The following is a 102,855-nucleotide window of genomic DNA, read 5'->3' as shown; positions in this document are numbered from 1 at the left end:
TCTCGGGAAGTAGCTGATCCAGCTGCAGATAATTCTATTAGAGCCATTAAATTCGGACAATTTCTGCATAAACACAAGATTGGCTATATTATGAATGATGGTGTTAAGAATGTTGGTAGGAACAAAATAGAAATACAGTTTACTTCAGCACAAGCTGCAAATAGTTTCCTAAAAAACCCACTTCTAGCACTCTGTAAATATGCTGCTAACTTACCCACATATAATATTACCAGAATGGGTCTAATAAAAGGCATCCCGGTAGACTGGTCTATGGAGGATCTCATTGAATCAATTGAGCTTCCTCATGGATGTGGGGAAGTAATAAAATTGAGGCGTCTTAACCGGAAGACTATTAACGAAGGAGTTGTGTCTTGGGTACCAACTCAATCGGTAGTCATAACTTTTAAAGGTCAAATCCTTCCTAGCAAAATATATTCATTTCATACATCCCTTCCCGTTGAAATATACAATCTCCCCACAATAATATGTTTAAACTGTTGTCGTTATGGCCACGTTCGGACTCAGTGTAGATCTACTCCCAGGTGCTTTAAATGTTCTCAATCTCATACGGGTGATTCGTGTGAGGTTATTAAAGATAATTCTACATGTTTACATTGTTCTGGCAAACACTTTGCCACAGATAAGGATTGCCCTGAGTATTCTCGTCAGCAATCAATTAAAATTGTAATGGCACAAGATAATGTCTCATACATGGAAGCTGCCTCTCGCTTCCCTAATGTCCGCAGATCCTATGCTGAGGTAGCAAAAGAGTTGTTCTCTGTTCCTGCATACGTCCCACCCATCCCTGTCAGCGTCAGCTACTGTTAGTCGACCTTTAACCTTAAAGGTACAGTTTCTGCAATTATAAAATCGTTGATGGTCCAAAAACCTCTCACCAGTGGCTCCTAGCAGCTGTCAGCACACAGCGGCCACACCCTGGGAACCGCGTCGACTCGCGGGCTAAACCTGGTTGAGGGGGACTCGAGCACTGACATTTTCCGTAATTGTGATGGCTTATGTCAGTGTTCGAGTTTAACACGGCAACTCCCCGTGCAAGTGCTGTTTGTCTTGGCACATATGCAGTCCACTTTCAGTGGCGAGACAACCAGGCAATGTTGAAGGCCTGAAGGTGGCGATAGGAGTGATGTATCGTTGCCAGAGACTGCATCTTCCTCTCCTCCGATCGTAGCGGTTATCCACTCCATTGGACCAAGGGGAGGTAGACGAGAGGGTGCATCTGTGTATTGCGCGTCCACTTATGCACCTAAATATATCCTGCGTACTTGACTTGGCTTTTGATTAACGGTACTCTCGAACTAGAAGTCCTGTGGCGATAGGTAGAGGTAGAGAAGGCCGGTCTTGATGTATACCGTTCTTTGTCTAATACCTGCACATAGGCGGCTTAGGGAGAGTGGTCGCTCCTGTACTGCGATGGGATGACAGTGCGGTTCGGCAGCACCCTTTGCGACAAAGCAGCTCTATTTAGAGAGGCACTGCTTTCCTCGCCCAGCCGAGGAGGGGGCTAGAAAAGGTGCCCCAAACAAATGCTCATCCCAATTTAATGGGAGGTAGTAACCACGGCTACCTGGACATCCCACACATGCGTGGTCACACCACAAAGAAGCGGAAAGCTAAAATAATCCAACGGACTATGACTTTTGGCGCATGGAACGTCCGAACTCTTTTAGATCGACCCAACAACCTTTGCCCTGAACGAAAAACCGCTATCGTAGCGCGAGAGCTTGGACGGTACAATGTCGATATAGCTGCTCTTAGCGAAACTCATCTAGCTGATGAGGGAGAACTCGTCGAGCGCGGTGGTGGTTACACGTTCTTTTGGAAAGGTACACCAGCTTCTGAACCAAGACGATCAGGAGTAGGCTTTGCAATTAAAACCACACTAGCCTCTAAATTGGTAGAATATCCTGTTGGTATTTCAGATCGTGTAATGTTCTTGCGCCTTCACCTTGAAAACGACAAGCATTTGAATATTATTAGTGTATACTCACCTACGCTTGATAAAAGCGACGACGTGAAAGACCTTTTTTACGAAGAACTTTCACAAACGTTGTCCAGAATTCGTAGCTGTGAGAAAATACTTTTACTCGGCGACTTTAATGCTCGTGTTGGACGCGACTTTGAAGCTTGGCCTGGTGTATTGGGGCGTCATGGTATTGGAAATATGAACAGCAATGGCCAGTTACTTTTAACCCTCTGTTCACAATTTCATCTGGCTATTACCAATACCATGTTTAGACTACCTGCTAAATACAAAACCACCTGGATGCATCAAAGGTCTAAGCACTGGCATCTTATTGACTATGCCCTCGTTAGACAGCAGGACATCTCCGATGTCACTATTACACGGGTTATGCGTGGCGCAAACTGTTGGTCAGATCACCGACTCGTGATAACCAAAATGCGTTTGCGTCTATGGCCTCGCCGAAGACCCTGTAAGATCAGGCAGTTTAGCCTCGACCTAAAAAAGCTGGAGTCAGGCGAAACTGTTGATAAGTACAGGGAAGCTATCAACAGTTTAACAACAACTATTGACCCTGCTGCTGACAACACTACCGAAGCTTGGAATAATCTATCTGCTAACATCCTCAGAGCTGCCAAAGAAATTCTTGATATTAAACCTCGCTCAAGTGCAGACTGGTTTGACGATAATGAAAAGTTGTTATCAGATGCTTTGGCAAAACATCGCCAACTTCTTCGTGGAAAAGCTCAGCTGAATCTGAATATTTCTGATAGAATAAGACAGAGTACATTTGAACTTAGGAAAATTACCCGTACAGCAAAGGATGAATGGTGGCAGAACAAAATCGAGTACATCCAATGGCTTGCAGACACCAAACAATTAGGTGAATTCTTTGGTGAGATTAGGAAACTCGTCGGAAACTCACATAAAGTAAGTGTGCCCATCAAATCCACTAATGGCACTCTCCTGGTCTCCAAGGAAGATGTTCTGAATCGTTGGTCGGAGCACTTTAATAACTTACTCAATGTTGATCGGCTGGCTGATTTTGAATATTTGAGAACACTCCCTGAATTACCCAAAAGAGAAGATTTAGTTCAACCTCCTTCACTCCAGGAAGTTATTGAAGCCATCAAGGCTCAAAAGAACAAAAAGTCTGTTGGTGTAGATAATATTCCTGGAGAATTACTGAAGTATGGAGGAGATGCGCTACACCATAAGATCTGGTTGTTCTTTCAAAAGATGTGGGAGGAGGAAGAAATTCCCTCTGATTTTGGTGTCTCGCTCATTTGTGCCATATATAAAAACAAAGGTAGTCGCTCAGAGTGTAACTCGTACAGAGGTATCTCATTGCTCTCCACCGCTGGAAAAGCGTTTGCTAGGGTACTCTTAAACCGCCTAATGGATCTCTCAGAAAGGTTATTACCTGAAACACAATTTGGCTTTAGACCAAACAGAGGCACCTGTGAAGCTATTTTCTCGTTAAGGCAATTGCAGGAAAAAAGCAGAGAGCAGTACCAACCTCTGTTCCTTTGTTTCATAGATCTAGAGAAGGCTTTTGACAGTGTGCCTCGTGAGGCGTTATGGATTGTTCTATCGAAATTGGGGTGTCCTGACAAATTTATACGTCTGATAAAGCTTCTTCATGAGAATATGACGTGTAGAGTGCTTGTGAACGGTGCGCAGTCAGAGCAGTTTCCCGTCACCTGTGGTGTAAAACAGGGCTGCGTATTGGCACCGACACTTTTTGCTCTGTATTTCTCAGTCGTTGTGAAGGAAAGTTTAAAAAATAACACAGAAGGTATTCGAATACGGTATCGTACGGATGGTGGCATATTTAACCTTGCTAGGCTTAAATCTCACACAAAGGTATCATACGATCTTATTACCGAACTCATGTATGCCGACGATCTGTGCTTTGTTGCGGATACTTCTGAAGGACTACAAGCGCTTATCACGAGACTTAATACCACATGTGTTAGATTTGGTTTAAAAATTAGCATCGCAAAAACCGAAGTGATTGCTATGGGTGCCGGAAATCAGGCTCCACTGAATTTACACATTAACGGAAATAACTTGAAGCAAGTAGATAAATTCCGTTATCTTGGTAGCAGCATAACAGCCAAAGGCGACCTTGATTCGGAAATCAATAGTAGACTTGGTTCTGCAATGGCTGCTTTTGGTAATCTCCAAGTCCGGGTGTTCAGATCCCATAATATCAAATTAAGTACCAAAATACAGGTGTATATGGCGATCATACTGCCCATCATCTTGTACTCATCTGAGACGTGGTGTCTACATCGTAGCCAAATACGCATGCTTGACAGATTCCATCTAAGATGCCTCCGAGAAATTTTAAACATTAAATGGTCGGATCGGATTCGCAATACCGATGTTCTTCGTCGAGCTAATGTTTACGGCATTGAGGCATATTTGATGCGACGTCAGTTGCGTTGGTGCGGGCACCTTGCGAGAATGTCAGACGAGCGAAAGGCGAAGCGCATCTTCTTTTCTGAATTAGAGTTCGGTAAACGAAAACGCGGGGGGCAGTACCTACGCTTTAAAGATGTTCAGAAAAGACACATGAAGAGCTGCGGCATTGAGGCCTCTCGCTGGGAATCTCTCACTGAAAACAGATCTGAGTGGAGACGGCATGTACATGAAAAAGTACATGCCTATGAAGATAACAGGAAAATAGAACTAGACCTCAAACGCGACAAAATAAAAGCACGTCCACCTGCTAATATAACATACAATTATGTAAATGGTACACTCACTTGCGACACATGTGGTCGTACGTTTAGTGCAAAGATTGGGTATGTTAGTCATGTGAGGTCGCATCGCAGGCTTTAAATATTACCTACTAATTACAAATTCAAGAAAGCTAAGTCACTGTAGCCGAAAACGGCTAGGTATTATTATACCCATCCCTGGTCCTTCGAGGTCCACCCCTAGTCCTACTAAATCTTACAGACAAACCGTTGTCCGCTCTCCCTCCCCTAGACTTCCTCAAGGAAAGGGGTATGATAAACATGACCATCAGGCCATAGTTGCCAATTGCCCCTCCTCCTCTCCTAATGGTTGTGCTCTAAACGTTCCTCAGCCTTCCCCACCTAATAATAATCCTAATTTATTGGAATTACTCACCAAAATCCTCCTAAAGATCCTCAGTACATGTAATGATGTCCCATTACCGTCCAACGTTGCCAATGATTTATCCCAGCTATTTACAATCCTGAATAATGGCCCCAATCAGATTCCTTCAATGGAACTGTCAAAGCGTCCGTCGTAAGAAACCTGAACTCCTCTCACTTATTAATTCATTTAAACCTGTCATTATTGCCATCTCTGAGACATGGCTGATTCCCGGCTCTCGTTTTCGGGTACCGGGTTTCTCCTGTTTGAGGGATGACAGAAATGATGGGTATGCAGGTTGTGCCATCTTGATCAGGCACTCCATTCCCTTCTCCCAAATTTCCTTACCTCCTTTTAGCCAGCAAATCAATGCTGTAGCTATCAAAGCCTTCAACATCTCCTTTTTATCTATCTACATTCCTCATCCTAACCCTTCACTTGTTCCTGAATTACACTCCATTTTTTCTTCCCTTCCAAGCCCTGTTCTTGTTATGGGGGATTTTAATGCCCACCATACATTATGGGGTTCCTATTTCTGTGATGGATTTGCCCCCTTGTTGGTGGACATTGTTGATGATGTAAACTTTTGCATTCTCAATGATGGTTCGCCGACTCGTAGGGTTTATCCTAATCAGAATCCTAATTCTGCTATTGATTTATCCATAGCATCCCCATCCCTTTCCTCGCAAATATCTTGGAATATCCTTCCATCTACGTTTGGAAGTGATCATTTCCCTATCCTTCTTTCATTAAACAACAGATCCATTTCTCCATCCAAATCCTCCCCTCTCCTTAAATATAAACTTAAAAATGCTAACTGGTTAGCATACTCTAACTCTGTTGATGTCATGTTAAGCTCTCTCCCTGATTTTGTCAACGGTGAAAATGCTCTTGCTTACTACGAGCTTTTTCTTAATATTATTAAATCCTCTGCTGATTCCCATTTCCCACAACAAAATCTTAATAAAAAAATTTGCATCTCTCCGCCTTGGTGGGATGAAGAGTGTAATTCCTTGGTCCAACAGAGATCTGAAGCCGAAGAGTCATATAATGTATCTATGACTTCACAAAATTTTATCAAATATCAGCATATAGATGCCAAAATTAAAAAACTATTTTCCAGAAAGAAAAAACAGGGATGGACCAATTTCTGTGAATCCCTTAGTCCTCGGTCTCCCCCTCAAACAGTTTGGAGAAATCTTAAGAGATTTCGCCGCTCCCTCGATTCTGATAACCCAAACGCCTATAATCCATCCGTATGGCTTAATGATTTTACTACCAAACTTGCTCCCCCCTTTGTTCCATGTCGGGATAGTTTTATAAATTTTACTCAATCATCTACCTCAAATGATATGGATAGTCCGTTTACTATCTCAGAGCTACACACAGCTCTGAACGGCCTGAAGGACTCGTCACCAGGGGAAGATGGCGTGCCCTACTTCTTAATAATAAACCTCAGTGATAAAGCTAAATGCGTCTATCTGAATATAATTAATGCTTTTTTCTCAACAGGAATCGTCCCGGAATCTTGGAAGTCCCAAATTATTATCCCCATACTAAAACCGGGAAAAAGCCCTTTGGACCCCAATTCTTATAGACCCATTGCTTTATCGTCTACACTAGTGAAAGTTACTGAACATCTCCTAAAAAACCGTTTGGAATGGATAATGGAAAGCAGAAATATTCTCTCGCCCTCTCAATTTGGCTTCCGAAAGGGTTTGAGCACTCTTGATAGTCTCAGCATTCTTACGACAGACATTCGAATAGCCTTCTCTAACGGAGAGTACCTTGTGGGTGTTTTTCTAGATATTACTTCTGCATATGATAATGTTCTTCTTCCGGTACTCAGGCAAAAATTGCAACAGCTGAGTATCCCTCCGAGGATTACTCATTTCATATGTAATCTGCTTTTTTGCAGATCAATTTCTGTTAAATACCAAAATTGTATTCTTCCCCCCAGGATTGCCTGGAAAGGTCTCCCGCAAGGTTCAGTCCTTAGCCCTCTGCTTTATAGCATTTATACCCATGATCTCGAATTGTCTGTGAATAATTTCTGTAACATACTTCAATATTCTGATGACATCGTTTTATATTTTAAATCTACATCTGTTGAAAATTTAACTTTGCGATTAAACTCTGCTTTACATTATCTTGACCTATGGCTCTCTGACCATGGCCTGTCTTTGTCTATTGATAAGACTCAGGCAGTTGTGTTCGCTAGAAAAAGACAAATTCCTGTCTTCGACTTGTTTTTTGGGGATCAACGCATCAACTTTGCCAATAAGACGAAATTTCTAGGCATTATTCTCGACAACAAACTGAATGGAATTTGTCACTCTGAGCATGTTATTAAAAAATGTGAAAAGGGTATTAACGTCCTTAGAGCAGTCTCAGGAGTCTGGTGGGGAGCTCACCCCTATTCTCTTAAACTACTGTACAATGCAATAGTTCGTAGTCATTTAGACTACGGACTATTTGTCTTAGAACCACTTAGTAAATCCGTTTCTGAAAAACTTAATAAAATTCAATACAAATGCCTCAGAATAATCCTAGGAGCTATGAAAACTACTCCCACTAACGCTCTGCAGGTTGAATGTGTTGATCCTCCGCTTCAACTGAGAAGACAATTTTTATGCGACCGTTTTGTAGTAAAATCTTTACAGTTATCCTCTCATCCTCTTTGGTCCCGTCTAAGCGAACTGTCCCAACTCTGCGTTCGCTCTAGAAGTCCATCCTTATTATTAGACAGTTTTTTAAAATTTACTACACTCCCACATCCCATCTTAAGATTCCAGTCAAATCCTCTTTTTTCCACTCCATTTAGATCTCTAGTCTATAATCCGTCAATCATTACAGATCTTGGTCAAATCATTTACTTATATTTACTGATGCCTCTAAACTATCCCCTGAAAGCTGCGTCGGCTCAGCCTGTTGGATCCCCAAATTCAAAATTGCCTTCAATTTAAATCCCCTCCTGAATCATCCATCTTTACCGGTGAAGCGATTGCAATTTTAGAAGCCATCGTTTTTGTCCACTCCCATGACCTCAGACACACGATAATTTTGACAGACTCTTTGAGTTGTCTGTTGGCAATTAAGGAAAATCCGTTTCGTAGTAAACGAAAGTTTTTCATCATCCTTAAGATCAGGGAAGCATTGTTTTCTTGTCATCAAAAAGGGCTAGATTTATCGCTTGTCTGGATACCAAGCCATTCTGGTATTCCCGACAACGATGCTGCAGATTCTTTTGCTAAATCTGCTATATCAACTGGCTCTCTTGATCATTTTAAAAACTCAACACATGACTTGTGTGCTCTACCGAAAATTCATCTTGTTAAATCCTGGAACTCTGTTTGGGAAGTTTCATCAAAATCTAAAGGTAGATTTTACGCAAGTCTACAACCAGTTATTCCAAGGCGACCTTGGTTTTCTCATCACAGGCAAGCTAAACGTTGGGTCACCACAACTATCTGCCGTTTACGCCTTGGACATGCATGTACGCCCGTTCATCTTTGTAAAATTAGAGTTAGAGATCACTCTTTGTGTGAATGTGGCCTTGACGAAGGTTCCTTATCCCATATACTGTTTTCTTGCCCCAATCTCCTCCACCCCTTATATGACGTTCTCCCTCCCAAAGTTCCTCGCCCTATTAATGTTGAATGTTAATGTGTGTGTTTAGTCCACTTTGTAAATTTTTATGTAAATATATTGAGCGTAATAAAATTAAGTTGTAAATATTTTTGTGATCGTTCTTATTTGATGTCTTAATAATATTGTAATATGTTTATCTAATTATTTGTATATTGTATTGTTTTAGGTTATGGGTTAACAGAGAGTCTACTACTATTGTGCCCTTAAAATTAATTTAAGCCTGCAATCTCGACCGCACCGTTCAATCTCCATCGTGTCTTCTCCATCGCACGTGACATTGGCGAAATAATCTGTGCTCTCTTGGCACAAATAAAAGCCATATATTAAAAAAAAAAAATCAAATATCAAAATACTTTTGTTACAAAATTAGAATAAAGGACATTGCGGGTGTATTAAAAATAAAAAGAATTGTGAAATAATAAGTGAACATTTATACCTTGTTATGTGTACAGATTTAGTAAAATGACAGTGTGTAATACGACGATAGGAATAACTGCAAACTTTTATTAACTACAATGAAATGCAATTAAAACAAAAGTCTGTGTTACTTCAATTAAGCAAGAATCTACACCATGGGATGAAAGAATCACTATACAAAATTATACATATTACGGTTTTTTAACGTTCTTTCTCGTGACTGCTCGAACACTAGTGCTAGTCATGGGCCTTGGACTAATTACTTTGGGCTTCTCAACACTGGGTACTTTATCAGCGGGTGATACTGAGGGGGTTGAGCATGGAAACTGTATAATAAGCTCCTCGAGACCATCCGGAGTAATAACTTTTTTGCGGTCACCGTTTGGCAACTTAATAAGTATGTTGCCATTTTGTGTCCAGGCATTTCTGACACCAAAGTGCTTTCGGGCCTTCACAAATAATGATTGGCGTGTCCTAGTCAAGAATTCACTTAAGACCACCGCTGATGTCTTGAGTTTCTTTTTATTACTCCAGATAAGTTGCTTCATACTCATGTCATTGAAGCGAACCAATATTGGACGAGGACGGTTGTTAGTATGAACACCAAGTCTCTGGCAGTGCTGAATTGCTGATGCCTGTACATTAGGCAGGCCCATCAAGACATGAATAGTACTGAGCACTGTGGATATTAGATTCTCACCTTGGGCTTCATCTATCCCTCCAAATAAAAGAACATTTTTCCGAGATTGGCTGTCACCTTCGTCTATTTGTGCTGCCAGGTTGGTCGTCAGGGATTTCAGAAGGCTCAGAACCTTCCAAACAGAAGATTTAAAGTCTTTGAACTCGGTTGCAAGCTTCTCAATACTTGTTTTTGAAGAGTCACTAGTGTTAGATTTTAACTGTTTTTCAAATTCTGTCATACGTTGACTTAGAGACTCACCAATACTTCTGTGCATTTCTAAAATGTCTTCTAACTTAGTCATAGTGTTTTTTTTTGTGATTCCTTTAAGAAATGCCAAATTCAAAATTATTTTGTGTCAGCTATAAGAAGAGCCAGCAGGTAAGTGCAGGTGTTAGCTCATATATTCACATAGGAGCCACAATTCTTATCACAATTGTAGGTAAACACTTGATTTTACTTTAAATAAATACTTTGAACTAAAAAAACTGGTTTTATTCACTTAATAATTAATTATAATATAGGATCACAGTTTGAGAAAGTGTGCACTTTTTGACACCTACCGCCAAAAAAAAAAAGTAATCCAATAAGGATCTTCGCACACGAAGAGGTTGCATTTCGAAGTACTTAAGTCTATCGCTATAGCTTTGACGTGTACCTTCATTCTGTAACACAAGTGTGTCAATAATCGTTTTTGCACCTTTTCAATACGATCATCATATATCTTATACAACGGTGACCATACTTGACAACAATAGTCGAGTTTACTTCAAACATAACAATTATAAAGTCGAATCATGGTGGATGTCCTCCTGAAGTCTTTAGATTGTCTTATAATAAAACCCAGCGATTTCAATGCAGAAGTGACAATGACATCAACGTGAGCATCGAAGCGGAGGTTACTGTCAAATATAACGCCTAAATCACGAACCGTTTTTGACTCCTTTAGATGTTTTTTGTAGATTGTATATGAACTATTTATTGGATTTCTTTTTCTTGTGAATCTGATGAAACAGCACTTCAGGGGATTTAAATACATTTTTTTTTCTGACACCAGATTACTAGATTATTTAGGTCCTCTTGAAGCTCCAAGAAATCGGACTGTTGCTTAATAATCTTAGTGATTTTAAGTTCGTCTGCAAACACGTATACACGTGAGTGCTTCATTACCGTTATGAGATCATTTATGAACAATATAAAAAAGAGTGGACCCAAATTTGAGCCTTGAGGGACTCCGGAGGTGGCAAGGTAGGTATATGATTCATAGCCATCGGTGACGACTTTCGATGGCCTATTACAAGGATAAGATTTACACCATGTCAATAAAGGATTGGAAATTCCGTGATGCGCCAGCTTAAGAAGCAATAGATCATGGTTAACTTTGTCGAATGCCTTTGAAAAATCTGTATAGAATCAATTTGCAAATTGCTGTCCACTGCGTCTATAAGATCTCAAAGGTAGTGTAATAAATTTGTATTTGTGGACCGCATAGCAATGAATCCATGTTGATCGGATGATAGAAGAGGCTTGACATGATGAAAAATAAACGGGTAAATAAGGGATTCAAAAACCTTCGACATTGCTGATAGGATCGATATTGGTCTGTAATTGCGTACACATTCCTTATTACCGTCCTTAAATATTGGTACTATTCTGGCCTCTTTCCACTTATTCGGGAATATTCCACTGTAAATAGAGGTATTATAGATAATTGCTAGTGGTAAAGATATAGAATCAGAACAGTTTTTCAAAAATATAGGTGGTATATTATCCGGTCCCGCAGTTTGATGCACATCAAGTCTTTTTAATTTAATTGCAACACTTTTTTGAGAAATATATATATTTTCCATTTCGTTACAAGATGTCGATTTACTTAAGCTATAGCTCGAATAGCCAAGGTTTGCCTCAAATACGCTTGAGAAGTTAAGAGCAAAAAGATCGCATATGCCTTTTTTGTCTGTTGCTTTACTTTCATTAAATGGCATGATAGGTGGATAGTTGGAACTATTTTTATGTTTATTCTTTATGTGTGTCCAGAAGTACCTTGGATTATTACTTAGGGGTTGTCCATTAATCACGTGATCTTTTTTTAGCATTTATTAACCCCCCTCCCCCATTGGTGATACGTAGTGAGGTTTAAGACCACACCCCCTCCCCCTTCTCAACATCACGTGCATTTTTAGTACCTACAACGAATCTTAAAATTTTCTGAATATTATCCTAATTTAAATACATAATCTATAGGTATAAACTATAATCTTATTTTATTCTGAAATTAAGGACCATATTTGTTAAAAAATCGCGCATTAGACGAAAAAATAAATACACGAGATATCTTACTACACCCCCCCTCCCCCTTATGTTATTTTCGTGATTTTTATCAAACCCCTCCCCCCCTTTCAAGCCTCACGTGATTAATGGACAACCCCTTATAGCGGACTCAATTGACATAATATAGTTATTATAACAGTGATGCATAAGTTTTTTAATAATCTTTAATATTTTACGATGGGAATCGAGGACGATGTGAAAACTTGGCGGAACTAATTACAAAGCGTAGTTCTGTTAAGGGACAAATAACTAAGTTAAAAATCATATTGGTAGATTCGATAAGTTGGAAACGTTACTACGACAGAAAGAGCCGAATTTACTCAGTCATTGGGCCCAGGGTGTCCTAGATTACACAGTTCAATTTGGGCTGGCTTATTGGTGGTCATGTGCCTTTGTTTAGCAAGCAAATTAATAATAATGTAAAATGTAATACTGTTCTTATTAATTTTGTACAAGGTGATGATGATCCTCATACTAAAATAAGTGTGTTTTGGGAAGTAAAGGAGATTCCTTCTAAAGTTCATTTAAATGACAGCGAGCAGGCATGTGAAAGGCATTTTGTGCAACACACCCGTCGCTTGTCCAATGCTAGATTCTGTGTGAGGCATTCCTTCGTTTAAATCACCTAACTGTCTTGGCGATTCACATGTCATAACTCAGAAAATAGCCAAGCGATTTATATTATCGACATCTATTAGAATCTTTGATCCACTAGGTTTTGTGTCCCTCTTTTTAATTATCCCTAAATTTATTATGCAGCAGTTATGGATAAGGATGTAAAATAAAATTACGACGTAATTGCAGCCTAAAAATATAATTGTTAAATTTTAAATTGATCTTATTTAGTACTTTTAAAGACTGCCGTTAGTAAATTTCATTCTCGATGTAGCAACCGTAGCTAAATTTAACGTTGGCGATTCATATGCCATAACTCAGAAAATAGCCAAGCGATTTATATTATCGACATCTTTTAGAATCTTTGATCCACTAGGTTTTGTGTCCCCCTGTATAATTATCCCTAAATTGATTATGCAGCAGTTATGGATGAGAATGTAAAATAAAATTAAGAGGGTCTTGTAATTTAATGGCAGGCTAAAAATTACATGAAGTCAAAATGAAAAAAAGTATTAGATGAACGTTATATTATTAGAATCTTGTGACAGTGAATATTTCGACGTAGTACTTTAATTTATTATTTACATATAAATCAAATATTATCATCATAAAACTATTCAAGACAAGTAATTCTATGACTAACTAGATTAAGCCAATAATTACACAAAAATATTTTTCTTAATAATTCCGAATAGTAGCTATCCGGTATTCGGCCGGATAGTATTTTGGTGGCCGGATAGACCGAGTACCGGATAGTTACCGGATATCCGTTTCATCTCTTATTTTAATTATTAAATATACATTTATACGAGTCGGAGGAATGAGGACCATGTTGTGAGGAAGATCTTGACTTTGGACACAGAGGAAGTGGACGACCAATGAAAGGGTGGTGTTGATTTAGATTTTTGATTATTTGTACCAAAGTAAAAAAATACATTTAACTAGCTCCAGCCTCTCATAGACAATCGGCAGTTTTGGAGTGCAATGTTTGTTTTTGTTAAACAATACCCATATTATACAAGTTATTTATTTGATATGTCGGAAGGAGAGTTGGTCTTTCACGTAAAATCAACGAAGTAACCATATTATTTTTTCATCTTGATGTCATTTCTGTATTATTTGTACACATAATAAAAAATACATTAAGGTTATAGACAGATAAATTGTCTATTAATGGGATTTATATATTTCCAACAAAGGTTAATTATGACGAGAGAGTTAAAATAATAAATAACAGCTCGAGGAAATACATTTATTCCTCTTATTGGATAAAAAAATACATAATAGAAGTAAAAATACATCACATACATATAACACATTCAATAAAATTCAACAAGTCAAATTGACAGTTCTGCACTTACAGTACATATTTGTTTTCTATGACTACATGAGATATATTATAGTTTTAGCACACACTTGTAAAAAAAGGGATTTTTTGATGAAGCCTAGAAATTTATTAAGTTGGAAATACAAGGAATGTCAGAATATTAACGTATCGCATATATATTAACGCATAAACTTAAATCGTAAATAAGCGAACAAACTCCACCTCCTTTTTTTTTTCAAAAAAAAAAAAAAAATAATAATTCGTTTCAATTTTGAAGTATTAAATACGTTTAAATATACTACGTATTCAGGGCCGGATTTGATGAGTCCCACAATGCACAATATAAACTCGGCGAATTGTATCCCGTGATATGAGCTGTGTTGTGGCGCAGTGACGATGTAAGGAATAGTTAATATTTCTTACAGCGTCATTGTCTATGGGTGATGATGACCACTTACTATCAAGTGGCCCATATGTTCGTCCACCAACCTATTCCATAAAAATAAACACAAACGATGTCACAAAATTCGGATATTGCCCATATCCATTGTAAGTAGGTTAAAGTGTCGCCTCTGTGCGAGCGCGTTGATCGTGTACCCGGCCGAGTGCAGCGCGTCACGCAAGTGTTTCAACAGGACGGCGCCGTGACCCTCGGTGTCGTCCTTATCCAGCATCTCGATCATCCTCTTGCAGACATTCTCGGAGTAACCTTCACCTTGAAGTTCTGCAATATTCGATACACAATGAAGATAGAATTAAAAGGCGAAATCTGATAAGATGCTATATCTGATAATGTTTTTAGTATTTACGTTGATTATAATTTATATTTGCCATTTCTTAACACTAAATATTGTAGTTTGTAGACTATTCATCTTTAGTCTTAAATCACTTTATATGCGGTACCGTTTTTACCATAAAGAAATACAAGGTTTGTGTCCAAAGCCCTAAGTCCTTTAAATTATCCCCTAGGATCTCGGCTTAGAGACAGTAAATTACTTTAAAGTTATCCGGAACAGAATCATTCAATGGAGTACTGTCAAACTAAACAAAGAAATCAAGAATTTAGTGAACCAATAAGTTACTACTTTCTAATTAGTTCGACATATTCCAAATCACTGGAAAGACTTAACTATCTATAATTAAGTAATACGTCGTTATTATTCTTAATTTAAAAGTTCTATAAACGCTTATTCGAAAAAAATATACTATTAATATTTCTTATACACAAAACGTTGTTTATCTAGCCAACCGCAAGTTGAATATTGTAATACAAGAGTGTATACAGACACACTTTTATAGAGCAAAAACGCAGGATGGTTTTACGAGTATTCCGAGGTACGAGAGTGTAAACACTGAAATCTGCAAAACTGATACAATATCTTGACACAAAACATTTTACTGATCTGACAAAGGATTTGAAATTTGACCAGCTAGGTAAGATAGAAGAAGCCATAAGCCATAATAAATTGTTGAAAGTAAAATCAATGAGGTCCATTATGGCGACATAAACCAATACGGTTTTATTTACTGAATCACAATCAAACGACGGGCCAATTTGCAATTTTGCTAATTAGGTATATCCTGGACAGAGAATAATTCCTTGATAATAAATTATTTGTGCCAGGTCACAGCTCTTACCAGATTTATTCTAACATATTTATCATGAGATATTAATATATATCTCAGAAAATACACGAATCAAGAACACTCGTTACCTCGCAGCTGTGGTTGGTCGAGAAGGACCTGCTCCTGTTGCCATGTTCCTGGTTCCTGCTGTTCTTGCATCAGGTCCCGTAGCTTGTCGATGCGGATTTTCTGATAGATGTTAGTGCATAGAGTACACAGCAGCTGCTTTAGACAGTTCTGCTCTTGCTGGTCTACTCCCCCGGCATCGACTACGCGACGCATGGCTATCTCTGTATTAATTCATATACAGTTAGCGTCGAAATACTACGGCTAGTTTTCAAGAGATACTAGCCAACTGCGCGAGATAAATTAAAATGCACGCCGTCGTTCGACTTTTGGATTCCTCCTATAATTTCTGAACAAGTCTTCGAACATGGAAGTGATTTCCTCTTTAAAACTAAATGGCTTTATTTAAACCTCTTTGCTTTTTCTTTTGTATCAAGGTATTGGTGACCTATCTTAGAATTGTCTTATTTTAGAGTCTGAGGCAGATTTACATATTTGTTTTTTATTTATTATCTATTTCTTCTTACTACGATCAATCAATAGCAAACTTATCAACGAGCTTGTAAATTATATCGCAAGAAATATTATGGCGTCCAGATTTTTCTTTTAATGTTGTAGTAGCAAATGAGTAGGAGGTACAAAATACGCGTAACAGTGATTACCAGCACCCATGGACGTCTACAAAACCGGGGAGACATGCAGGTACGTTGTCGGCCTTTAAGGAAGGAGTACCTACACTCTTTTATTGAAGGTTCCAAAGTTTGAAAACGGTTCGGAACAACTGCCGGCGAAAGTTAGTTTAACAGAGTTGTTGTGCGAGGCAGAAAATGTCTTAAGAATCGCGGTGTTGTGGATTATCGGACATAAAGATCGGACTTCAAGCGAGTGAAACTTCGAATTTTGACAAGATATCCGAAGGTGAAATTCCATAGTCGGGATAAATCCGAACAATTCGTTGGAACGTTACCAGTGAAAATTTCGGTAGAAGATGCAGAGAGATCAAACATGTCGACGCAAAGCCAAAGGATGAAGCAGATTGGTAGGGCTTGGTCGTTGATAAAGACCAAAAAAGTCCAACTGAAATTGCTGTTCTCAATTACAAACTAATTTTTCCCTTTTTTCTAGGACTTTCTGGCCTTCTGTACATTTCCATTTATCATATATTTTAACGCCAACCAGCAATACTTAGTCATGTTGTGTATTGGTTAGAAGGGTTAGTGAGCCATTGCTATAACTACATGCATAAGGCATATAACATCTTCTTTCATGGCACATTGGCAATGAAGAACATAGTGAATCTTGCTGTTGCACTTGCCTACTTATAGTGGGTAATAACCGGTAAATTGGTCTGTATGATGTTGATATCTGTCTAGATCAAATATTAATGTGTCTATAACAGTCATCTCGGCTTGAGCAGATTGAAGCAATTGAAGGAGGTGGAATAATTATAAAACATATTAGGAATATGTTATAAAATGTTTGCAAATTAAATATTGTGCCGGAGTTACAAAGAAGTTACATTACACTCCCGTACCCAATACCCGTGCTTTTTAATATTCAAGTATAGATAAGACCAGTAAAAAATTGGATATATTATACAGTTAAGTATAGTGAAAATCTTCACTTAATATAAAACCGTTACACTTACTAACATATAATGCTATCTATTTGATTAATGTTGAATTAAATTGTAAAGGTTTGATTATTGGACTAGGGTGAGTTAAGCTTACTCTAGTGAAACGTTTGACGTGCAGCGCCGCCAGATGGCTAATATTACTAAGACAACGAATAACGGCCGGTAAAAGCGGTGTATGTCTCGCAAACGGATCGCCGACGTCTATAATTGTAATCCCAGTGCATTATTTGATTTAAGTATTGAAAATAATTGTACGAACGCATGTAAAGCATTACAACATTGTAATCATACGATACCACCTTGTATTTCTGGAATTTATAACAACACGCCGTCATGATGAGTCATACAAATCTTATAATAAGAGACAAAGATAATAATGGCGCTCCAGTGCCGTTATATCTATTATGTCCATTTTACAGTAAATAATGTTTATTTACAATTTATTTATAGTCTGTACAAGTGTACGGGTTTCAATTTTAAGGTCTGATTCTATTTAATCAAATAATATGTTAATATTTTATCGAGATTGGTTTGGAATGAACTCTATCATACTGAGCGCACTTACCCTCCCTCATAGCATAGTCCAGAATCTCCTTTAATTCCCACCAGTCTACCTCCCCATCAGCACCGGCCAAGATGTTGAATAAGGCTCGAATTGGATCCGCTGGTTCAGGATTTAGTGCCAATTTTTTAATCTGCATGAACAATATTTTTATTGTTATATTACAGCGAATTTTATTATCTTCTCCACAGACTATTTCTGTATTTTTCGTAACTAAAATACACCCGCCCGGCTTCGCACGTGTGCAAATTATTAATAAAGAAAATTTCCTGATTGTTATATGACATAAATATAATTGATGTCCTATAACAATCAGGAATAATGCTAGTTTTCTTAAATAATAATAAAATAAAATTAAATAATAAAGCACATTTTTCAACAAGAGAGAATATAGATGATAAAAAAGTCTGGAGCTAATACTTGTTGACTTCCAAACGATGCTTGTAAAAGTCCTCTATATATATGCGTATAAGTTGCAGTATTACAGTATACCTGCGGCCGCTAAGGAAAGTATCGCGAGGAAACCTGAAGGTGTCGTGTGAATGTTTCGCCACATTTTTATCCACTAATTCGCATTACAGTAGCGCGGTGAAAATTCTGTCGTGGTATGTCTATAATGCCGTTATCTACCTAAACTCAATTATGAGCTATGAGCACATAAAATGCGGTAAACATGTGAACCTATGTAACATATCCTTGATAAGATCATAGCATTATTTCAAAAATTAATCTAGATACCAAAAAACAGCATAAATATGTCAAAAGAGAATTTGTTTCTTATTAATATGCCATCAAAAGTGAAAATCGATCGAAAGTTAGGCAAGGGCATTAGCGTTATACCACGACAGCGATAAGCTCCAAAACTTATTTATGATGTCCTTTGCCCGGCAGTGGGAAACTTACGTAGGTTTAACAATTCCACTTACCCTGTCGTCAAGATCGCTCATAAAGACATCTTCGTCGTTTTCACTAAAAATAAAAGATTATTAGTATAGGTTATCATACATATATTAAAAAAAGACGATAGTTTTGTTTTTTGTAGTAAATTTGTTATATTTTTGACATCCTGACCGATTGCAGCCAAGACGGCTAATCCAAAGGAGATTAATAAACTACGCAGGACATATTACATGCGCGAGTGCGTAGGCGAGTTTGTAATACAGTATCACATCCGCTATCTGATGGGACAGGAAATCTGACCAGAAAGATTTCAGGCGCAGGAAGGCTTTACGGGCTTTATGAGGTACGGGAATGTACTTGCAACTTACAGACTCGATCCTGAAAAGTTTTTACTAGGCAACTTTATCGATTCGATCAGTTTTGTCAGGGGATTTCGGGGTCTGCAGCCATGAATCTAGCCAATCAAGCAACGAGACAGTTAGTTATAAAAAATCTAAATCAACAAGATGCTACATTTGGGAATTGAGGTTCCTTAAAATAAAAGTAGCATATAAGTGCTTAAGCTTTGACTTATATGTTCATGTGTGAATTTATAAATAGATAATAAGATATACATACGTCATATTATTGCTCTTCTCAGAGAACACACGTAGGAGGAATTCTCCTTCCTCATTGGGCATGAAGGTTGAAGGCACGATTAGATAGGAGCCCGGTGTCAACTGGTAACTGCAGCACATTTATGAAAATATTATAAAACGAAATTAATAAAAGATTTACTATTACATACTAAAGAATTGCACCAATTTTAAATTAACGATTCGTTTTGCTTACGTGTACTAAATATAGAATAACTAAACTCGTTTGCGAGCTTCATACATTTATCCTACTATCCATTGTTCGTAGTCGGCTGATCCATCAGTAGTAAGCCAATTGTTTTCATTTCTTTTTTATCGGAAATATCCAATATTTTTATTGACTGATAAAGTACATATCCACTTCCAACTATCTCATGAATAAGAAAAGGTCGCTAATAACCAGTGACAAAAATTATGTGAATTTTAATTTTATAATATTTATACTAGCGACCCGCCCCTTCTTACTCGCACGGTTGCATTGCTGATACTAAATGGACTGCAGAATGTTTTACAATATTCACAGTTTTTCAGTATTAATAGTAATATTAAAGATTTAAGCATACATAGACAAACAGCGTTAAGCGACTTTGTTTTATACTATGTAATGATTTCCTTACCGCTGCCAGACTTCTCTTTGATTAGTAAAAGAATTAGTGTATCCCACGGAATCATTGGAGTTAATGGAGTTACATTCGAACGGCTTCTGAACATCATGGTGATCTGGGAGACGGAAAACTGCAAATCCTATGGGGAGCAAGCTCAGGCCTCGCTGACTTCGGTAGTAACAGTTCTTCTGCATGAGAGATACGATGATCTAGAAGATGACGCCGACATTAATGTTCTATACTACAAGTAAGAGTAAATGCCTCAGAGTTGGCAAATTTTTGATTCCTTGGATTGGCCAAGGAAAATAACAGTATTTACATCCAAAATTTTACTCAAACCATATTTATAGGATAAAGTTACAATTATAGTAATGTGTTACGATTTTATTGTGTAAGAAAATACGTAAATTCATAACAAACATCACTCACGGTACATTTGTTCTCTTCATCGTCTTCGTCCGGATCTTTTAAGGTGACGGTGTAATGAGGGTTCTTCCAAAAGGTATCGCGATACTTCATGCAACCTCCAGCCGAAATATCTGGAAACAATAATTTTCATTAAAACTATTTTACGTAGTTATAGTACGAGACAACTTAGATGTAGCATCAACAAAATTCGTAAAACCGATTACTCTTGATGTACCACGCGAGATTGTATAGCGAAGATTAACGTCGAATGGCGCGATAGGGAGCTCTTTCTATTGGTTGTGTAAATAGGCAGTAATTGGCGCTATTCGTCGCTATAGAATTTCGCGTCGTAAGTCAGCAGTTATCAGTTTTATATTTGAAATTCGTTTACCAAGACCTCTAAGCAACAACGGAGTAACCGATGTTACATACCTTTCATCCATTTTCCCTCAAAAACAGACATCTCCCATTTCTTTGTACATCCTTCGGGGCACTCCTTGATGTTGAAGGAGTCCGGATTCAGGTTACACATTTCGACTCTGTCATTAAATATAACAAACATAAGAATTGTATAAGAAAGGCAATGCTATTAAAAACATTTAGAAATCTTATAATTAAAAAAAATAAATAATGGACAACATCACATACATTCCTCGGATCCCAATGTAAATAGCTAAAGCACTTGCGTTATGTAAAATCAGAAGACACTACTCGAAATGCTTGGCCCTTGGAGTAGTGGTGCAAAAAGCTTCATCAAAAGTATAAAACCTCGGTTAATTGCCTCCACTGGTGACAGGAGGGCTGGTTCGTTTTTTGCCCAGAGGATCGGAATTGCGATTTAACGAGGAAATGCTGTTAGCATTCTTGCCACTATTCTATGCGGTCAAGATATATACATACAGTTACTATTTTTAGTGCATATCAATAAATGTTTTAGTATTATTTTAATATAATGCGTATTATTTCACACCTATCAAAATGACTGACGAAATCTTCGAAAGACATCCAGAACTCGCCGTCATCACTGAAAGTCAAGCCCAACTTCTTCCGTTCTGACTGTGGAATGAATTGCCATTCCGGAGACCTAGGGAAAGAAATTGTTGCTCTTTTAGTTGAAATACAGTTAGTTATTTAAAAGCTTTCATCTTCAAGCATTACGGAACTGTAACAAAGACTAAAAATCCAGCGGTACACATTCAGCCTTTAGGGAACCCCCTCACGGGATCTCTTACGTATGCTATCGACACGCCCACCGTGGGCCTCCAAGCTAGGGGAGTCTCTTATATGTAATGATACTGATTGGTACAGAGAACATAGTCGCTCGATACTCACTTGTCGCTCCAGGCGCCGTTCCATTCGTTCTCGTTTCCCCAGGGGTTCCTCAGCCGCAATAGTGGGATCTTGTCGGCTCGGCAGCCCTTCTTGAAGTCGACGTACGTGACGCGCGTCACGGAGTAGGCGTGGCCGCGGATGAGGCCAGCCGGCGTCTCCGCCTCCAGCACGTTGGGGTCCGGCTGTAACGACATCCTTATTACTGTTATTTTGTTCCTTATAACTGATGAAATAATAGTCTTGAATCTATGAAAGGAAAAAAATTAAAAACGTATTCACAGCACAGGTGTGTAATTAAGGTTAGACCTACTACCTGATTAAGCAGGATTACTAAATTTGGTTGGTTAACTGTAAAGTCTTTTTTTAAATAATATAAAAAAGTAGGTGCGCAGACCAGACCATCTGATGGTAAATAGTTAACATCTATATATCTTGGCACTCTGAGGCAATTCTGTCTCCTACATCGCCTAATGCGCCACCGGTCATGTTTATTGTGCCCTTATTTAATCTGGTTTACTTACGGAAGGTAGGATAGAGTGAGTGGGTGTACCTATCCAGGCAAGCTTAAAATGAGCTGTCGGTGTATCTTATCCAAGCGACAAACTCGACTGAATAAAAAATTTACATTTTCATAATTAATTGATTCCACATGTTTTGCTATAGATTTTAGGTATATATATTTTCATTCACTAATACATGTTCGGAAAAATAAGTTAAAATAAAGCGGTGGCATTCTAAAATGATTATAAAATTAAAGTATTAGGTATATTTTAGTAACACAATATTACATCGATCATGCAACACAAAAGCGAGTTTCTCTCATACGCCTTCAAGAGTATGGTAAAGAAGTTGTCAGGGAGTGACGTCATTTGGTAGGACTCAGTGACGCCCCCAGTGAAGTCCACCATTGCTTCGCATGTAAAACCACTTTTAAGTGCATCGTAGGAACCGTGTAATCTGAAACAAAGACAATATAATTACAGGTCTAGATATATTATTGGAGCCTCGAGGTATGTGAGGTAGTAGTGGCGCATCCTTGAAGAGATGGATAGGGCATCCCCGGTTTTTTAGTGGGTATTCCTGTGCCCTCGGAGCTGGTGAGTTACCATATACCCCTGCTTCGTGCGCTTAAATGTTTTATTTCAGCGATATAAAAAAGTAATGTATTTGAGAATTCATTTTTCTTCCCTTTTTTTTATATTTTCCCTTGCCGTTTTGCATCGAGCTTTTCTTTTAGTCCTCTCTCAAAATCATCAAAATCACCTAAGTGCTCACGATATGCCTCCAAATTTGTCGGTCTGCTGCCAATGTGTCGCAATCCTAACTGGTAGATTTATTATCGTGTTGCATAGCTAGGTTTTTTACTTTTTTATTCTCCTTTTGTAGGGAAATAACTACACAGACTAGTGACGTCAGGAAAAGGGTCGTGACGTCAATTAAACATGGCCGAAAGCGCTCTCCATACCTTTACATGAGCCTACATTCTGAGCTGACGAGCGGTCTCAAAGAACAGGACGAATGTCCGGAGGGCTCATATTTCAGAGCTGAATCTTAAGTCCGACAAGCGGGTAAGGGCCAGTAGTACCGATAACATATTACACACACAAGTCTAATTGCGTATTGATCGTATTTTTTTAAATTAATTCCTCTTCTGATCTTGTATAGTATATATTACTCACTTAGCATAAGCCTTCTCCAACAAAGCACCCCAGAACTCATTCCTTTCGGAGGAATGCAGGTAATAGAGTTTCCCTCTGTAAGTGGGGAGACGATCATCTACCACGACGTCCACCCAGCGACCGTACTGCCAGAACCTGGAACACATACTAGAGTTATTATATCGCTATCAAACAAGAAAACAATCTACCTTTAACATGTAGCACCCCTATAGTGGTGGGAACCAAACTACAAGCACAATGGAAATCTCTTTAAAAATCGCATCTGTATGCGAAAACATGAATTCTGCTAAATCTTTTCCAATAAGTTAAGACAACATAAGTTCCAAATGCAGTGAAAAGACTACAATATACTTAAACATTTATACATTTTTGCTTTATTCACTTTTTTATGGTATAGGTTGGCCGATCATATGGGTCACCTGCTGGTAAGTGGTCACCATCACCCATAGACAATGACGCTGTAAGAAATATTAACTATTCCTTACATCGTCAATCCCCACCAACCTTGGGAACTAAGATGTTTTGTCCCTTGTGTCTGTAGTTACACTGGCTCACTTACCCTTTAAACCGGAACACGGAACGCAACAATACTGTTGTTTGGCGGCAGATTGACCAGTGTGTGGGTGGTACCTATCCAGACGGGCTTGTACAAAGCCCTACTACCAAGTAAAATTGCTACAATAACTCCGTAACGTGTTTGTTATTAGAAATAACTAGCAACCCGCCCAGGTTCGCACGGGTGCAATGATATGACATAACAGTCGAAACTTCTAAAATTATAAGTGTTGCTTTACAAATTTGTATTATGTACAAGTATTATGTATAAAAACCTTCTTCTCGAATCACTCTATCTATTAAAAACCGCAAAAAAATCCGTTGCGTAGTGTTAAAGATTTAAGCATAAAAAGGGATATAGGGACAGAAAAACTAAAAAGTGACTTCGTTTTATACTATGTAATGATATTCCATTCAATAGAGATTAAGAATCAGCACAGAACGTTAACTCACAGGTATACGAAGGGTCTCTTACAATAAAGACACAACTTACCGGAAATGGAAGATACCGGCATAGTCCTTATCGAAACTTTGGTCATTTGGTACCACTTGGTAGAACAGACTGAAACAATATTTTATTTTTTAATGGTATGTAATAGCTGTAATATGTAACTATTGTTTTAGTTTTAACGGTATTTTCTTTGTTTTGGTTTTTAATCATAACGACGACTGATATAGTTGATCACATCATCATGTAAATTTACATTCATTCGCTTTCAAACCGGAACAAAATGATTTCTGGCGTAAGAAAATTTGATACTCTATTAGCTTTCGCTAAATATCATCTGCTTTTTCTTTTATTTTTGTTCATACAAAAAATCCAAAACTATACTAACTTTCTATGCAACGTGAGGGTGGAGACCGCGGCCAGCAGCCAGCAGTCGCCCAGCTCTCCTTGCTGGACGTCGAAGCGACTGTAGCCCTCTACGAACAGTTGCGGATTTTCGCAAATTTTCTGTGACGATAAAAAGAATAATCAAAAGGCGATTCCCCCTTCCAAAATGGGATTAAAATAAATTGCAAATTTTCTGATGTATCCTAATATGGGCCACCTGATGGTAAGTGGTCGCCATCACCCATAGACAATGACGCTTTAAGAAATATTAACTATTCCTTACATCGTCAATGTGCCACCAACCTTGGGAACTAAGATGTTATGTCCCTGTTGCCTGTAGTTACACTGGCTCATTCACCCTTCAAACCGGAACACAACAATACTGAGTACTGTTATTTGGCGGTAGAATAACTGATGAGTGGGTGGTACCTACCCAGACGGGCTTGCACAAAGCCCTACCACCAAGTCATAATGTAGAATGTTATTCTCTTGATCCTTAATAACAAGTGGAAAGGAGGAAGCCCAAAGAGAACATCTCTTTGAAATTTTCGAACGGACAGACAGGGCATTGATTACTATTAAGGTTTTCGTTAGGGCATTGATTATTATTAAGGGTTTCGTTTTTATCTGATCTATAAACCCTAACATAAAAACTTTATACGGTTAATTGTAAAGTAAGGTTCTATTGTTAATATGACAGTATCTGAAATAAGTGAAGAGTTCTATAGATCAGATTTAGGGTGGTGCTACAATAGAGATTAAGAAGAGTTACCAAATATTTACTAATGATTATTTTAAAAGATTGAAATTAAAATATTAAATTTATCTATAATATAATTATACTTCTTCACGCTTCTTCGCACTTCTGCTGCTCTAGGGCTTTCACGGTTTTGTGGTCCCAGGGCTTCCAGACCTTTAAATCCGACTCTTTCTATAGTATTCCATCACTATCGTTTTATATGGTTGCAAATATGGTTGTAAAGTGTTGTAAACAAGACATCTTACATCAATTTAATATTTTAAGTTACTTTGTAAGTTAATTCATATTTTTTACGCGACCAAAGTCTATCTGGGTATATCTAGAATAATATATATGTATCTCACCTTAGGTCGGAGCCATTTCAGCCGTTTACCCGATCGTTGCTTGTTGTACAAACTGCGAAATGCCGCTGGGAACTCGGGATCTTTAAACAATTTGCCGTCAGCCAAACACTGAGACCTAATTTCTTTGAAATCTTGATACGAAGCGGTGTCTGATGCAGATGGATGAGTTTCACCCAGCTACAAATATTATACATCTATTATAGTAAAGCTAGGTACACTTATTCTTCTATATATATTTTAGGCATAATTATGATATTTTACAATCACTAAATTAAAAGAAAGTTAATTTGCTATATAGTATGTAGTTTCGTCCTGTAAAAGGTACCGTTGAAATACTAGTTCATTACAAATCATAAGTATTGTGTTATGATAAAACATAAATATAAATATGAAAATGCAATCCAAGGTTTAGTATATATACTACGCGAACATTTGTGAGGATGGATTGACGCTTGCTAAGTCTTTGGCAAAAAAATTTAATATATAATCTTGCATTTAGACAAACCCAGAATATCCGCTCGCCCGTCGGCATGAACATTTGGCTTCCCTGATAGTTATCTGGTAGATTTAACTTATGAACTTTGCTTGGCACTACTAAAGATGTTTCTTTTAATGGCGATTTTTGTGATCTGCCTTTTGGCGTTCCACTTTTTGCAACCACAGTGTTCTGTGATTTATTTGGTTTACGAAAACGTCTTCTACTGGCAATGTTTTCTGTTTCTACATTTCTACAAGGTTGCACTTCAGCAATTTTAATATCAGTCTTAGTCGATAGATTTCGGGATCCTGAGCTTATTATATCTTCTTGCACTGTATTCTCAACAGCCAGACTTGGGAAAGTAGTTGTTGCCGAAACATCCTCCATTTTCAGCTTAATAAATTCGTCTTCTTCTTATCAAAATTACTATTTTTTTTTTAATATTCAACGAATATATATATTCAAATTTAGCACACGCGTATAGCTTGGTAAGAATGACCGTTTGTAACAAACTGAAGTAACTGAACAGGAAAGGACGAAAGCTACTGCATTGATTTATGTTATTGTCATTTCCTAATTGTTTATTTGTAATCATTAACTTTATAATTAGAAACTATTTATTCATTAAGTTATATATTATTAATAATTGAAATACAATTATTGTAATAGTTTTAAGTTTGATTATAGTATTTATTTAGTTTTCGCCAAAAAAACCGAAATGTTTAAAATATTCTATTATTTTGTTGAATCAGAATACAAATACAAAAAACATGAAACTCACAGAACTAGTACTTTCTAAAGATTACTGCTTTTTAGGTATTTATTTATTAAAGAACCACCAACATAATTACATGTGGATATTTTACATAAAAATTATCAATCCTTAAGTTGCAATTTTACATATAATTCCATTTACAGGTAGTTACAGCTTGCATAAAGAGTAAAACTATACGAAAACATATAAGCGTAAAATTAAAACTCAAACTAGGACTGTAAAGTCATTATTAAGTAGATATGAATTTACAAAACATAAGCTAATTGATAAAAATAGACTAACTTAAAAAAAAAAAACAACAAACTAAAGCTTATGAGTACATAATAGAAACAATCAGTCACGACTAAACACAACACAATTAACAAAGCTATTACAAATCTTTGTTTTAAATTCTGTTAAACTGTTGCAAAACAAATCGATGGAACCATCCCTTTCACAAATTTACCAATACTGCCTGCACATCCTAGGTATTAGGGAGTGGTACGCAAGATTTGTCCCGTACCGTTTATGCTTGAGCAATGAGATGGTACACGGAGGGATAACTGGCTCAGCAATTCGGTGTTATCAATGGTTCCGTTTAACAGCTTAAATAGATAAGTCATGTCAGCAAGTGTACGTCTATCAGATAATGAGCTAATAGAGATTCTATTCAACCTCTCATCGTAGTGTAGTTTTTTGTTAGATCTTACTGAGTAAAATTTAGTAAATCTTCTTTGTATACTTTCTAAGCGATCTTTATGTATTTGGTAGCTTGGATTCCAAACCACTTTTCCATACTCTAGTTTACTACGGACCAGGCTTGCGTAGAGTAGTTTTTTGTCTCGAGTTTCCTAAATTGCTAAGCGTTTCTAAATAGGAAACCCAGCATTTTGCATGGTTTTAATACATTTAACGACTCGTTACTATTTCCAAACAACACTACTATCGTTTTAGGTCTGAGAATATGACACACTTTTCTAGGATCACTTGCATGAGGTGTACCGCAAGGCTCGACATTGGGGCCTTAACTATTTTTTATATAAATTAAAGAAATATCGTTCATTTTGTAATTATTTAATTATACTTTATTGCTCACCACAAACTAAAAAAATATATAATAAAAAAAAAGAAGTACATTAAAAGTGTTACAACGGGCGGACTTATGGCTTATTAGCCATCTCTTTCAGACCCAATCAAAGGGAGATTTTAAAACCATCGGCGTAGGCAGTGCAGTCATAAACTTACATACAAATATTTACACACTAATGCTTATACTTACTACATATATAAATATTATGTATAAATAATATATATCTCTATTATATACTAATACATACTTAAGATAATAAAATGATATAAAAATACATAATAAATGTTGTATAAAGGTCATTAATTAAAGTCGTCTAAATTATTGTTTAGGTAATAGTTTTAACGGTTCTTTTAGCTAAAATTAAGGGAGCCTTTTATAACTTTACTGGAAGGGTATTCCATAACCTTACGGCTTATGTTTAGAAATTTTGTTTTGTGTACAGGCATTTTAAGTGGTAGGTGCCGCTTAAATCTTAATAGGTAACGAAGGATCCCCAAGAAATTCAAATTTTTTCCTTTGCATAAGTAGGAAACCTTTAGTTAAATAGCGCACAGAACAGAAGGGAAAGAATATGCAAGTTCCGGCGAAGACGTATAGGAAGCCACTTGAGTCTTGAACGATATTCGGAGACATGGTCATATTTTCGTAGGCAAAATATGAATCGAATAGCAATACTTTAAAATCGCTCGAGTTTGTTAAGTTGGTCCTCGTAGAATTGATAAAAGGAGAGAGTTTGCTAGCATAATTTTGGTAGGAATTGGAAGTACAGATAGGAGTCGCCGTAATGAACTCAACGCAGCGAATATTTTCCCACTGACCTCTTTTATTTGTCTATCTGACCATGATAACGTCTGGTCTAAATACACCAAGATCTTTAACGTTGGAGTAGTTGGATATTGTAGTACCTCTGAACTCAACAGATGGTAAATTTAATAAATCTACCCTCGAGATCAAGCCTGGACTACCAATTATGATTGCCTGCGATTTACTTGGATTGATGTTAAGTCCGTATTGCTTACTCCAGTCAGAGATTAAAACAAGATCGTCATTAATAGCTTCAATCGCTGTCTTATTTCATAGAAATTCTGCCACATGTGTATTCCACCAACCCGCATTTGAACAGCGTGATGGAATATGTTCCAAACCTTTTCCTCAAAGGGAGAGGAGGCCTTAGTCCAGCAGTGGAAAATATACAGGTTGTTGTTGTAGTGTTTTTAACGCGACAGCATTTTTTAATTGATTACATTTATATGATGCCTTCAGCGTAATATGATTCTAAAAATTTACTGTTAATTAATATCCAATTAGAGACACATTATAATTAAACTTCTTCTTTAAGAAATAATTAAGATACACTTTTGTTCTGTACACCATTATGATAACATTAATCCTTGAGTGTCGATTAACGACCTGCATAGTAGTATGTATACCAGTTTTCACCATGGATAAACGAAAACAATGGTTAATGCTAGTGACTAGAACTAACCAGTATTATAAAATCTTCGATCGTCAGAACCCGCTAATCTTGCTTATCTTTTGATACGAATGTTAAAAATTATCCCGTGTAGATCGGTTCGTAATAATTATATAGCAACTTTCACTTTTGACTATTAGTCTAAGGGTCCGCTTCTTTATAAACAAATGTCGAAGCTACAGCTAGAAATGCGAACGCTATAATCAAAATCAATATAAAGTTTATTCAAGTGGGCATTTACAAGCACTTTTGAATCGTCATTTAACAATTAAGTGAAGCTACCACCTGTTCAGAAAGTAGATTATACCGAGAAGAACCGGCAAGGAACTCAGTAGTTACTCTTTTTCAACATTTAAAAAGTACAAAGTCATGTTAGTTAATACAATTATTTAAATTAATATATCCTGCCTGGAAGTCAACAGGTAGCATCAAATCGGGAACATCAATTCATTATTTTATAAACGTACACTAAAATATATAAAACATAGACTTATTAAAAGATATAAAAGAATTATTATTCGATGACAATCTGACATGATCGATCGCTACGTAGAGACGATTTTAAACCCATCAAAAACAATACTTGTCAAAAAAACCAAGTCTCGCAACTCAGTTGTTCTGCGGTAAAAAGTTGTGAGATCCATGTAATACCAAGTCTTATCCATGTAATACTTAAGCGACTTCCTGTCTTAATACGTCCACTCCCTAAGACCACGATCGTGGTCCATATATTGACTCGGCCATCGCATGAAAACAAGTGTTAATTAAATTATTCAGTGCGTAATTTTTTTTTTTAATTTTATCATTTTGTTAATTATTTTAGTTTTTCCTTGGTTCATACACCAAACACTACTTATATTCCAAATTTGAAGCTTCTAGGTCTGCTAGAAGTGCCTTAGAATTTTGATGATCGATGAGTCAGTCAGTGAGTGGGTGACAAAATTAAGAAACTTTAACCCGTTATAATTCTTAAACTACTGGTTCAAATTGAATTAAAATTGAAATTTGAAATATACCGTGTCTTTACAATGCTTGCATGGTTACTGAAAATTCAGTCTTCTAGTTTTATCCACAACGAAGTTACAGGGAGTCGAAAATGGCCTGAATTGCTTCGAGAAAAGGATGGTACGGCCGTGCCGCTTTTTTGCTCGACTTGGTGGGGGCACTGCCGTGCCCCCAGATTATAGCGAGTGGTCATGTCCTAAAAGGAACAACAAATGAAACAGCCGCTGACACATGTATGTAGCACATTTACACACTGGGGTCCTAACGCCTTTTTTTTCTTTACTTAGCAAAACATTCTGCCAATGTCAGGAATATACATATATAGACAATACATAAAGTGGAGTTGACACATGACATTAACCGACTTAAAATTTCAGTCACTGATATGTGTAGTAATACTACAACAATAGCTAATCTATACATATATTAATACGTGTAGCAAAATTTTTTATCCCTTTTTTACCCATTATAAAGAAATAATTGCTTTATTCGTATATAAATTCAAAATATAATAATAGTATTTCAATAAATAACATTATCTTTGTATAACTTTTTTGCGATAAGTACAACACACACATATCTTACCCCCATCACATATTATACTTCCAAAAAGGATGATGAAAGTATTCGCGCCTGCGATTTTAATTTTATGAATATCTATATTTAATAAATATCTAAATTTATTTAATTTAATCAACATTATTTTTTTTACTTATAAAACCTTTTTTTACAACATTCCAAAAAAAAAGTAATATGCAAAATCGCATGTTCTGTGATCTTCTTTTGTTTTTTTTATTCACTTATTAACTACTAACGACAACGAAACAATGTATAATATTGCAATAATATCAAGATTAAACTAGTTTTAAAGCAATTTTTTGTATAATTGAGTTCGGACTCCAGTGTCTAATTAATAGACATAATTGGCGATCATGACAGGACATATTCTGTCGAAGGTAATATTGATTCAAGCATTTGGATTGTGGAAGCTTGGAGTCCTGCTGGAATTGGTCAGCAACAGCGCCATAGCAATCAGCTACCGGGCAGCACCGCACGGAGTCCAGTCAAGTATTGAGGAACGAGCTAAACCCACGGAACATTTATGAGCGTTTGAAAGGAACACGAAGCTAGCATTGCCGGTCGTTGGACTTTAGACTACTCACAACGCAGCAGACTATAATTGCAGCTAAGTGTCCCTTTATGTATTCTAGTCTCTTTTCAATCATTTTCTGAACATCTTTTAGTGGTTTTGACTTGTGTAAACATAATAATATAATACGTAATTACATTTTTGCCTTGTGAATGTATTGCGTCATCCGATTTTATAGTCGAGTTCTCTCTAGAAAATAAGTAAGCTTTCCGTTTACTTATTATATTTAAACAATATCAGACATATATCAATATATAATATAATTGTTAAATTTTATATTGACCTTATTTAGTACTTTTAAAGGCTGCCGTTAGTACATTTTATCGTCGATATAGCGACCGTAACAAAATTTAACCCTACAAAAACAACAACAGCCTGAAAATTCCCACTGCTGGGCTAAAGGCCTTCTCTCCCTTTAAGGAAAAGGTTTGGAACATATTCCACCACGCTGTTCCAATGCGGGTTGGTGGAATACACATGTGGCAGAATTTCTATGAAATTTATCACATGCAGGTTTCCTCACGATGTTTTCCTTCACCGCTGAGCACGAGATGAATTATAAAGACAAATTAAGCATATGAATGAGCGGTGCTTGCCTGGGTTTGAACCCGCAATCATCGGTTAAGATGCGCGCGTTCTTACCACTGGGCCAATTTAACCCTAAACGCCGTCATTTGTACTGTCTTACGTCACATTCTGTGTGGTGATCATACCGTCGTACATTTCAGGGTTGTCGCTATAGTGAGCGGGACCGATACTTCCCGCCACCACCGCCACGTCGCCGCGCTATGTCTGCCCGCTGAGGCACCACCTCGACCTCCCGTGCGGCAGATACCACCAGAAACGGACGTGAGCGTTTTTCATTCGATATTTTTAGTTTTAAACTTTAATTTAATTTTTTCCTCACAAATTTTGTAATAATCTTTGACATTTTACGATGGGAAATCGAGGATGATATAAAAAATTGGCGGAACTAATTACAAAGCGTAGTTCTGTTAAGGGACAAATAACTAAGTTTAAAAATTATATTGATAGATTCGATAAGTTGGAAACGCTTACTACGACAGAAGGGGCCGAACTTACTCTTAAGCTTAGTAGGTTTGAAGGTTTATCTTGTGAGTTTGACGATTTACAAAGCGAGATTGAAGTTATTAATGTTAATAAGTTAGACGAGGAGCTCGCGGAACGCGAAAACATTGAGAGTGCTTTTATTAGCCATATTGTGTAGGCTCAAACCCTGCTGCAGGCGCACAGTCACGTTGATAGTGACCGCGAATCTAGTAACTATCATAGTATAAGCCATTGGGGGCTCGAACATAATGAAACCGGTTTTAGGCTTCCGTTAATTAACATTGCTAAGTTTGATGGTTCGCATTTTAAGTGGATGGAATTTCGAGAAACATTCAAATCTCTAGTTCATCAAAATAGTCGAATTAGCCCCGTCAATAAGTTTCATTATTTACTTTCATATTTAGAGAGGGAACCAGCACGAATCTCGAAGTTTCTTCCAATAACTATGTGGAGGCTTGGAACCTGCTATTACAGTGTTATGACAACAAACGTTTTTTAATAGACCATCACCTCAATCCGCTTTTTAATATTACCGCACTAAATAAAGAATCTGAGAAGTAGTAGTCGATCACGTGAGCAAGAATTTGCGCGCTTTCTCCAGTCTAGGACAGTCAACTGAACATTGGGATGTTATTGTCATACATTTGGTTTCATCTAAGCTGGACAGTAACACATTCATGGGATAGGAGGAAAACCGTAATACGATGTCAACTGATACCCACGCTTAGAGATTTTCACAAGTTTCTGAATGATCGTGCATCCATTCTAGAATCAGTACACCGCAGGCTGAGAGCTCTTCTAAGTCTAATCATGGTCAGCAGCGAGCCGCAACTGCTACTAGTTCGAAGTCGGAATGTTCACACTTGAAGTCATATGCGTCACTACTAACAGCAACACAAACATTGATCAACAACAAAGACCGTCTCCTTCTAATCTATGTACTTGTTGTAATTCTACTAAGCATAGGATATTTGATTGCCCATCATTTAGGGCGATGAGCTTTAGTGATTGTATTACCCAGGCGACTTAATTGAAACTATGTAAGAATTGTTTGAAGCCTGGTCATTTTTCTCGTCAATGTCACTTTGGTCTTTGCCGAGAGTGTAAAAAAGGCACAACTCACTCCTGCACCTTACTACAAATATCGAAGGCAATACAACTACTACTGTAAGCAATATTAGCCCCGTCGACACACTAGCTAACTTTTGTAATGATAATATGAGTCAAGTCCTACTGTCGACGGCTCTGATTGAGGCTGTCAATCCAAGGACGCGTAAATCGGTAACTATGCGCGCCTTGTTAGATTGTGGCAGTCAAACCTCATTTTTAACTTTAAATTTGAAATGAAAATTGTCACTAGATGTCACCCCTTTAAGCTCTACTAAGAATGTTATTGGTTTTGGTAACAATTATTCAGAAAATGATGTCAGGCAGGTGCTGTTCAAATTAAATCATTTAATACGTTTTTTAATATTACATCCAATTTCTATGTCATGAACCAACTTCTAGTTCGCTACCTAATTCTAATTTTGATATTAATTCCTAGTCATATTATCCTAGGGGATCCCAAGTTTTATGAACCGTCTCAAGTTGATATGCTCCTCGGTTCGGATCTGTTTTGGGTCCAGGGTGTCCTAGATTACACAGTTCAATTTGGGCTGGCTTATTGGAGGTCATGTGCCTTTGTTTAGCAAGCAAATTAATAATAATGTAAAATGTAATACTGTTCTTACTAATTTTGTACAAGGTGATGATGATCCTCATACTAAAATAAGTGTGTTTTGGGAAGTAAAGGAGATTCCTTCTAAAGTTCATTTAAATGACAGCGAGCAGGCATGTGAAAGGCATTTTGTGCAACACACGCGTCGCTTGTCCAATGCTAGATTCTGTGTGAGGCATTCCTTCGTTTAAATCACCCAACTGTCTTGGCGATTCACATGTCATAACTCAGAAAATAGCTAAGCGATTTATATTATCGACATCTATTAGAATCTTTGATCCACTAGGTTTTGTGTCCCTCTTTTTAATTATCCCTAAATTTATTATGCAGCAGTTATGGATAAGGATGTAAAATAAAATTACGACGTAATTGCAGCCTAAAAAGTTTTCGTCGCGGATTGCATGAAGTCAAAATGAAAAAAAGTATTAGATGAACGTTATATTATTAGAATCTTGTGACAGTGAATATTTCGACGTAGTACTTTAATTTATTATTTACATATAAATCAAATATTATCATCATAAAACTATTCAAGACAAGTAATTCTATGACTAACTAGATTAAGCCAATAATTACACAAAAATATTTTTCTTAATAATTCCGAATAGTAGCTATCCGGTATTCGGCCGGATAGTATTTTGGTGGCCGGATAGACCGAGTACCGGATAGTTACCGGATATCCGTTTCATCTCTTATTTTAATTATTAAATATACATATATACGAGTCGGAGGAATGAGGACCATGTTGTGAGGAAGATCTTGACTTTGGACACAGAGGAAGTGGACGACCAATGAAAGGGTGGTGTTGATTTAGATTTTTGATTATTTGTACCTATACATTATACATTTAACTAGCTCCAGCCTCTCATAGACAATCGGCAGTTTTGGAGTGCAATGTTTGTTTTTGTTAAACAATACCCATATTTTACAAGTTATTTATTTGATATGTCGGAAGGAGAGTTGGTCTTTCACGTAAAATCAACGAAGTAACCATATTATCTTTTCATCTTGATGTCATTTCTGTATTATTTGTACACATAATAAAAAAAACATTAAGGTTATAGACAGATAAATAGTCTATTAAAGGGATTTATATATTTCCAACAAAGGTTAATTATGACGAGAGAGTTAAAATAATAAATAACAGCTCGAGGAAATACATTTATTCCTCTTATTGGATAAAAAAATACATAATAGAAGTTAAAATACATCACATACATATAACACATTCAATAAAATTCAACAAGTCAAATTGACAGTTCTGCACTAACAGTACATATTTGTTATCTATGACTACATGAGATATATTATAGTTTTAGCACACACTTGTAAAAAAAGGGATTTTTTGATGAAGCCTAGAAATTTATTAAGTTGGAAATACAAGGAATGTCAAAATATTAACGTATCGCATATATATTAACGCATAAACTTAAATCGTAAATAAGCGAACAAACTCCACCTCCTTTTTTTTCAAAAAAAAAAAAAAATTCGTTTCAATTTTGAAGTATTAAATACGTTTAAATATGAACTACGTATTCAGGGCCGGATTTAGGGAAGGGCAACCGGGGCAACTTCACTGGGCCTCCACAGAGGTGGGGGCCACAAAAGTTTTCAGTGAGTTAACAAATACCGAGATATAGTCAAATTATAATAATCTTACTACTTAATATTTTAAAAGTTACCGATATCAGTCAAGAAATACTTACTGATTCAAATTAATAAAAGCTTAAGCGAATCCATTAATCCATGATATAATTATTAGGATCTCCACGCTCCTGTTGGTCTAGGGCCTCCACTGCTTTGTGGCCCCAGGGCCTCCAGACCTTTAAATCCGACTCTGTACGTATAACAGTAGTAGTTGTGTAGAACAATATTGTAATTAAACGTGAACTCTCATATGCGACACATAGTTGTTTATACGTCATGCTGTATTTCCGATCTTGGTCTTGAGTCCCACAAGGCACAATATAAACTCGGCGAATTGTATCCCGTGACATGAGCTGTGTCTGTTCATATAGAAACAAATCGTTTATTAAATCTAGACAAAGAAGAAAATATTAAAGAACTTACTACAAATTCTAACATTCATACTTTCAGAATCAGGAACAAATAAAAATCTAGAACAGAATAGTTAAATAGTAATGATACGCTTTCATAACGGGATCCCAGATAATTTTAGGTGATTATTGACTTTAATTGTAAATTAGTTTTTAGTAATGTATTTTCGAGGATTATAAACTTTAGAACACAGGATACCCTCTTGGTCCCGGCATAAATAACAATATAAATTGCTAAAGAGATTATAATCTCGCTGAGTTTGTCATCGTAGGTACGAGGCCTCTTTGGTTTCTGAGGTATTTCAAACCGATGGTAAATTTTATCAATTTTATCAATACGCAATGCCATATTTGATATTGAGATCGAGGCTAAACATAAAAAGAGTGAGAATAAAAACATACATATGTTCGATACATCGAAACTAATCTAAATTCGGAATTCGTCGGAAAGTTTACTCGGTGGTAGGGCTTTGTGCAAGCCAGTCTGGGTAGGTACCACCCACTTATCAGTTATTTTACCACCAAACAACAGTACTCAGTATTGTTGTGTTCCGGTTTGGGTGAGTGAGCCAGTGTAACTACAGGCACAAGGGACATAACACCTTAGTTCCCAAGGTTGGTGGCGGAGTGACGATGTAAGGAATAGTTAATATTTCTTACAGCGTCATTGTCTATGGGTGATGGTGACCACTTACTATCAAGTGGCCCATACGCTCGTCCACCAACCTATTCCATAAAAAGAAAAACAAACGATGTCACAAAATTCGGATATTGCCCATATCTAGTGTAAGTAGGTTAAAGTGTCGCCCCTGTGCGAGCTCGTTGACCGAATGCGCGTTGATCGTGTACCCGGCCGAGTGCAGCGCGTCACGCAAGTGTTTCAACGGGACGGCGCCGTGACCCTCGGTGTCGTCCTTATCCAGCATCTCGATCATCCTCTTGCAGACATTCTCGGAGAAACCTTCACCTTGAAGTTCTGCAATATTCGATACACAATGAAGGTAGAATTAAAAGGCGAAATCTGATAAGATGCTATATCTGATAATGTTTTTAGTATTTACATTGATTATAATTTATATTTGCCATTTCTTAACCTACATACATACATACATACATACATACAAGTATACATATAAATAAATACATACATATACATAATACATACATATATGACGTATTAAAATCATGTCGTCATCGTTACTATGATGAGAGATAGTAGTTCTTAACAGCGTTTTTGAATGCATGTAATGTTTTTGACTGTCGAATACTCAATGGCAAGTCGTTCCAAAGAGTTACAGCCTGAACAGTGAACGACTGGCTGTAAAATTTACTGTTATGAGCGGGCATTTTCAGTACGAGTCTACGTGTTGGTCGAATTCTAGGCTGGTCTCCTAAAAATTCAAATTTCTCCTTCAGATAATGAGGAGCATTTGGATTAAATAACACACAGTACAGAAGAGAAAGAGTATGCAGGTTCCGGCGACGGCGTATAGGAAGCCACTTGAGCTTTGAACGAAACTCTGAAACGTGATCATACTTTCGGAGGCCGAAAATAAACCGAATAGCTAGATTTTGTAATCGCTCAAGATAATTAAGTTGATCCTCGGTTAGATTAAGATAGCTTGCGTCCGCGTAATCGAGTATTGAAAGAAGGAGAGAGTTTGCAAGCATAGTTTTGGTAGGAATTGGCAGTACATTTTGAAGTCGTCGCAAAGAACTTGAGGAGGCGTATGTTTTTTTTCCAGTCTGCTTTAAATGCTCCGACCAGGAGAGAGTACTATCAAGCTGTATGCCAAGGTCTCTAACAGTGGAGCAGTAGGACAAGTTAGTGCCATTGTACACAACACGTGGCATCTCCGCCCAATCAACCCTTGCCATCATGGCCGGACTACCAATAACAATGACCTGTGACTTTGCGGGATTGATGTTGAGCCCATACCGTTGACTCCATTTATGGATAGCCAACAAATCATTGTTAATGGCAGCGACAGCATCAGTTAATCTATCAAGGGTTGAGTGTCGGTAAATTTGAATATCATCTGCATACATATGGTAGAGAGAAGAGATGACATGAGTAATTGAATTAATGAAGATTGCGAAAAGTAAGGGAGACAACACGCCACCTTGAGGTACCCCAGCGCGGACTTCACGCCATGACGAGTATGATTCGTCCACACGAACTCGCTGTCTTCGACCACTGAGGTAACTTTAAAGCCAGTCTTTTACGGATGGAGATATGTTAAAAGAACATAACATACTCAACAAGATGTCATGGTCAACGCAATTAAATGCGTTACTAAAATCAAGAAGCACTAAGATTGTGAGTTGATTGGAATCCATGGCCAATCGAATGTCGTCTGTGACTTTAACTAAAGCTGTAGCCGTACTATGACCTGCTCGGAAACCTGATTGGAGAGGATTGAGAAGGGAATGCTCATTAAGGAAACTATTTAGTTGGTGTGAGACGAGCTTTTCAAGGACCTTGGATAGGAAAGGAAGAATTGAAATGGGACGGAAATCAGAAGCTGTTAAGGGATTACCTTTTTTAGGGATGGGGATAATTTGCGCATCCTTCCATGTATCAGGAAACTTGCTGCAGGTAAGGGAAAAATTTAAGATATGGGTCAAAATGGGAATCACAATATCGAGGATGGGAATGATCATATTACGGCTGATACAGTCTGTACCAACAGCATTCGAGGATATAGACATAATGTTCTTTTTAACATCACATTCGGTAAAAGACGTGAAGCTAAACGGAGGAAAAGTAGGAGTTGGGTAAGTAGAAATAATATTTAATGTGTTGATTTTATCGCCACTATTAAGTGGGTTTGAAAATGAGAAGTGTTGACTCAAAAGTTCAATATTTAGATTAACAGGAGTATTATGGGAAGATTTACCAACTCCGAGTGATTCAAGAAATTTCCATGTTTTCGCTGTGTCGCCGTTCTCGACAGATTGATATTTATCAATATATGGCGTCGTTGTGCATCTCTACAAGATGTATGTACGAGATGTATTGCAGCGATTTCGCGCTTTGTTATACTTCTCCCTGTTAGAATCGGAGTCATTTAACTTAAATTTGTACTTGGCCTTATTCTTTTGTTTTATGAGATATTTTATTTGGTCCGTCAACCAAGGTGCTGGAAGATGTTTTTTTTTAATTGGTTTTATAGGTGCATCTCATACAATACACGATTCAAGAACACTCGTTACCTCGCAGCTGTGGTTGGTCGAGAAGGACCTGCTCCTGTTGCCATGTTCCTGGTTCCTGCTGTTCTTGCATCAGGTCCCGTAGCTTGTCGATGCGGATTTTCCGATAGATGTTAGTGCATAGAGTACACAGCAGCTGCTTTAGACAGTTCTGCTCTTGCTGGTCTACTCCCCCGGCATCGACTGCGTGGCGCATGGCTATCTCTGTATTAATTCATATACAGTTAGCTTCGAAATACAACGGCTATTTTTCAAGACATACTAGCCAACTGCGCGAGATAAATTAAAATGCACGTCGTTCGACTCTTGGATTCCTTCTATTATTTTCTGAAAAAGTCTTTCAACATGGAAAGTGATTTCTTCTTTGTAACGAAATAGCTTTTTTTAACCTTTTATTTTTCTTTTGTATCAAGGTATTGGTGCACTATCTTAGAATTGTCTTATTTCAGAGTCTGAGGCAGATTTACATATTTGTTTTTTATTTATTATCCATTTCTTCTTACTACGATCAATCAATAGCAAACTTATCAACGAACTTGTAAATTATATCGCAAGAAATATTATGGCGTCCAGATTTTTCTTTTAATGTTGTAGTAGCAAATGAGTAGGAGGTACAAAATACGCGTAACAGTGATTACCACCACCCATGGACGTCTACAAAACCGGGGAGACTTGCAGGTACGTTGTCGGCCTTTAAGGAAGGAGTACCTACACTCTTTTATTGAAGGTTCCAAAGTTTGAAAACGGTTCGGAACAACTGCCGGCGAAAGTTAGTTTAACAGAGTTGTTGTGCGAGGCAGAAAATGTCTTAAGAATCGCGGTGTTGTGGATTATCGGACATAAAGATCGGACTTCAAGCGAGTGAAACTTCGAATTTTGACAAGATATCCGAAGGTGAAATTCCATAGTCGGGATAAATCCGAACAATTCGTTGGAACGTTACCAGTGAAAATTTCGGTAGAAGATGCAGAGTGATCAAACATGTCGACGCAAAGCCAAAGGATGAAGCAGATTGGTAGGGCATTGGTCGTTGATAAAGACCAAAAAAGTCCAACTGAAATTGCTGTACTCAATTACAAACTAATTTTTGCCTATTTTGTAGGACTTTCTGGCCTTCTGGACATTTCCATTTATCATATATTTTAACGCCAACCAGCAATACTTAGTCATGTTGTGTATTGGTTAGAAGGGTTAGTGAGCCATTGCTATAACTACATGCATAAGGCATATAACATCTTCCTTCATGGCAAATTGGCAATGAAGAACATAGTGAATCTTGCTGTTGCACTGGCCTACTTATAGTGGGTAATAACCGGTAAATTGGTCTGTATGATGTTGATATCTGTCTAGATCAAATATTAATGTGTCTATAACAGTCATCTCGGCTTGAGAAGATTGAAGCAATTGAAGGAGGTGGAATAATTATAAAACATATTAGGAATATGTTAAAAAATTTTAACAAAAAGAAAAACCGACTTCAAACAAAACACTATTTTAAAACAAATGAATATGCACGAAAAAGTAATAAAAATAATTCCGTATTCAACATATTTTTTAGAGTCTTCCTAAGTTAAATGAAATGAAAAATATTAGACTACTTAAAAGTCGATTAACGATTATATCATGTAGTTATAATTATTGGTATATTTGGAGCCGGTGTCAGCCACGGTGCCCCTTGATTGATCCAGTATATTATTGTGTGAAAGGTAATTTGTAAAAAACATATTTGTTAAAGTATTCTCGTATTTTTTTTTATAGATATACTGTAGGGTTTTATTGGCTGACACCGACTCCAAATATAACAATAATTATAACTACATGATATAATCGTTAATCGACTTTTAAGTAGTCTAATATTTTTCATTTCATTTAACTTAGGAAGACTCTAAAAAATATGTTGAATACGGAATTATTTTTATTACTTTTTCGTGCATATTCATTTGTTTTAAAATAGTGTTTTGTTTGAAGTCGGTTTTTCTTTTTGTTAAAATTTTTATTTATTTTTTGATTTTAAGTGAAACTGATGTTGACTAACTAATTTTTTTTAATATGGATAGATTAAGCGTTCCGTTTATATGAGTCAGAAACTACTTCGAGGACAATTTCAAAGGAAACTTGCGAATAAAGCAAAAATAGACTTTCGAAAATGCGGATTTAATACGTCACGCGGCGTAAACTACAAGGATGCCTCGAAAGAGCTGTAATCGAACTCAGCAAAAAAACTTTGAAAAAGACCAACTACATTTCGTACGTCATATGACATCACATCACATACACAAAATTTGATTAAAGATAGTAAGAAATTCTGCCCCATATCGCACCCTAACTGCGAGCCGTATAGGAGTTCCATCACTACATAATATAAAACAAAGTCGCTTTCTCTGTCCCTATATCTTTAAATCTACGCAACGGATTTTGATGCGGTTTTTTTTAAAAGATAGTGTAATTGATGGGGAATGTTTGTGTATATAATACATGAACAATATAGTAAAGAAACACTGATAATTTTAGAAGTTTGCGATGTGATGTCGTATATAAACAAATTCTGTAGTATATTTAGTATCAGTATTGCACCCGTGCGAAGCCGGGGTGGGTAGCTAGTTGATTATAATATTCGACTATGATAATTACATAAACATAACCACATTACGGAAGGTGACTCAAATATCCAAATAACCTATAAATAAAAGATTCGACCGAGTATCGCTAACGTGCTCCTCAGAATTGTTCCGTTCCCTTCCGTTCCGTCACTTTATCATGGATCCTGTGCTCAGAACCTTACCAAACTTTCACCAAATTACCCTTGAAGTATATATTTTATAATAAAAAAAGAATTATCAAAATTGGTTAACGTGATTTTCAGTTATTCACCTATTTGTCGCGCATATACATAACGCAGATTTAAGACTTATGTCGTTTTCACATGGATACCATCATCGGAAAAAAAAATAAAAAAAATGGGACCCCACGGGAAGCACTACCTTTCAAACAAAAAAAAAATTATCAAAATCGGTCCACCCAGTGAAAAGTTATGAGGTAACAAACATAAAAAAAAAAAAAAAAAAATACAGACGAATTGATAACCTCCTCCTTTTGGAAGTCGGTTGATAAAATGTTTGCAAATTAAATATTGTGCCGGAGTTACAAAGAAGTTACATTACACTCCCGTACCCAATACCCGTGCTTTTTAATATTCAAGTATAGATAAGAGCGCTAAAAAATCGGATATATTATACAGTTAAGTAAAGTGAAAATCTTCACCTAATATAAAACCGTTACACTTACTAACATATTTATAATGTTTATAAGTGTAACGGTCTAATCTATCTATTTGATTAATGTTGAATTAAATTGTAAAGTTTTGATTATTGGACTAGGGTGAGTTAAGCTTGCTCTGGCGAAACGTTTGACGTGCAGCGCCGCCAGATGGCTAATATTGCTAAGACAACGAATAACGGCCATTAAAAGTGGTGTAGGTCTCGCAAACGGATCGCTGACGTCTATAATTGCAATCACAGTGCATTATTTGATTTACGTATAGAAAATAATTGTACGAACGCATGTAAAGCATTACAACATTGTAATCTAACGATACCAACTTTTATTTCTGGAATTAATAACAACATTCCCACGCCCTCATGATGAGTGATACAAATCTTATATTAAGAGACAAAGATAATAATGGCGCTCCAGTGGCGTTATATCTATTATGTCCATTTTACAATAAAAAATATTTATTTACAATTTATTTATAGTCCGTACAAGTGTTCAATTTTAGGGTCTGTAGAGGTAATAAAAAAATATGTCAATATTTTATCGAGATTGGTGATATAAATAAATAAGCAACACCATAGAATTATGGTTTTATTACGAATAAAATTAGACACATTTAAAAAGACATTACATGTCATTAATTTACTTTTAAATATTATATGTCATTCACCCCCTCTCTTAAGACAATACGTAATCGTTTAAATAGCTCGGCATTCTTCGCGGTCGTGTTGAACGACGTTCTTTAAATGACGAACTCGTGGAAGGAAGTTCATGAGATTGATTATATTCAATAGATTCTTGATTAGGAATAGGATTTTCATCTTGAATATTTTCAGAATTTTGCATTTCATTATTTTCATTACAATCTTCTAAATTTTCTGGTAGTGGAGCTAATTGTCTGTTAGAGATTGTAGTTTCTCTTCCATCTGACAATCTGACATACGAATATCGCGGATTGGGCTGGAGTAACTCTACCTCTTCAACTATAGGATCGTACTTGGTAGCTCTCACGTTCTTTTTCATTAAAACAGGTCCTGGATTTAACATCTAAGAAGGAAATGATTCGCCGTTTGAAGTTCTTCGGGCATGGTTGAACATTTTTTCGTGAGGAGTTACATTAGTACTAGTACATAAAAGTGACCTGATGGAGTGTAAAGCCACTGGTAAAGCTTTTTCCCAATCTGATATCTCCATATCTTTAGATCGGAGGTATAATTGTATGTTTCTCCAAAGAGTTCCATTAAGTTTTTCAACTTGTCCATTCCCCTGGGGATTATATGGAGTTGTTCGACTGCAAGCTATCCCAAGAGAGTAAAAAAATTGCTTCAATTGTTCAGACATAAATGTCGCTCCTCTGTCTGAGTGTACATAAAGCGGAGTGCCAAACATAAAGAAAAGATCCTTCAAACATTTAATTACAGTCGTTGCAGTCATATCTTTGCAGGGATAAGCGAATGGAAATCGGCTGTATTCATCAATAATCGTTAACATGTATTTATTTTGCGTGTTAGATGGTAAGGGTCCCTTAAAATCTATGTTCAATCGTTCAAATGGAGAAGTAGCTTTTATGAGTTGATAATTATTTCTATTAAAACAAGGCTTGATTTCAGCACACACTCTGCAGGAAGTAGTTATAAGTTTAATGTCATTGATAGAGTATGGAAGGTTCTTCGTCCTTACCCAGTGTGCTAATCTTGTGACACCAGGGTGACAAAGAAGTTCGTGAATTTCTTTCAACTTACTATTATCAAAATTAATATGAGCACATACTCTAGATAGAGCGTCAGCCACTGTATTATCCTTACCAGGTCGATAAATAATTTCAAATTTAAAACTGGAAAGTTCAAGCCTCCATCTTTCAATTTTCTCATTTTTTATTTTGCTTGAATGTTTTTGATTGAACATGAATACTACAGACTGTTGATCAGTTAAAAGCAAGAAATGTCTACCCATTAAATAGTGCCGCCATTTACGCAGAGATTCAACAATTGCACTTGCCTCCTTTTCTATAGAAGAATGTTTGCACTCAGACTCAGTTAAAGTTCGTGAAAAAAATGCAACTGGACGACCGTTTTGAGAGAGTGTAGAAGCAATGGCAAATTCAGATGCATCTGTTTCTACCATGAATGTTGCATTTTCGTCGACCACTACCAAAGTAGATTTACAAACATCTGACTTTAAAGAGTTAAAACATGTAACAGCCTCCTGGTTTAAAGGAAAATGCTTAATACCAATAAGTGGTCTGATCTTCTGAGAAAAATTTTGGATCCACTTGGAATAGTGAGCAAATAAACCTAAAGTCCTTTTTTAAGGTTGGTAAATCCGTAGGAATTGGAAGATCCAATAGTGGTTTAAGACGGTCATTGTCAGGTTTAATCGTATTATTGTATATTGAGTATCCTAAAAGATTTATAGAGTCGCTTCCAAAGACACATTTACTTTCGTTTAGAGTTAATTTGTATTTCTTAACTGCATTCATAAATTCATTGAGTTTTCTATCGTGGTCATCTTTACTCTTACCACAAACAGTGACATCATCTAAATATGCGAACGTTCCTGCTAATTTTTCTGTATCGATAATGTATTGTAATGTTCGCTGGAAGGCCGCGACACCGTTTGTTACCCCAAAAGGTATTCTTGTAAATTGATAAAGTTTACCACATGCTTCGAATGCTGTATATTGTCGTTCGGATGACAAAATTGGTACCTGGTGATAAGCGCTTTTTAGATCGATTTGGCTAAAATAATTAAATTTTGCAACTTTTTCAATTATAGACTCGATGCTAGGTAGAGGAAATGCATCTAGTTCTGTAAATCTGTTTATGGTAAGCGAATAGTCAATAACAAGCCGCTTTCGGTGTGTACCACCTCCTGTCACTAATACTTGTGCTCGCCATGGAGATACGCTGGGCTCAATGACGCCTTCTTCTAGTAATTTAGATATTTCATTATTTATAAATTGTAAATCGTCTTCGGAGTAACGTTTAGATTTTATAGCTATTGGTCTAATATTAGGAGATAAATTACTAAATAAAGTTGCAGGAGGAACTGATGCTTCTATAATATTGCAGACTTTCAGGGGTCCTTGGTTACCTCCAAACTGAAATTCAAGCACTGAATGATTTTGTAATAAGTCATGCCCTATAATAAGGTCTGCGCAAAGATTGTTTACAATTAAGAGGGGCTGACTTTTATAGATATGTTGCCCTATTTTGATTGTCGCTACACAGGAACCTTCCACAAAAGATATGTGATTAAGTGAGGCTAAAGTTATGGCCTGCTTACATGGCTTCCTTTTCAGATGTATTGTTTGCGCTAAAGAACCGCTTACGAAACTCACGGAACTACCAGTATCAATAAGTGCATCAGCTTTGTAATCGTTAATTGTTACTGATACCGTAGCTCTTTTGAAGCTAGAAGGTGAGGCCGCAGAAATCGTAGCAACTTCCACCGGTGCATCTTCTTTTACAACATAGTTAAGTGTTTCTTTATTACTACGGCAGACATTAGCGAAATGACCTGTTTTGGAGCAAAGTTGGCAGGTGGCATTACGAGCAGGACACTTAAATCGTCGATGAATGCTTCCACCACAAAAGAAGCACTGCTTCTTTCTTGAATAATTTGCTATAGCTAAGTTTTGTTGAATTGGCGTTTCTTGTTCCTGCTTAGAAAGAGCATTTAGATTAAAAGAAGTATTATTAATATAGCCTCGAGAATTTCGTTCGGCTGTTTCTAAAGCAATCGCTTGATTTAGGGCCTCATCTAAACTTAAGGGTGTGTTTTCTAAGAGTCTCTGTCGTATTGTTTGGGATGTGATCCCAGCAACAAACGCGTCACGAATGTATTCATTCTTATATTCTTCAGGAGTCGCGGCTTTAAAATTGCAATCATGTGCTAATAATTTCAGTGCGTGTACGTGTACGGTGTACGTATTCTGTAATAGTTTCATCCTGTTTTTGTTTTCGAGCAACTAAAGTATATCGAGCAAAAATTTCATTTTTAGGCTTTAAATATATGTGATCTAATAATGATAAGGCATGCTCGTAGGATTTATAATCACGTATATAGGAGTACACGGTAGGAGATATATGATTTATTAATAATTTGAGTTTCATTTCATCAGTTTCGTTACAAGCTTCTTCTGAGATAAAGTTTATGAACGTATACCTCCAGTGTGACCATCGCAAATCTGCAGAAGCCGTATCAGGTTCGACATTAAAAGTTTCAGGACGAAGATATCTTGACATGGTTGATATATAAGATGGCATAGAATATTCTTCTGACATTGATATTAATTATTCGTAATAAATTGATATAAATAAATAAGCAACACCATAGAATTATGATTTTATTACGAATAAAATTAGACACATTTAAAAAGACATTACATGTCATTAATTTACTTTTAAATATTATATGTCAATTGGTTTGGAATGAACTCTATCATACTGAGCGCACTTACCCTCCCTCATAGCATAGTCCAGAATCTCCTTTAATTCCTGCCAGTCTACCTCCCCATCAGCACCGGCCAAGATGTTGAATAAGGCTCGAATTGGATCCGCTAGTTCAGGATTTAGTGCCAATTTTTTAATCTGAATGAACAATATTTTTATGGTTATATTACAGCGATTTTTATTATCTTCTCCACAGACTATTTCTGTACTTTTCGTTACTATAAACCCGCCCCGACTTCGCACGTGTGCAAATTATTAATAAAGAAAATTTCCTGATTGTCATATGACATAAATATAATTGATGTCCTATAACAATCAGGAATAATACAGTTTTCTTAAATAATAATAAAATAAAATTAAATAATAAAGCACATTTTTCAATAAGAGAGAATATAGATGATAAAAAAGTCTGGAGCTAATACTTGTTGATTTCCAAACGGTGCTTGTAAAAGCCTACTATATATATAAGTATAAGTGGCAGTATTACACTATACCTGCAGCCGCTAAGGAAAGTATTGCGAGGAAACCTGAAGGTGTCGTGTGAATGTTTCACCACGTTTGTATCCACTAATTCGCATTAGAGTAGCGCGGTGCAAACTCTGCCGTGGTATGTCTATAATGCCGTCATCTACCTAAACTCAGTTATGAGCTATGAGTACATAAAATGCGGTAAACATGTGAACCTATGTAACATTTCCTTAATAAGACCTTAACATTTTTCCCAAAATTAATCAAGATACCAAAAAACAGCATAAATATGTCAAAAGAGAATTTGTATCTTATTAATATGCCATCAAAAGTGAAAATCGATCGGAAGTTAAGCAAGGGCATTAGTGTTATACCACGACAGCGATAAGCTCCAAAACTTATTTATGATGTCCTTTGCCCGGCAGTGGGAAACTTACTTAGGTTTAACATTTCAACTTACCCTGTCGTCATCGCTCATACAGACATCTTCGTCGTTTTCACTAAAAATAACAGATGATTAGGTTATGTCTATGATAGGTTATGTCTTTTAAATTCAAAAAAGACGACAGTTTTGTTTTTAGTATTAGATTGGTTATAATTTTGACGTCCTGATCGATTTCAGCCAAGACGGCTAATCCCAAGGAGATTAATGAACATGATGAACAAAATGAACTACGCAGGATATATTATATGCGCGAGCGCGTAGACGAGTGTCTAATACAGTATCACATCCGCTATCTGATGGGACAGGAAATCTGACCAGAAAGATTTCAGGCGCAGGAAGGCTTTACGGGCTTTATGAGGTACGGGAATGTACTTGCAACTTACAGACTCGATCCTGAAAAGTTTTTACTAGGCAACTTTATCGATTCGATCAGTTTTGTCAGGGGATTTCGGGGTCCGCAGCCATGAATCTAGCCAATCAAGCAACGAGACAGTTAGTTATAAAAAATCTAAATCAACAAGATGCTACATTTGGGAATTGAGGTTCCTTAAAATAAAAGTAGCATATAAGTGCTTAAGCTTTGAGTTATATGTTCATGTGTGAATTTATAAATAGATAATAAGATATACATACGTCATATTATTGCTCTTCTCAGAGAAAACACGTAGGAGGAATTCTCCTTCCTCATTTGGCATGAAGGTTGAAGGCACGATTAGATAGGAGCCCGGTGTCAACTGGTAACTGCAGCACATTTATGAAATTATTATAAAATATAAAACGAAATTAATAAAAGATTCACTATTACATACTAAAGAATTGCACCAATTTTAAATTAGCGATTCGTTTTGCTTACGTGTACTAAATATAGAATAACTAAACTCGTTTGCGAGCTTCATACATTTATCCTACTATCCATTGTTCGTAGTCGACTGATCCATCAGTAGTAAGCCAATTGTTTTCATTTCTTTTTTATCGGAAATATCCAATATTTCTATTGACTGATAAAGTACATATCCACTTCCAACTATTTCATGAATAAGAAAAGGTCGCTAAAAACCAGTGACAAAAAATATGTGAATTTTAATTTTATAATAATTATACTAGCGACCCGCCCCTTCTTACTCGCACGGTTGCATTGCTGATACTAAATGGACTGCAGAATGTTTTACAATGTTCACAGTTTTTCAGTATTAATAGTAATATTAAAGATTTAAGCATACATAGACAAACAGCGTTAAGCGACTTTGTTTTATACTATGTAATGATTTCCTTACCGCTGCCAGACTTCTCTTTGATTAGTAAAAGAATTAGTGTATCCCACGCAATCATTGTAGTTAATGGAGTTACATTCGAACGGCTTCTGAACATTATGGTGATCTGGGAGACGGAAAACTGCAAATCCTATGGGGAGTAAGCTCAGGCCCCGCTGACTTCGGTAGTAACAGTTCTTCTGCATGAGAGATACGATGATCTAGAAGATGACGCCGAAATTAATGTTCTATACTACAAGTAAAAGTAAATGCCTCAGAGTTGGCAAATCCAATCCAAGGAATATAGCAGTGTTTACATCCAAAACTTTACTCAAACCATATTTATAAGATATTGTTATTGTCAGGTTACACATTTCGACTCTGTCATTAAATATAACAAACATAAGAATTATATAAGAAAGGCACTGCTATTAAAAACATTTAGAAATCTTTTAATTAAAAAAAAATTATGGACAACATCTCATACATTGTTCTGATCCCAATGTAAATAGCTAAAGCACATGTGTTATAGAAAAAGAGGAGACACTACTCGAAACGCTTGGCCCTTGGAGTAGTGGTGCAAAAAGCTTCATCAAAAGTATAACACCTCGCCTCATTGCCTCCACTGGTGACAGGATGGCTGGTTCGTTTTTTGCCCAGAGGATCGGAATTGCGATTCAACGAGGAAATGCTGCTAGCATTTTTACCACCATTCCACGCGGTCAAGATATATACAGTAACTAGTTTTAGTGCATTTTTATATATGTATATCTAAGCGTTTAATGTTATTAATTCTTATGTTAATAAATGTTTTAGTATTATTTTAATATAATGCGTATTATTTCACACCTATCAAAATGACTGACGAAATCCTCGAAAGACATCCAGAACTCGCCGTCATCACTGAAAGTCAAGCCCAACTCCTCCCGTTCTGACTGTGGTATGAATTGCCATTCCGGAGACCTAGGGAAAGAAATTGTTGCTCTTTTAGTTGAAATACAGTTAGTTATTTAAAAGCTATCATCTTCAAATATTACGGAATTATAACAAAGACTAAAAATCCAGCAGTACACACTCCGCCTTTAGGGAACCCTCCGCCCCCCTCACGGGATCTCTGATTGGTACAGAGAACACAGTCGCTCGATACTCACTTGTCGCTCCAGGCGCCGTTCCATTCGTCCTCGTTTCCCCAGGGGTTCCTCAGCCGCAATAGTGGGATCTTGTCGGCTCGGCAGCCCTTCTTGAAGTCGACGTACGTGACGCGCGTCACGGAGTAGGCGTGGCCGCGGATGAGGCCGGCCGGCGTCTCCGCCTCCAGCACGTTGGGGTCCGGCTGTTACGACATACTTATTACTGTTATTTTGTTCCTTATAACTGATGAAATAATAGTCTTGAATCTATGAAAGGAAAAAAATTAAAAACGTATTCACAGCACAGGTGTGTAATTAAGGTTAGACCTACTACCTGATTAAGCAGGATTACTAAATTTGGTTGGTTATCTGTAGTCTTTTTTTAAATAATATAAAAAAGTAGGTGCGCAGACCAGACCATCTGATGGTAAATAGTTAACATCTATATATCTTGGCACTCTAAGGCAATTCCGTCTCCTACATCGCCCAATGCGCCACCGGTCATGTTTATTGTGCCTCCGTTAGTCTGGTTTACTCACGGAAGGTAGGATAGAGTGAGTGGGTGTACCTATCCAGGCAAGCTTAAAATGAGCTGTCGGTGTATCTTATCCAAGCGACAAACTCGACTGAATAAAAAATTTACATTTACATAATTAATTGATTCCACATGTTTTGTTATAGATTTTAGGTATATATATTTTCATTCACTAATACATGTTCGGAAAAATAAGTTAAAATAAAGCGGCGGCATTCTAAAATGATTATAAAATTAAAGTATTAGGTATATTTTAGTAACACAATATTACATCGATCATGCAACACAGAAGCGAGTTTCTCTCATACGCCTTCAAGAGTATGGTAAAGAAGTTATCGGGGAGTGACGTCATTTGGTAGGACTCAGTGACGCCCCCAGTGAAGTCCACCATTGCTTCGCATGTAAAACCACTTTTAAGTGCATCGTAGGAACCGTATAATCTGAAACAAAGACAATATATATATAATATAATATATTATTGGAGCCTCGAGGTATGTGAGGTAGTAGTGGCGCAGCCTTGAAGAGATGGATAGGGCATCCCCGGTTTTTTAGTGGGTATTCCTGTGCCCTCGGAGCTGGTGAGTTATCATATACCCCTGCTTCGTGCGCTTAAATGTTTTACTTCAGCGATATAAAAAAAGTAATGTATTTGAGAATTCATTTTTCTTCCCTTTTTTTATATTTTCCCTTGCCGTTTTGCATCGAGCTTTTCTTTTAGTCCTCTCTCAAAATCATCAAAATCACCTAAGTGCTCACGATATGCCTCCAAATTTGTCGGTCGGCTGCCAATGTGTCGCAATCCTAACTGGTAGATTTATTATCGTGTTGCATAGCTAGGTTTTTTACTTTTTTATTCTCCTTTTGTAGGGAAATAACTACACAGACTAGTGACGTCAGGAAAAGGGTCGTGACGTCAATTAAACTACATTCTGAGCTGACGAGCGGTCTCAAAGAACAGGACGAATGTCCGGAGGGCTCATATTTCAGAGCTGAATCTTAAGTCCGACAAGCGGGTAAGGGCCAGTAGTACCGATAACATATTACACACACAAGTCTAATTGCGTATTGATCGTACTTTTTAAATTAATTCCTCTTCTGATCTTGTATAGTATATATTACTCACTTAGCATAAGCCTTCTCCAGCAAAGCACCCCAGAACTCATTCCTTTCGGAGGAATGCAGGTAATGGAGTTTCCCTCTGTAAGTGGGGAGACGATCATCTACCACGACGTCCACCCAGCGACCGTACTGCCAGAACCTGGAACACATACTAGAGTTATTATCGCGCTATCAAACTAGAAAATAATCTAACGGCAGATTGACCGTGTGTGTGGGTGGTACCTATCCAGACGGGCTTGTACAAAGCCCTACTACCAAGTAAAATTGCTACAACAACTCCGTAACGTGTTTGTAATTATAAATAACTAGCAACCCGCCCAGGTTCGCACGGGTGCAATGATATGACATAACAGTCGAAACTTCTAAAATTATAAGTGTTGCTTTACAAATTTGTATTATGTACAAGTATTATGTATAAAAACCTTCTTCTCGAATCACTCTATCTATTAAAACCGCAACAAAATCCGTTGCGTAGTGTTAAAGATTTAAGCATACAAAGGGATATAGGGACAGAAAAACTAAAAATTGATTTTGTTTTATACTATGTAATGATATTCCATTCAATAGAGATTAAGAATCAGCACAGAACGTTAACTCACAGGTATACGAGGGTTCTCTTACAATAAAGACACAACTTACTGGAAATGGAAGATACCGGCATAGTCCTTATCGAAACTTTGGTCATTTGGTACCACTTGGTAGAACAGACTGAAACAATATTTTATTTTTTAATGGTATGTAATAGCTGTAATATGTAACTATTGTTTTAGTTTTAACGGTATTTTCTTTGTTTTGGTTATTAATCATAACCACGACTGATATAGTTGATCACATCATCATGTAAATTTACATTCATTCGCTTTCAAACCGGAACAAAATGATTTCTGGCGTAAGAAAATTTGATACTCTATTAGCTTTCGCTAAATATCATCTGCTTTTTCCTTTATTTTTGTTCATACAAAAAATCCAAAACTATACTAACTTTCTATGCAACGTGAGGGTGGAGACCGCGGCCAGCAGCCAGCAGTCGCCCAGCTGTCCTTGCTGGACGTCGAAGCGACTGTAGCCCTCTACGAACAGTTGTGGATTTTCGCAAATTTTCTGTGACGATAAAAATAATAATCAAAAAGGCGATTCCCCCTTTCAAAATGCGATTAAAATAAATTGCAAATTTTCTGATGTATCCTAATATGGGCCACCTGATGGTAAGTGGTCGCCATCACCCATATACAATGACGCTTTAAGAAATGTTAACTATTCCTTGCATCGTCAATGTGCCACCAACCTTGGGAACTAAGATGTTATGTCCCTTGTGCCTGTAGTTACACTGGCTCACTCACCCTTCAAACCGGAACACAACTATACTGAGTACTGTTATTTGGCGGTAGAATAACTGATGAGTGGGTGGTACCTGCCCAGACGGGCTTGCACAAAGCCCTACCACCAAGTCATAATGTAGAATGTTATTCTCTTGATCCTTAATAACAAGTGGAAAGGAGGAAGCCCAAAGAGAACATCTCCTTGAAATTTTTCGAACGGACAGACAAGGCATTGATTATTATTAAGGGTTTCGTTTTTATCTGATCTATAAACCCTAACATAAAAACTTTATACGGTTAATTGTAAAGTAAGGTTCTATTGTTAATATGACAGTATCTGAAATAAGTGAAGAGTTCTATAGATCAGATTTAGGGTGGTGCTACAATAGAGATTAAGAAGAGTTACCAAATATTTACTAATGATTATTTTAAAAGATTGAAATTAAAATATGAAATTTATCTATAGTATAATTATACTTCTTCACGCTTCTGCTGCTCTAGGGCTTTCACGGTTTTGTGGTCCCAGAGCTTCCAGACCTTTAAATCCGACTCTTTCTATAGTATTCCATCACTATCGTTTTATATGGTTGCAAATATGGTTGTAAAGTGTTGTAAACAAGACATCTTACATCAATTTAATATTTGAGGTTACTTTGTAAGTTAATTCATATTTTTTACGCGACCAAAGCCTATCTGGGTATATCTAGTATAATATACATATATGTATCTCACCTTAGGTCGGAGCCATTTCAGCCGTTTACCCGATCGTTGCTTGTTGTACAAACTGCGAAATGCCGCTGGGAACTCCGGATCTTTAAACAATTTGCCGTCAGCCAAACACTGAGACCTAATTTCTTTGAAATCTTGATACGAAGCGGTGTCTGATGCAGATGGATGAGTTTCACCCAGCTACAAATATTATACATCTATTATAGTAAAGCGCGGTACACTAATTCTTCTATATATATTTTAGGCATAATTATGATATTTTACAATCACTAAATTAAAAGAAAGTTAATTTGCTATATAGTATATACTTTCGTCCTGTAAAAGGTACCGTTGTAAATACTAGTTCATTACAAATCATAAGTATTGTGTTATGATAAAACATAAATATAAATATGAAAATGCAATCCAAGGTTTAGTATATACGTATATACTACGCGAACATTTGTGAGGATGGATTGGATAAATGTAACTCTTGTACAAAAAGGTCTGGACGCTTGCTAAGTCTTTGGCAAAAAAATTTAATATATAATTTTGCATTTAGACAAACCCAGAATATCCGCTCGCCCGTCGGCATGAAGATTTGGCTTCCCTGATAGTTATCTGGTAGATTTAACTTATGAACTTTGCTTGGCACTACTAAAGGTGTTTCATTTAATGGCGATTTATGTGATCTGTCTTTTGACGTTCCACTTTTTGCAACCACAGTGTTCTGTGATTTATTTGATTTACGAAAACGTCCTCTACTAGCAATGTTTTCTGTTTCTACATGTGGTTGCACTTCAGCATTTTTAATATCAGTCTTTCCTAAATCATTACTTTCTCCTATTTCAGCGTTGGTCGATAGATTTCGGGATCCTGAGGGTACTATATCTTCTTGCACTGTATTCTCAACAGCCAGACTTGGGAAAGTAGTTGTTGCCGTAACATCCTCCATTTTCAGCTTAATAAATTCGTCTTCTTCTTATCGAAATTACTATTTTTTTTAATAATCAACGAACATATGTATTTAAATCTAGCACACGCGTATAGCTTGGTAAGAATGACCGTTTGTAACAAACTGAAGTAATTGAACGGGAAAGGACGAAAGCTACTGCATCGATTTATGTTATTGTCATTTCCTAATGGTTTATTTGTAATTATTAAATTATTAATTAACTTTATAATTAGAAACTATTTAATCATTAATTAATAGATTATTAATAATTGAAATACAATTATAGTAATCGTTTTAAGTTTGATTATAGTATTTATTTAGATTTGGCTAAAACAAGTGAAATATTTAAGATATTCTATGATTTTGTTCAATCAGAATACAAATACAAAAATATGAAACTCACAGAACTAATACTTTCTGATGATTCACTGTTTTTTTGTATGAGGAATTCTAAAAGATGCATTATTCGTATTTTTAGGTATTTATTTATTAAAGAATCACCAAAAAAATTACATGTGGATATTTTACATAAAAATTATCAATCCTTAAGTTGCAATTATACATATAATTCCATTTAAAGGTAGTTACAGCTTGCATAAAGAGTAAAACTATACGAAAACATATAAGGCTAAAATTAAAACTCAAACTAGGACTGTAAAGTCATTATTAAGTAGATATGAATTTGCAAAACAAGCTAATTGATAAAAATAGACTAGCTTAAAAAAGAACAACAAACAAAAGCTGATGAGTCAATAATAGAAACAATCACGAATCTCAAAAACAACAACACAGCTACAGTCACGACTAAACACAGCACAAATCAAGTTACAATCGATTAACAAAGCTATTACAAATCTTTGATTTAAATTTTGTTAAACTGTTGCAAAACAAATCTAGGGACCCATCCCTTTCACAAATTTCCCCATACTGCCTGCACATCCTAGGTATTAGGGAGTGGTACCCAAGATTTGTCCTGTACCGTTTATGCTTGAGCAATGAGATGGTACACGGAGGGATAACTGGCTCAGCAATTCGGTGTTATCAATGGTTCCGTTTAACAGCTTAAATAGATAAGTCATGTCAGCAAGTGTACGTCTATCAGATAATGAGCTAATAGAGATTCTATTCAACCTCTCATCGTAGGGTAGTTTTTTTTTGTTAGACTATTGAGTAAAATTTAGTAAATCTTCTTTGTATTTCTTTTAAGCGATCTTTATGTATTTGGTAGCTTGAATTCCAAACCACTGTTCCATACTCTTGTTTACTACGGACCAGGCTTGCGTAGAGTAGTTTTTTTTGTCTCGAGTTTCCTAAATTGCTTGGCGTTTCTAAATAGGAAACCCAGTATTAAAAGCCTGAATGGCTTTAAATACAATTAACGACTCGTTACTATTTCAAAACAACACTATTATGGTTTTAGGTCTGAGAATATTACACACTTTTCTAGGATCACAGATTGCATGAGGTGTGCCGCAAGGCTCGATATTGGGGCCTTAACTATTTTATATAAATTAAAAAAATATCGTTCATTTTGTAATTATTTAATTATACTTTATTGCTCACCACAAACTAAAAAAAAAGAATATAAAAAAAGAAGTAGATTAAATGTGTTGTACAACGGGCGGACTTATGGCTTATTAGCCATCTCTTTCAGACCTAATCAAAGGGAGATTTTAAAACCATCGGCGTAGGCGGTGCAGTCATAAACTTACATACAAATATTTACACACTAATACTTATACTTACTACATATATAAATATTATGTATAAATAATATATATCTCTTTTATACACTAATACGTACCTAAGATAATAAAATGATATAAAAATACATAATAAATGTTCTATAAAGGTAATTAATTAAAGTCGTCTAAATTATTGTTTAGTTAATAGTTTTTAACGGCTCTTTTACTAGCTGAAATTTATGGAGCCTTTTTTATGTTTACTGGAAAGTGGAAGGGCATTCCATAGTCTTATGCCCTGTACAGTAAACGAATTGTTTAGAAATTTTGTTTTGTGTCCAGGCATTTTAAGTGTTAGGTACCGCTTAGATCTTAATAACGAAGGATCCCCAAGAAATTCAAATTTTTCCTTTAAATACGTAGTAAAACTATAGTTAAATAGCGCACAGAACAGAAGGGAAAGAATATGCAAGTTCCGGCGAAGACGTATAGGAAGCCACTTGAGTCTTGAACGATATTCGGAGACATGGTCATATTTCGTGTTGGTCGTAGGCAAAATATGAATCGAATAGCAATACTTTAAAATCGCTCGAGTTTGTTCAGTTGGTCCTCGGTGAGATCAGGATAGCTTGCATCTGCGTAATCTAGAATTGTTAAAAGGAGAGAGTTTGCTAGCATAATTTTGGTAGGAATTGGAAGTACAGATTGGAGTCGCCGTAAAGAGGTCAACGCAGCGAATATTTTCCTACTGACCTCTTTTATTTCTCTATCTGACCATGATAACGTCTGGTCTAAATACACACCGAGATCTTTAACATTGGAGTAGTAGGATATTTTAGTACCTCTGAATTCAACAGATGGTAAATTTAATAAATCTACCATCGAGATCATGCCTGGACTACCAATTATGATTGCCTGCGATTTACTTGGATTGATGTTAAGTCCGTGACGCTTACTCCACTCAGAGATTGAAACAAGATCGTCATTAGTAGCATCAATCGCTGCAGGAAGATCTTGAAGTGTTGCATGTCGATAAATCTGTATATCGTCTGCATACATATGGTAGAGAGAAGAAATGCTTGAAGTGATAGAATTAAAAAATTAAAAATATAAAATTTGAAAAGAGTAAAGGAGATAAGACGCCACCTTGAGGAACCCCTGTCTGAACATCACACCATGAGGAGAAAGACTCATTATAGCGTATACGATGTTGTCAGCCTTTGAGGTAACTTTGAAACCAATATACCACTGATGGAGATATGTTAATAGAACAAACAAACTGAAAAGGATGTCATGATCAACACATTTAGATGCGTTGCTTAAATCCAATAAAATTAAAATTGTGGGTTGTTTATTATCCATGGCTGCACGAATGTTATCAGTAAGCTTCACCAGAGCAGAGACCGTACTATGACCCGCGCGGAAGCCGGATTGGAGAGTTGAGGATGGAGTGATTGTTATGGAAAGTGTTTAACTGTGGAAAAACTAATTTTTCTAAAATTTTGGAATGAAACGGGAGAATGGAAATCGGTCGGTAAGCGGAGTTGTTGATAGGATTAGGTTTTTTGGGAAGTGGTATGATATGGGCACCTTTCCAATCATTGTATTATAAACACTATTAAGTTATTAATCTTGTTTAATTGCTATTTAATAAATATACGTAATTATTATAGCAGAGTTTTGCGGTTTAACCCTTATCTTCTTCTGTCATACTGTAAAATGATATATTACATATAGACACATATAATTTCTAAATAATCAAGAGCCTAGGTACCATCCTGAAGTAACTAAACAATTAAGTAAAGAGTAAGAACTCAAAAGTAATAACTATACGTAATTACTTTTGTAATTGCCTTATTTTTGATAAACATTGTTTTAGTTTAATTAAAATTTAAAAATAATACCTTATTCAAATTATTATTTATTTAAATAAAAAGAAGCTTGTGTACTTAAACAATAATATCTTGTAATTATTATTGCAAGGGGCTATGTGCGCATTTATTATTATTTTAAATTGAAATAAATTGTATAGTAAGATTCTGCTGTTTTTTTCATATTAGTTCTCAAATATTTAAAATTATGTTACGTAACGTATGTGTAACGCTATAATCAAAATCAAAATAAAGTTTATTCAAGTGGGTTTTTACACGCACTTTTGAATCGTCGTTTAACAATTAAGTGAAGCTACCACCGGTTCGGAAAGTAGATTCTACCGAGAAGAACCGACAAGAAACTCAATAGTTACTCTTTTTCAACATTTAAAAAATACAAAGTCATGTTAGTTAATACAATTATTTAAATTAATATGTTCTGCCTGGAAGTCAACAGGTATCAAATCGGGTATATCAATTCATTATTTTATAAACGTACACTAAAAATGTAAAACATAGACTTATTAAAAGGTATTAAAGAATTATTACTCGATGACAATCTGACGTGATCGATCGCTACGTAGAGACAATTATAAATTATAGCGAGTGGTCATGTCCTAAAAGGAACAACAAATGAAACAGCCGCTGACAAATGTATGTAGCACATTTACACACTGGGGTCCTAACGCCTTTTTTGTCTACTGGCAAAACATTTTGGCAATGTCAGGAATATACATATATAGGGAATATATAAAGCGGAGTTGACACATGACATTAATCGACTGAAAGTTTCAGTCACTGATATGTGTAGTAATACTACAACAATAGCTAATGTTAGAAATAATTCTTTATGTTAATACATTTATATTATAATTATATATTTAATAAACTCATATTTTTTTAGTGTATCCGTTTTCGTAAGTGTAATCGATTTTAAAACTGGTATGGCTGTATAAAATAATACAAGATGTTTTCCCACGAAAACGGATTATTAAAAAAAACAAGAGAAAGTCGCGCATGGAACATTTTTTTAAAATAATTATTGTAAAAGATTTGATTTGTAAACTTCGGGGCAATAATATAAAAATAAAACCTGAAATAAATAAATATTATACTTTCTACTGGCGTATTTAATATCAGAAGCGGGATAAATTTCGTTTCAAAAATGCCTCGTTATAAACGACCACGCTCAGGAATACGCGATGATTTTGATAAGCGAAAAATACAATCTGTTGAAGACGATGATACTTCTCATAACAAAAGAGAAAACTCAAGAAAAAATAAAGATAACACTAAGAAGAGACACCATACTACAAAAAATATTAATATGCACATTAGAGGAAATAGAACTAGAACACCAAGTCCCATACAAAGAAATACAGCAAAAAAACTCGGCGACTAGACAAGATTACATGAATTTAACTGAAAACAGTTATGCGATGGGACACGAGGGCGTTACAAGAAGAAGGAGTTGTTCTGCGACCGGACGAGATATTGCGCCTTCAAGGGTTTGTTCTGCGACCGGACGAGATATTGCGCCTTCTGAGAGTATTCTGCCACCAGACTAGATAGTGTGAACGATGAAGGTGAGTTCCAGGCTGGAGATTTTCGTCCAGTTCGGGAACAAGCGATCAATGATGACACTGAGACAATTTTTTCTCCGAGATCATCGACCGTGCCAAAGCACATGCCATTTAATACATTAGGTGAGTCAGATTTAAATTCATCGAGAGCAATACTTAACTTTGGTGATTTAGCTAAATTTGTTCAAACATTAATAAGGCCTAGTTTACCGCATAATAATAATTTATTACCGGAATTTGATCCATCTGTAAAGAATCATCGTATCGATTTATGGCTCTCAAAGGTAAATGAGTGTGCAAAAATATATGGATGGAGTGAATCTCATATTGTACATTTTGCTTTGCCGAAGTTCTCTGGTAATGCTAAAAAATGGTATAATAGTCAAAATACTGTTTTACATACCTGGTCAGAGTGGCAAATATTACTTCGAAAAGCTTTTCCATCCGAAACTAACTTCGGAGTCGTTTTAACAGAAATGCTTCATTCTCGTGGCGGTATTCGTGCGAAGCGGTCGCGTTAATTTGTCTTTAAGCAAGTTGTTTACTACATCGCCGATAAGGCGATAACGCCGTGCGCGCGCGGGTCGCGCCGGTAATGCCGACCCGGCGATACGTTGTTATGAATAAAACGTTTTATGCGTTTTAAAACATGACGGATAATAATATCGAAGTAGAAGAGACCTATAACATTTCAACTTGTGAGGAACAGTATATATGTGAGGAAGGAAATAAAGAAAGGGATACTATGAATTCAAAGAGGACAAGAGAAGATTCCGAATTACTGGAAGAAGAATTAGAATGGGATATAGTACAAAACAGGAAGGAGAAGAGACTAAGGAAAGATAAATTTGAAGTGTACGTTTCTTGTGAAAATAAATTACCCAAACAATTTAGATTGGCTAAACTTTTTAAAGAAAATGATATTCAACATGTAATACGCATAAAATATTTACATCCATATAAGATACGAGTGGAATTTCAAAATGAAGAGAGTATGGAAAATTTTATAAAATGCGAAGAGTTTGGTAGAATTGGTTGGAAATTTCATAGGCCATTAGAAGTAAGTTACACCTACGGGATCATTAAATCGGTCGACCTGGATTTGTCTGAGGATGAAATTTACAAAAATATTAAATATGAAGGGCCAGATAATTTGGTATCGGTGCGTCGTCTTAACCGCCGAGGAAAGGGCAGTGAAGCTTTATGGGTGGCAAGCGAAGCGGTTCGCTTGTGTTTCAAAGGGTCCTTTTTACCTAAATACATTACTGTAGATGGACTTAAAATTGATGTGGAGCCATACGTCTTTCCTGTGTCTCAATGTTCGCGATGCTGGAAATTAGGACATTATGCAAAAAGGTGTTCTTCACCAAAAGTGATATGCCCAAAATGTGGAGATTCGCATCCTAATTGCGATACAAATGTATTTAAATGCGCAAACTGCAAAGGAAGGCACATGGCTTTGTCAAAGCTATGTCCAATGTATATTAAAGAAAAAAAGTTAAGAGAGATCATGGCCGAATACAATTGTACTTATAGAAAAGCGCTTGACATATACGTTCCTCCGGACCCCGATCAAAATCTAAAAAGAGCTGCTCAAATAAATAATTATGATAATGCGCAAAACATCGAAACAATTTTTAGCACTCAAGAACCAGTGATAGAGACAGGTATTGTCGAAGAAAATATCCATACTGAGGAAGAAGACATTCAGTCAGAAAAAACAACGACACGTTATAAAAAGAAGAAAAGAAAGCGTCAGAAGCATGATCGTTCATCGGAATTTAACTGGGGTGTTCCATCGGATAAAGAGTCTGTGGTCGATATCAATGAAGGTGAAACAAATTACGATAGTACTAACATTAAGGACACTAGTAAAAGTAATAAGATAACATTAAAAGAATTAATAGATAGAATTAAAAACGTAATATTTTTAAATAGAAGTTCTTTACACGAAAAAGTAAAACGAGTATTGAAGATGGGTATAGAATTTTTAATTTTGAATATTGTGGAGTGTTTTTCGGATTGTTTGTGGCTTAGGAATATATTAGAATTTATAGGTAATAATGGATAAGAATAAAATTAAAGTAAATATTATACAATGGAATTGCCGAAGCTTGAAACCCAAATTAATTGTCTTTGAAAATTTATTATTGCAAGAAAAAGTTCACATTGCGGTACTATGCGAAACGTGGTTAGAAGAGAACGAAGTTATTAAGATAAGTAATTACAATATATTTAGGGTTGATAGAAATGACGGTTATGGTGGAATAGCAGTTTTAACGCATAAATCTATCAAGTCGCATATGCTGAATACTATGAACAACAGTAACTTGACCCAAGGAATATATGTTATCCAAATAAAACTTAGCAATTGCTACGATATAGAAAACTTAATAGGTGTATATTGTACATCGGTAATCAGAACAAGCCAGAGTGATTGGGATTATATCTTTTCCTTTTATGACAGCAAAACTATTATACTTGGGGATTTTAACGGACATCATACAAATTGGTCTTGCAAAACAGACACAAGAGGAACTCAAATATATAATTCAATAATTAATAGTAATTTTGTTTCGATAAATAACGGCTCCGTGACTAGAATGGCTGTAGTAAATGATCAGGTACGACAAAGTTCTCCAGATATAACTACTGCGTCCTGTGATATAGCGCAAAAATTAGATTGGACTGTTCTTAATGAGTCTTTAGGTAGCGATCATTTAATCATAAAAGTTTCATTTAATTTTATCACTGATTCAAAATTTTATTTACGTAGAAATTATAAACAAGCCGATTGGTTATCTTACACAAACTGCCTAAATTCTTTGTTTAATAGTTATAAATTTTCCAATGATCTCCAAAGGGACTATGATACTTTTGTAGATTTTTTAAATATAGCAGCAGAGCTTCATATACCATACATTAAATTAAATCAGAATCCAGATAGTAAGTTCTCGCCAAAAAAATATTGGACTCCAAATTTGTCAAAATCCGTTGCCGAACGCAGATTAGCATTAAGCGTGTTCCGTCGTAATCCTATCCCCCAAAATTTTGATCTTCTTAAAGAAAAAATAGCTCAGTCACAGCGATTAATGCGTCAAGCAAAATATGTCGACTTTAAAGGTTTTTGTACTTCGATAGACCAAGTTAGTACGTCAGTCGAAATGTGGGATAAAATGAGGTGGTTTAAGGGATTCAAATCTCCTAAGCATGTCATTGACAAAGAGAGGGCGACATTAGTTTTAAATAGTATAACACCAGATTACGCATGTCCTTTGCGACCCACATTTACTTCAGATAATCTCGACTTGGAACTTGAATTTACTCTTTCAGAATTATTAAAATGTATACGATCAAAAGACACCTCTCCTGGCCTGGACAATATTTCATATTCAATGATTGAGCATATTCCTTTTAATGGCAAAGTAATTCTGTTGCGTTTATATAACTTGTTTTTTACGCATGAATTTGCTCCGAGACAGTGGAGGAATATCAATATCGTGACTATTCCTAAACCAGGAAGAGATCCTCATTCCCTGACATCTTTGAGACCAATTTCGATGATGTCCTGCATATGCAAAATTTTTCATAATATGATAAAAATTAGGTTAGAATGGTTTTTCGAACATAATAGTTTGTTTTCTCAAAATACAGTGGGCTTCAGAAAAGGAAAATCTGCTTTAGATAGTTTAGCTACGATAGTCTCCAGGATACAGATCGGTTTTTCTAATAAAATTCCAACGGTTGGCTGTTTTATTGACATCGATAACGCGTATAATAATGTAGAAATTACGGCCTTACTGTCTATTTTGGATAAATTTTCTGTTGGGTCTAAAGTGTGTGCATATTTATGGTCATATTTAAGTGAAAGATATTTAAAAATAACTGGAGATAATTTCTGTATTTGTCGTTCTACCAGTAAGGGCTTAGCTCAAGGAGATCCCCTGTCTCCGTTATTATTTAACATCATTACTATACATATTTGTAAAAATATAAACAATGTATATGTATCTCAATACGCGGATGACTTTGCGATTTACGTAACAAATCAAATTTCGGAGAGTGTTAGGCACCTACAAACGGCATTAAACTATTTAAGTAAAACCTTTTTAGATATTGGACTAGAAATTTCTCCCAGGAAAAGTAAAGTTTGCATTTTTAAACGAAATTTTAGAAGAAATACAGTTAGATTGAACATTTTTGGCGTATTATTGGAGGTTGTTGAAAACGTAAAATATTTAGGGTTCTGGCTAGATAAGTCACTGAGATGGGCTATGCACATTAATAGTGTAGTAGAAAAAACACAAAAGTTTATTAATTTATTCAAAATTTTAGCTGGCTTAAATTGGGGAATTCACCCCAAACACCTTAGACGTTTGTATATAAGTATAATTAGAAGCAGGATGGATTACGCGTGTTTTCTTTACGACAATGCTGCTAAAACTCATCTCATTAATCTAGATCGTGTTCAAAATATGGCAATGCGATTAATTGGTGGATTTGTTAAGAGCACCGCCATTCATGTGATGGAAAGCGAGCTTTGTTTGGTACCGTTGCATATACGTAGAGTGTATTTAGGAAGCAAATTTTTATTTAAAAGCAAAGCATTTAGTCCAAGTCCAGTGTACACTAATATTGTAGAACTTAATGCAAATTGTCAAAATTATTATTGGAGATCTAAAAAATTACCGTTATTAATAACCATTTATAGAACTTTTAACTCGTATAATATACATTCTTCAAGTAAGCCTGAAATGTATAATTTAGATACGTGGGTCAATTACATAGATTTAGATTCGGTAATTATGCATGATATACCTGCAATAGTTAAGTCGAAGAAAAAGTGCGATACTAAAGATATCAAAGTAATTTGTAGTCAATTTATCAATGATAAATATGATAACTATCATAAAATTTTTACGGACGCATCTAAAAAAAATGAAGATGAAGGAATAGCGTTTTTTGATCCTCAAATTGGAAGTTCCATTAAATTAAAGTTAAACCTCAATATTCCTATCATGTCTGCTGAACTTATTGCTATAGCCGAATGTCTTTCGTATATTAAGTCTCTCGGAGGTAAAAACTTCGTAATTTTAAGTGATTCGAAGAGCGCACTCCAACACATAAAAAGGTGCTCCTGGGGTTATAATGGAGTTCCTATAGCCTTTGTTATTTTAAACATTTTAAAGGAATTTCACAAAACAAATATTAATGTAAAACTGCAGTGGATCCCAGCTCATATTGGAATTACTGGCAATGAAATTGTTGACAAACTAGCAAAAGAAGCTATTGTTGATGGTCACGTTATAAATTATTTACCAAGTTGCTCCGAAAATTTATATCGAGTCAAACAATACTGTTTTAATCTTTGGTCAGAGTATTTTAACGAAAGGTCGCGAACCAAAGGTATCTGGTACAGAACAGTCCAACCATGTCTATTGCAGAAACCTTGGTTTGACAATTCCAATATGAGCAGGAGTGACGTAATAACTTCATTAAGGCTTCGATCCGGACACTTCCCTCTGAATAGTTTTGCTTTCCTCATGAAGAAGGTTCCATCTCCTAACTGTAGCGAGTGCGGAACTATAGAAGATGTATATCACATATTGTTGGAATGTGTACGGAACGAAGCAGAGAGGAAGCAAATTGAAGCTGCTTTACCATATTGTTTTGATTTTGCATCTTGTAACAGTATCTTGGCCTCACCAAATTCAGCTGAGGCTAAGATGCTATACAATATGGTTCAAAAAGGGTGTAAACGTAGAATGTAATTTTTGTAATAGCTCCTATGGGGGTGGCATATTCTACTTTATAGAATAAACCCTCTAAATAAAATAAACAGACAAAAAAAAAAAAAAAAAACAGAAATGCTTGAAAAACGAATGAGGATAGGAGATAGCTTAGATGATTATTTCTATGAGAAAAATAATTTATTAAATGCGTGTGATATATTTAAGAAAAAGGCTGTAGATTGTATTATACACGGTATAGATGATCGTACAATACGTGCAGGAGCGTCATCCGCTCGTTTTACAGAACCTGAAGATCTCTTGAAATTTCTTAAAGACGTTTGTAAAGAACATAAAGATATTTATCGTTATTCTAATTTAAATAGAAATAAGCTAAATAATCATTTATTCTGTAATAAATGTAATGAACCTGGGCATCGCACAGTACAATGTCGTGCCAAAAATTCGAAGTTAAATTTTGAACCTGATAGTTTTTCACAATTAAGCTTTAATTGTAACGAAAAAGGGCATAGGGTTTACCAATGCTCTAAACCAATTTTAAAATGCGATAGGTGTAATAAATTCGGTCATATTATTGCAAACTGTTCACAAAAAACTAACAATGTATTGAACAACGAAAACCGTGTATTATTGTCAGAAAGTACGAGCGTAAAAAATTCTAAATATTATAAGCAGGCAGTAATAAATTCTTCATTTACAATTGAATGTTTTGTTGACTTGGGAAGTGATTGCACGCTTATAAGACTAGAAACTACTACTGAATTTGGGTTACATATTTCAACTGATAATTTACCAATTATACGTGGGATAGCAAGTGTTGGAGTTCAACATTTAGGGAAAACAACATTTAGGGAAAACATTTTTTATTACGTTTAGACTCTGTTGAAGCAAACATTATGGCATATGTGGTTGCTAACAATATTCTACACACGCAGATGTTAGTAGGACAAAACTTTACTGAGTTACCTAATGTGATTATTACAAAGACAGAAAACACATTAAATATTTTGTCAAAGAATAATAATGACGATTTAACTTGCTTAGAACCAGAACCTAATGTAAAATATAGATTGTATGTGTCATTTGATTGTGAAGTAGATAAAATAAATTTAGTTAAGTGTTGTAGTAATGAAATAGTAGAGGCAACAATTTATATAAAAGGTGGTTATCGAAACGTTAATGATAAAGAATATTGTATCCAAGAGGGTTTATATACGTTAAAAGATGGTAAATGTCAAATCAGTGTAATAAATTTTTCACACTGTCCATTATACTTTACGAGCAACTTTGTTATAGATTTTATTTGATAGAACAAGATAAAAATTGTAGATATTTGTCAAGTGTAAAGTGTTTTAAAATAGGAGCGACTTTGACACCCATTCCTCGCGAAGAAATAACTATAAACTCTAATTTAACTCACGAACAAAAAACGAAAATATATTCACTTATTGTTAGATATAGGGATTGTTTCGCTCAAGACCTCTCTGAGCTTGGTTGTACTAACGTAACAGAGTTGACCATAAAACTTACTGATGAAACTCCGGTAGTTTATCGTCCTTATCGACTGAGTCAAGCAGAAAAAGAAATAGTTAGAATGCTGTTTAGAGAGCTCGAAGAAAATGATATATTTGAAGAGTCTGATTCATCATACGCGAGTCCAATACTGCTGGTATCAAAAAAGACAGGTGGATATAGATTATGTGTGGATTATAGAGCACTGAATAGAAAAATTTTAAAGGATCACTTTCCATTGCCTAGAATAGATGACCAGATAGACCTCTTTAGTGGAAATAATGTTTATACTAGTTTAGACATGGCAAGTGGTTATTATCAGATTCCTGTTCAAAAAGATTGTAGACATCTTACAGCATTTATTACTCCTGATGGTTTATATCAATTTCGTAGAGCTCCCTTTGGATTAGTTAATTGTCCTGCAATTTTTCAACGTACAGTTAACAAAATACTTAATAAATCTCCAAATAAATGTGCAATTGCTTACATGGATGATTTATTAATAACGGGTACACATTTTGAAGACAGTTTTTTTAAAGTTACAACAAACTTTTGAACTCATTCGTGAAGCTGGGCTTACTTTAAATATTAAAAAAATGTAGATTTTTTGAGACAGTAATAGATTATTTGGCATTAGAAATATCCGTTGATGGAATAAAACCTGGTAAGTCAAAAATCACAGCCGTAGAATCTTTTCCAGAACCAAAGAATGTACATGAAGTCCGTCAGTTTATAGGCTTAGCAAGTTATTTTCGAAAGTTTATCAAAAATTTTGCTATTATCGCTAAGCCATTGACAGATCTTACTAAACAAAATGTTAAATGGAAATGGGAGCAACAGCAAAAAGAATCTTTCTTAACATTAAAGCAAATGTTGGTACAACGACCAATATTAAGTATTTTCAATCCTGACTATGTTACTGAACTACATTGTGATGCATCTAAATTAGGTTTAGGTGGAATTTTATTACAAAAGGAAAATGATAATTCTAAACTCAATGTTATAGCTTATTTTAGTCGCAAAACTACAATTGACGAGGAAAAATTACATGCCTACGAGTTAGAAACCCTTGCAGTTGTTGCCTCGCTTAATCGTTTTCGTCCATACCTTATAGGTGCAATGCCTTACGATCTACGTTCTTAAAACGAGATCTCATTCCCCGAGTTGCCCGTTGGTGGATAGCTTTTCAGGAATATGATTGCTCTATAGAGTATAGACCGGGGCATTCGATGCAACATGTTGATGCACTCAGTCGCAATCCTATTCTCAGTGAAAATGATTCACAGACTTATGATCATTTTACTAGGGTATTGCAAATCTCTCAAGATGACTGGCTTCTTAATTTGCAATTATCAGATCCAAAAATACAACACATCAGGTCTGTTTTAGAAGATAATAGTTATAAAGACTTAGTTGATATAAAACAAAATTTTGTTATACGAAACAATCGCTTGTATCGTAAAGTAGGGGAAGATTTAAAATGGGTGGTACCCAAATGTGCAAGATGGCAAATATGCCAACGTAACCATGATGAGATAGGCCATTTTTCAGCGGAGAAAACTTTGGAAAAAATTAAACGTGATTTTTGGTTTCCACGAATGAAAAAATTTGTCTTTAAATACGTAAAGGCATGTTTACATTGCGCGTTTAGTAAGGAACCGGCGGGTCCAAAAGAGGGTTTTCGTCATAGTATTCCAAAAATTGCCATACCATTCCATACGGTCCATATCGACCATTTAGGCCCGTTAAAAAGTTCTGAGGGAAATCAATATCTTTTACTAATTGTAGATGGTTTTACAAAGTATTGCATTCTTAAAGCTCTTCGCAATACAAAAACCGCACCAACAGTTTTAGCACTAAAAGATGTTTTTAGTTTATTTGGATACCCTGTCAGAATTATTTCTGATCGAGGTACGTGTTTTACTTCATCCGAGTTTAAAAGGTTCTGCACAGAATACGAAGTTTCTCACATACTTAACGCGGTTTCAGCTCCAAAAGCCAAGTGGAGCGATATAATCGGACCGTTTTAGATTAGTTTAGAACGTATAATGATGGGCTAGGAGAGAATAAGTGGGACCAAGTAGTAAATAAAATACAATGGGGATTAAATAATACGATTAATAAGGGAATAGGAAAAACTCCGGCAGAAGCACTATTTGGTAAACGTTTGTTAGGACAGGGTGAAGGTAATCTAGGTGATACAGTTTCCGATACGAGACAAAATGACAAAGGTTTAGAAACTATAACGAAGGAAATAAATAATTATATTGAAAAAGATCAAGAAAAACAAAGTTTGAGATTTAATAAGACAAGAAAGAAGGCTAAGGTTTACAAAATAGGTGATTTAGTTAAAATTTTAAAAAATAATCCATCTAATGACGGTAAAAGTAGAAAACTATTACCAAAATTTACAGGACCATTTCGTATATCAAAAGTGTTAGACCATGATCGATACGAGGTTTCTAGTATTCCAGGTTCAAATATAAAGGCCGGTATAGTAATGTTTGGTCAGCTGATCGTATACAGCCTTGGATAAACATGTCTTATAATGACGATGATGATGATGATGATAATGAAGGTAGTTCTGGTAGTGAACTTAGTCTTAATTAAATTTATAATTATGGCTGAACTTAATAAATATGAATTTGTATAATTTTAACGAATGTAAACTCAACACAAATTGTAACAGATTATATTTTATTTATTTGGTTTGTAAAAAATAATTTTATTTTTTTTATTTTTATACATTAATTTGAAGCGTGTAAGAACATTCATAATGTTACCGAGTATGAAATTAATTTATATATTGAAACGACTGTAAAAAATTATGTTTTAGAAAGATTATAGAATGTAAGGCAAATATATATATATATATATATATATATATATATATATATATATATATATATATATATATATATATAAATATATATATATATAAATATATAAAATGTTGTTTAGTAAGATAATGAATTATTTGTTGTTGGGAAGTTTCACACGGTCACACAGGTGATGAGGGGTGAAGTGCCAACAACATAGAGAGAATATATTTGTTGGGAAGTTTCACACGGTCACACAGGTGATGAGGGGTGAAGTGCCAACAACATAGAGAAAATATATTTGTTGGGAAGTTTCACACGGTCACACAGGTGATGAGGGGTGAAGTGCCAACTACATAGTGAAAATATATTTGTTGGGAAGGTTCACACGGTCACACAGGTGATGAGGGGTGAAATGCCAACAAGATAGAAGAGAAAAGATTTTTGTTGGGAAGTCACGCACGGTTGTGACTGCGGGAGTTTGCTAGAACTGTGGTTAGGAAGTCTTACACGGTCACAATGTGTGATGAGGGGTGAGGTGCTAACCTTTGCAGTCAATACTACAGTGGTCATTAATGAGGGGCGTGGTGCCAACTTATTAGTTGAGATGAGCAAGTTTGAGGACAAACTTTATAGTCAGAATGGCCGAATGTTAGAAATAATTCTTTATGTTAATACATTTATATTATAATTATATATTTAATAAACTCATATTTTTTTAGTGTATCCGTTTTCGTAAGTGTAATCGATTTTAAAACTGGTATGGCTGTATAAAATAATACAAGATGTTTTCCCGCGAAAACGGATTATTAAAAAAACAAGAGAAAGTCGCGCATGGAACATTTTTTAAAATAATTATTGTAAAAGATTTGATTTGTAAACTTCGGGGCAATAATATAAAAATAAAACCTGAAATAAATAAATATTATACTTTCTACTGGCGTATTTAATACTAATCTATATATTAATACGTGTAGCAAAATTTTGTACCCCTTTTTTACCCATTATAAAGAAATAATTGCTTTATTCGTATATAAATTCAAAATATAATAATAGTATTTCAATAAGTAACATTATCTTTGTATAACTTTTTTGCGATAAGTACAACACACACATATCTTACCCCCATCACATATTATACTTCCAAAAAGGATGATGAAAGTATTTGCGCCTGCGATTTTAATTTTATGAATATCTATATTTAATAAATATCTAAATTTATTTAATTTTAATCAACATTATTTTGCCACATATAAAACCTTTTTTTACAACATTCCAAAAGAAAAAGTAATATGCAAAATCGCATGTTCTGTGATCTTCTTTTGTTTTTTTATTCACTTATTAACTACTAACGACAACGAAACAATGTACAATTATATTGCAATAATATCAGGATTAAACTAGTTTTAAAGCAATTTTTTGTATAATTGAGTTCGGATATTTTGAGGTCGGACTCCAGAGTCTTATTAATAGACATAATTGGCGATCATGACAGGACTTATGCTGTCGAAGATAATATTGATTCAAGCATTTGGATTGTGGAAGCTTGGAGTCCTGCTGGAATTGGTCAGCAACAGCGCCATAGCAATCAGCTACCGGGCAGCACCGCACGGAGTCCAGTCAAGTATTGAGGAACGAGCTAAACCCACGGAACATTTATGAGCGTTTGAAAGGAACACGAAGCTAGCATTGCCGGTCGTTGGACTTTAGACTACTCACAACGCAGCAGACTATAATTGCAGCTAAGTGTCCCTTTATGTATTCTAGTCTCTTTTCAATCATTTTCTGAACATCTTTTAGTGGTTTTGAATTGTGCAAACATAATAAGATAATACGTAATTACTTTTTTACCTTTGTGAATGTATTGCGTCATCCGATTTTATAGTCGAGTTCTCTCTAGAAAATAAGTAAGTTTTCCGTTTACTTATTATATTTAAACAATATCAGACATATATTAATATCAAATATAATTGTTAAATTTTAAATTGATCTTATTTAGTACTTTTAAAGGCTGTCGTTAGTAAATTTTATCGTCGATATAGCGACCTTAACTAAATTTGACTCTAAACGCCGTCATTTGTTCTGTCCTGCGTCACAATCTGTGTGGTGATTGTAGTGTACACAGATCTGTAATAATATAATAAATATTATTGGACTTATATTGTATATATATATATATATAAATACACAGATAATATACATACATAAATACACAGATAATATATATATATATATATATATATATATATATATATATATATATATATATTATCTGTGTATTTATGTATCTGTCTCCTCGAGTGACACACATCGCGGAAAGCGCTGGAATATAAAATATATGATTTGGGCGCGGGTGAAGACGGTGCGTGTGCACGGTGTGTATATTTAAATATAAGTATATGCGAGTGGATATTTAAATATAATACATATTTATATGTAACTTGTAAAACGATCTTACAATTATATATATGTGAACATTACAGTGATCATACCGCCGAACATTTCAGGGTTGTCGCTATAGTGAGCGGGACCGACACTTCCCGCCGCCACCGCCACGTCGTCGCGCTATGTCTGCCCGCTGAGGCACCACCTCGACCTCCCGTGCGGCAGATACCACCGGAAACGGACGTGAGCGTTTTTCATTCGATATTTTTAGTTTTAAACTTTAATTTAATTTCTTCCTTACGAATTTTGCAATAATATTCAATATCTTACGATGGGAATCGAGGACGATATAAAAAACTTGGCGGAACTAATTACAAAGCGTAGCGTTAAGTGCAAATAACTAAGTTTAAAAATTATATTGATAGAATCTATTAGTTGGAAATGATAATTTAATTTCTTCTTCACGAATTTTGCAATAATCTTTTCTAACAAACCCTATTATTAATTAAATAAAAAATAATATAACACGAATGACTAACCTATACTTTTCGGTTCTTTATTTATTTATAATTGAACACAATTACCATCACTACATAACTTCAATCAGTTACTAGAATATTTCAATACATAGAGGGTTAATTAGTGTGTACGTATGTAAGAACAGTAAATACCACGACCGATACAAACAGACTCGACCGATAGACAACCGAACATTAAACCCGTGTAAGGCTTTCTTTAATAAGTTTATTAGTAAAATGTTTTATCAACTAGTCACACTGGTGGCCGCTTGGCGGCGCGCAGCATTCAAATCGCCCATCTTGGAGACTAAAGTTATATTTCAAAAAAACTTATTGTCTACTGAATATTGAAGTTTTACCATAAAACTACGTCAACTCTTACAGTGTTGTAAAGTCTAATTACAGTATAAAGTGATATTTAAAATATATTGTATTTGCAACTGAATATTAACTGAAAACTTCGCCGACACCAACTAGAAAAGCGTCTTTACACCCGTTACTAAGCGTTCTGCCGTATTTATGTGATTCCACTCGGTCCTGTTTGAGAAGAGGGTAGTTCTTGTAAGACTTTAATATTTTACGATGGTAATCGAGGACGATATAAAAAACTTGGCGGAACTAATTACAAAGCGGAGTTCTGTTAAGGGACAAATAACTAAGCTTAAAAATTATATTGATAGATTCGATAAGTTGGAAACGTTACTACGACAGAAAGGGCCGAAATTACTCTTAAGCTTAGTAGGTTTGAAGCTTTTGTATTTGACGATTTACAAAGCGAGATTGAAGTTATTAATGTTAATAAGTTAGACGAGGAGCTCGCGGAACGAGAAAACATTGAGTGCCTTTATTAGCCATATTGTGGCGGCTCAAACACTGTTGCAGGCGCACAGTCACTTTGATACTGATCGCGAATCTAGTAACTATCATAATACATTATGCCATTGGGGGCTCGACCATATTGAAACCGGTTTTAGGCTTCCGTTAATTAACATTGCTAAGTTTGATGGTTCGCATCTTATTGGATGGAATTTCGAGATACATTCAAATCTCTAGTTCATCAAAATAGTCGTATTAGCCTCGTCAATAAGTTTCATTATTTACTTTCATATTTAGAGGGGGAACCAGCTCGTACTGTTACGAATCTCGAAGTTTCTTCCAATAACTGTGGAGGCTTAGAACCTGCTATTACAGCGTTATAACAACAAACGTTTATTGATAGATCATCACCTCAGTTCGCTTTTTAATATTACCGCACTAAATAAAAAATCTGAGAAATCAAAAAATCAATGCGTTTCCTAGTCTATCTAGTAAGAATTTGCGCGCACTCTCCAGTCTAGGACAGTCAACTGAATATTGGGATGTTATTGTCATACATTTGGTTTCATCTAAGCTAGACAGTAACAGATTCGTGAGATGGGTGGAACACCGTAATACGATGTCAACTGATACCCACGCTTAGAGATTTTTACAAGTTTCTAAATGATCGTGCATCCATTCTAGAATCAGTACACCGCAGGCTGAGAGCTCTTCTAAGTCTAATCATGGTCAGCAGCGAGCCTCGACTGCTACTAGTTCGAAGTCGGAATGTTCACACTTGAAGTCATATGCGTCACTACTAACAGCAACACTAGTATTGATCAATAGCAAAGACCGTCTTCTTCTAATTTATGTACTTGTTTTAATTCTACTGAGCATAGGATGTTTGATTGTCCATCATTTAGGGAGATGAGCGTTAGTGATCATATTACCCAGGCGACTAAATTGAAACTATGTAAAATTTGTTTGAAGCCTGGTCATTTTTCTAGTCAATGTCGCTTTGGTCTTTGCCGAGAGTGTAAAAAAGGCACAACTCACTCCTGCACCTTACTACAAATATCGCAGGCAATACAACTACTACTGTAAGCATTATTAGCCCCGTCGACACACTAGCTAACTTTTGTAATGATAATATGAGTCAAGTCCTACTGTCGACGGCTCTGATTGAGGCTGTCAATCCAAGGACGCGTAAATCGGTAACTGTGCGCGCCTTGTTAGATTGTAGCAGTCAAACCTCATTTTTAACTTTAAATTTGAAATGAAAATTGTCACTAGATGTCACCCCTTTAAGCTCTACTAAGAATGTTATTGGTTTTGGTAACAATTATTCAGAAAATGCTGTCAGGCAGGTGCTGTTCAAATTAAATCATTTAATACGTTTTTTAATATTACATCCAATTTCTATGTCATGAACCAACTTACTAGTTCGCTACCTAATTCTAATTTTGATATTAATTCCTAGTCATATTATCCTAGGGGATCCCAAGTTTTATGAACCGTCTCAAGTTGATATGCTCCTCGGTTCGGATCTGTTTTGGGTCCAGGGTGTCCTAGATTACACAGTTCAATTTGGGCTGGCTTATTGGAGGTCATGTGCCTTTGTTTAGCAAGCAAATTAATAATAATGTAAAATGTAATACTGTTCTTACTAATTTTGTACAAGGTGATGATGATCCTCATACTAAAATAAGTGTATTTTGGGAAGTAAAGGAGATTCCTTCTAAAGTTCATTTAAATGACAGCGAGCAGGCACGTGAAAGGCATTTTGTGCAACACACCCGTCGCTTGTCCAATGCTAGATTCTGTGTGAGGCATTTCTTCGTTTAAATCACCCAACTGTCTTGGCGATTCACATGTCATAACTCAGAAAATAGCTAAGCGATTTATATTATCGACATCTATTAGAATCTTTGATCCACTAGGTTTTGTGTCCCTCTTTTTAATTATCCCTAAATTTATTATGCAGCAGTTATGGATAAGGATGTAAAATAAAATTACGACGTAATTGCAGCCTAAAAATATAATTGTTAAATTTTAAATTGATCTTATTTAGTACTTTTAAAGACTGCCGTTAGTAAATTTTATTCTCGATGTAGCAACCGTAGCTAAATTTAACCTTGGCGATTCATATGCCATAACTCAGAAAATAGCCAAGCGATTTATATTATCGACATCTTTTAGAATCTTTGATCCACTAGGTTTTGTGTCCCCCTGTATAATTATCCCTAAATTGATTATGCAGCAGTTATGGATGAGGATGTAAAATAAAATTAAGACAGGGTCTTGTAATTTAATGGCAGGCTAAAAATTACATGAAGTCAAAATGAAAAAAAGTATTAGATGAACGTTATATTCTTAGAATCTTGTAACAGTGAATATTTCGACGTAGTACTTTAATTTATTATTTACATATAAATCAAATATTATCATCATAAAACTATTCAGGACAAGTAATTCTATGACTAACTAGATTAAGCCAATAATTACACAAAAATATTTTTCTTAATAATTCCGAATAGTAGCTATCCGGTATTCGGCCGGATAGTATTTTGGTGGCCGGATAGACCGAGTACCGGATAGTTACCGGATATCCGTTTCATCTCTTATTTTAATTATTAAATATACATATATACGAGTCGGAGGAATGAGGACCATGTTGTGAGGAAGATCTTGACTTTGGACACAGAGGAAGTGGACGACCAATGAAAGGGTGGTGTTGATTTAGATTTTTGATTATTTGTACCAAAGTAAAAAAATACATTTAACTAGCTCCAGCCTCTCATAGACAATCGGCAGTTTTGGAGTGCAATGTTTGTTTTTGTTAAACAATACCCATATTTTACAAGTTATTTATTTGATATGTCGGAAGGAGAGTTGGTCTTTCACGTAAAACCAACGAAGTAACCATATTATTTTTTCATCTTGATGTCATTTCTGTATTATTTGTACACATAATAAAAAATACATTAAGGTTATAGACAGATAAGTTGTCTATTAATGGGATTTATATATTTCCAACAAAGGTTAATTATGACGAGAGAGTTAAAATAATAAATAACAGCTCGAGGAAATACATTTATTCCTCTTATTGGATAAAAAAATACATAATAGAAGTAAAAATACGTCACATACATATTACACATTCAATAAAATTCAACAAGTCAAATTGACAGTTCTGCACTTACAGTACATATTTGTTATCTATGACTACATGAGATATATTATAGTTTTAGCACACACTTGTAAAAAAAGGGATTTTTTGATGAAGCCTAGAAATTTATTAAGTTGGAAATACAAGGAATGTCAAAATATTAATGTATCGCATATATATTAACGCATAAACTTAAATCGTAAATAAGCGAACAAACTCCACCTCCTTTTTTTTTCAAAAAAAAAAAATTCGTTTCAATTTTGAAGTATTAAATACGTTTAAATATGAACTAGGTATTCAGGGCCGGATTTAGGGAAGGGCAACCGGGGCAACTTCACTGGGCCTCCACAGAGGTGGGGGCCACAAAAGTTTTCAGTGAGTTAACAAATACCGAGATATAGTCAAATTATAATAATCTTACTACTTAATATTTTAAAAGTTACCGATATCAGTCAAGAAATACTTACTGATTCAAATTAATAAAAGCTTAAGCTAATCCATTAATCCATGATATAATTATTAGAATCTCCACGCTCCTGTTGGTCTAGGGCCTCCACTGCTTTGTGGCCCCAGGGCCTCCAGACCTTTAAATCCGACTCTGTACGTATAACAGTAGTAGTTGTGTAGAACAATATTGTAATTAAACGTGAACTCTCATATGCGACACATAGTTGTTTATATGTCATGCTGTATTTCTGATCTCGGTCTTGAGTCCCACAAGGCACAATATAAACTCGGCGAATTGTATCCCGTGACATGAGCTGTGTCTGTTCATATAGAAACAAATCGTTTATTAAATCTAGATAAAGAAGAAAATATTAAAGAACTTACTACAAATTCTAACATTCATACTTTCAGATCAGGAACAAATAAAAATCTAGAACAGAATAGTTAAATAGTAATGATACGCTTTCATAACGGGATCCCAGATAATTTTAGGTGATTATTAACTTTAATTGTAAATTAGTTTTTAGTAATGTATTTTCGAGGATTATAAACTTCAGAACACAGGATACCCTCTTGGTCCCGGCATAAATAACAATATAAATTGCTAAAGAGATTATAATCTCGCTGAGTTTGTCATCGTAGGTACGAGGCCTCTTTGGTTTCTGAGGCATTTCAAACCGACGGTACATTTTTATCAATACGCAATGCCATATTTGATATTGAGATCGAGGCTAAACATAAAAAGAGTGAGAATAAAAACATACATATGTTCGATACATGGAAACTAATCTAAATTCTACTCTTGGAAAGTTTACTCGGTGGTAGGGCTTTGTGCAAGCCCGTCTGGGTAGGTACCACCCACTTATCAGATATTCTACCACCAAACAACAGTACTCAGTATTGTTGTGTTCCGGTTTGGGTGAGTGAGCCAGTGTAACTACAGGCACAAGGGACATAACACCTTAGTTCCCAAGGTTGGTGGCGCAGTGACGATGTAAGGAATAGTTAATATTTCTTACGGCGTCATTGTCTATGGGTGATGGTGACCACTTACTATCAAGTGGCCCATATGCTCGTCCACCGACCTATTCCATAAAAAGAAACACAAACGATGTCACAAAATTCGGATATTGCCCATGTCTAGTGTAAGTAGGTTAAAGTGTCGTCTCTGTGCGAGCTCGTTGACCGAATGCGCGTTGATCGTGTACCCGGCCGAGTGCAGCGCGTCACGCAGGTGTTTCAACGGGACGGCGCCGTGACCCTCGGTGTCGTCCTTATCCAGCATCTCGATCATCCTCTTGCAGACATTCTCGGAGAAACCTTCACCTTGAAGTTCTGCAATATTCGATACACAATGAAGATAGAATTAAAAGGCGAAATCTGATAAGATGCTATATCTGATAATGTTTTTAGTATTTACGTTGATTATAATTTATATTTGCCATTTCTTAACACTAAATATTGTAGTTTGTAGACTATTCATCTTTAGTCTTAAATCACTTTATATGCGGTACCGTTTTTACCATAAAGAAATACAAGGTTTGTGTCCAAGGCCCTAAGTCCTTTAAATTATCCCCTAGAATCTCGGCTTAGAGACAGTAAATTACTTTAAAGTTATCCGGAACAGAATCATTCAATGGAGTACTGTCAAACTAAACAAAGAAATCAAGAATTTAGTGAACCAATAAGTTACTACTTTTTAATTAGTTCGACATATTCCAATTCATTGAAAAGACTCAACTATCTATAATTAAGTAATACGTCGTTATTATTCTTAATTTAAAAGTTCTATAAACGCTTATTCGAAAAAAATATACTATTAATATTTCTTATAAACAAAACGTTGTTTATCTAGCCAACCGCAAGTTGAATATTGTAATACAAGAGTGTATACAGACACACTTTTATAGAGCAAAAACGCAGGATGGTTTTACGAGTATTCCGAGGTACGAGAGTGTAAACACTGAAATCTGCCAAACTGATACAATATCTTGACACAAAACATTTTACTGATCTAACAAAGGATTTGAAATTTGACCAGCTAGGTAAGATAGAAGAAGCCATAAGCCATAATAAATTGTTGAAAGTAAAATCAATGAGGTCCATTATGGCGACATAAACCAATACGGTTTTATTTACTAAATCACAATCAAACGACCTGGACAGAGAATAATTCCTTGATAATAAATTATTTGTGCCAGGTCACAGCTCTTACCAGATTAATTCTAACATATTTATCATGAGATATTATTTATTTATTTAACACTTTTTGTACACCACAATTACAATTACAAACGATTACAGAATACACAAACTAAAAACTAATGGTGAAACAAAGGCGGCCTTATGGCTTACTAGCCATTTCTTCCAGACTACCTTGGGTTAGAAAGTTGTCTGTGGAAGACAGTATAGGGTGGTGTAATTATAACTACTCTTAAAATAAATACAAGCTCAACACATACATAAATAAATAACAGTAATAAATATTCAATAATGTGCATACGTACATATATCAATAAATACCTACATACATACATACATATATACATACATACATACAAGTATACATATAAATAAATACATATATATACATAATACATACATATATGACGTATTAAAATCATGTCGTCATCGTTACTATGATGAGAGATAGTAGTTCTTAACAGCGTTTTTGAATGCATGTAATGTTTTTGACTGTCGAATACTCAATGGCAAGTCGTTCCAAAGAGTTACAGCCTGAACAGTGAACGACTGGCTGTAAAATTTACTGTTATGAGCGGGCATTTTCAGTACGAGTCTACGTGTTGGTCCAATTCTAGGCTGGTCTCCTAAAAATTCAAATTTCTCCTTCAGATAATGAGGAGCATTTGGATTAAATAACACACAGTACAGAAGAGAAAGAGTATGCAGGTTCCGGAGACGGCGTATAGGAAGCCACTTGAGCTTTGAACGAAACTATGAAACGTGATCATACTTTCGGAGGCCGAAAATAAACCGAATAGCTAGATTTTGTAATCGCTCAAGATAATTAAGTTGATCCTCGGTTAGATTAAGATAGCTTGCGTCCGCGTAATCGAGTATTGAAAGAAGGAGAGAGTTTGCAAGCATAGTTTTGGTAGGAATTGGCAGTACATTTTGAAGTCGTCGCAAAGAACTTAAGGAGGCGTATGTTTTTTTTCCAGTCTGCTTTAAATGCTCCGACCAGGAGAGAGTACTATCAAGCTGTATGCCAAGGTCTCTAACAGTGGAGCAGTAGGACAAGTTAGTGCCATTGTACACAACACGTGGCATCTCCGCCCAATCAACCCTTGCCATCATGGCCGGACTACCAATAACAATGACCTGTGACTTTGCGGGATTGATGTTGAGCCCATACCGTTGACTCCATTTATGGATAGCCAACAAATCATTGTTAATGGCAGCGACAGCATCAGTTAATCTATCAAGGGTTGAGTGTCGGTAAATTTGAATATCATCTGCATACATATGGTAGAGAGAAGAGATGACATGAGTAATTGAATTAATGAAGATTGCGAAAAGTAAGGGAGACAACACGCCACCTTGAGGTACCCCAGCGCGGACTTCGCGCCATGACGAGTATGATTCGTCCACACGAACTCGCTGTCTTCGACCACTGAGGTAACTTTGAAGCCAGTCTTTTACGGATGGAGATATGTTAAAAGAACATAACATACTCAACAAGATGTCATGGTCAACGCAATTAAATGCGTTACTAAAATCAAGAAGCACTAAGATTGTGAGTTGTTTGGAATCCATGGCCAATCGAATGTCGTCTGTGACTTTAACTAAAGCTGTAGCCGTACTATGACCTGCTCGGAAACCTGATTGGAGAGGATTGAGAAGGGAATGCTCATTAAGGAAACTATTTAGTTGGTGTGAGACGAGCTTTTCAAGGACCTTGGATAGGAAAGGAAGAATTGAAATGGGACGGAAATCAGAAGCTGTTAAGGGATTACCTTTTTTAGGGATGGGGATAATTTGCGCATCCTTCCATGTATCAGGAAACTTGCTGCAGGTAAGGGAAAAATTTAAGATATGGGTCAAAATGGGAATCACAATATCGAGGATGGGAATGATCATATTACGGCTGATACAGTCTGTACCAACAGCATTCGAGGATATAGACATAATGTTCTTTTTAACATCACATTCGGTAAAAGACGTGAAGCTAAACGGAGGAAAAGTAGGGATTGGGTAAGTAGAAATAATATTTAATGTGTTGATTTTATCGCCACTATTAAGTGGGTTTGAAAATGAGAAGTGTTGACTCAAAAGTTCAATATCTAGATTAACAGGAGTATTATGGGAAGATTTACCAACTCCGAGTGATTCAAGAAATTTCCATGTTTTCGTTGTGTCGCCGTTCTCGACAGATTGATATTTATCAATATATGGCGTCGTTGTGCATCTCTACATCTTGTATTGCAGCGATTTCGCGCTTTGTTATACTTCTCCCTGTTAGAGTCGGAGTCATTTAACTTAAATTTGTACTTGGCCTTATTCTTTTGTTTTATGAGATATTTTATTTGGTCCGTCAACCAAGGTGCTGGAAGATGTTTTTTTTTAATTGGTTTTATAAGTGCATCTCATACAATACACGAATCAAGAACACTCGTTACCTCGCAGCTGTGGTTGGTCGAGAAGGACCTGCTCCTGTTGCCATGTTCCTGGTTCCTGCTGTTCTTGCATCAGGTCCCGTAGCTTGTCGATGCGGATTTTCCGATAGATGTTAGTGCATAGAGTACACAGCAGCTGCTTTAGACAGTTCTGCTCTTGCTGGTCTACTGCCCTGGCATCGACTTCGTGACGCATGACTATCTCTGTATTAATTCATATACAGTTAGCGTCGAAATACTACGGCTAGTTTTCAAGACATACTAGCTAACTGGGCGAGATAAATTAAAATGCACGTCGTTCGACTCTTGGATTCCTTCTATTATTTTCTGAAAAAGTCTTTCAACATGGAAAGTGATTTCTTCTTTGTAACGAAATAGCTTTTTTTAATCTTTTATTTTTCTTTTGTATCAAGGTATTGGTGCACTATCTTAGAATCGTCTTATTTCAGAGTCTGAGGCAGATTTACATATTTGTTTTTTATTTATTATCCATTTCTTCTTACTACGATCAATCAATAGCAAACTTATCAACGAACTTGTAAATTATATCGCAAGAAATATTATGGCGTCCAGATTTTTCTTTTAATGTTGTAGTAGCAAATGAGTAGGAGGTACAAAATACGCGTAACAGTGATTACCACCACCCATGGACGTCTACAAAACCGGGGAGACTTGCAGGTACGTTGTCGGCCTTTAAGGAAGGAGTACCTACACTCTTTTATTGAAGGTTCCAAAGTTTGAAAACGGTTCGGAACAACTGCCGGCGAAAATTAGTTTAACAGAGTTGTTGCGCGAGGCAGAAAATGTCTTAAGAATCGCGGTGTTGTGGATTATCGGACATAAAGATCGGACTTCAAGCGAGTGAAAATTCGAATTTTGACAAGATATCCGAAGGTGAAATTCCATAGTCGGGATAAATCCGAACAATTCGTTGGAACGTTACCAGTGAAAATTTCGGTAGAAGATGCAGAGTGATCAGACATGTCGACGCAAAGCTTGGTCGTTGATAAAGACCAAAAAAGTCCAACTGAAATTGCTGTACTCAATTACAAACTAATTTTTGCCTATTTTGTAGGACTTTCTGGCCTTCTGGACATTTCCATTTATCATATATTTTAACGCCAACCAGCAATACTTAGTCATGTAGTGTATTGGTTAGAAGGGTTAGTGAGCCATTGCTATAACTACATGCATAAGGCATATAACATCTTCCTTCATGGCAAATTGGCAATGAAGAACATAGTGAATCTTGCTGTTGCACTGGCCTACTTATAGTGGGTAATAACCGGTAAATTGGTCTGTATGATGTTGATATCTGTCTAGATCAAATATTAATGTGTCTATAACAGTCATCTCGGCTTGAGCAGATTGAAGCAATTGAAGGAGGTGGAATAATTATAAAACATATTAGGAATATGTTATAAAATGTTTGCAAATTAAATATTGTGCCGGAGTTACAAAGAAGTTACATTACACTCCCGTACCCAATACCCGTGCTTTTTAATATTCAAGTAATAAGACCAGTAAAAAATAGGATACATTAGACAGTTAAGTAAAGTGAAAATCTTCACTTAATATAAAACCGTTACACTTACTAACATATAATGCTATCTATTTGATTAATGTTGAATTAAATTGTAAAGGTTTGATTATTGGACTAGGGTGAGTTAAGCTTACTCTAGTGAAACGTTTGACCTGCAGCGCCGCCAGATGGCTAATATTGCTAAGACAACGAATAACGGCCGGTAAAAACGGTGTATGTCTCGCAAACGGATCGCCGACGTCTATTATTGCAATCCCAGTGCATTATTTGATTTAAGTATTAAAAATAATTGTACGAACGCATGTAAAGCATTACAACATTGTAATCATACGATACCACCTTGTATTTCTGGTATTTATAACAACACGCCGTCATGATGAGTGATACAAATCTTATAATAAGAGACAAAGATGATAATGGCGCTCCAGTGCCGTTATATCTATTATGTCCATTTTACAGTAAATAATGTTTATTTACAATTTATTTATAGTCTGTACAAGTGTACGGGTTTCAATTTTAAGGTCTGATTCTATCTAATCAAATAATATGTCAATATTTTATCGAGATTGGTTTGGAATAAACTCTATCATACTGAGCGCACTTACCCTCCCTCATAGCATAGTCCAGAATCTCCTTTAATTCCCGCCAGTCTACCTCCCCATCAGCACCGGCCAAGATGTTGAATAAGGCTCGAATTGGATCCGCTGGTTCAGGATTTAGTGCCAATTTTTTAATCTGCATGAACAATATTTTTATTTTTATATTACAGCGAATTTTATTATCTTCTCCACAGACTATTTCTGTATTTTTCGTAACTAAAATACACCCGCCCGTCTTCGCACGTGTGCAAATTATGAATAAAGAAAATTTCCTGATTGTTATATGACATAAATATAATTGATGGTCCTATAACAATCAGGAATAATGCTAGTTTTCTTAAATAATAATAAAATTAAATTAAATAATAAAGCACATTTTTCAACAAGAGAGAATATAGATGATAAAAAAGTCTGGAGCTAATACTTGTTGACTTCCAAACGATGCTTGTAAAAGCCTACTATATATATAAGTATAAGTGGCAGTGTACAGTATACCTGCAGCCGCTAAGGAAAGTATCGCGAGGAAACCTGAAGGTGTCGTGTGAATGTTTCGCCACATTTTTATCCACTAATTCGCATTACAGTAGCGCGGTGCAAATTCTGCCGTGGTATGTCTATAATGCCGTTATCTATGTATATCTAGCTATGAGCACATAAAATGCGGTAAACATGTGAACCTATGTAACATTTCCTTAATAAGACCTTAACATTTTTCCCAAAATTAATCAAGATACCAAAAAACAGCATAAATATGTCAAAAGAGAATTTGTTTCTTATTAATATGCCATCAAAAGTGAAAATGGATCGGAAGTTAGGCAAGGGCATTAGTGTTATACCATGACAGCGATAAGCTCCAAAACTTATTTATGATGTCCTTTGCCCGGCAGTGGGAAACTTACGTAGGTTTAACATTTCAACTTACCCTGTCGTCAAGATCGCTCATAAAGACATCTTCGTCGTTTTCACTAAAAATAAAAGATTATTAGTATAGGTTATCGTATATATATTAAAAAAAGACGATAGTTTTGTTTTTTGTAGTATATTTGTTATAATTTTGACATCCTGACCGATTGCAGCCAAGACGGCTAATCCAAAGGAGATTAATAAACTACGCAGGACATATTACATGCGCGAGTGCGTAGGCGAGTGTGTAATACAGTATCACATCCGCTATCTGATGGGACAGGAAATCTGACCAGAAAGATTTCAGGCGCAAGAAGGCTTCAGGGCTTTATGAGGTACGGGAATGTACTTGCAACTTACAGACTCGATCCTGAAAAGTTTTTACTAGGCAACTTTATCGATTCGATCAATTTGTCAGGGGATTTCGGGGTCTGCAGCCATGAATCTAGCCAATCAAGCAACGAGACAGTTAGTTATAAAAAATCTAAATCAACAAGATGCTACATTTGGGAATTGAGGTTCCTTAAAATAAAAGTAGCATATAAGTGCTTAAGCTTTGACTTATATGTTCATGTGTGAATTTATAAATAGATAATAAGATATACATACGTCATATTATTGCTCTTCTCAGAGAACACACGTAGGAGGAATTCTCCTTCCTCATTGGGCATGAAGGTTGAAGGCACGATTAGATAGGAGCCCGGTGTCAACTGGTAACTGCAGCACATTTATGAAAATATTATAAAACGAAATTAATAAAAGATTTACTATTACATACTAAAGAATTGCACCAATTTTAAATTAACGATTCGTTTTGCTTACGTGTACTAAATATAGAATAACTAAACTCGTTTGCGAGCTTCATACATTTATCCTACTATCCATTGTTCGTAGTCGGCTGATCCATCAGTAGTAAGCCAATTGTTTTCATTTCTTTTTTATCGGAAATATCCAATATTTTTATTGACTGATAAAGTACATATCCACTTCCAACTATCTCATGAATAAGAAAAGGTCGCTAATAACCAGTGACAAAAATTATGTGAATTTTAATTTTATAATATTTATACTAGCGACCCGCCCCTTCTTACTCGCACGGTTGCATTGCTGATACTAAATGGACTGCAGAATGTTTTACAATATTCACAGTTTTTCAGTATTAATAGTAATATTAAAGATTTAAGCATACATAGACAAACAGCGTTAAGCGACTTTGTTTTATACTATGTAATGATTTCCTTACCGCTGCCAGACTTCTCTTTGATTAGTAAAAGAATTAGTGTATCCCACGGAATCATTGGAGTTAATGGAGTTACATTCGAACGGCTTCTGAACATCATGGTGATCTGGGAGACGGAAAACTGCAAATCCTATGGGGAGCAAGCTCAGGCCTCGCTGACTTCGGTAGTAACAGTTCTTCTGCATGAGAGATACGATGATCTAGAAGATGACGCCGACATTAATGTTCTATACTACAAGTAAGAGTAAATGCCTCAGAGTTGGCAAATTTTTGATTCCTTGGATTGGCCAAGGAAAATAACAGTATTTACATCCAAAATTTTACTCAAACCATATTTATAGGATAAAGTTACAATTATAGTAATGTGTTACGATTTTATTGTGTAAGAAAATACGTAAATTCATAACAAACATCACTCACGGTACATTTGTTCTCTTCATCGTCTTCGTCCGGATCTTTTAAGGTGACGGTGTAATGAGGGTTCTTCCAAAAGGTATCGCGATACTTCATGCAACCTCCAGCCGAAATATCTGGAAACAATAATTTTCATTAAAACTATTTTACGTAGTTATAGTACGAGACATCTTAGATGTAGCATCAGCAAAATTCGTAAAACCGATTACTCTTGATGTACCACGCGAGATTGTATAGCGAAGATTAACGTCGAATGGCGCGATAGGGAGCTCTTTCTATTGGTTGTGTAAATAGGCAGTAATTGGCGCTATTCGTCGCTATAGAATTTCGCGTCGTAAGTCAGCAGTTATCGGTTTTATATTTGAAATTCGTTTACCAAGACCTCTAAGCAACAACGGAGTAACCGATGTTACATACCTTTCATCCATTTTCCCTCAAAAACAGACATCTCCCATTTCTTTGTACATCCTTCGGGGCACTCCTTGATGTTGAAGGAGTCCGGATTCAGGTTACACATTTCGACTCTGTCATTAAATATAACAAACATAAGAATTGTATAAGAAAGGCAATGCTATTAAAAACATTTAGAAATCTTATAATTAAAAAAAATAAATAATGGACAACATCACATACATTCCTCGGATCCCAATGTAAATAGCTAAAGCACTTGCGTTATGTAAAATCAGAAGACACTACTCGAAATGCTTGGCCCTTGGAGTAGTGGTGCAAAAAGCTTCATCAAAAGTATAAAACCTCGGTTAATTGCCTCCACTGGTGACAGGAGGGCTGGTTCGTTTTTTGCCCAGAGGATCGGAATTGCGATTTAACGAGGAAATGCTGTTAGCATTCTTGCCACTATTCTATGCGGTCAAGATATATACATACAGTTACTATTTTTAGTGCATATCAATAAATGTTTTAGTATTATTTTAATATAATGCGTATTATTTCACACCTATCAAAATGACTGACGAAATCCTCGAAAGACATCCAGAACTCGCCGTCATCACTGAAAGTCAAGCCCAACTTCTTCCGTTCTGACTGCGGTATGAATTGCCATTCCGGAGACCTAGGGAAAGAAATTGTTGCTCTTTTAGTTGAAATACAGTTAGTTATTTAAAAGCTTTCATCTTCAAGCATTACGGAACTGTAACAAAGACTAAAAATCCAGCGGTACACATTCAGCCTTTAGGGAACCCCCTCACGGGATCTCTTACGTATGCTATCGACACGCCCACCGTGGGCCTCCAAGCTAGGGGAGTCTCTTATATGTAATGATACTGATTGGTACAGAGAACACAGTCGCTCGATACTCACTTGTCGCTCCAGGCGCCGTTCCATTCGTTCTCGTTTCCCCAGGGGTTCCTCAGCCGCAATAGTGGGATCTTGTCGGCTCGGCAGCCCTTCTTGAAGTCGACGTACGTGACGCGCGTCACGGAGTAGGCGTGGCCGCGGATGAGGCCGGCCGGCGTCTCCGCCTCCAGCACGTTGGGGTCCGGCTGTAACGACATCCTTATTACTGTTATTTTGTTCCTTATAACTGATGAAATAATAGTCTTGAATCTATGAAAGGAAAAAAATTAAAAACGTATTCACAGCACAGGTGTGTAATTAAGGTTAGACCTACTACCTGATTAAGCAGGATTACTAAATTTGGTTGGTTAACTGTAAAGTCTTTTTTTAAATAATATAAAAAAGTAGGTGCGCAGACCAGACCATCTGATGGTAAATAGTTAACATCTATATATCTTGGCACTCTGAGGCAATTCTGTCTCCTACATCGCCTAATGCGCCACCGGTCATGTTTATTGTGCCCTTATTTAATCTGGTTTACTTACGGAAGGTAGGATAGAGTGAGTGGGTGTACCTATCCAGGCGGGCTTAAAATGAGCTGTCGGTGTATCTTATCCAAGCGACAAACTCGACTGAATAAAAAATTTACATTTTCATAATTAATTGATTCCACATGTTTTGCTATAGATTTTAGGTATATATATTTTCATTTACTAATACATGTTCGGAAAAATAAGTTAAAATAAAGCGGTGGCATTCTAAAATGATTATAAAATTAAAGTAATAGGTATATTTTAGTAACACAATATTACATCGATCATGCAACACAAAAGCGAGTTTCTCTCATACGCCTTCAAGAGTATGGTAAAGAAGTTGTCAGGGAGTGACGTCATTTGGTAGGACTCAGTGACACCCCCAGTGAAGTCCACCATTGCTTCGCATGTAAAACCACTTTTAAGTGCATCGTAGGAACCGTGTAATCTGAAACAAAGACAATATAATTACAGGTCTAGATATATTATTGGAGCCGCGAGGTATGTGAGGTAGTAGTGGCGCACCCTTGAAGAGATGGATAGGGCATCCCCGGTTTTTTAGTGGGTATTCCTGTGCCCTCGGAGCTGGTGATTTATCATATACCCCTGCTTCGTGCGCTTAAATGTGTTAATTCAGCGATATTAAAAAAAGTAATGTATTTGAGAATTCATTTTTCTTCCCTTTTTTTTATATTTTCCCTTGCCGATTTGCATCGAGCTTTTCTTTTAGTCCTCTCTCAAAATCATCAAAATCACCTAAGTGCTCACGATATACCTCCAAATTTGTCGGTCGGCTGCCAATGTGTCGCAATCCTAACTGGTAGATTTATTATCGTGTTGCATAGCTAGGTTTTTTACTTTTTTATTCTCCTTTTGTAGGGAAATAACTACACAGACTAGTGACGTCAGGAAAAGGGCCGTGACGTCAATTAAACATGGCCAAAAGCGCTCTCCATACCTCTACATGAGCTGACGAGCGGTCTCAAAGAACAGGACGAATGTCCGGAGGGCTCATATTTCAGAGCTGAATCTTAAGTCCGACAAGCGGGTAAGGGCCAGTAGTAACGATAACATATTACACACACAAGTCTAATTGCGTATTGATCGTATTTTTTTAAATTAATTCCTCTTCTGATCTTGTATAGTATATATTACTCACTTAGCATAAGCCTTCTCCAGCAAAGCACCCCAGAACTCATTCCTTTCGGAGGAATGCAGGTAATGGAGTTTCCCTCTGTAAGTGGGGAGACGATCATCTACCACGACGTCCACCCAGCGACCGTACTGCCAGAACCTGGAACACATATTAGACTTATTATCGCGCTATCAAACAAGAAAATAATCTACCTTTAACATTTATCATCCCTATAGTGGTGCGAACTAAACTACAAGCACAATGGAAATCTCTTTAAAAATCGCGCTGTAGGCGAAAACATTAATTCTGCTAAATCTTTTCCAAACAGTTGAGACAACAGACAAGGGATGTAAGGGGGCGCAAACTACACCTTAGTGCCCCAAGCCAACCTCACCTGCCCGTGGTGCATCCTGCCGACCAGCAAACGAGGCTCTGGCGACCGACTGATGGTGGTATAACCATCAAATAAAATAGGCGTAGCTAAATACCACAGGCCGGTGACGGGCAGCAGCGTCACCGGTGCGAGAAGCTACACCCTGCGATCACTAACCCGCCTGCCCAGCGTGGCGATTATGGGCAATAACCTCCACATGCTGCACACACGCAAGCCACGGCCCCCAGTTCCCGGCAGCCCCGCTATTCCTCGTCACGGTGGCGACGATGGTAACGGCGGGACGAGGGGTGCTAAGAATCACCGGGCTACGGGAGGCCACCACAACCGACTGACCCTTGCGACTTGACTCGCATCTAGCGCAACTTGAGGTAGAATTTGGGAAAATTAGGTGGCACATATTAGGGCTATGTGAAGTCCGTAGAGAGGGAGAGGACACCGTAACCCTCGAATCGGGCCACTCATGTACTTCCGAGAGGGTGACCAACAATCCCAAGGTGGCGTTGGGTTTCTGGTAAATAAGTCCCTAGTTGACAACGTTGTGGAAATCTCCAGTGTGTCGAACAGGGTAGCGTACCTCATTATAAAGCTCACCGAGAGGTACAGCCTCAAGGTGGTGCAAGCGTACGCACCGACCTCGACACACTCGGACGATGAAGTGGAAGAATTATTCGATGACATATCGAGGGCCCTCCACTTCACCACGAAAACCCACTACAACGTTGTCATGGGGGACTTTAACGCTAAAGTGGGAGTACAGAACTGCAGCGAATCGGTAGTAGGACTCCATGGATTTGGAAGCAGGAATCATAGGGCGCAAATGCTTGTCAACTTCCTCGAACGGGAGGGGCTCTTCTTGATGAACTCCTTCTTCAAGAAGCAGCCGCAAAGGAAGTGGACGTGGCAAAGCCCTGACACTATGACAAAAAATGAGATCGACTTCATAATGACGGACAAGAGGCATATATTCAGAGACGTCTCAGTGATTAATAGGTTCAATACCGGTAGTGATCACCGACTCCTCCGAGGCTCTCTGAATATCAATTTTTAAGCCGAGCGCGCCCGTCTGATGAAGTCCACGCTTCGACCAAAGCTGCTCCAAACCATTGCGGGATCTGAAACATTCCAGTCAATCCTGGAGAACCGATTCGCTGCTGTGGAAACCACAAATGACGTAAACCAGAACCTCGAAAATGTAACGTGTAATGTGAAAATGAATTGGAAAGGACGTGGCATTAACATCAATGGCAAATACATCTCTCACTTGAGATTCGCAGACGACATCGTCATCGTGGCAGAAACGCTGCAGGACCTACAACAAATGCTGAACGAGCTGGCTGATTCTTCTATGCGTATCGGCCTACGGATGAACTTGGATAAAGCCAAGGTCATGTTCAATGAACATGTTCTACCGGAACCGGCTACGATACACGGTACCGTCCTCGAAGTTGTTCAAAAATATGTATACCTCGGGCAGACTCTGCGATTAGGTAGAAACAACCTTGAGGACGAGGTGAATAGAAGAATTCAGCTGGGTTGGGCAGCGTTTGGGAAGTTACGTCGAATCTTAACATCGTCGATCCCACAGTGCCTTAAGACGAATGTCTTCAATCAGTGAGTCCTACCCTACATGACATACGGAGCCGAAACGTGGACACTCACGACAAGTCTGGTCCACCAGCTTAAAGTCGCTCAGCGTGCTATGGAAAGGGCTATGCTCGGCGTTTCTTTGAGGGATCGCATCAGAAATGAGGTGATCCGTCAAAGAACCAAAGTCATCGACATAGCCCACCGGATTAGTAAGCTGAAGTGGCAGTGGGCTGGTCATATTTGTCGTAGAACCGACAACCGTTGGGGAAAACGTGTTCTAGAGTGGAGACCGCATCTCGACAAACGTAGTGTAGGACGTCCTCAGGCACGGTGGAGTGACGATATACGTAAGGCGGCAGGCAGGAGCTGGATGCGAGTAGCCGGAGAAAGACCACAGTGGCGTGCACTGGGAGAGGCTTATGTCCAGCAGTGGACAAAATAGGCTGATGATGATGATGAGGAGACAACATAAGTTCCAAATGCAGTTGAAATGACTTACAATATTCTTAAACATTTGTATTGCTTTATTTAGTTTTTTTATGGTATAGGTTGGCCGATCATATGGGTCACCTGCTGGTAAGTGGTCACCATCACCCATAGACAATGACGCTGTAAGAAATATTAACTATTCCTTACATCGTCAATCCCCACCAACCTTGGGAACTAAGATGTTTTGTCCCTTGTGTCTGTAGTTACACTGGCTCACCTACCCTTTAAACCGGAACACGGAACGCAACAATACTGTTGTTTGGCGGCAGATTGACCGGTGTGTAGGTAGGTACCACCTACACACCGGTCGGGCTACATCCAGACGGGCTTGTACAAAGCCTTACTACCAAGTAAAATTGCTACAATAACTCCGTAACGTGTTTGTTATTATAAATAACTAGCAACCCGCCCAGGTTCACACGGGTGCAATGATATGACATAACAGTCGAAACTTCTAAAATTATAAGTGTTGCTTTACAAATTTGTATTATGTACAAGTATTATGTATAAAAACCTTCTTCTCGAATCACTCTAATAAAAACCGCAACAAAATCCGTTGCGTAGTGTTAAAGATTTAAGCATACAAAGGGATATAGGGACAGAAAAACTAAAAAGTGACTTCGTTTTATACTATGTAATGATATTCCATTCAATAGAGATTAAGAATCAGCACAGAACGTTAACTCACAGGTATACGAGGGTTCTCTTACAATAAAGACACAACTTACCGGAAATGGAAGATACCGGCATAGTCCTTATCGAAACTTTGGTCATTTGGTACCACTTGGTAGAACAGACTGAAACAATATTTTATTTTTTAATGGTATGTAATAGCTGTAATATGTAACTGTTGTTTTAGTTTTAACGGTATTTTCTTTGTTTTGGTTGTTAATCATAACCACCACTGAAATAGTTAATCACATCATCATGTAACTTACATTCAATCGCTTTCAAACCGGAACAAATTAATGATTTCTGGCGTAAGAAAATTTGATACTCCATTAGCTTTCGCTAAATATGATCTGCTTTTTCCTTTATTTTTGTTCATACAAAAAATCCAAATCTATACTAACTTTCTATGCAACGTGAGGGTGGAGACCGCGGCCAGCAGCCAGCAGTCGCCCAGCTGTCCTTGCTGGACGTCGAAGCGACTGTAGCCCTCTACGAACAGTTGTGGATTTTCGCAAATTTTCTGTGACGATAAAAATAATAATCAAAAGGCGATTCCCCCTTTCAAAATGCGATGAAAATAAATTGCAAATTTTCTGATGTATCCTAATATGGGCCACCTGATGTTAAGTGGTCGCCATCACCCATAGACAATGACGCTTTAAGAAATATTAACTATTCCTTGCATCGTCAATGTGCCACCAACCTTGGGAACTAAGATGTTATGTCCCTTGTGCCTGTAGTTACACTGGCTCATTCACCCTTCAAACCGGAACACAACAATACTGAGTACTGTTATTTGGCGGTAGAATAACTGATGAGTGGGTGGTACCTACCCAGACGGGCTTGCACAAAGCCCTACCACCAAGTCATAATGTAAAATGTTATTCTCTTGATCCTTAATAACAAGTGGAAAGGAGGAAGCCCAAAGAGAACATCTCCTTGAAATTTTTCGAACGGACAGACAGGGCATTGATTATTTTTAAGGGTTTCGTTTTTATCTGATCTATAAACCCTAACATAAAAACTTTATACTGTTAATTGTAAAGTAAGGTTCTATTGTTAATATGACAGTATCTGAAATAGGTGAAGAGTTCTATAGATCAGATTTAGGGTGGTGCTACAATAGAGATTAAGAAGAGTTACCAAATATTTACTAATGATTATTTTAAAAGATTGAAAATAAAATATTAAATTTATCTATAATATAATTATACTTCTTCACGCTTCTGCTGCTCTAGGGCTTTCACGGTTTTGTGGTCCCAGGGCTTCCAGACCTTTAAATCCGACTCTTTCTATAGTATTCCATCACTATCGTTTTATATGGTTGCAAATATGGTTGTAAAGTGTTGTAAACAAGACATCTTACATCAATTTAATATTTTAAGTTATTTTGTAAGTTAATTCATATTTATTACGCGACCAAAGCCTATCTGGGTATATCTAGTATAATATATATAATATGTATCTCACCTTAGGTCGGAGCCATTTCAGCCGTTTACCCGATCGTTGCTTGTTGTACAAACTGCGAAATGCCGCTGGGAACTCCGGATCTTTAAACAATTTGCCGTCAGCCAAACACTGAGACCTAATTTCTTTGAAATCTTGATACGAAGTGGTGTCTGATGCAGATGGATGAGTTTCACCCAGCTACAAATATTATACATCTATTATAGTAAAGCTAGGTACACTAATTCTTCTATATATATTTTAGGCATAATTATGATATTTTACAATCACTAAATTAAAAGAAAGTTAATTTGCTATATAGTATGTACTTTCGTCCTGTAAAAGGTACCGTTGAAATACTAGTTCATTATAAATCATAAGTATTGTGTTATGATAAAACATAAATATAAATATGAAAATGCAATCCAAGGCTTAGTATATATACTACGCGAACATTTGTGAGGATGGATTGGATAAATGTAACTCTTATACAAAAAGGTCTGGACGCTAGCTAAGTCTTTGGCAAAAAAATTTAATATGTAATTTTGCATTTAGACAAACCCAGAATATCTGCTCGCCCGTCGGCATGAACATTTGGCTTCCCTGATAGTTATCTGGTAGATTTAGCTTATGAACTTTGCTTGGCACCACTAAAGGTGTTTCATTTAATGGCGATTTTTGTGATCTGTCTTTTAGCGTTCCACTTTTTGCAACCACAGTGTTCTGTGATTTATTTGATTTACGAAAACGTCCTCTACTAGCAATGTTTTCTGTTTCTACATGTGGTTGCACTTCAGCATTTTTAATATCAGTATTTCCTAAATCATTACTTTCTCCTATTTCAGCGTTGGTCGATAGATTTCGGGATCCTGAGGGTACAATATTTTCTTGCACTGTATTCTCAACAGCCAGACTTGGGAAAGTAGTTGTTGCCGTAACATCCTCCATTTTCAGCTTAATAAATTCGTCTTCTTCTTATCGAAATTACTATTTTTTTTAATAATCAACGAACATATGTATTTAAATTTAGCACACGCGTATAGCTTGGTAAGAATGACCGTTTGTAACAAACTGAAGTAATTAAACGGGAAAGGACGAAAGCTACTGCATCGATTTATGTTATTGTCATTTCCTAATGGTTTATTTGTAATTATTAACTTTATAATTAGAAACTATTTAATCATTAAGTAATAGATTATTAATAATAATGGAAATACAATTATAGTAATCGTTTTAAGTTTGATTATAGTATTTATTTAGATTTGGCTAAAACAAGTGAAATATTTAAGATATTCTATGATTTTGTTCAATCAGAATACAAATACAAAAATATGAAACTCACAGAACTAATACTTCCTGATGATTCACTGTTTTTTTGTATGAGGAATTCTAAAAGATGCATTATTCGTATTTTTAGGTATTTATTTATTAAAGAATCACCAAAAAAATTACATGTGGATATTTTACATAAAAATTATCAATCGTTAAGTTGCAATTATACATATAATTCCATTTAAAGGTAGTTACAGCTTGCATAAAGAGTAAAACTATACGAAAACATATAAGGCTAAAATTAAAACTCAAACTAGGACTGTAAAGTCATTATTAAGTAGATATGAATTTGCAAAACAAGCTAATTGATAAAAATAGACTAGCTTAAAAAAGAACAACAAACAAAAGCTGATGAGTCAATAATAGAAACAATCACGAATCTCAAAAACAACAACACAGCTACAGTCACGACTAAACACAGCACAAATCAAGTTACAATCGATTAACAAAGCTATTACAAATCTTTGATTTAAATTTTGTTAAACTGTTGCAAAACAAATCTATGGACCCATCCCTTTCACAAATTTCCCCATACTGCCTGCACATCCTAGGTATTAGGGAGTGGTACCCAAGATTTGTCCTGTACCGTTTATGCTTGAGCAATGAGATGGTACACGGAGGGATAACTGGCTCAGCAATTCGGTGTTATCAATGGTTCCGTTTAACAGCTTAAATAGATAAGTCATGTCAGCAAGTGTACGTCTATCAGATAATGAGCTAATAGAGATTCTATTCAACCTCTCATCGTAGGGTAGTTTTTTGTTAGACTATTGAGTAAAATTTAGTAAATCTTCTTTGTGTTTCTTTTAAGCGATCTTTATGTATTTGGTAGCTTGAATTCCAAACCACTGTTCCATACTCTTGTTTACTACGGACCAGGCTTGCGTAGAGTAGTTTTTTTTGTCTCGAGTTTCCTAAATTGCTTGGCGTTTCTAAATAGGAAACCCAGTATTAAAAGCCTGAATGGCTTTAAATACAACTAACGACTCGTTACTATTTCCAAACAACACTATTATGGTTTTAGGTCTGAGAATATTACACACTTTTCTAGGATCACAGATTGCATGAGGTGTGCCGCAAGGCTCGATATTGGGGCCTTAACTATTTTATATAAATTAAAAAAATATCGTTCATTTTGTAATTATTTAATTATACTTTATTGCTCACCACAAACTAAAAAAAAAGAATATAAAAAAAGAAGTAGATTAAAAGTGTTGTACAATGGGCGGACTTATGGCTTATCTCTTTCAGACCTAATCAAAGGGAGATTTTAAAACCATCGGCGTAGGCGGTGCAGTCATAAACTTACATACAAATATTTACACACTAATACTTATACTTACTACATATATAAATATTATGTATAAATAATATATATCTCTTTTATACACTAATACGTACCTAAGATAATAAAATGATATAACTAAAAATACATAAAAAATGTTCTATAAAGGTAATTAATTAAAGTCGTCTAAATTATTGTTTAGTTAATAGTTTTTAACGACTCTTTTACTAGCTGAAATTGATGGAGCCTTTTTTATGTTTACTGGAAAGTGGAAGGGCATTCCATTGTCTTATGCCCTGTACAGTAAACGAATTGTTTAGAAATTTTGTTTTGTGTCCAGGCATTTTAAGTGTTAGGTACCGCTTAGATCTTAATAACGAAGGATCCCCAAGAAATTCAAATTTTTCCTTTAAATACGTAGTAAAACTATAGTTAAATAGCGCACAGAACAGAAGGGAAAGAATATGCAAGTTCCGGCGAAGACGTATAGGAAGCCACTTGAGTCTTGAACGATATTCGGAGACATGGTCATATTTTCGTAGGCAAAATATGAATCGAATAGCAATACTTTAAAATCGCTCGAGTTTGTTCAGTTGGTCCTCGGTGAGATCAGGATAGCTTGCATCTGCGTAATCTAGAATTGATAAAAGGAGAGAGTTTGCTAGCATAATTTTGGTAGGAATTGGAAGTACAGATTGGAGTCGCCGTAAAGAGGTCAACGCAGCGAATATTTTCCTACTGACCTCTTTAATTTGTACTGACCATGATAACGTCTGGTCTAAATACACACCGAGATCTTTAACATTGGAGTAGTAGGATATTTTAGTACCTCTGAATTCAACAGATGGTAAATTTAATAAATCTACCCTCAAGATCGAGATGGCCCAGTGGTTAGAGCGCGTGCATCTTAACCGATGATTGCGGGTTCAAACCCAGGCAAGCACCACTGTTTCATGTGCTTAATTTGTCTTTATAATTCATCTCGTGCTCAGCGGTGAAGGAAAACATCGTGAGGAAACCTGCATGTGATGAATTTCATAGAAATTCTGCCACATGTGCATTCCACCAACCCGCATTGGAACAGCGTGGTGGAATATGTTCCAAACCCTCTCCTTAATGGAAGAGGAGGCCTTATCTCAGCAGTGGGAAATGTACAGGCTGTTACTTTACCCTCAAGATCATGCTTGGACTACCAATTATGATTGCCTGCGATTTACTTGGATTGATGTTAAGTCCGTATTGCTTACTCCACTCAGAGATTAAAACAAGATCGTCATTAATAGCATCAATCGCTGTCTTATTTCATAGAAATTCTGCCACATGTGTATTCCACCAACCCGCATTTGAACAGCGTGATGGAATATGTTCCAAACCTTTTCCTCAAAGGGAGAGGAGGCCTTAGTCCAGCAGTGGAAAATATACAGGTTGTTGTTGTTGTGTTTTTAACGCGACAGCATTTTTTAATTGATTACATTTTTATGATGCATTCAGCGTAATATGATTCTAAAAATTTACTATTAATTAATATCCAATTAGAGATAAATTATAATTAAACTTCTTCTTTAAGAAACAATTAAGACACACTTTTGTTCTATACACCATTATGATAACATTAATCGTCGAGTGTTGATTAACGACCTCCATAGTAGTGTGTACACCAGTTTTCACCATGGATAAACGAATACAATGGTTAATGCTAGTACTAATGACTAAAACTGACTAGCATTATAAAATGTTCGATCGTCAGAACCCGCTAATCTTGTTTATCTTTTGATACGAATGTTAAAGATTATCCCGTGTAGATCGGTTCGTAATAATTATACAGCAACTTTCACTTTTGACTATGAGTGAAAGGGTCCGCTTCCTTATAAACAAATGTCGAAGCTGCAGCTAGAGATACGAACTGTTATACCCCTACTTAGTAAGTGGTAACGCAGAGCCACTGGGTTGCAGCTGAAATGTCAGCAGTATACGCAGAAGAGACAGCAGTAGGGCTCAGCATCAGATCAGTTCTTTTCCAACTTACATCCGCGACGGCTGCCTAAAGATCGTTCTATTTCTTACTTTAATTCTATATCTTATTTTAATTCTATATCCAATAAATATTCAATAATTGTTTAATTCTATTTCATTTCTTTTTTTAAAACTGATTGAAGTGGCCCGATATAACAGAACACTATAGCATCAAATCGGGTATATCAATTCATTATTTTATAAACGTACACTAACAATATATAACATAGACTTATTAAAAGGTATTAAATAATTATTACTCGATGACAATCTGTATATAAAGTGGAGTTGACGCATGACATTAATCGACTTAAAGAGGTTTCGGTCACTGATATGTGTAGTAATACTACTACAATAGCTAATCTATGTATTAATACGTGTAGCAAAAATTTGTACCCCTTTTTTACCCATTTTAAAAAAATAATTGCTTTATTCGTATATAAATTCAAAATATAATAATAGTATTTCAATAAATAACATTATCTTTGTATAACTTTTTTGCGATAAGTACAACACACACATATCTTACCCCCATCACATATTATACTCCCAAAAAGGATGATGAAAGTATTCGCGCCTGCGATTTTAATTTTATGAATATCTATATTTAATAAATATCTAAATTTATTTAATTTTAATCAACATTATTTTGCCATATATAAAACCTTTTTTTACAACATTCAAAAAGAAAAAGTAATATGTAAAATCGAATGTTCTGTGATCTTCTTTTGTTTTTTTTATTCACTCATTAACTACTAACGACGACGGAACAATGTATAATTATATTGCAATAATATCAGGATTAAACTAGTTTTAAAGCAATTTTTTGTATAATTGAGTTCGGACTCCAGTGTCTAATTAATAGACATAATTGGCGATCATGACAGGACATATTCTGTCGAAGATAATATCGATTCAAGCATTTGGATTGTGGAAGCTTGGAGTCCTGCTGGAATTGGTCAGCAACAGCGCCATAGCAATCAGCTACCGGGCAGCACCGCACGGAGTCCAGTCAAGTATTGAGGAACGAGCTAAACCCACGGAACATTTATGCGCATTCGAAAGGAACACGGAGCTAGCATTGCCGGTCGTTGGACTTTAGACTACTCACAACGCAGCAGACTATAATTGCAGCTAAGTGTCCCTTTATGTATTCTAGTCTCTTTTCAATCATTTTCTGAACATCTTTTAGTGGTTTTGACTTGTGCAAACATAATAATATAATACGTAATTACATTTTTGCCTTGTGAATGTATTGCGTCATCCAATTTTATAGTCGAGTTCTCTCTAGAAAATAAGTAAGTTTTCCGTTTACTTATTATATTTAAACAATGTCAGACATATATTAATATCAAATATAATTGTTAAATTTCAAATTGACCTTATTTAGTACTTTTAAAGGCTGCCGCTAGTAAATTTTATATCGAAATTTAACCCTAAACTCCGTAATTTGTTCTGTCCTACATCACATTCTGTGTGGTGATCATACCGCTGAACATTTCAGGGTTGTCGCTATAGTGAGCGGGACCGATACTTCCCGCACCGCACCGCCACGTCGCCGCGCTATGTCTGCCCGCTGAGGCACCACCTCGACCTCCCGTGCGGCAGATACCACCGGAAACGGATGTGAGCGTTTTTATTCGATATTTTTAGTTTTAAACTTTAATTTAATTTCTTTCTCACGAATTTTGCAGTAATCTTTAATATTTTACGATGGGAATCGAGGACAATATTAAAATCTTTGGCGGAACTAATTACAAAGCGTAGTTCTGTGAAGGGACAAATAACTAAGTTTTAAAAATTATATTGATAGATTCGATAAGTTGGAAACGTTACTACGACAGAAAGGGCCGAATTTAATCAGTCATTGGGCCCAGGGTGTCCTAGATTACACAGTTCAATTTGGGCTGGTTTATTGGTGGTCCTGTGGCTTTGTTTAGCAAGCAATTTAATAATAATGTAAAATGTAATACTGCTTTTACTAATTTTGTACAATGTGATGATGATCCTCATTCTGAAATAAGTGTGTTTTGGGAAGTAAAGGATATTCCTTCTAAAGTTCATTTAAATGACAGCGAGCAGGCATGTGAAAGGCATTTTGTGCAACACACGCGTCGCTTGTCCAATGGTAGATTCTGTGCGAGGCTTCCTTTGTTTAAATCACCCGACTGTCTTGGCGATTCACATGCCATAACTCAGAAAATAGCCAAGCGATTTATATCATCGACATCTATTAGAATCTTTGATCCACTAGGTTTTGTGTCCCCTGTATAATTATTCCTAAATTTATTATGCAAAAGTTATAGATAAGGATATAAAATAAAATTAAGACAGGGTCTTGTAATTTAATGGCAGGCTAAAAATTACATGAAGTCAAAATGAAAAAAAGTATTAGATCAACGTTCTTAGAATCTTGTGACAGTGAATATTTCTACGTAGTACTTTAATTTATTATTTACATATAAATCAAAAATTATCATCATAAAACTATTCAAGTCAAGTTATACTATGACTAACTAGATAAAGCCAATAATTACACAAAAATATGTTTCATTAATCCAGAATTTCTTATTTAATTCCGAAAAGTATCCGGAACTATCCGGTATTCGGCCGGATAGTACTTTAGTATATTACTATACTTATAGTATTATTATATATAAATACTATAAGTATAATACATACTTATAGTATTTATATATATAGATATGCCGGATAGACCGGATACCGGATAGTTACCAGATATCCGTTTCATGTCTAACTTTAATTATTAAATATATTAAATACGCCAGTAGAAAGTATAATATTTATTTATTTCAGGTTTTATTTTTATATTATTGCCCCGAAGTTTACAAATCAAATCTTTTACAATAATTATTTTAAAAAAAATGTTCCATGCGTGACTTTTTCTTGTTTTTTTAATAATCCGTTTTCGCGGGAAAACATCTTGTATTATTTTGTACAGCCATACCAGTTTTAAAATCGATTACACTTACGAAAACGGATACACTAAAAAAATATGAGTTTATTAAATATATAATTATAATATAAATGTATTAGCATAA

At 36.1% G+C, this 102,855-nt stretch overlaps 4 protein-coding genes across 4 annotated transcripts; 1 reads left to right on the top strand and 3 right to left on the bottom strand.

Annotated features, from left to right (window-relative positions):
- Window positions 1-14,651: 14,651 nt before the first annotated feature.
- On the bottom strand, window positions 14,652-26,941 carry LOC124540652 (calpain-A-like). The gene is made up of 16 exons (XM_047118319.1): window positions 26,582-26,941; window positions 26,077-26,253; window positions 24,974-25,092; window positions 24,631-24,699; window positions 23,583-23,717; window positions 22,692-22,860; window positions 21,904-22,085; window positions 21,542-21,655; window positions 21,004-21,110; window positions 20,593-20,702; window positions 20,176-20,372; window positions 19,542-19,649; window positions 18,950-18,992; window positions 18,027-18,156; window positions 15,849-16,049; window positions 14,652-14,857 (listed from the first exon to the last, which is right to left on the bottom strand). Exons 1-16 carry the CDS (start codon window positions 26,939-26,941, stop codon window positions 14,652-14,654), a joined length of 2,427 nt encoding a protein of 808 aa, XP_046974275.1.
- Window positions 26,942-36,619: 9,678 nt separating this feature from the next.
- LOC124540651 (calpain-B-like) lies at window positions 36,620-55,744 on the bottom strand. Its single transcript, XM_047118318.1, has 16 exons — window positions 55,358-55,744; window positions 54,814-54,990; window positions 53,745-53,863; window positions 53,402-53,470; window positions 52,767-52,901; window positions 51,915-52,083; window positions 51,130-51,311; window positions 50,828-50,941; window positions 50,296-50,359; window positions 50,003-50,199; window positions 49,362-49,469; window positions 48,744-48,783; window positions 47,824-47,953; window positions 40,092-40,292; window positions 37,687-37,851; window positions 36,620-36,828 (listed from the first exon to the last, which is right to left on the bottom strand). Exons 1-16 carry the CDS (start codon window positions 55,742-55,744, stop codon window positions 36,740-36,742), a joined length of 2,346 nt encoding a protein of 781 aa, XP_046974274.1. The 3' UTR covers window positions 36,620-36,739.
- A 9,314-nt stretch (window positions 55,745-65,058) lies between these two features.
- On the top strand, window positions 65,059-66,709 carry LOC124540818. The gene has a single exon (XM_047118539.1). The coding sequence runs from the start codon at window positions 65,155-65,157 to the stop codon at window positions 66,649-66,651; it is 1,497 nt and encodes a 498-aa protein (XP_046974495.1). The 5' UTR covers window positions 65,059-65,154; the 3' UTR covers window positions 66,652-66,709.
- Window positions 66,710-78,513: 11,804 nt separating this feature from the next.
- LOC124540650 (calpain-B-like) lies at window positions 78,514-96,111 on the bottom strand. The gene is made up of 16 exons (XM_047118317.1): window positions 95,725-96,111; window positions 95,188-95,364; window positions 94,119-94,237; window positions 93,774-93,842; window positions 90,600-90,734; window positions 89,720-89,888; window positions 88,932-89,113; window positions 88,570-88,683; window positions 88,032-88,138; window positions 87,621-87,730; window positions 87,204-87,400; window positions 86,570-86,677; window positions 85,980-86,022; window positions 85,064-85,193; window positions 79,449-79,613; window positions 78,514-78,602 (listed from the first exon to the last, which is right to left on the bottom strand). The coding sequence occupies exons 1-16, from the start codon at window positions 96,109-96,111 to the stop codon at window positions 78,514-78,516; spliced, it is 2,301 nt and encodes a 766-aa protein (XP_046974273.1).
- Window positions 96,112-102,855: the final 6,744 nt, after the last annotated feature.

The sequence above is a fragment of the Vanessa cardui genome, chromosome 26, assembly GCF_905220365.1.
Source record: "Vanessa cardui chromosome 26, ilVanCard2.1, whole genome shotgun sequence".
Classification (NCBI taxonomy): Eukaryota; Metazoa; Arthropoda; class Insecta; order Lepidoptera; family Nymphalidae; genus Vanessa; species Vanessa cardui.
The sequence above is the reverse complement of the archived record's forward strand: the minus strand, read 5'-3'. Positions and strand labels throughout refer to the sequence as shown.

Bases quoted from the DNA above. Each gene is read 5' to 3' on its own strand.
- LOC124540818 (XM_047118539.1), top strand. From the start codon at position 65,155: ATGCACATTAATAGTGTAGTAGAAAAAACACAAAAGTTTATTAATTTA.
- LOC124540651 (XM_047118318.1), bottom strand. From the start codon at position 55,744: ATGGAGGATGTTACGGCAACAACTACTTTCCCAAGTCTGGCTGTTGAG. The intron at 53,471-53,744 runs GTTAGTATAGTT...ATATTGTTTCAG, and splicing joins ACCCTCACGTTGCATAGAAA to TCTGTTCTACCAAGTGGTAC. The intron at 50,942-51,129 runs GTGAGTATCGAG...TTCTTTCCCTAG, and splicing joins AACGGCGCCTGGAGCGACAA to GTCTCCGGAATGGCAATTCA.
- LOC124540652 (XM_047118319.1), bottom strand. From the start codon at position 26,941: ATGGAGGATGTTTCGGCAACAACTACTTTCCCAAGTCTGGCTGTTGAG. The intron at 20,703-21,003 runs GTATGTAACATC...TATTGTTTCCAG, and splicing joins TGAGGGAAAATGGATGAAAG to ATATTTCGGCTGGAGGTTGC. The intron at 20,373-20,592 runs GTGAGTGATGTT...GTCATCTTCTAG, and splicing joins ATGAAGAGAACAAATGTACC to ATCATCGTATCTCTCATGCA.
- LOC124540650 (XM_047118317.1), bottom strand. From the start codon at position 96,111: ATGGAGGATGTTACGGCAACAACTACTTTCCCAAGTCTGGCTGTTGAG. The intron at 90,735-93,773 runs GTAAGTTGTGTC...TATGTGTTCCAG, and splicing joins GCCGGTATCTTCCATTTCCG to GTTCTGGCAGTACGGTCGCT. The intron at 85,194-85,979 runs GTAAGTTGAAAT...TTGTTCATGCAG, and splicing joins TGAGCGATCTTGACGACAGG to ATTAAAAAATTGGCACTAAA.